The sequence below is a fragment of the Dipodomys merriami genome, unplaced genomic scaffold, assembly GCF_024711535.1.
Source record: "Dipodomys merriami isolate MVZ:Mamm:240054 unplaced genomic scaffold, mDipMer1.0.p SCAF_14, whole genome shotgun sequence".
In the NCBI taxonomy this organism is placed as follows: Eukaryota; Metazoa; Chordata; class Mammalia; order Rodentia; family Heteromyidae; genus Dipodomys; species Dipodomys merriami.
Window position 1 is genome coordinate 37,341,638 of NW_027202715.1, and position 115,278 is coordinate 37,456,915.

The window sequence follows — 115,278 nt, forward strand, 5'->3', positions numbered from 1 at the left end:
AAGTATGTCATAGGACCAAAAGGAAAGAATAAAGTCGAGTTGCTTGTCATAGACATCCAGACATTGTTCTGCTTATTCAACACACATTTTCTTTTTTCTTTTTTCTCTTTTTGGTTGTAGGGCTTGAACTCAGGGCCTGGACACTGTCCCTGAGCTGCTTTGTACTCAAGCCTAGTGGTCACTTGAGAGTCACAGCACCACTTCTGGTTTTTGAGTGCTTAATTGGAGGTAAGAGTCTTAAGGGGACTTTTCTGCCCAGGCTGGTTTCAAACTGATCCTCAGATCTTAGCCTCCTGAATAGCCAGGGGTACAGGCAGCTACTGGCACCTGGCAACATTTCTCTTTCATTAATTTTTTTAAAAATTGGTTTAGGGCTATAGAGAAGGAAGTTTCATTGTTAAGTTTTTCACCACACACTTTTAAAAATTGTTATATGGGTGATGTACAGATGGGTTACAGTTACATAAGTCGTGTAAAGAGTACATTTCTTTTTGGACAATGTTACCCATTGAAGCTTAATGCTTAATATATTTTGAAGTCTATCCTTAATTGAAAAATTCTCTAGAGAGCTCTTTCCTCTTTCTCAAGCAAACTTTTCTGAATCTACTCAAATGGTTCTCCAATACAGGCTGTAAAATGTTTTCTTTTGAATAAATTGTTCAGATTTTATAATTGTTATCTGTGAGAAAGTGAAGCTAGATTAGCTAATATTCATGGACAAGACTCTCCCCCTGTGCCACTGAAACCAGGAGTAAAAGGCATTACTGCTCAATAGCACAACTCCTGGCCTAAAATGATTCATTGGAAACAGGACTGGGCAGCTCAAGCCTTTTTTTGCCCCTGATTACAAAGACTCAACTCATATTAGAAGCTTCCCAGGACCACTGACCAGCAGTTTCTAATGTTGAATCTATGTGCAAATGAGTCTGGTATTCAGTGCAAGCTCTATAGTCCTGTTACACAGTTTGTTCTGGCAGACAACAAAGATGTATGGCATAGCTCCTCTGAATTCTGTTGGCTGCTTTGCTCTTCTTGGATTGTTCCCTATATTAATACGTAGTGTCCTTCTTGTATTGATTTTAATAAAATCTTTTTGTATTGATTTTAATAAAAAGTTTATTTTGTCAGATATCAGGATGCCAACTCCTGCTTTCTTGCTGGGAGCATTTACATAGTAGATCTTTGTCCATCTCTTCACTCGGAGTTTGTTTTTATGTTTGGCAGTGATTTGGGTCTCCTGAAGGCAACAGATGGATGGGTCTTGTTTTCTGATCCAATCTTCAGTTCTTTTTCTTTTGCTGGGTAAATTGACCCCGTTAATATTTATGGTTATTATAGAGAGATGCATTGTGTTTCCTGTCAATTTCCTGCTTTCCTAAGTTTTTCTTCTTCCTTTCCTCCTGTGCGTACTAAGTCAGACTTCTAGTGATACCTGTCTGATGTGGCTCCCTGTTCTTGCTTGCTTTCTTCAGGTTGTGTTCCCCCTCTTAATATTCTTTGCGGTGCTGGCTTATTGTTTATGAATTCATTTGTTTTCTTTACTATTAAAAATTTTAGTTTCTCCATCAAATATGAATGCTAGCTTAGCTGGGTATATCAGTCTGGGCTGGCAGTTATTGGTTCGCAGGGCTCAGCTCGTACTTTCATTCAATGTGTGTGTAGAGAGATCTGCAGTGATTCTGATTTTCTTTCGCATTATAGTATAGCTCCTTCTTTTTGCTGCATGCAAGATTGTTTCTATATTATTCAGACCTATCATTTTTACTATAATGTGCCTAGAAGTGTTTCTCCCGGGATCCTGCTTGTTAGGTGTCCTATATGCTTTTGTTATGTAGGTAAGATATTCTCTTTTAAGATGGGAGAAATTTTCATTGATAATCTTACTGAATAGGTGTTGCATTCCTTGCTCTTATATTCCTCACCTTCATCCACTCCAATTATATGAAGGTTAAATTTCTTGGCACTGTCTGCTTGCTCTTGGATTTCCCTTTGGCATAATTTAAGTGACCTTTTTTTTTTTTTCCAGTTGCTGCATTTTGTCTTCTGTATCTGATATTCTAATTTCCATTTCATTCACTCTGTTCTATGGCTTCCATTGTGGTTTGCATGGAGGAAATTGAGCATTTATGGCTCAATTGGTTCTCAGAGTATTAATCTCCTCTCTTAGCAAGGTGTGTACTGCACCTATTTTTGCATGCATCCCCTGTTCAAAATCCTATATCTCTTTTGATATTTTGTTTTTGTGTTCGTTGTTCTGTGTTCTATTTGTCACTTTAATTATTGATCCATTGCTTCCAGCATCTCTTGGATGTAGTGTTTGTCTTCCATTCCTGCTTTGCTTCCACTGGGGCTCTCCCCTGGGTGGCTGCTGGCTTTTTGGGGTAGCTTGCTATCCTGGGTATTGATAAATCTTGTAATTTTTCTCTGTGATTTTTGTATGGGGATTCAGGGATTATTAGAGACTACTCTGAAACTCTGATTGTTTTGGCCAGTAGATGGCTGTCTTTGCTTGATTCTGGGTTGATGAAGTTCTGTCCCTGCCCTGGGTTGGCTGAGAGAGTCTGAACCTGGTCTCAGTTCTGTTGGGGGAGAGGCCAACCTCCAGCTGCTACTCTGACCCATGTAGGGTTCTCAGCTGTCTGCTGGAGATCACAGGCAGTTCCTGTCTTTAGCCAAGGACTGAGCAGTCAAGACTGCTTATGCTTACTCCTATGGGTGCTCTTGATGAGACCGGGTGTGCTGGATATACTCTCTCAGTTGCTGGAGTCTGCTATGAGTTCCTGACTATAATCAGGTACTGGCAGCCTAAGCTGTCCAATCCCTGGCCTGGAATAGACAGGCCAGGCTCTGGTGGGATTTGGGCTTCTGGTTCTCCTGCCCTAGACACAAAGGTCTTTTGCTGTCACAGGCGTGATTCCCAGGGAGTGCAGTTCCCTGCTTTCCCCCCTCTGCTGAGGCCTGTGCTCAGCTTCTGACTTCAATTGGGATGGGTGTGTTGTGCAGCTCAGGCACCTGATCCCCAGGCTAGGCCCTGGCTCCCAGTCCCCCACCTGGGGGACTGTTGGACTGGTTGGACCTGTGCTGCTGGGTATCCCACCTGGGGTACACAGCCTGGGGTATGCAGTTTAGATTTCTTCCACTGCTGGCTGCTGTGTCCCATGGGCGCTGTTCCCGGCTTGGGTGTTTAAGCTCCCTCCCAGGGCTGATCTTGATCAAGCCTGGCGGGCTGGATGTGCTCTAAGGGGCTGGTGGGGCACTTACACAGTTCCCAGTTTTAAAGCAACCTGTAGTCCAGGTGGTGGTGGTGGTGGGATTCTGGGTCAAGCTCTAGGGGTTATCACCAGCACTGGTCTCTCTTGTGGGGGGGAGGGGAACTCTGTCCTCTGTGGGGTACTCACTCTGGGGCTCGTTGGGAACTCTCCAAGCGGTGATGTGGAAAATTGCTGTTTCTATGCAATGTAGGTCACTGGTTGCCACTGAGCTCTGCATTGGGTTGAGATGCTTGTGAGCTGGGCCAGGTGGTCGCTGCTCTGGGTCTGTGTTTCTCCCGGTCTCTGCCTCTGTTGATGCTGTCCGAGTGGACTGGCCACAGCTGGGGGTGGGGGAGGGGGTCTTTGCGCAGGTTCTGAGCTCCAAGGTTTCTGTCTCTGTGCTCTCCAGGTCAGCACTGGCACCTTGGGAGTCTTCTCTACTGGCCATGATTTGGCATGTTGCTGCATGTTCAAGCCCCATGATCAACAAATACAAAACAAACAACTAGGAGGTGGGAAGGTGGCTCAGTGGTAGAGCGCTTGCATGCCTGAGGCCCTGGGTTCGATTCCTCAGCACCACATAAGCAAAAAGAAAAAAGTCGGAAGTGGCACTGTGGCTCAAGTGGTAGAGCGCTAGCCTTGAGCTGAAGAGCTGAGGAACAGCGCCCAGGACCAGAGTTCAGGCCCCACGACTGGACCCGCCCCCCAAAAAAAAAGAATTAAAAAGAGGGGCTGGGAAGGTTGTTCAGTGGTAGAGCGCTTGCCTTGCATGAGGCCCTGGGTTCAATTCCTCAGCACCACATAAGCAAAAAGAAAAAAAGCCAGAAGTGGTGCTGTGGCTCAAGTGGTAGAGCACTAGCCTTGAGCTGAAGAGCCGAGGGACAGTGCCCAAGCCCAGAGTTCAGGCCCCACGACCGGACCCCCCAAAAAAAGGATTAAAAAGAGACTTCTCTGAAGAGGAAATAAGAAGAGCCACTTTTGGGCATTTACCCAGACAATCACAAACAAGGCTATACTAAAGCTACCAGCACAACTATGTTTATCGCCGCATTATTTACCATAGCTAAGATATGGAGCCAACCCCGATGCCCCTCAGTAAATAAATAAATCAAGAAAATGTGATATATATAATTCTATGCCTCCACCAGAAAGAAGGACATTGCCTCATTTGTTAGGAAATGGAAAGACTTGGAAAAAATTATATTAAGTGAAGTAAGTAGGCCCAAAGAAACATAGGCCCCATGGTTTCCCTTATTTGGAATAACTAGTATAAGTTTAGGACAAGCAGAAAAGCCAAAAGCTATGTACATATGACCATATAAGATGATGTTAAGTGAAATGAACCCTAAGATAGGGACACAAATGGTTTTTTCTTTCGTGCTGTTTTTTTGACGTATTTATAATGTACTATGTGATTTTTGTTGTTTCTTTGGTATGTTCCTCTTCCACGGTATAACCCCTGTTTTCACTGTATTTGATACTAGTGCCCTTTTTCTTGTATATACATTTTTCTATTTGGGGAGGGGAAGGCGAAAAACAGAATGCTTAAATAGGGATACAGGTTTATCCATTGTAACAATGAGATGTACAAGACACTGTGTTGAAAATGAACTTTACAACTTCAGCGGTAGGAGGGGGAGGAGTATTTGGGGAAGTGGGGAAGGAAGGGAAAAACAAAGGAGAAGGCAACAATGCTCGATAAAAAATATACTCATTACTCATGTAACTGTAACCTCTCTGTACAGTATTTGTACAATTAAGAGGCTGAAAATACAAAAAAAATTACTTCTTAGGGCCAGAGGTATGATTCAAATGGTACAGTGTCTGCCTATCAACTATGAGGTTCTGAGTCTAAATCATAGTACTGTCAAAAAAAACCAAAACATGACTTCTTTCTTTTTTTCCTCCCAAATAACAATATCCTTTGGTCAGAATAGTGTAAAAAAAAAAAGGAAATGATGTTAAGAGAGTTCTTGGGTAACTGCTATTAAGATAGGATGCAATGATTAACTTATGTCTAAAAACTAATGTGCTGATTTTAAGTATGCAGGAGTTTTACTGATAGGGAAGGTCTAGGTAAATAATGCTGTAGACTTTTTCAGATTATCTTTTTCTACTACTAGTCACAAGGTATTATGTGCATATATTAACAATTATTTTAATGTTTGCAATTCTTCAGGCTCACCTTGTGATCCCACTTTTATCCTGGGCTATGCTCCCAACTATGTGATCTGCTCCATTATTTTAAAAAATTGTTTTGACTATAAAGACCAAAATTTTCTTAACTTGATGGAAAAATTGAATGAAAACCTCAGACTTATGAGTATCCCATGGATCCAGGTGAGGAAGGGAGAAAGGAAGGAAGGAAAGAAAGAAGGAAAGACAGATAAAAGCTAGGTGTGGTAATTCAGGCCTTTAATCCTAGATACTTGGGAGGTGGAGATCAAGGATGGTAGTTGGAGGCCAGTCTGGGCATAAACATTTGAGACATTCCACTTCAACTGATGGTTAGGTGAGGTGGCACAAGTCTGTCATCTCTAGAGACATGATGAAGTGTAAGTAGGAAGACCACAGTCCAGGTCAGCCTGGGCATAGAGCAATATCTACTTCAAAAGTAAATAGCAAAATAGTGGTTAGTGGTGTGGATTAAATGGTAAAGTGCCTGTCTAGCAAGCACAAGGCACTTGAATTCAGTCCTAGTACTATCAAGAAAGAGAGCCATCGAATGAATGAGCGACAGAAAGAGAAGGAAGAGAGGGAAGTAGAGAGGAAGAGAATGAGAGAGTGAGGGAGGAAAGAAGGAATCAGGATGATAAAATGATATAAATCATAAACCTTAAAATGTCACCCTCTGTGGAGCTGGTATGCCCTATACTTTAAATAGAAGGTAATTAAATGACTTTATAGAAGTAATTTAACCACTGTTAAATCTGTACAATGTACTTATCTATACAATGTTAAGTTGGAATCATGTTCTCTTTGTACTCCTCCCATGATTCTAGACCTGAGATTGATTGCTGGTTGTAGAGGTAGCAGGGCGTGGCTCTATGCTTTGTGTCAAGTTTCTGAAACTTCCTTAACCTTTATTCTCATTTACAAGGGATGTGAGGCATAGTACATGCCATTGTATATTTCTAGGTTGAAGGTAAAATGAGACATTGGATACAAAGGTACATTAATACATTAACATCAATGCATGAATATAAGTTTTTAAAATCATCTTTGATCATATGGTCAGTTTACTCCCATCTCCCTGCAAGCAGAGAATTCTTTTCCCTATATCATATACATGCAAATATATTTCCTCACATTGAAGACTGCTTTTACATTCACCCATTTTAAACCAGTGTTTACTTATGATATTCACATCTTTATTATATGTTTTTGATTTAATGAACTTTTTTATCTTTAAAGTCTGCAATATATTCCCCTTATCACTGATTATTTCCCAGGGAGTCAACAAAATTCTTAAAAACTTTGCTGATGTAAAGAGTTATGTTTTGCTTCTCTGAAAAGGAAAGAAGGATGACCAATAGACACATGAAGAAATGCTCAACCTCTCTAGCCATAAAAGAAATGCAAATCAAAACAACATTGAGATACCACCTCACCCCAGTTAGAATGGCTATAATCAAGAATTCTAATAACAACAGATGCTGGAGGGGATGTGGACAGAAGGGAACCTTACTGCATAGTTGGTGGGAGTGTAAACTTGTTCAACCACTTTGGAAAGTAATATGGAGTTTCCTCAAAAGACTCCACATAGAGCTCACCTATGACCCAGCAATCCCACTTTTGGACATTTACCCAAATGTTCACAAATGAGACCACACTAAAGCTACCAGCACGACTATGTTTATTGCAGCATTATTTACCATAGCTAAGATATGGAACCAACCCAGATGCCCCTCAGTAGATGAATGGATCAAGAAAATGTGGTATATATACACAATGGAATTCTATGCCTCCATCAGAAAGAATGACATTGCCCCATTTGTTAGGAAATGGAAAGACTTGGAAAAAATTATATTAAGTGAAGTAAGCCAGGCCCAAAGAAACATAGGTCCCATGGTTTCCCTTATTTGCAATAACTAGTATATGTCTGAGTCAAGCAGAAAAGGTCAGTTAAGTTGATGTTAGGGAAATGAACCCTAAGATATGTATTCAAATGTTTTTTTTCTTTCATGCGATTGTTTCTAACACATTTATAAGATTATTTATTTGTTGCTATGTATGTCCCTCCCCCACAGTATAACCCTTGCTTTCACTGTATTTGATGTTGGTATAATTTGTGTAGGGGAAGGGAAAAAACAAATCGTTTAAATAGGGATACAGGTGGACCCATTGCAACAATGAGATGTACAAGTCATTACATTGAAAACGAACTTTACAACTTTGCGCGGGGAGGGTTGGGTGTGGGGGGTGTGGGGGAGGAGGGGATGGGAAGGGGAAACAAAGGAGAAGGCTACAATGCTTGATAAGAAATGCACTCTTTATCTTGCCCATGTAATTGTAACCTCTCTGTATAGTATTTTCACAATAAAAAAAAGTTATGTTTTGGATAAAAGTAAAAGAACATCAAGAATCCCTGGAGAGCAACAATCCTTGTGACTTCATTGATTGTTTCCTTATTAAAATGGAACAGGTGAAATGTTATTTCTTTGTTCATTTCTATACTTATCAGGGAAGTGTACCTGGTTTCTTATTTCTTAACAAGAATACTTGTTAAGCAGTTTAATACCCACTGTGTACCTGGATCTGGATTAAGCATCATAGAATATGTAACATTCAATGATTGGATTATTCATAATCACAGGTATTGTTTTTAGGTACTAATATTTTATGTGAAAAAAGAATATACAACTTGAGTGACCTGGAAATACAAATAAGTTAGGAAATACAATTTATCAAGCATGAAACAAAAGTAGACCAATCCTATCACAAAGACAGGAAAATGAATTATTTAATTTATTCAGGTTTCCCATATGATCTGAGAATTTTGGGTAAAGAACATGGGAGGCAATTTTATTGGGATATGTGTGGTAGGAAAGAGATAAAGGGAGATGACTTAGTTGTACATAGCAAAAAATAAATCTGAATAAACATCTCCACTGTAGTAGTGAAGATGCCTTGCAAGTACTCTTAAAAAGCCTGAATGTTGGCATTGATTTGAATGTATTGTGTGTGTGTGTGTGTGTGTGTGTGTATGTGTATGTATAAGACCCAGAGAGCCAGACAAGAATGTAATTCAGATAATGATTAGGGAAATTTATCCTGGAAATCCTGTAGAATGATCATAGGTGAGACTTGATATTAAATACAGGCTCTGCAATTTATTATCTCTTTGCATTGTGGCTTGATAAATGTCTGGATTATGGAAATATAATTCTGAGTAAATTCAAGTTGTCCATCTTGTTATAGACCTAGAGGTGCTATAGGTTTTTGTTTTAGTTTAAATAATGACATCTATTTAGTTGAGATCAATTTAATCAAAGAGGAAAAGATGAATATTGTGAATTTGAATAGTGTTTGTGTATGTTTGGAAAGTGATGAGAAGCACAATATAGATTCCTTAATGATAGTTATGTAATTTTAAATTCTTTGAACTAGGGTAAGATTAAGGCCAAAAGAATCTGAAAAGAGTTAACTGTGGAGAATAAATCCATCCTTGAACTTGTCTTACTCCACCACTTTGTAGCATTAGGCAGAAATATAAAGAAAATAGTGAAATTAAGGTATTGATTTAGGTGTCTCTCAAAGAATTTTCCAACTCCAATTTGAGTTGATTATATAAGTCATATGTTCTAGATGGAATAAAGTGAAGGAGGAATAGTTGGAAGAAACTGGTGGTGGTAAAAAGCAAATTACTTTTACTCTCTGCCTTGTCTACTGCTAGGGAAGAATTATTAGTGTATTTGAATTTAATAAAGAATCTCATTAAAAGTCTGATTACCTCACCGAAGATGAGATCTTTATATTTTGCATACATTGAGAGGGACTTTCTTAATGATATGAAGCCTCTCCATTAATCCAAGTTATAATGGACTCTCAGGACTCTGATACTTCAATTATCAGAGGCTCTTGCCCAAATACCATATTTTAAAGCTATATTATTCTTTGGTCCTTAATATAGTATTCAAAATGTAGCTTACTTTATGGTGTTTAAATACCATATTTTCTTTATCTATTCACTGACACCTAGCCAGATTCTACAACTTTGTGCATAGTTTCGTGATAAGCATGGGAGTCAGGTATCTCTCTTGCTTTTTTTTTTTTCTAAACTAACACTCCTTAAGCTATATGCCCCAAAGTGATATGGCAGGGTCATAAAGTAATCATCTCATGTATTTGGGTTCATTCTTTCCTCTGTTTTCCTTGTATTTATCTGCTTCTTTCTTTCTCTCTCTCTCTCTCTCTCTCTCTCTCTCTCTCTCTCTCTCTCTCTCTCTCTCTCTCTCTCTCTCTCTCTCTCTCTCTCTCTCTCTCTCTCTCTCTCTCTCCCCCCTTCCTTCCTGCCTTCCTTCCTTCCTTCCTTTTTTTTTTTGTTGGTTGTGGGGTTTGAACTCTGGGCCTGGGCACTGTCCCTCAGCTCTTCAGCTCAAGGCAAGTGCTCTTCCACTTGAGCAACAGTGCCACTTCCAGTTTTCTGGTGGTTTATTGGAGATAAGAGTCACAAGGACTTTCCTTGCCTAGGCTGGCTTTGAACCATGATCCTCAGATCTTAGTCTCCTGAGTAGCTAGGATTACATGCGTGAGCCACCAGCACCCAGCTCTTTCCTTGTCTTTCTTTAGGTGTCTTCTGCAGTGCTGGTTTAGTGGTCATGAATTCCTTCCATTTTTGTCTAATGTGGAAGGTTTTAATTTTTTCCTTTAATTATCAAAGCTTTACTGATTTAGACCTTAAATGTCTCTCTGAGTCTCATGTTGAAATTGGTTGCTAGCTGATGGTGCTGTTGGGAGACAATAGAACTTTAGGAAGTGGAGTCCACTTAGCTACAAAGATGGCTGGTAAGTGACATTTTGGAACAAAGTAGTAATAAGGAGATAGGAAATAAAGTTTGGATGAACTAATCTGTATTCTCTGCTATACTGTGCATGTGTTAGTTTTAATATTACATACTCCACTCTGAGTTTTCTTATCTTTAAAACAACCTGAGTTATCTGGATTCATTGTAATTAAATATGCTGGCAAATAAATTAGAGAAATAAAAAATCATATACTTCTTAGGAAAAGTACAACCAATAGTCTGAATTTACAATGGAAAGCTTAATAACCACTGTAACTGATATTTTTGGAGCAGGAACAAAGACAACAAGCACTACCCTGAAATACGGACTCCTGCTCCTGCTGAAACACCCAGAGATTACAGGTGAGTCCACAGACAGAGAGCAGGGTTTCACAAAGATATTGCGAGGATACTACTAATGTCATCTGCCCTGGGTTTCTTAGAGAAACTCCATCATTGAAATTTCTGTACCACTAGCTGTAATTTGTGTATATAAAAATAAGATGATTTTTCACATTTGAGAATAGGTGGAGGAAGGTAGCATGAACAATATCAAAATCATCAAAACTAGATTTGGGTGACAAAGTACCCTGGATAAAGTATATTTCATGGAAGGTGATTTCAGTAGGCACAAGTATCATGAATTAGCCTAGGTAGAATAGACCACTTCAAATGGTGTGTGTGTGTGTGTGTGTGTGTGTGTGTGTGTGTGTGTGTGTGTGTGTGTGTGTGTGTGTGTGTGTGTGTGTTTGTGTGTGTGTGTATTTCTTAGTCCATTTTTGCTCACAGTTTGAAGGTTCAAGAGTATGAAATTGTTATCTACTTGTAGACCCATGGTGGATGGCTTCACACTGGCTGGAGCATATGTGAGAATGGTGAGTGGTACTTGTGGAAGAGGGATTCAAGGAAAGTACCAGGCTTTCTAATGACAATGAATTCACTCTGACTAGCACTTATGGAGGGTGGAGCTTTTTTGACATAATTATTTTCCAACAGGCCATACTAAGAGTTTTTACCATCACTCAACAATGCCACATTTGGGACCAAATTTCTAGCATGATACTATGGGAGAAATACTAAATAGGGGATGATGAGGGAGTGATTATAATCATAATAATCAAGTACATATATATGTATGTGTGAAAATAGTATAATAAAGCCCACTAAAACTGTTAAAAGACTGATAAGGCCAATTATTAGTACTGAATTATATGAAAAGAAATCAATTATGATTATATTATAAAAACAAAAAAAATGAATGCCTTTGACATATGTGAATATGATGAAGGATCTATTGTAAATAACACACAATACAAACCTATACTCCCATATAGATCTGTTAGTAGAATTCAATTTTTAAAACCTTTGGTTAAATTGTATAAATAAAGCCAGTACTGGGCTTTAACTCAGGGCCTCTCACTCTTACTCTGCTGGTTTCATTTATAGCTGGCACTCTACCACTTGAGACACACCACCAGTGTGTCTCTAGCTTTTTACTGTTAATTAGAGGTAAGAGTCTCATCAATTTGTCTGCCTGGGCTGGCTTTGAACTGCAATCTTTAGATCTCACCCTCCTAAGTGGCTAAGATTACAGACATAAGCACCAAGCCCCTAGCACTTGGCTACGATTAATTTATATTTTTTCTTGCAAAGATAGTACTTTCCTGGGTGTATTTGTTCAAGATATTTATCTTCTGAAACATTTAATCATCTCTATGTATCATGATTAGCTTATATGCTAATTATAGGTACATATATATTTAGCTTATAGCCTGGGTGGTAGGAGAGTTATTTCTGCCTATATCATAGCAAATCTGGATGCCTTAAAGGTCTGTCAGGACACTTTCATCATGCTTCATGTAATCCTAAAATGTTATGGCCATCAGTTCTTTCATTTTATCTTCTAAAGTCCAAGAAGAGACTGAACATGTTATTGGCAGGCACCAAAGCCCTTGCATACAGAACAGGAGCCTCATGCCCTTGTTGGATGCTGTGGTACATGATATCCAGAGATACATTGACCTCATCCCATCAATGTACCCCATGCGGTAACCCTTGATGTTAAATTCCGAAACTACATAATCCCTGGGCTGGGAAGGTGGTTCAGTAGTAAAGTGCTTGCCTTGCATGCATGAGGCCCTGGGTTTGATTCCTCAGCACCACATAAGCAGAGAAAGCTGGAAGTGGCGTGCAGCTCAAGTGATAGAGCACTAGCCTTGAGCTGAAGAGCTCAAAGGCCCGACAAAAAACAAAACAAAACAAAACAAAAAATATAAAACAAAAATAAACCTACATAATCCCTAAGGTAAGATTCTTTCTTCTGCACTGCTCTCAGTGCTCATGAATTTCCAAATTACAGTATGGTTATAATCTCTGCCAACTCAAGATGAGAGACAGCTTGGTGGACTTGAAATGGCAACTTGATGAGTTTTCTAATTTTTTCATCCTTGCTGTATTTTTAAGGAGGACACATCTGAGGATGAGTTCCACCATACTTTTTTTTTTTTGGGGGGGGGGTCCGGTCGTGGGGCCTGAACTCTGGGCCTGGGCACTGTCCCTCAGCTCTTCAGCTCAAGGCCAGTGCTCTACCACTTGAGCCACAGTGCCACTTCCAGCTTTTTTCTTTTTTGCTTATGTGGTGCTGAGGAATTGAACCCAGGGTCTCATACATGCAAGGCAAGTGCTCTACCGCTGAGCCACCTTCCCAGCCCCCCACCATACTTTTAACTTATCAACAACACATTGCATCCCAATAATAAGCACTCAGTACATGTGAACTTGTGGATATAACCCCAGAAGTCATCACTAATTAGATAAGATCTCCAGTTAAAAAAGCCCAAATGAAAGAATTCTAAAAACTCCCAACTTTTCAAGAGCAAGCATAGGCTTCCATTTTATACTGTAATCCACATATGCTGTGTAAATAACAGAAGTGACACACTAGAACAATGCACAGGAACAGGGGCTGGGAAGGTGGCTCAGTGGTAGAGTGCTTGCCTTGCATGCATGAGGCCCTGGGTTCGATTCCTCAGCACCACATAAGCAAAAAGAAAAAAGCCAGAAATGGCGCTGTGGCTCTAATGGTAGAGCGCTAGCCTTGAGCTGAAGAGCTGAGGGACAGCATCCAGACCCAGAGTTCAGGCCCCACGACCGGATACCCCCCCCCAAAAATGCACAGGAACAAACATCAGTGTTTAAACCTTAGTGATAAATAGAGGTAATTTAGAACTTTTTCCACCCAAATTCTCTGAATTCAGTCCTTGAACTTCTAACTGGGGACCCTTAAACATAGTCACTGCTCCTAGCCTTAAACTCATTGTTGTTAGTCTTTCTAATTGGAAATGAGATTATTATTTTGGGAACCTGAGATCTTCAGTTGTAAACAAAGTTGATTAGACTGGGTGAGTTTCATCATTTCTTTCTACTCAAATTTTGCTTTATTTGTTATATCCAGGGTACAACCATAATAACATCACTGACTTCTGTGCTGTATGATGACAAGGAATTCTCCAGCCCAGAGACGTTTGATCTTGGTCACTTTATAGTTGAGAGTTACTTTTAAGAAAAGTGACTATTTTGTGCCTTTCTCAACAGATAAGAGAAATTCATTTCTGTTTGTACTTTGAAAGATAACTTTTTAGGAACAGAGGCAACTTCCATGAGGGAAGTTGGTAGACCAGCTGTTTGTAAACTGTCATGAGTACCAATTCCAATGCCCATCCACTTTCACTGATTTGTCTTAAGTCTTCATCATTTGACCACAGTAGTAGGGCTTTACAGAGTATCTAGTACAGTTTATTCAAATTGAGAGCTAGAGTGTAAGTCAATTGAACTCTGCTTCTGGATAAATCACTGTGCTGCTCAGGAGTTCCTCTTAAAAGTGAAATTCACTTCACCTGACATACGAAAGGTATCTGTGCCAACATTTTGAGTGTTTCTTTTATAATGTCCCTCACTGCCAGCCTGAGCTCTGGGGATGAAAGTATTCTACAGAATATAATGGGGTTTAAAAAATATTCAGTGTCAAGAAAGCAGATAAGTAAAGCAATCAATGCAATATAGTAGAAGTAGGACAGTGAGAGAAGGATGCACAGGTTTCTAGAGAGGTAAGGAGGGAAAGTGTTCACATCTTTCCTTTCATACACCGAAACATTTTCCTAGTTATATATTGGAGAAAGGACTGTTGAGCTGGCTTACAGGAGACAGAAAGCAAGGAAAGGAGAGAATGCAGGGTACTTTGCTGAGATAATGGTATAGAATAGGGGGGTTGGAACCTGCCAATTAAACGCTGAGAAAAATTTGAGAATGTGGAATAATAACTTCGCAATCATTTCCCAGCATGGTGGTCTTCCTATGTTCATAACCATGCATTTTGGACATTCAATATTATTGCTAAGTTGTTCAGTATTGAGAAACCATGCATAGTGTCTCCTTCCACTTATGGTAGGTTTTAATGCTTATGTTGGGTCTGGTACTATGCATGTTTAGATACAACAGACTAACTCATATTTTGGTTGAGAGGCAAAAAATAAAATAAGACTCAAGGTGATATGAGCTTCTGTGGACGTATATACTTGATGAGGAAATTCTGCTGCCTGAAAGGATCACAAGGATCATACAGAGGAGATGACACAGGACATATGTCCTGAAGAAAGTATCACATAATGCTTTTAGCTAAACAGGACAGAATGAGAGACTTTTCTTCCATTAATTGGAGATAAGAGTCTCCTGGACTTTCCTGCCTGGGCTGACTTTCATCTGAGATCCTTACATCTTAGCCTCCTGAATAGATAGTATTACAAGCATGAGCCACCAGCACGTGGCTTCTTGCATGCAAGTTTATTCAACCATCTTTCCAGCCTTCCTGTATTTGATCCATCCATTTGATTGACTGGTTACTGCCTCTTTTGGGGGACAGTTTACAACACAATGTGTAAGATAATACAAATCTTGTTATTTTTCAGGAAAAATGATGTGTGCAGGAGAGGGCCTGGCCTGCATGGATTAGTTTTGGTTCCTGACCACCATTTTACAGAATTTTAACCTGAAACTTCTGGTTGATCCAGAAAACATTGAGACCATCCCAATTGTCAATGGGTTTGGTCGTGTGCCACCTTTGTACCTGCTCTACTTCGTTCCTGTGTGAAGAGTAGGGTGCTTAGGTACTGCTGTGCTGTCAACTCTTCCTCCACAGAGCCATTATCCACTTCCTTTCCAATATCACGGATACCTTTCCTTAGTTCTTCTCTCACCTATATCCATTCACTCAAGATCCAGTACACATACAACTCTCTTTAAGAGAAATGAAGAGAGTTTACCTGGGTCACTGAACAATTACATCCACAATTCTCTTTATATCCTGTGATACTTGAATTTAATACAAGTGCTAATAACTTATCAGATGCCAAGTTACTAGTACATCTCCACTGTCAAACAGCAAATGATTAGAATATGACCATTCAGAACTATTTGTCCCTGAATGTTCTGAATAAAAATTGTTATTAATTGCTAGATCAGTTCTCAGGCTTTTCTTCTTCGGTGCATAATGCAAGTAATATATTAAAAAAAATTGTGCTGTGGATAGGGGTAAGGTCAAGGGAGGACAGATGAATGGAGAGGGGAAGGGTTTGTGAATGCAGTCATAACATTCAATATACATATGTGAAAGTGGAAGCAGGTAAATTGAGAGGATGGGGAGAGTTGGGAAAGATGGAAGAGAATGCTGACAGAGGTGACATCGATCAAGATGCGTTGTACTCACCAACTAATGTATTGAATTGAAACCCCTTTGTGCAACTAAAGATAATTAATAGAATATCTAGGGGCTGGGAAAGTGGCTCAGTGGTAGAGTGCTTGCCTTGCATGCCTGAGGCCCTGGGTTCGATTCCTCAGCACCACATAAGCAAAAAGCCAGAAGTGATGCTGTGGCTCAAGTGGTAGAGCACTAGCCTTGAGCTGAAGAGCTGAGGGACAGTGCCCAGGCCCAGAGTTCAGGTCCCATGACCGGACCCAAAAAAAAAAAAAAGAAAAGAAAAGAGTTAGAATATCTAAAAATAAATAAATGAAAAAATATAGTCTCAAGAGGCCATGCTTTTTCTGCTAATGATTTGCATAGAAAATGGACAAGAAGAAGAAGGTAGAAAAGCTGTCTTTGTAGAGTGTCACATACAGTTACTGGAAATTTGGATTTGAAAGAGAGAAACTACATCCAGGAACAACTCTTGACTATAGGAAAAAATTGGGCATAACATTAGGTATTAGAACTCATACCTATGACTTGGTGTATTGTGAATACAAAGAACTGAATGTTTCCAATTTAGAACTAAGAAGGAATTTATGTGTCTGTATTGTTTATCATATGTTCTGATTGTTATTCTTTCTTCAAATAAGAACAAAATCCGGGGTAAACTTTACCAGACTGTGTTAGTTTTCTACTTTCTACATCTTGTTTTACATTTTTTATAAATGTGATAGAATTGAATGCTATGGCAATGAAGTAATTTACCTCTTGCCATTTTTAGTGCATAGAAAACTGAACTCCTTATAAACATCACACATTCTTACACAGGTTGGTTGGCAGCTTGCTGCTGTTCTGTGCTAAGCAGTATAGCTGAAAAACTTCTAAAGCAATACAAAGGGAAACATGGGCAAAGGATTTGATTGGACATATTACAGAAGAAGAAATAGAAATGGCTATTAAACATATGAAAATAGCCTAAAAAAGTGGTAATTATGACTGTGTTAATTTCATTTGAACCTTCTTGATTGACAAATGAACAATTTTAATGTTTTAGGCAGGCATGAGAAAAAAGGCTATCTTCTATACTTGTCTAATGTCTTGTGTTAGTTTCCTTGATTTTTATATGAAATGGTATACTCTTTTCTTCTATTTACTTTGAAGTTAATTAGAACCTTCTTGATCAAGTTTCTTTGTTGTTGTTGTTATTGTTGGTTGTGGGGCTTGAACTCTGGGCCTAACCGCTGTCTCTTAGCACTTCAGCTCAAGGCTAATGCTCTACCACTTGAGCTACAGCACCACTTCCAGTTTTCTGATGGTTTATTGGAGATAAGAGTTGCATGGAGCTTCCTGCCTGGGCTGGCCTTAAACCATGATCCTTAGATCTCAGCCTCCTGAGTAGCTAGGATTACAAGCGTGAGCCACTGGCACCGAGCAATGGTGAAGTTTCTTAAGGTAGATGCTTAGACTGTTGATCTCCAGTTCCAAACATCAAGCTGCTAATGACATGATTTTATTCGTTCTTGCTAAACTATACTCTATTGCATATACAGTATATTTTCTTCATTCATCTAATTATAAGCACCTAGGCTGATTTCATAACTAGATTATTATGAATATTGCCTCACTGAATTTAAGTGCGAAGGTATTGTATTGTTGTATTTCATTTACTTGTTTGTGTGTTTTTGTTTTTGTTTTGTTTTTGGTGGTAAGATCTTACTATGTAACTTTGGACTCACTATGTAACCAAAACTGACCTGGAATTTATTCTTCTGAAGTCTTGCCTCCTAAATGCTGGGATTACTAGTGTATATACCATAACACAGGGACATTCTTCACAGAACTAACAAAAATAATCCTGACAATCATAAGGAAATATAAAAGGCCCCATATAATACAATCTTGAACAAAATTCAGTACCGGAGTACCAAATTTAAATATTATATGGCAGAGCCATAATAACAAACCTCATGGTACTGGCCAAAAAACAGACCCTAACATCAATGGACTAGTTCAGAAAACATAAAAATGAATCTACAAACCCACACCCAAATTTTTGATAAATGGGTCCATAAATGGGTCCATGTTGGGGTAAAAGATAGCTTCTTCAGCAAGTGGTGGAAATAAAATTAAATCCTTTCATACAATTAATATACACTAATAAATTTTTTTTAAAATAGTGTGTAAAAGACTACAGCAGATTAATTATACAACAATCTCAGGGCTGGGCAATAGGAGAATAAGAACACATTATTTTTGTGTTTATAGTGCTCAAAGTTCAGTCAGGAGACTTAATAGCACTTGGCTGATTGCACAATTGAATAAACATGAGATTGTCACAAATCAAGTCTGCAGAGAATGTTATAAAAGCTCTGGGTTGGAAGCACACAGTTGCCTCAGCAAGAAGAGAAGGCCTCAATGGATACAATTGTGATCTTGGTGCTGGGTCTCTCCTGTCTGCTTCTCCTTTCACTCTGGAGACAGAGCTCTGGGAGGGGGAGGCTTCCTCCTGGCCCCACTCCTCTCCCAATTATAGGAAATATCCTGCAGATCAATGTTAAGGACATCAGCACAGCCCTGACAAATGTAAGTATGTTTTGTGCTGCTGTTGTGAAATAAAATACATCCAGTAAGATACATTGCTGGAGTTAAATTCCTTTATTACAAGGCAAATATTTCTTGTGGATGTGATTATGTTTGGTGTGTCATTGACAGAAGTACTGGAACGACATAGTTCATTTTGCCAGTACAGAAACACTTAAGTGGTAAGTTAGATTTAGAATATAAAGTATTGTTAATGCTTCTTTGTTTCAGTCATTTGCTATGATAGTTTGTCTGAAATAAATGGTAATAAAATTTTTTAGAGATTAGAGTTGTATACTGTATATGATGTGTGTTTTGTTTAGGTTGGCAGTCATATTTAAGCTTTTCCAAAGAAGCAAATTACGTTTGGAGTCTAGGAAATGCCTATGGTTCTACAGTAAATATATATATAAATACATACATAAATACAAATAAGTGAAAAGAAGTAGGTGGGATAAAAATGGACTTGGGTGTTATACAAAACTGGGTCTGTGAGCTGGGAAGGTGGCTCAGGGGTAGAGTGCTTGCCTTGCATACATGAGGCCCTGGGTTCTATTCCTCAGCACCACATAAGCAAACAGAAAAAAGCCGGAAGTGGCTCTGTGGCTCAAGTGGTACAGTGCTAGCCTTGAGCTGAAGAGCTGAGGGACAGTGCCCAGGCCCAGAGTTCAGGCCCCATGACTGGAACCAAAACAAAAACAAAAACAAAAACAAAAACTGTGTCTGTGACTTTGGAGTGAGCACATGGAAGTAAGTTTCCTTCCATGGCATGAAGTGCATATTCTCACATTGCTTGCCCTCTGCCTGAGTTATTAATATCAGCAGATCCAAACTCAACCATGTACTGGGGAGATTAATAGTATTTTTTATCACAGGGATACTGTTTACAGCAGCTGCATTTAGTATCAAATGTAAGCAAAAGGTCACAGGGAAATTCCTTGAGTATTGACTAAGCAAAGTTCATATTTGGACTTTCTACTTATTAACTATTGTGTGCAGACAGAAATTTGAATTTCTTTGAACCTCAGGTTATATACCTATAAAACAGAGTCAATAACCATAGGTCAAGGAGGTGACTAGTTGGGATAGTTTGCATGGTACTTCCTTAATTTTCTGGGCAAGGGGAGTTATTCTGCAAGTAGCACGGGTAACAATTGGTCTCTTATGTCTGTATGAAATTTTCCAACATTTAAAGTTGTATTTGACAGAATAAAAATATCGCTGGTATGATGATATAATCGGTTAATTGTGTACAATGGATAGTCCAAATGCTGACTTTTTTTCCTACTCTTTTAACTTCGTTTCCACTTTACAGTTCTCAAAAGTCTATGGCCCTGTGTTCACTGTGTATTTTGGTATGAAACCCACTGTGGTGGTGCATGGATATGAAGCAGTAAAGGAAGCGTTGGAAGATTATGGAGAGGAATTTTCTGGTAGAAGTGTTTTCCCAATTCTTGAAAGAAGCAATAGAGGCTATGGTAAGTGCGAGTGTGTATGTGTGTTCCTGTGTGCAATAGCCAGTGGTCTTGGGGATGAGACTTGAGTTCCTCAGGCAGATCTTGGCCATCCGTATGACTTCCATGTATCTGCTTTTTCTTTGTCTGAGATATTCCTCCTAGTTTGTGTTTCTCATTCCGGTAGGAATCGTTTTCAGCAATGGAAAGAAATGGAAGGAGATGCGACGCTTCTCACTTATGACTCTGAGGAATTTCGGAATGGGGAAGAGGAGCCTTGAAGTACGTGTTCAAGAAGAAGCCCAGTGCCTTGTGGAGGAGTTGAGAAGAAGCAATGGTGGGTCACTGACAAGATTTTTTTGGGGGGGAGGGTCTGGGCCTGAGCGCTGTCCCTCAGCTCTTCAGCTCAAGGCTAGCGCTCTACCACTTGAGCCACAGCGCCACTTCTGGCTTTTTTCTTTTTGCTTATGTGGTGCTGAGGAATCAAACCCAGGGCCTCATGCATGCAAGGCAAGCGCTCTACCACTGAGCCACCTTCCCAGCCCTGACAAGATATTTTGTTTGGATACATTTTTAGACCTCATGTGTAGGAAAGATGATGACATGCAGAAAGCCAGGGAAGCATTTGTGTTTCTGTCCTTGTATAATGACCATGTATGTATGTAGTGTGAGTAAGTTGCTTGTATGATCCTATGTTTCTCAGCTTAATTGTTTTTGAATCTATACATCATGAAGTTAGAAAGTTTTGAGCCTTATTTAATAAATGTTAATTATGGTTTAGTTCTTTGAGAACTTTTCACTGGGAATTATGTTTCATGGGATATGATGGTGACGGTCTTAGCACATCTTCACACACAGAGTTTGAGAAAGTGACATGCAGAATTACTTTGTTGGTGTTTGTTATTTCAGTCTCAATGACATGCTTGGGTTTGTTCCAAGACCCTATCTATATCTGCCAGGAATAATATTTATCTGTGCCTTTCTTTCTTTTCTTTCTTTCTTTCTTTCTTTCTTTCTTTCTTTCTTTCTTTCTTTCTTTCTTTCTTTCTTTCTTTCTTTCTTTCTTTCCTTCCTTCTTTCCTTCTTTCCTTCTTTCTTTTTCGTTCTTTCTCTCTCCCTCCCTTCCTTTCCTTTCCTTTCCTTTCCTTTCCTTTCCTTTCCTCTCCTTTCCACTCTGGGTGCTGTCCCTCAGCTCTTCAGCTCAAAGCTAGCGCTCTACCACTTGAGCCACAGCACCACTTCTGGTTTTCCGGTGGTTTATTGGAGAAAGACTTTCCTGTCTGGGCTGGCTTTATCTGTGATCTTCAGATCTCAGCCTCCTGAGTAGCTATGATTACAGGCATGAGCTGGGCGCCCAGCTCTGTGCCTTTATTTTTGACATGATATCATTTAAATGCAGCCTCATTGTGTTTTCTCTGTAAACAAAGAACCATTTTGGAGCTGGGAAGGGGCTCAGTGGTAGAGTGCTTACCTTGCATGCATGAGGCCCTGGGTTCCATTCCTCAACACCACATAAGCAGAAAAAGCCAGAAGTGGTGTTGCGGCTCAAGTGGTAGAGCGCTAGCCTTGGGCTGAAGAGCTGAGGGACAATGCCCAGGCCCAGAATTCAGGCCCCATGACTGACAAAAACAAACAAAAAAACACAGAACCATTTAGTTTGCTGGTGTCTCATCTAAACAATGCTGCTCATACCAACTATTAAATACACGTTTTTTTATTTATTTTTATTTTTTTCTCCCTCCACCCCCCCAGCTCTCCCCCCCCCCCACCAAAGTTGTAAAATTTGTTTTTGACATAACGACTTATACGTCTCATTGTTGCAATGGGTCCACCTGTATCCCTATTTAAACAATTTGTTTTTCCCTTCTCCTCCACAAATTATACCAACATCAAATACAGTGAAAGCAAGGGTTATACTGTGGGGAAGGGACATACAAAGCAACAAAGAAATAATCTTATAAATGTGGTTTAATGTTATTAATTACTTACTGTAATGTTCTATATTTCATGAGTAAATATAATCTATAGAAAAATTCTTCAAATATACAAATACCAAGGTAGTGAATCATTTATTTTAATGTATTTCCCTTTCATCTCTTTGCTAATCTTCACTAATTGTAAGTTGGCTTTGTTCTAAAATTTCTTTGTATTTGCCCTCCTCATTATTTGTATATGATTTCAGTTTTTTATTTTCTGTATTTTAGAATCCTTGGATATCATGCTTACCTTTCAGACCTAGAGATACCTCTCCCCTCCCAGGAGTAGGCAATCCTGGGTTAGAAAGCATGAGTGCCTTTGAGGTGCAAACCAGCCTGGCCAGAGCATATTCTTCCAGTCACCCTCTTTATCAAATTCTCATGTACCAATCTTAACATCTCTCTCTCTTTGAATCACCACAGGGCTAGATATGGTATAACTAGTGACCATCCTTACTGTCCAGAGCCTACTGAAATTATTTGTACTATCCAGGCTTGAATAACTGAGGCTTGAACACTGAAGCTTACTCAGTGTGCCTACCTTTTTTTGCTCAGTATTTACTGTGAAACCCTTATCGAGAACACTGTTCCTTGTTTTCTATTTGCCCTTCTGCTTCCTGACCAAACCTGATGCTTCTGGTTTGGTCCAGCATGGAGTATCATGTCTCCTTAGCTTGGGAACTATGGATAAGTACCTGTCTTTTCCTGGTTTGTAGATCTCACCATCCCTGAATACAAACAAAATCCCAAGTGCATCTTAAAGCCTTTGGATGTGGGGGTTAGAGCTCTTAAAATATGTCCCCCTCACAACCAGTTGAACTTATACTTTTTTTTATTCCTTTTTGGTCGGTCATGGGGCTTGAACTCTGGGCTTGGGTGCTGTCCCTGCCCAGCTCAAGGTAAGTACTCTACCGCTTGAGCCACAGCGCCATTTCCGGTTTTCTAGTGGTTTCTTGGAGATAAGAGTCTCACGGACTTTCCTGCCCAGGTGGCTTTGAACTGCAATCCTCAGATCTCAGCTTCCTGAGTAGCTAGGATTACAGGTGTGAGCCACTGGTGCTCGGCTTGCACTCATCCTTAAACCGCTTATCGCAATGAGTCTGATTTCTACTTTGGGTTCTAAATCACCTTAGTGTTTTTCTTTTCTCCTAAATGGAGGGAAAGACTGGAATTGGATTTTCAATATGAAATACATAGCCAAGAAAATTTCAATTTAATAATTTCAAATTATGCCTTATTTCCCATGGTAAAAATAAAAGTGACTCTGGAAGCTTAGTTTGCTGGTGTCTCATCTAAACAATGCTGCTCATACCAACTATTAAATACACATGTTTCTTCTTTTATTTTTATTTTTTTCTCCTCCCCCCCGCCCCCCAACCCTCCTCCCCTCCCACCAAAGTTGTAAAATTCGTTTTCAACATAACGACTTGTACGTCTCATTGTTGCAATGGGTCCACCTGTATCCCTATTTAAACGATTTGTTTTTTCCCTTCCCCTTCACAAATTATACCAACATCAAATACAGTGAAAGCAGGGGTTATACCGTGGGGGAGGGACATACAAAGCAACAAAGAAATAATTTTATAAATGTGTTAGAAACAATCCCATGAAAGAAAAAAAACATTTGAATACATATCTTAGAGTTAATTTCCCTAACATCAACTTATCTGACCTTTTCTGCTTGACTCAGACCTATACTAGATATTGCAAATAAGGGAAACCATGGGACCTATGTTTCTTTGGGCCTGGCTTACTTCACTTAATATAATTTTTTCCAAGTCTTTCCATTTCCTAACAAATGTGGCAATGTCTTTCTTTCTGATGGAGGCATAGAATTCCATTGTGGATATATACCACATTTTCTTGATCCATTCATCTACTGAGGGCATCTGGATTGGTTAAATACACGTTTCTATTATATATCCATTATTTCTCTGTAACACTGCTTTTAAGGTGGTGCATATGGTTGAGCCCAAGTTTGTGCATGCTAGGAAAGTGTTCTACCATTGAGTCACATCTCCAACCCAGACACTTTTCATATAGATTACCTTTAATTATATCTGTAATGTGAAGGTTTTTACATATTATTTGTTGGTGATTTGAAGACAGTAATTATATTGATAATATATTTTTTTTTGTCGGTCGTGGGGCTTGAACTCTGGGCCTGGGCGCTGTCCCTCAGCTCTTCAGCTCAAGGCGAGCGCTCTACCACTTGAGCTGCAGCGCCACTTCCGGTTTTCTGGTGGTTTATTGGAGATAGGAGTCTCACGGTCTCTCCTGCCCGGGCTGGCTTTGAACCGCGATCCTCAGATCTCAGCCTCCTGAGTAGCTAGGATTACAGGCGTGAGCCACCAGCGCCCGGCTATATATTGATAACATTGTCTATCCAAAATTAATTTTTCCTCTGTTTTAATTTCTTTTCATGTTTGGTGTATTGATAGAATTGACCTGAGTGATGGTCAAATTAAAAACTTTACAGTGCCGGACTGGGAAGGTGGCTCAGTGGTAGAGCGCTTGCCTTGCATGTCTGAGACCCTGTGTTCGATTCCTCAGCACCACATAAGAAAAAAGCCGGAAGTAGCACTGTGGCTCAAGTGGTAGAGCGCTAGCCTTGAGCTGAAGAGCTGAGGGACAGTGCCCAGGCCCAGAGTTCAGGCCCCACGACCGGACCCCCCCCCAAAAAAAAAATTTACAGTGCCATACAGTATTCTGCTAGTGGTTACACAGAGTAGTAACCAAGAATTCCATAAGAGGACAAGCCTTGAACAAATAAACAAAATGTAGGATCTTGTTGATAAGGGTAGATTCTATATTATAGAGCAAGAAATTACTACTGTTTTCTTTTTTAATACTGAAATAAATAAAAGAATTCGGTTTATCAATTTAACTGAGTTTCCTTGAAATGGATTTAAATTTAAAATGAAGACTTCTTATTTTACTTTTGTTTTGCTCCCACATGTATGTGCTAATTTCAAAAGTATTTATTTTCGTTTAATATTTTGTTTAATTTTGTTTGTATTTTTACATTTACTCCAGGAAATACCTGTATTTCCTATGGTCTTTCTTTCTTCTATTCTTCCTCTACTGAGTATACATGGAGTTCCCTCAACTGTGTATTATCTATAAAAGGGTTTTAGGTTGCTATTTTTTCTTAGCTTTCTGCAAGCTTTCCAGATATCATTCTTCACTAACAATTTGAGTTATTTCTTGGTTTTGAAAATGTACATTTTAAACATTTTTTCCTGTAGCCTTTAAAACAATGGGGATTTGTGTCAAAATCATGCACATAAAGTGAGATTATATAATAGCATGGGTTCTTAGTCATCAGAATTTGGATTATTAAGTATACTGTGAGAATGGCCAATAGAGGTTTAAAAAGAAGTGACATAGAGTTTAATCATATGAAACTTATTCTTGTTAGGCAATTTCTGTGTCAATATTGCTGTATAGGCTTTAAAATTACCATTCTTTGTAAGTTAAAACACAAGAACTTTGATATATGTATATAAACTATATTTAAAAAAAATGTTTACAATTCTTCAGGCGCACCCTGTGACCCCACCTTCATCCTGGGCTGTGCTCCCTGCAATGTCATCTGCTCCATTGTTTTCCAGAATCGTTTTGATTATAAAGATAAAATATTTCTTAATTTGATGAAAAAATTCAATGAAAACTTTAAGATTTTGAACTCCCCATGGATGCAGGTAAGATTAAGATTTTTTTCTTCCTAATGAACCATCTATGCTTATTTCTTTTTAAAAATATTTGCCTTTATTTCCCTAGATCATTTGATTTATTCACAGATTTTTTTTTGTCAGTCATGGGGTCTGAACTCTGGGCCTGGGTGCTGTTCCTGAGCTCTTCAGCTCAAGGCTAGCTCTCTACCACTTGAGCCACAGTGCTACTTCTGGCTTTTTCTGCTTATGTGGTGCTGAGGAATGGAACCCAGGGCCTCATGCAAGCAAGGCAAGCTCTCTACCAGTAAGCTACATTCCCAGCACTTTTACGATAATTTCTTTGATAAATCCAAAATTCTACATTAGTGTTAAATGTGTCTGCTTTTCCAAACATTCATCTCATAGCTTGTTTTACAGAATTTTGTCTGGGATGAAGATTTTGCTTCTTTCTAGATTTTCCTGCTTTTATCTTTTTGCTTGTCTTTCTTTTCTCCTTCCTTCCTTCCTTTCACTTTTAACTGCCACCTTGCCTTTCTTCTTTCAACATTCATTGAGTGACTTTTCTAAACTATCATGAAGTATGTGTGTGTGTATGTGTGTGTGTATGCATATATATATATATACCATGTGCAGCTAGTTTTGACAGAGGCTTCTTTGAATACAAGGAATCAAAAAGAGAAAAAAAAAAGGGACAGGTAGGAAGAGGAGAGGAGGAGGGAGTGAATTATAAGGAAGGAGGATAGAGAAAAGGCAGGAAGAAGCAAGGGAAAACATCTATCTTGGCTGTGTGCTGAGCCATTGCTTATAATTTGCTTATTTTTATGTACAGCCTTTATTTAAATCAGCAGAGGTTTTTCCAGGTCTTTTCATAGCCTGTCACATACACTGGGCATGTTTATAGCTCTTTTAGGTCCACGCTACTGGGGGCTTTTGAATGTCATAATTTTTCAAAGATACTCTCTTCCCACCTTATTTCTAGGGTTTTTATATCTACTATATACTTTACATGTACCTAGGTGGTGCTGCATTGCTTAGTGACAGTAAAAGGTTACAATATTCCTTGCTGCTTTTCCACCCTGGTGAGGTCTGTCTTAGATGAAACAAAGACAAGTACTTGCCTCAGTCCTAGTAGTCCTGAGACAGCTTCTTGGTTCTTAGAAAATCATTCTCCGTTGCTCTGGAACCAATAACTAGGAGCACTAGGAGCAAGGTTGCTGTTGTCAGGCCACTGCCAAGCCAAGAGGAGAAGTGGGACAAAGACAAAAACAATGCCACAAGGCTTTCCTACCATTTTCAAGTTGCTTTGTTTGTTTTGGCATTTAGCTTTTCACTGGTTTTGTAAGCATTTGACTCTTCCAGAGTTTGTACAAAACAGATTCTGACAATTTTTTTCTTTGACTTGGAAATTTTGTGGGGAGCTGGACCTTAAAGTTGTTTAATGGGAAATGACTAATTGGATACCATAGTCCTGACTTGGTCTTAGCATTATTCCAGGAATACGTGGAAAAGAAAGCTGAGGCCTTTATTTTCAAAGGCCTGAATATAGAGCTGGTAGTCAAGCCCATTGACTGGTGATTTTTTTTCTACCAACCTAGTTTCCAAGCAGTTCTTTGGTGTCTGTCCAAGCATACCTAAGCACTCAGTGAACTTCCAGAGTTCTTGTTGAAAAGCTTCCATTATGCATGGCTAGTCCTCCAGTAAAATTTTGAGACTTCTTTATCACAATTAGTTGGAAGAAGTTTAATTTGTGGTATCAAGTAATAGAGTGGGAATATAAAGCTGTCAGGAACCTCTGAAGAGTAGGGGTTGTTGAGTCTTCAACTGAGGTCCTAGTTAAGAGATGAAACACGGACTCAACCAAGCATTACATTATCACCCTTTTGAGCTGTCTAGTTGCCTATAAGATAACTGTCTGAATTTACAGGGGATAAGTATATGTACTTATCCATAAAATTCTGAATTAAGACCATAGTACCTTTGACCCCTCCCAGTTATAAAATCATGATTCTACTCCTGAGGCTGGTTGCTAGGAGTTGAAAGAGGAGAGAGCAGCTCTGAGCTCCATAGTAAGTTGTCCAAACTTCATTTGTCTCTGTCTTCATCTATAAAAAGATAATAATAGCAATTCATGACATTTTATCTTTCCAGGGTTCTAGGTAACTGAAAGCACCAGCCCAGAAAAATATGCGGATACACAATCACATACAGCAAAAGGAGTTTATTGTCAGCAGGGACTGACAAGGCCAATTCTCTCACAGAAGAGGGAGAAATGGCACCTGTCCTTTGTTTAGGGCCATTTTTTTTTTCAGGGACTTGGGGTGGGAAACTTTTACTAGGGGTAGGGCTTTCCCATTGTAACAGAGTTAAGCAACATTCTACTGATGTAGCTGATGTCTAAAGATACAGTAAAAGCAACAGCATTGACATAAAAATGTTTTAAAAATAAAAATACTACTGAGGTTTCTTATTGATTTTAATCATGTGGTCAGTTTCTACTTTTATTTGTCTGCATAGAGGATTCTCTTATTCACTTAATCAAATGTTATCAGTTAAAATGGAGACAAATTTTATTCGCCCTACTTAAAAAACTATAGGTTGGAATATTGTATGTAAGAATTCATTGTATGTTTATAATTTGATTAGTTTAAGATGAAGTCTAACTATGTTACTCAGGCTGGTATAAAATTTGTGGGCTTAAGGGATTCCAACTGAACTTCTCCTGTAGCTGGGCTAAAGCGTATGTTACCATACCCAGCCTCATGAATGTGCGTGTGTGTGTGTGTGTGTGTGTGTGTGTGTGTGTGTGTGTGTGTGTATATATATGCGTGTATATATATATATATATTTATTTATATATTGTTGTTGTTGTTCTTTAAGTTCTACAGTACTTTCCCAGGTATTGTTAAATATCTCCCAGGGAGTCATAATACAGTACTTAAAAATTTTGAAGATATAAAAAATTATACTCTGGAGAAAATAAAAGAACATCAAGAAACCTTGGATATCAACAATCCTCGAGACTTTATTGATTGCTTCCTGATCAAAATGGAACAGGTAAAATGTATTTGTTTACATTTTGTGTTTTCATGTTAATTTCTACAATTTTTGGGATAACTGGTTGGATAAAAAAACACTTGTTAAGCACCTTAAAAAGTTTGTGTGTGCATGGATCTGCACAAAGCATCATAGAGGATTTGAAATGCAACTGTTAAATAATCAGAACAAACAGATTTTGTATTTCAGTTTGGATAAATACTTAAGATGGAGTGGAAATACAAGCAAGTTAGAAAACACAAAGTATCTATCTAGCCTTAAATAAATGTGGGCAGGATTATACCACAATGTATGAAAGAATGAGGGGGAAGAGTTTAATTGGACCAGCCTTCCTTTATTTCATGGGCTTGATACAGATCTTCATGGATGTGCAGTGAGGAACATGGAAGGGGATTTCAGATAGGTTGAATAATGTAATGAGAAATTCCGATGTGCATGGGGCAATGAAATGGAAGACTGAAGGCAGTAATGTAACCAGTAATGAATCTGGACAGATAAGGAGGCAGAGATGTTTTCCAGTTACTTGGTAAATCTGAATGTTGGCATGGAATGTTTTGCTTTGATTAGGTCATATATGAACTACAACATATACTATTATACATTCATTATTATATAATATCTTAGGAGTTTAGTAGACTGATTTCTGAGATGAAAATGGAGCTCAAGAACCAGTTACAATAAATAGTTCAATTCATCATTCTTTGGAATGATGAAAATCTAGACTACTGAAATTATATTGAGTTATCACTCTTGTACTAATCTCAAAGTCCCATAAGTATTAGTTTTGGTTAGAGGAGTAGAGGGGCAAAATCAAAGAGTTTATATGGGAAATTTCAGTAATAAGACATTTATTATTATTTGGTATATTTAACCAAGGAGGAAATGATTGGGATATGACATGGAACAGTGGTATAAATGGGGCTGAAAACTGGGTGGGAGACACAATATGAACAACATAAAGATATTAAGTATAGGTACAAGTCCGCCTTGAACTGGGGTGTGGAAATACCCAGAAAGAGTTGAAAAGAGTTAAGTATAGAGAATAAATCCATTCTCTGAGGCCACCACATTTGCTCTACCATTTTGTAGCACAGGAAAGCCATGATTAGACTGTAGTAGCAAGGATCCAAAGAGCTGGTGAAGGTGACCTTCAGAAAATTGTCTATTTGGGTTGGACATGTGTTCTTGATGGAATAATGTGAAGAAGAGGGAATAATTTTAAAAACTTGGGGGAAGAATTAATGGAATTAACTTTTTTGGTCAGACTATGGCAGTGATTCTTATCTTCTTTGGTCTAAATTAATTGGAAAATCCAGTTAAAGTATGGACACCTTACCAACAGAATGTACTTGCTTGAGTTCTTATTTTGAACACATTTAAAGAGTTTCTTTTTCATTATTTTATTTTATTGTTACAATTAAGGTAATGAGTACATTTCTTGTCAGGCATTGTTACCCCACCCCCCTTTGGTTGTAAAGTATTGTTATAAATGCTGGCTTACAGTGGGATCAATGATCTTTGGCACTTCAATTACTAGTGGCTGTTTCCTGTATAATATATACATATTTTTAAAATTTAATTTTATTGTCAAGGTGATATACAGAGGGGTTACAGTTACATACATAAGATAGTGAGTACATTTCTTGTCAAACTTGTTATCCTCCCCTTATTTTTCTTCCATTTTCCCTCCCCTCAAATTCCCACCCCCCGAAGTTCATTTCCAACATATTGTCTTGTGAATATCACTGTATATTATATTTTTAAAAATGTTTTATTACTTGGATTTCTGTAATATGTTCAGAATATAAACTTATTTTCTATTTTGGTAACATTTTGATTTTATTTGCATATTTTTAAAGTATTTAAACATTGCAGTTTAAGAATTTGTTTTTGCATTAAATAATACATTTTATTCTGTCATTTTAATACATGTACAATGTATTTTGTTTGTATTCCTCTCTTGTCTTCTTCCTACTTACTTCCTTGCTCTCTTTCCTCTTTCCTAATAGTACTCCCTTTACGTGTGTGTGTGTGTGTGTGTGTGTGTGTGTGTATTTGCTGGTCCTGGAGCTTGAACATAAGGCCTGGGTAATGTTGTCCTTGAGCTTTTTCACTCATGGCTAATGACCCACTATTTGAACCACAGTTCCCATGGACTTTCTTACCTGGGCTGGCTTTGAACTGCAATCCTCAGATCTCAGCCTCCTGAGCAGCTAAGATTTGAAGCTTAAGCCACTGATGCTTGGACTTTTATGAATCTAGCCTTTATTCTTTAAATACTCATGTTCCAAGGTGATACTTATACCACTTTACTGTCATATATGAGAAGAAGGGAAAAATAGCAACAGAGGTTCTTTCTCTATGTCATTTGCATGGCCAACATAGCTGTAAAGAACATAGAAAATGGAATTTTAAGGGAGGGGAACAGGAAATATGGTGTGTAGAAAATGAGGATTGTGCCAAGTAATTTACATTTTCTTCCATACTATGTAGTTGCTATAGTAAGTATATCTGCTATCCATTTTCAAAGTTTGTTTATCTTTATACAAACTAGATTGTTTTGTGTTTGTTATAATTTGCTATGGTAACTAATAATCACAAACTCCTAGGAAAAACATAATCAGCAGTCTGAGTTTGGCCTTGAGAGCTTGGTGGCCAGTGTAAATGATGTGTTTGTAGCAGGAACTGAGACAACAAGCACTACTCTGAGATATGGACTCCTGCTCCTGCTGAAACACCCAGAGGTCACAGGTAAGTTCACAGAAATGAAGAGGAGAGGGTGCTAGTCCCTAGATTCTCCCCATCCTCCTTTTGTGCTGGTACTAGGATTTGAACTCAAGGGCTCTTGCTTAGGCATGTTTTATATTTTTATTCTCTTTAAATAATGGTATAAAGGTGTTACAACTCTTTCTTTTCTTTTCTTTTTTTGTTTTGCCAGTTCTGGGGCTTGAAGTTGGTGCCTAGGTGCTGTCTTTAGAACTCAAGGCTAGCACTTTTCCCCTTGAGCAGCAGCTCCATTTCTAGCTTTTTTGGTAGCTAATTGGAGAGACTTATGGACTTTACAACCTGTGCAGGCTTCAAACCATGATCCTCAGACCTCAGCCTCTTGGGTAGCTAGATGATAGACTTAGCCACCAGTGATAGGATTGGAGAATATTTTTGAGGGTCAATACTTTAACTTTTACAAACAATTTAATTTTTTGTTTATGTTCTAGCAAAAGTTAGCAAATGACAGATCATTAGCCATATGGCATATGGTTTTCTGGGTTAGGATCCTACTTAAATGGTCATTAATTACAAATGAGAATTGTTTTTGTATAAATTGGAGAAGAAGAGTGTAGTGAACAGTCAGCAAGCCTTTAAAAACCTAAAACACTGAAGTGGACAGGTAATTATCTGGGCAAAGAAGTTGAAATTGTACCCTAAGTGTCATAATAGAAGATTTATTATAGATGAATAGGCCAGTTTGTATCACTATAATTGCTATAAAGTTCAGTATATTGAAGAACTAAGTGCCAAAGGAGGTAGAGGGAGAAGGAAATTACAATAAGAGACTCTCCTTACCCAGGTTTTCTCCACATCACCACTTAATCAGGTAGATCTTTTCTCCCAGATGCATTATAAGGGTAACTCAGACTAACTGAGCTCCCAAGAGGCTCAGTCATACAGGCACAAAGTGAGATAGAGTCAGCTGCAGAGTTGTAAGGAAGTACTAAGAGTCTGTTTGAATTCTGAAATCTTTTGCGACCTTAATACCTATAATCCTAGCATTCAGGAGGTTGAGATCCAAGGATTGCAATTTGAAGCCAGCCCTAGCAGTTGAAACTGAGCAACTCTTAACTCCAACTAATCAGCAAAATACTGGAACTAGGTATGAGTCAAGTGGTAGAGTACCAGCTGTGAGCATAAAGAAGTGAGCAAGAGTATAAGACCCTGAGTTCAAGATACAGTACACTCTCTCTCTCTCTCTCTCTCTCTCTCTCTCTCTCTCTCTCTCTCTCTCTCTCTCTCTCTCTCTCTCTCTCTCTCTCTCTCTCTCTCTCTCTCATGAATATCGACGGGGAGGATGAAGATGAAAGAGGATACCCTTAGGAGTTGTTAAGTGTATACATATACAAACGTACATACATATATACACCCATATATACACATAAAAATGTTAGTGCCTGGGGCTGGGAAGGTGGCTCAGTGGTAGAGTGCTTGCCTTGCATGCATGAGGCCCTGGGTTCAATTCCTCAGCACCACAAAGCAGAAAAAGCCAGAAGTGGTGCTGTAGCTCAAGTGGTAGAGTGCTTGCCTTGAGCTGAAGAGCTGAGGGACAGTGCCCAGGCTCAGAGTTCAGGTCCTGTGAACAACAACAACAAAAAAAATTAGTGCCATTCAGTTTTAGGGCATTATTATTATTTTGATGTAAAATTAATTCATGTTTTCTGCTTTTGTGTCTATAAGGATAGTAATGTTTGCAGTCACATGTGCTAGATATTTAGGTATCGGAACATTTTCACTCATCTATTTGCATTAACTGCCCTGTACAGTAATGTATGGTGTCTGTAGATTTTAGTACCTGTATAGTAGTAGAGCTATCTGTATGATTACCTTGTCACATTTTTCTCTAATTCTAAGTGAATTTACTTCCTTGGACACAGCTTCATCCTATGTCTTATCAGCCGGGCTCAGATTACTGCCAACTGTGTCATTTTTCTCTTATCTTACCATTTCTTAATTGCATCTTATCAGCTAAAGCCCAGGAAGAGATTGAACGTGTAATTGGCCGGCATAGGAGCCCATGTATGCAGGACAGGAGTCGCATGCCCTACACAGATGCAACTGTGCATGAGATCCAGAGATACATTGACCTCATCCCCAACAATGTGCCCCATGCAGCTATCTGTGACATTAGATTCAGAGACTATCTCATCCCCAAGGTAAGCTTCTTTCCCCTACATTGCATTTTAGTTTTCTTGTAGTTTCTGGACTCATGATACGGTTTTAGACGTTTACTATTATAAGATGAAGAAAGTGTGAAAGCTGTATGAAAGGAAGACTCTATGATTTTGTGCTGTTTTCAGTTTGGAGTTACAATAAAACTGTAACATTTTGATAGCTGGTGTCTTCCAAATCTATTCTTCTTTAATACTTTTTTGGGGGATATTTTCAAGTATTTATAGCTCCAAATAAATGTTAAAAATACAATTTGTCAATTTCTCAGATACCTTTTATGACATTTAAACATCAGCGTGTTATGTTACCAATGTTACCAATGTATTTGAGTCTTAAGATTTTTTTCTCAGTATTATTGTATTTTCAGTGCAATGACTTGCAATCTATTTCTTTTGTCCTAAATAAATGAGATTGAAAAGCTCATAATTGTGAACTTTTGTGAGATTCTTTTTTTTTTTTTGGGGGTCCGGTCGTGGGGCCTGAACTCTGGGCCTGGGCACTGTCCCTCAGCTCTTCAGCTCAAGGCTAGCGTTCTACCACTTGAGCCACAGTGCCACTTCTGGCTTTTTTCTTTTTTGCTTATGTGATGCTAAGGAATGGAACCCAGGGCCTCATGCATGCAAGGCAAGTGCTCTACCACTGAGCCACCTTCCTAGCCCAATTGTGAACTTTTAAAAGCACTTTGAGGTGGGACACCAGTGGCTCATGCCTGTAATCCTAGCTACCCAGGAGGCTGAGATCTGAGAATCGCGGTTCAAAGCCAGCCAGGGCAGGAAAGTCTGTGAGACTCTTATCTCCAATAAACCACTAGAAAACCGGAAGTGGCGCTGTGGCTCAAGTAGTAGAGTGCTCACCTTGAGCTGAAGAGCACAGGGACAGCGCCCAAGCCCAGAGTTCAAGCCTCACAATCAACAGAAAAATAAAAATAAATAAATAAATAAAAGCACTTTGTTTTTTGAGCTGGACACTGAGGGCATACTTCTATAGTTCTAGCTACTCAGGAGGTTGAAATCCAAGTTCAAGACCAGTCCAAGCAGAAAAATCCACAAGACTCAATTTCAAAATAACCTGCAAAAACTCATGCCAGAGGAGTATCTCAAATGATAGAATACCAGCTGAGCAAGAGACCCTGAGTTCAAATCCCAGTACTGACAAAATCAAGACAAAAAAAATTCCACTCTGTTTTGTGTACGTGGCAGGATTATTGACCTCATTATTTTGATGACTTTCACCTAGCTAACCTTGTTAAAACTATTCATCATTGTTAATTACTTGTAGATTAATTTCCTTATGCAGGTAATGTTATCTGGCTTAATGTTTATATTCCAACTCACATGACTTTTCTCTTATCTTTAAGTTAAAAAGTCAAATTATGTAGTCCTTAAAAATCATATAAATTGGGCTGGGATGTAGCTCAGTGGCAAAGTGCTTGCCTAGCAAGTGCAAGGTCCTGGGTTCGATCCCCAGTACCAAAAAAGACAAAAAAATCATATAAATTATACCTTTGAATGGGGTTTCTTGGTATGCTTATATTCAGGCACATGCTCATTGTGTGATCAGGTATCTCCTCAGATACTTTACCAACTCCCTATGAAGAAATTACAAAGTCCTTGCTTCTGAGGTAACAATATGTAGTCACCATCTACAGCCAACTCACTAGGCAATAACGCATCAGAACTTCTACTTCTGTCTATGAGTGAGTGATCATTGAGTGTGCTGCCCCACTCCTCACCCTGACTCCCTGTTCTCTCACCTTTCAGTAATCAGCTCTGTCTTCTCAGCTTCTCATTCTCCTTATTTTCTTCTACTGGTTTTATTGTTTCAGGTCCTACATTTAAGACTAAAGTCTTTTGTTGTTGTTGTTGTTGTGATTCTGGGGTTTGAACTGAGAGCCTTGAGTTTGCCAAGGAAGTGCTGTCCTACTTGAGCCAAACCTCCAGCCCTTCTTGCTTCATTTTACTTTTTTTGTGTTGGAAGATGGCCTCAGTCCATAATAGTCCTACCTATTCACCTGTATAGCTTGGGTTATAGATGCACCCCACCATGCCTATCTTGTTTGTTGAGATAGGATCTTGCTAACTTTTTGTCTTGGCTTGCTTTGAACCATGATCTCCCCAGTCTCTATGTCCCAAGTAACTAGAACTAAAGGCCTGAGACACTGTCTCTAGTCATACATTGAAGTCTTTATTTCATTTTCAGTTGACTTGCATAACTGTTTAGATAAAGGTCTATTTTTATTATTTCAAATGTGCATACTCTATTTTCTCCACACTAGTTTTTGATTAGAGTATTGAGACCATTGGTATTCAGAGTTATTACTGAAAGGTGTTATTGAAAAATATGTATACTCTCATTTTATTGTTTTCAATGTTTAATTTTTTGCTAACCCTCATTTTAATGCAATCATCTACTGTAATTTATTCTTTCTCATATGGTGTTTCTGAGCTTATCATCATCTTCTGTGTGTAGGGACCTTTGAAGTGTCTTCTGTAGTACTGGCTTACTTGTCATGAATTCTATTAATTCTGTTTGACATTGAAGAGTTTTATTTCTATTTTATTTATGAAGGATAGTTTTGCTGACTAGAGTAATGTATATTGGCAGGTTTTTTACTTCAAGTCACAGTATGTTTGATTCATTTCCTCTCTGTTCTCGGGGTTCCTATTTTGAAATCTGCTTATTCTGATGAGTTTGCATTTGCATGTGACACGGTAGCTTCTCTCTTGAAGCTTTCATCATTATTTCCTTATTTAATATTCTCAGTTCTTAAACTATAACATGATGTGGGAAGCTCCTTTCTTGGTCTTGTCTTTGTTAAGTCTTGGGTGCATGTCTCTTTCCCAAGATTTGGGGAAATTTCTCTTACTATTTTCTTGGATATATTTTCTAGGCTCTTAGTTTGCATGTCTTGTTCTATGACCATACTTGGTTTGGCCTTTCACTGGTGTCCCAGAGGTCTGGGATTTTGCAATTCATACTTTTTTTTTTTTTTTTTTTTGTCGGTCATGGGCCTTGAACTCTGGGCCTGAGTGCTGTCCCTCAGCTCTTCAGCTCAAGGCTAAGGCTCTACCAATTTAGCTACAGTGCCACTCTAGTTTTCTGGTGGTTTATTGGAGATAAGAGTTTCACGGACTTTCCTGCCCAGGCTGGCTTTGAACTGCCATCCTCAGATCGCAGTAGCTATGATTATAGGTGTGAGCCACCGGATCCCGGCTCAGTTCATACTTTCTTATTCATAACAATTTTCTGGATGTTCTAATTCATTTATCTCATCTTTAAGATTATAATTCATTGTCTTGTCTTCTTCTCTTCCTCCCTTTTTCTATCTCTCCCTCTCTTCCTTTCTGCCCCCTCTCCATGGTCTCCTCTCTTTAGTATTCTGAATCTTCTCAGCCACAGAATCAAGCAAGTAAGTCTTCTTATTCAACACCTTCACATCCATCAATTTATTGTTCATGGATATCTAGCATCTTGTTATCCTTTGGAGAAATGTACCTTCTTTTGCAACTTAAAATTACATTCTTGGAAGTTACTTCTTTGAAAATATATGAAGTTAGACTCTTAAACATGTAATATGAGGGGGCTGGGAAGGTGGCTCAGTGGTAAGAGTGCTTGCCTTGCATGCATGCGGCCCTGGGTTCAATTCCTCAGCACCACTTAAGCAGAAAAAGCTGGAAGTGGTTCTGTGGCTCAAGTGGTAGAGTGCTAGCCTTGAGCTGAAGAGCTGAAGGACAGCACCCAGACCCAGAGTTCAGGCCTCACAATCAACCAAAAAAACCAAACCAAACCAGAACAAACCAACAAACCAAACATGTAATATGAAATTGTTTTAAAAATAATATTATTGACCTAAATATGATAAGCTTAGGAGAATGAAACAACTCTTCCAACTTTGAATTAAGATACCAATATATATGCAATTTAAAATTTAAAAATGTGTGCATTGATACATAATAAAATATATAAAGTGTATACATGTACATTTTAATCTATCCATCTAAGAATTAATGTATATGTATATATGTATTATATATGCATGTATCTATGTATATACCTATGCATCTATCATCCCTCTAATCTAATTCACTTAAAGTTTAAGTACTTTAGTATGAGTCTATGTGATGAGGTCCCCACATTTTAGATTATAGGAAACAAATATTAAATTACAATGATAAACATTCAGTAGGTGTTACTGTACCTGTTCATATCATCCTAGATAATCATCATTAATTAGATTATGTCTCCATATGAAAGTCCAAATGAAAGAATTTTAAATACCCTTGACTTTTCAAGCATGAGCTTCAATTTTAAGCCATCATCCATGTGAATTGTGTAACTGAAGTAATTAAATAGCTCAACAGGCAAGAATAGACACCAGTGGCCGTACTTGGTGATAGTAGAGGAGATTTCACAGGTGTTTTCTTTTGTGCAATACTCAGATTTGAACTCAGGCAAGCACTCTGACACTTGAGCCTTTCAACTAACAAGATTGAGGTTTTGTATTCAAATTTCCAAGTAGTGAATCCTTGATCTTATAATAGAAATCACAGTAGCAAAGCCAGGACCGTGGTCTGCCTGTGTGGAAATATTACTGCTGTTTTTTGGGTCTAGCGTTCCCCTTGATAGATCAAAAACATCATCTAAGGATGATATGAGTTCTATCATTTCTTTCCATTGCTTAAACTCCTTATTACATACTTTAATCTGTTGTTTCCAGGGCACCAACCTAATAACATCTTTGACATCTGTGTTGCATGACAACAAGGAGTTCCCCAACCCAGAGAAGTTTGACCCTGGCCACTTTATGGATGAGTCTGGAAACTTCAAAAAAAGTAATTACTTCTTACCTTTCTCAACAGGTAATAAAAACTCATATATATTTGTGTATTAAAAACAAGATTAATTTTTTAAAATTTTAAATTGTTATTATAAAGGTGATATGCAAAGGAGTTACAGTTGCACAAGTCAGGTTGAGTACATTTCATTTTTGGACAATGTCATCCCTTTCTTGCTCCCTCCCATTTTTTTTTTTTTTGGTTGTTTGTTGGTCATTTGGCTTGAAATTGAGGCCTGGGTGCTGACTCTGAACTGCTTTGCTAGTGCTCTGCCATCTTGAGGCACAGTGTGACTTCTGGTTTTCTGGTAGTTAACTGGAGATAAGAGTCTCAGACTTTTCCTGCCCAGGCTAGCTTTGAACAGACTTTCCTGCTCAGCTGGCTTTGAACCATGACCCTCCCATATCAGCCTCCTGAATAAGCTTACAGACATGAACCACCAGTGCTCAGCTTCTCTCCCACTTTTAAGATAACTTTTTTGAGGCATTATGTTGCCCTAGTTGGACCTGAACCCATGAAATCAATCCCAGTCCAAGCCTTACCACCTAGGAATCTGAGATATGTATATTGTCTAGCTCCAGAAAATAAACATTTGAGACCAACTGGAGCTTCCATGGTGCCTCCTCTGTGGCAGGACAAGTTGCTATTTGTGCATCATTGAGAGGACCACCCCCTTGCACAACTTTTTTAAAAAAAATCATGATCTGTCCTCATTTATGGGCCATATTAATGGGGCTGTGCGGAATGTCTCACCTAATATCCCCATTTTGAGGAAGAGTCGAGTACACTTGAATTCTGCCTCTGGAAATGTGATAGAGCTGCCCAGGAATTCCTCTTAGAAGTGAGATTCAGACTTCCTTGTCCTGAGAAAGCTACCTGACAGTTTGAGTATCTGTCCTGTGGTACTCCTCACTTCCAGACTAAGGTCTGGGGAGGCAAACCTTAGAGAACACAATAGGCTCTTAAAAAAAACAAACAATTTTATTGTCAAGGTGATGTACAGTGGAGTCACAGTTACATATATAAGGTAATGAGTACATTTCTTGTCCAGCATTGTTACCTCTTCCCTCATTTCCCCCCACTTTTCCTCCCACCCAAATTGCCCCCACCTCCACCCCAGCCCAGGTTGTAAAGTTCTTTAGGGAAGCTGATCACTGAAACCTAGTGAGACTAGTGCTGTGAGGGAAGGACATACAGGTTTCTGGGGAGCTAAAGAGAGTCATTGTCCACATTCTTTCTTTTTTTTGTTTTTCTTTTCCTTCCTTCCTTCCTTCCTTCCTTCCTTCCTTCCTTCCTTCCTTCCTTCCTTCCTTCCTTCCTTCCTTCCTTCCTCCCTTTCTTCCTTTCTTCCTTCCTTCCTTCCTTCCTTCCTTCCTTCCTTCCTTCCTTCCTTCCTTCCTTCCTTCCTGTCTTTCTCTTTCTTTCCTTCTTTTTGTCTTTCTCTGTCTCTTTTTCTTTCTCTCTCTTTCTTTTTATTTTTATTTTTTTACAGTTCTGTTCTTGAACTTAGGACCTAGCACTGCCCCTGAGGAAATGACGTAGGACATAGGTCATGTTTTATTATAGCTTGAAATCATGAATCTTGAAACTTCATGGAATTGGAGATGGGTAAGGCAGGGCCATGCACAGAGCTGGGAGTAGAAATGTGAGGGATGGAGGGAATAAACTTGGATACTAGACAGGAACAGAACATAAATGGCCAGGGGGACCTACTTAGACTTTCTCTCAGTAGGACAGTAAGAGGAGTCCTTTAAAGTTTTCAAGTATCAGGGGCTGGGAAGGTGGCTCAGTGGTAGAGTGTCTACCTTGCATGCATGAGGCCCTGGGTTCAATTCCTCAGTACCACATAAGCAAAAAAGCTGGAAGTGGTGCTGTGGCTCAAGTGGTAGAGTGCTAGCCTTGAGTTGAAGAGCTGTGGAAGAGCGCCCAGGCCCAGAGTTCAGGCCCCATGACCAGCCAAAAAAAAAAAAAAGTTTTAAAGTATCAAAAGTTCACATTTAAGTAATCTTGAAATTATACTAGGGTACATATTTGAGCCTCCTCCTCTCAGCCTTTCTCCCTTCAGCTTAATGATCAATAAATGTGAATATGTTTCTAGTCATAGATGAAAACTTAAAATGTTAAAAGAATAGTTTTAGGGTATGAATAGATATTGAAGTTATAAAACAGTGCTGGTAAATGAAAGATACCTGATAAAATATGATATAATGTAGACAGCAAATGTGTCTAATGTTGTGTCCGTCTATCTATCCAACCATTCTTTCTGCTGTCCTGTACTCTCCACACATGTATCCAAACATCACCAACTAGTGAATGCATACTTTTGGTAACAGCTCAGAAATTTGTTTTTAAGGAGAGACTTATAATTTTTATTTTTCAGGAAAACGGGCATGTGTTGGAGAAGGTCTGGCCCGCATGGAGCTGTTTTTGTTTCTGACTACAATTTTACAGAATTTTAAACTGAAACCATTGTTTAACCCAAAGGATATCGACACTGGCCCAATAGCCAGTACGTTTGGCCGTGTGCCACCTTTGTACCAACTCTGCTTCATTCCTTTCTGAAAAATGGCAGGCTGCCTGGAGATGTCTGTGCTGTCAACTGTGGTCTGTTCCACTGGGGATATTGCCCACCTCCTTCTCATTATAAAAGAAACCTGTCAGGTGTCCTCTCCAACCTCCCAGTACCTCATAATCTAGTGAATCAGCCTTCATTAAATAAAGTTTCCTGGCTCATTGAAATAAGCTTTAGTACTTGTATTGACAATGTATTCTAATCCCTATTGCATACTGATTATTCATATGTTGTTAATGTAAAACAATTAAATGGTTCATATATGACAATATGTTGCCATTTCCGCTCTGTTTGTTCCAAGTAAAAGGTATTATTAAGTGCTGGTCCTGTAGTCAGGCTTCTTTGTGTATAATACACATAAGAAATGAAAAATGAGACACCACCTCTAAGTTACTAAGATGGCCATTACAAAATGAAAATTAAAAAAAGCAAAGCTAGAAAATATTGAGTATTGGCAAGAATATGTAGAAATTGGAATTCTTTTGGTTATGTCATTGGTGAAACTGAGAGCTTTGTGCCTGTTAGTTGGTGCTTCATGCCATCAGCTGTTTTTTTGTTGTAGTGATCTCTGTTTGTGTTCAGGTTTGCTTTCACAGTGCTCTGCTTTTTTTATGCTTCTTACATAGGTAGGAGACAGACATATACCACCATGAAAGAAAAGCATTATTACATTTAAAGTAAGCAGTAGCAAAGAAAAAGAAAGCCCAGTTTCAAAATCATGATATGTGCAATGGGAAGTCAAAATAAATAACAATATGAAACACCAAAAGTTGATTATATGCAATTATATATCAAGAATCTTTAACTAGTCCAATGAAGAACAAAAGAGAAAAGACATATTTAGCTCATATCAGAAATTTTAAAAGGCCATTACTATCTGGGCACCAGTGGCTCATGCCTATAACCCTACCCAGGAAGCTGAGATCTGGAGATGGTGGTTCAAAGCCAGCCCAGGGAGGGAAGCTCCTGAGACTCTTATCTCCAATTAATCACCTAAAAGTCAGAAATAGAACTGTGGCTCAAGTGGTAACAGACAGCATCCAGGCAGGCTCTCAGTTCAAGCCCAGGACTGGTATACACACAGGCACAAAAAGGGCCATTACTACTGATACTAAGAACATTAAGAGAACAATACAAGAGTATTTCAGGAAGCAGATTATGATGGTGATTAAGTAAGCTCCGTGGGTTGTCCCTCCCCACTCCAAATCACAATCAGGTGACCAGCTATTCATGCACCAAATAACCTCCATAAGAACAAAGGAAACCAGGTGAGAATGCATACTGCCTACTTTTAGTATAGCAAAAAGAAGTCATTCCTCCAGTTCCAAGAGGAGGGAGGAAGAATTAAATACAGACCTTAGACCTGAAATCTAATATCAGGCCCACTATGGTGAAGGCCATTGACAAGTAGACCTCTATTGCTAGCCCAGCACTGGCAGATTAAGCCCCTAATACTGTGTTAAGTAGTTGGCAGCAACTGACTTCACTATTCTTCCTTCAACCTCAGGCAGCAAAGCATGAGAGCAAGACTCCACATGCTGGGGAACAGAGCTTGAAAGCAAGCACAGGACTGGAGCTCAATGTCAGGTCTGCACAAAGCAGAAATCAATGCCCCTTATGCAGTTCAGAGCTTACAGAGAAATCTATCTACCTGCTCCCGTAGTACCATCCAGGCCTGCACACTGGACTACTCAAAGGACTGTGAGAGTCCCAATGTCTATGAGACTCTAGAAAAATCTGGCTTAGCATCAGCCTTGATGCCCATATGGCCTTATCTCCAATTCTTCTACTTCTGGCAGGACAGCTCTCACCAGCCAGTGCTTTCAGATAGAGCTCTTGATCTGCCCTAGCAGTAGAGAAAGACCTATTGTACTCTACTGGGTCAACTTGCATCTTGGTCTGAATCATTGCCAGCCAGAGCAGAAGCCTCAATGCACTCCTATGATTATGCAAGCCCTAGAACTGTGAGATTCTGGAATGAGCCAGCTTAGTATCAGCCTAAGAAGCCAAAGGATTCCCTTTACCAACACTTTCCCAGAATGGAGCATCACAGCCTGAAGCAAGACCACATTTGGTGGATGTGGGGTAGCATAGTTAGCCCTTCACTTTATGCTGGAAGTTAATGCTAAACATATGAAACCTAAACACTAGGCAGATCCCAATGACTCTCATCTCCCAGCATACTTCCACATAGAGCATCTGCAACAGCCTTGATGGCAGGCAGATACATGTGGGCACAACCCATTGGACACCTGTCCAGCCAGCATTACCTGTGCTGATTGCTGAGGTATTAAGCCACAAGTCCACCTAACCAGTAGGCAGCCCCATAGCAGTATGCCATGTAATATAGCCTGGTGGTACTGGTTTCCACAGCTGTGGTATAGGAACCTGGAGCTTGTCCACCCATGATGATTCTACCTAGAGTCAGACAGGATCCTGTAGTACTGGACCACAGACTGTAGAGGAGGCATCTGGGCTTATCCCATTTCTCATGGAGAGGCTTCTGGGCATTGAATATCTTCTCTAGAGCCTTTCCTGGTTCATTCACTATACTTGGGACAAACTTGGGCTTGGGTTATCCTCTAGTGCATAATCAGAGACAATACATAGGTATCTGATTTACAGGCCAATTGGTTTTGAAATAAAGAAAGTGTCTATAGACTGTGATGAAACTAGCAGTCTGCTTAGAATTTCTTGAGAGACAAATGCAAACAAAGCCTTGTTATGAACACTGGAAAGAAAGCACTTGGTCTTTGACTTCCCAGATGATTTTTCAACCTAAAGCATCAAGACTTTTCAGAAAGTAGTTGAAATTAACATGTAGCAGTTAAAATTAAGATTCCCCGAACTGACCAGATAGTAATCTGTATAGTATGGCTGAAAGATAGAAAACAAAAAAATCTGTATGAACAATACCCAACAAACTTCAAGAACACATAGACAAATAATTAAGAACTCTAATACAAAAACAGACCAAAGAGTTGGAAGGAAAAAAAGAGAAAGAAATCTTGGAGGTGATAAATGTACTAAGTCAACTTAAAGAAAGTAAAGACAAATAGAACTATAGATCAGCTAGAAGAAATGATTTGTGAGCTTGAAGATAGCCTATTGAAAAATATACAGTTGGAGGAGAGCATTACTGTATTTTTATATGCGTTATAAAAATACTGATTATCCTGAGAAATAATGTGGCCAATGGTCAGTAAGCTGAGAAACTGTACACTGTCCTAGGTATAGGACATAGGTCCTGTCTTATTAACAGGATGATGGGGCTTGAAACTTTATTTTTCAGGAAAACAAGTATGTGTGAGAGAGGATCTGGCCCACATGGAGCTATTTTTGTTCCTGATTACAATTTTACAGAATTTTAACCTGAAATCCTTGTTTGACCCAAAAGATATGGACATTGGCCCAGTAACCAGTGGGTTACTCATGTGCTACCTTTGTACCTGCTCTGCTTCATTCTCTAAGGAAGGGCTAGAGATGCCTGTGCTGTTAACTATGGCTTCTGTTCCACAGGGAAATTGCCCATCTCCTTCCCATTATCAGAGAAACCTCTCAGGCATCCTCTCCAGTCTCCCAGTGCTTCATGATCTAGTGAATCAGCCTTCATTAAAGAAAGTTTCCTGGCTTATTGAACTAAGCTGTAATACTTACATTGATCATGTATTCTAATCCCTACAAATGCTGATTATAAATGATGAGTATATGAAAACACATTGCCGTTTTTGCATTTGAAGTTAATATTACATTTTTAATCAGCCATACAGAGATTAATCTGTGAATGTATGACAGATGTGTTTGTGAAATACAGTTTGAGTATATGGAATTTACCAATCTACTTCTACTTTGTTCAGATAAGAATACAATATTTTAAGATACATTATACTTGGATTGTCTTAATAGTACTGTACTATTTCTTTTTTCTTGATGTTCTAGGTACTTGCTTAGTAATGCTTATGTTATAATGCAATTAGAAAGTTGACTTTTCTTCCTCATTGCTGAACTCATTACACATATGAGAAATGAGTGCTATATGCCTTTGCTTTTCCTCTTCTCTGAGCATGTGATATCTTTGATAAGTGACGTCCCTTTGCACAAATAAGGAAACTAACTTAGATAATAAAGGCTAATAAAATTCAACCATAGGTCATAATTTTGCAATATGTTTTGTAACATTCTTAGATCAGAAGTTTTGCAACAAGATAATAGAAGTATAGTATTAAAATATCAGTCAAAGCCCAATGCCAGTGGCTCACACCTGTAATCCTAACTACTTAGGAACCTGAGATCTGAGGATCACAGTTTAAAGCCAGCCCCGGCAGGAAAGTCTGTGAGATTCTTATCTCCAATAAACCACTAGAAAACTGGAAGTGACAGTGTGGCTCAAGTGGTAGAGTGCTCACTTTGCGCTGAAGAGCACAGGGACAGTGCAAGCCCCATGACTGACAAAAAAAAAATCAGTCATTTTTCCACAATAAAAGTAATATATACTGTTCATAGAAAAAACTGTGTGTATGTAGATAAGACAAAAATATGTGTATGAGAATTTTACTTTGATAATGAAGAACTACCATTAACATACAGGTATACTTTGTATATAGGATCATACTATATGTGCTCTTTTAGAAATAATATTTTCTGTGAAGATACATAAGATGAAGATTCATCTCAATTTCTTCTCCCTATGCAGCCCATATTGGAGCAGTTCACAAGTCAAGAGCCCATCTGTAATCCTAGCTATTCAAAAGTCTGAGATCTAAGGATCATTGTTTAAAACCAACCAGGCAGGAAAATACCTAAGTCTCTTAACTGTATCTAACCACTAAAAAGCCAGAAGTGGAGCTGTGGTTCAAATGGTAAACCACTTGAGAAACACACACACACAGACACACACACACACACACACACACACACACACACACACAGACAAACACAGACAAACACACACACACATTCAGGGACAGCACCCAGGCCCTGAGTTCAAGCCACCTTGTAAAAGAAAGGAAGACAGAAGCAAGCAAACAAGAAAGCAAGGAAAGAAGGAAGGAAGGAAGGAAGGAAGGAAGGAAGGAAGGAAAGAAGGAAGGTAGGAAGGAAGGAAGGAAGGAAGGAAGGAAGAAGGAAAGAAAGGAAGGAAGGAAGGAAAAGAAATAGGCTTCCGTGTCAGTTTCATTTGCCAGTGGCTAGACTTTCTGAGTTTCTCCTTCACGGAGACTTATTACCATTTTAAGGATTTTAATTTGAGGGCGATGAGAGTGCAGGTCTGAGGCTCCTATTTTACTTATTTTTTTTAACATATGTATTTTTATTGTAAAGATACTGTACAGAGGGGTTACAGTTACATGAATAAGGTAATGAGTACATTTCCTACCCAGCTTTGTTACCTCTTTCTTTGTTTTTCCCCTACCATCCCTTCCTGCCCCACCTCTCCAACTCCTCCCTCCACCAAAGTTGTAAAATTCATTTTCAACATAGTGTCTTGTACATTTCATTGTTACAATGGGTCGATCTGCATCCTTGTTTCAGCCTTTTGTTATTTCCCTTCCCCTCCCCAAATTAGAAAAATGATATACAAGATACAGAACACTGGAATCAAATACAGTGAAAACAGGGTTAAACCATCAGGGAAGAACATACAAAAGAAAGAAAAAAAATTACATAGTACATTATAAGTACATTAAAAGCAACAGCCACAAAGATAAAACCTCTTGTGTCTCTATCTTGGGATTCATTTCTCTTAGCATCATCTTATATGGTCATACGTGCATAGCTTTTGACCTTTTCTGCTTGTCTAGTAAGATTATCTTAGACATATACTAGTTATTGCAAATAAGGGAAACCATGGGACCTATGTTTCTTTGGACCTGGCTTACTTCACTTAGTATAATTTTTTCCAAGTCTTTCCATTTCCTAACAAATGGGGTGGTGTCATTCTTTCTGATGGAGGCATAGAATTCATATATATATATATATATATATATATATATATGTATGTATTTGTATACATACATACATACATATATATATATATAGGCCACATTTTCTTAATCCATTAATCTACTGGGGGGCATCTGGGTTGGTTCCATAGCTTAGCTATGGAGAATAATGCTGAGATAAACATAGTTGTGCTGGTAGCTTTAGCATGGCCTTGTTTGTTATCATTTGGGTAAATACCCAAAAGTGGGATTGCTGGGTCATAAGGGAGCTCTATGTGGAGTCTTTTGAGGAACCTCCATACTCTTTCCAAAGTAGTTTACACACCCACTGACAATGCACTAGGGTTCCCTTTTGGTGAGGCTCCTATTTTAATGGCGGCAGAAATATTAGCCCACTTGCTAGTTTGTTTTCAGGTTCTTTCTTATTCACTTTCCTTGATTTTTCTCTTTTCTTTCACTTATTCATTTACAAAGGATGTTTTATAGTTTATCAGTCTTACATGTGTCTTAAAATAAGAAATTATTCAGGTTATCCAGTTTGCTATATTGCCAGAAAAATAACTCTTTTGCAAGTCAATATACTAAAGTAATAATACCATTTTTCCTATTTTGTTAGTGATACACACAGCACGTGTATGTGTACACACACACACACACACACACACACACACACAAACACACAGACACACAAACCTAACCTAGGAGATGGAGGTTCCCTATATTTTCTATCATACATATTAGAAAGCCTAGATATAAACTTTCTACAAAATTTGATTAGTTAGTGTCTATAGGGATATATAGTCTTGGTTCAGCAATAATTGTCATTTCGATAATTACTCAGAATGTTTCATATAATACTTGGTTTTATCCTGAAGTTATAGCATAGTGGTATAGCACTTTTCTAGCTAGCTTGATAACTTGGGTTCCATCTCAGCACCACAAAAGAGAAAAATCTGTACCTTAGTTTCTATTTAATGTCTTTACTATTATAGGATCATATTAATATATTTTTAACTTGAAAAAAATCCCCTTTTAGATGGCAGCTTTTAATTGTTGAATCAAAGCAATCATTTACATCCTTTTTGTTTGAATGTGCATTTTGTTTAGTGGTACTAGAGTTGATCAAGGCTTTGCACTAGGCAAATGCTCTATGCTTTGATCTATGTCACCAGACCTGTGTTCTTTTTCATTGTATTAATAATGGCAGACAAGGATTTGGTAACTGTCCACATGCTTCATAATAGACTATGAAATTAGAAATCCTGTTTCATAGTAATATAATTGAGTTAATGTGATAGGTTAGGTTAACTTGTAATCATTGCTCTTTCCCAGTGTTGGATCTTGGTTTGACACCAATAGTCTTTCTAAAATTGCTGAAGTTATTATAGCTAAAGAAAGAGAACAGAATGTTTTGCATATGCTACACTAGTTGTTGACTGTTTTCTTACTCTGTTTACTCTACCTCAAAGAAAAAGAATTCTAGAGACCATCACCCTTTGTTGTACAATCTTAAAAAATAAAGTCTCCCAGGGCTGGGAAAGTGGCTCAGTGGTAGAGTGCTTGCCTTGCATGTATGAGGCCCTGGGTTCAATTCCTCAGCACCACATAAGCAGAAAAAGTGGGAAGTGGTGCTGTGGCTCAAGTGGTAGGGCACTAGTCTTTAGCTAAAGAGCCGAGGGACAGTGCTCAGGCCCAGAGTTCAGGCCCCAGGACCAACAAAATTAAATAAATAAATAAATAAAGAGTCTACCTAAGTTGAAATGATTTTCCTACCCTTTCCCTACTTCCAAACGTCAGAGTGTTATGGCTACTAACTGAAGATGATGGCATTTTTTTTTCTTTCCCTTAAAATTGTTAGTATAAGCATTATGCCACCTTTGGTCCTCAGCTCCACCCAGACCTGAACTCCTCCCTGCCCTGGAGTTCCTGCCATACAGCTGGCCCCTCCCTCTCTACTCAGACCCACGTGAACTACCATCTACCTCACTTCCTAACCCCCACGCCATGCTGTTACCTATAGTGGAGGCTGCCATGTGCTCTCTCTCCAGGGGAAATATGGCCCCTCTAATAAACCTTGTAATAATCTTTCTCCTGTGCCTGCCTGCCTCTGCAGGGTCCCCTGGCATGGATGTGATGGATTCTTTCATTGATCCTTTCAGTTAATAGTGATCTCTTTTTCTGCTACTTCTTCCTTCAATTTATAAATGTGATATATCATTTGTAGTGTAAAAGAATTTTAAGCCTGAAGATTTTAAGGACATAACCTTTATTGTCTCTGGGTTGATTAGCTTTCTAAATATACTAAGTCAACTTCAAAACATGGAAAAGACATCAATAGTAGTGTAGATCAACCAGAAGAAATGATTTGTGAGCTTGAAGATAGCCTATTGGAACATACACAGTTGGAGGAAAGCATTGTAGTAGTTTTATATACAAGTTATGAAAATATTGATTTTCCTGAGAAATCATGTGACCAAATGGTCAGTAAGCTGAGAAATCAGAATTCTGAGTAATACCAAATTAAATAGTTTTCTTTAGGGTTTTCAAGCTTTATGGGGTACTATAACAACTTTGTTTTTAAGCTTATAGACCTGTACTTTATCCCAGTACAATTAAACCACACAACCTGCAGAGTAAGTCCTCAAATAAAAGAGAACAAAGGTAAAGAACATCTTACCACTATCATTTGGGATAAAGTCCACTTGAAAGTGAGATTTAAGTGCACAGAGCTGATTAGTCACTTATGTATCCAAAACCCACAGCTTAATTAGCAGAAAGCATTATAAAAGCTCTGGATTGCAGGCTCACAGTCATCTCAGCTAGAAGAGAAGGCCTCAATGGATGCAGTCGTGGTTCTGGTGCTGGGTCTCTCCTTCCTGCTTCTCCTTTCACTCTGGAGACAGGGCTCTGGAAGAGGGAGGCTCCCTCCTGGCCCTGCTCCTCTCCCAATTATAGGGAATATCCTGCAGGTCGATGTTAAAAACATCAGCAAATCCTTGACAAATGTAAGTATGTTTTGGGCTCTTGCATTGGAATGAAAAGGGAAGTGTGTTGACCTTTGGTTTTAAAGAAAATACACGGCTGGATGCAGTATAAAGGAAATAAAATGCTCCACTAAATTTGTATGTGTAGTTGTACTTCCCATAGTCATTTTCTCATTCTTGAAAATCACCAAATGAAGGAATGTATTTTGTGACTGAAGAGCCATTAGATCCCATTCAGAAATGTAAAATACACGAAGTAAGAAAATTGTGATTCTTCCTTCCTTTTATGGCCATTTCTAAGATTGTTGCCTGAAGGTAAATGGAAAGGGAAATGATTATCATTAGAGATCTTTCTTTTCTTTCTTTGTCAGTGGATGGACTTTGGGCATTGTCCCTGAGCTCTTCAGCTCAAGGTAAGTGCTCTACCACTAGAGCCACAGCACCACCTCTGGTTTTCTTGTGTTTAATCAGAGATAAGAGTCTCATGGACTTTCCTGCCCAGGCTGGCTTTGAACTGTGATCCTCAGATCTCAGCCTCCTGAGTAGTTAGGATTACAGGCGTCTGACACTGGCTTCTAGCAGAGATTTCCTTCATGTATTTTAGTCATCTTTTTTTTTTATTATTTTGTTTTTGTAGTGTAGTTAAAATAGATCTCTGAAGTTGTTTTATGTGTGATGTCAAGAAAATAGCTATGGATGTGGAACAGCATAAGGAATAAAAGAAATAAGAAGCCAGTCAGGACCCGATTGACAATGCCAGAATTCACTGGATTCTGCATAAACCCTTTGTCTGTGGATAGTCATTCTATCTGGTAGAATTGTTCTTGCATGAGATGTGACACAGCTTTGTGCTGCTTCTCTAGAGTCCTTTTGTATTTCTAACACTGGCAGTGTCAAACCTGTGGTGATTTACAAATACAGATTACCTTGTTTTTGACAGTAATGGGATTTGAATTTAGGGCTTTGGGCTTTCTGGTCAGTTGCTCTACTGCTTGAGCTGCACTTCAGGCATTTTCTGTTATTTTTGAGAAGTTTCCCTGTTGTCCAGGTCAATTTAGACCACTATCCTCTTATTTTAAGCTTTCCTGCTACAGCTAGAATGACAGGTATATGTTACTGTGTTTATTTATTTACTGACAGTCCTGGGTCCTGAATTCAGGGCCCAGGCACTGTTCCTGAGCTCTCAATGCTAGTGCTCCCCCATTGGAACCACATCTCCACTTCTAGCTTTTTGGTGGTTAACTGGAGATAAGACTCTCAGTGACCTTCCTGCCCTGGCTGGCTTTGAACTGTGATTCTCAGATCTCAGCCATACAGGTGTAAGCCACTTGCACCCGACTTATTTTATTTTTTTATGTTGAAATGGGATCTCTTGAACTTTTTACCTGGGCTGGCTTTGAGTTACATTATCTCAATCTTCACTTCCTGAGTAGGATTACAGGCACCAGTCACTGGTGTCTAGCTAAATACAGGTTTCTAGTGCTCATCACAGGACCACTGAGTCAGCATCTATGTGTGAACAGTGGGATTTTTCTTTTCTTTTCTTTTCTTTTGTCAGTCCTGGGGCTTGAACTCAGGCCTGGGCACTGACCCTGAGCTTCTTTTGCTCAAGGATAGTGCTCTACCATTTAAGCCATGGCACAACTTCTGGCCTTTTCTGTTTATGTGGTACTGAGGAATCAAACCCAGGGTTTCATGCCTGGTAGGCTAGCACTCTACCACTAAGCCACATTCCCAGCCTGAACTGTGGGATTCTTAAAAAAAAAAAAGTTTAAAATTCTCAGACAGTGATTTCCTTCTTTGTAAAAAAGACAACTATATCTATCAAATGTATTCATTGAGAATAAATTGATATCTCTTCCATTAAGCATGGCACATTTCAGCCCTCCATAAGTGATAGTTGTAGCCATGACTATCACATTTATAGATAAATTTCAGAAACTCTAGGCAGTACACAGTAGAATAAAGTATTCAAACATAATCATAATATTTATAAGAACTGATGATGGTATAAGGAGGAAATAGTGGCAAATTTTGCTAATTTTTGCATGTATTTTCCATTTTCCAGTTCTCAAAAGTCTATGGCCCTGTGTTCACTCTGTATTTGGGCATGAAGCCCACTGTGGTGTTGTATGGATATGAAGCAGTGAAGGAAGCTCTGATTGATCATGGAGAGGAGTTTTCTGGACGAGGAAGTGTCCCTGTGCCTGATAAAGTTAATAAAGGCCTTGGTAAGTGTGCACACATAAATGTGTTCACTTGTATATCAGGCAGTGGTCATTGGGAAGAAGAAAATTAACCTGGCTCAAACTCCACCTCAGGCAGAGCTAGGCCATCTGTATGGCTGAGATGTGTCAGCTTCCTCCTCCTTGTGTGCGCTCTTCTTCCATGTTTCTGTATCCTGCTTCTTTCAGGAGTTGTTTTCAGCAATGGAGAGTCATGGAAAGAGATGCGACGTTTCTCCTTTATGACCCTCAGGAATTTGGGGATGGGGAGGAGGACTATGGAGGACCGAGTTCAAGAAGAAGCTCACTGTCTTGTGGAAGAGTTGAGAAAAACCAATGGTGGGTGCTAATTCACGTTACTGATTTCAAATAAGATCCTTGGGAGCAATTCAAGGGTGGCTGGATCTTTCATTTTGGGCTTGTGTTTGTGAGTCCTGATGTGGAGGAGAGATGATTGAAAGGAGAGAGCCAGGGAGTTTGTACATCTGTGCCTTGTGTACAGGCACATCGAATGTGGGTGCAAAGTGATTTTTAATGTCCTCCTGATACCAAGTTAGTTTCTTTTGTTTTCTAATATATGAATATGGATGTATCGAGCTTATTTCTGATGAGTAAGGACATATTGTTTTCTTTTCAGTATAAATGAGGATGATAGATAACTTACTCCAAATAAGCTAGTGAATATTTGAATATGATGGCCATGACTCCACCACACTCTTTTTTTTCAGTGCTGGTCCTGGGGCTTGAACTTTGTGCCTAGCTGCTGTCCCTGAGTTTTGTTTCTCTCTCTCTCTCTTCCTTTCTTCCTTTCTTTCCTTTCCTTTATTTCCTTCTTTCTTTCCTTTCTTTCCTTAAGACTAGTCTCCACTTCCAGTTTTTTGGTAGTTAATTGGACATAAAAGTCTCAGGGAGGCTGTGCGCTGGTGGCTCATGCCTGTAATCCTAGCTACTGAGGAGGCTGAGATCTGAGGATCAAGGTTCAAAGCCAGCCCGGGCAAGGAAAGTCCGTGTGAGACTCTTATCTCCAATAAACCACCAGAAAACCGGAAGTGGCACTGTGGCTCAAGCGGTAGAGTGCTCACCTTGAGCTGAAGAGCTGAGGGACAGCGCCCAGGCCCAGAGTTCAAGACCCATGACCGACCAAAAAAAAAAAAAAAAAAGAGTCTCAGGGAATTTCCTTGTCCTGACTGGCTTCAAACTGCAATCCTCAGGTCTCAGACTCTTGAGTAGCTAGGATTACTACCACATTCCTACAAATCAAGAACTATATCTTCATTTAATTAATTAGACTGTCTTTGTTTAACCCATTTATAGACATGTCTCAGAGTTTCTTTCCACCTTGTAAGTATAAATCTGACAGAGACCCTGCTATACACTATTTCTACTGCTTAGCCAGCCGTGTGTGTGTGTGCGTGTGTGTGCGTGTGTGTGTGTGTGTGTGTGTGTGTGTGTGTGTGTATGTTACCAAAGTAAGATGCCGTTACTTGGTATCTACAAATGTATGTTTGGAAACTTTTTCTTACAAAATTTATGGGCCATTTGATTACAGCTATGTCAGTATGGAGATCTTCACAAAAACAACACCTTTAACTAAATTCATGTAATTACTTGTAAAAAAGTAAACTGGTACATGTAGTAATCTGGTTTGAACAGACAGTACAATATCCTATAATTCACAAAGTTTAAATTTACCACATTCAATTTGGAATTTGATTGGGAAAGGTAGAAACTTCCACTTCCTAAGGAAGGAATTTTTTTAAGAGAGTAAAATGGAAAATTAAAAAAATATTTATCAATTCTCTTTTTATTTGCTTTAGTTGGGATTTATATCTAAATAAAAACTTCTCATTTTACCTTTTAGATAAATAAAATCTACCGTATATTTGTTTTTTCAATTGATTTATTCAACTATTTATTATAAATAAAAAGTATCCAGCTCCTCACCACTTTCTCACTTTCTATTCAGTACTATATTTTCTATAGGATTTAAAGATAGATATGATTTTACTTGGAATGATTAAATTATTGGAATTTTAAAAATCTTTTTCTTTCCCAAACCATAGATACCTGGGGATTAAAAGTGAATAAATAAAGACTGCAGGTACAAACTGAATATATTAAATTCCACTATTTGAGTAAATTATTAGGACCAACATCGTGTGAGATAAAAGCAATGTGTTTGCAGGTATCTCTTTTATATAATTCACACTCCTTTAGGTCTATGCCCAAGAGTGCTGTGGTAGGGTCATAAGACAGGTCTACATTTCATTTTTCCGGAACTTCCATACTAATTTCCATAGTGGTGGCACAAGTTTACATTCCCACTAACAGTGTGTGAGGGTTCCTTGTCTTCCCACATTTTCACTGCATTTGTTGTTTGTTTTCTTGATGATATGGAAACTTACAGTAGTTTTGATTTACATTTCCTTTAGGGAAAAAAATGTTGAATGTCTATATATTTCTTAGCCATTTAAATACTTGTATTTCTTGAACAGGCTTTTTCTTTTCATCTGCCGATTTTTTAAAGTTGAATGAAGTTCTTTTGTTGTCTATTTTGTTGAGTTCTTTGTATCTTTTGGATGTTAATCCTTTATCTGTTGAACAGCTGGTGACGATTTTCTCCCATTCTGTGGGTTAGTTGTCTCTTGATTCTGGTAACTGTCTCTTTTGAAGTGCAGAAACTTTAAAATTGGATCTTAATCCCATTTGTCTTGTTCTTATTTCCTGGGCAAGTGGAGTCTTATTTAGAAAATAATTATCTCTTCCTATGTCTTCCAGAGTTTTCCCTGTGTTTCCCTGTAGTAGTTTCAAATTTTCAGATCTTATATCAAGATGTTTGATCCATGTGATGTTGTTTATTCTACAGAATTTGAGATAGGGGTATAGTGAAGTCTTCTGCATACAGATAACCAATAATTCAACCCACCAAACACTAAAAAGGGGATGGGAAGGAGAGTTTTATAAAATATAAAAGAGGGTGTAAACTGGTTCAAAGCATTCCACACTTATCTGTGACATTGCCTATAAATTACCACTATTGGAATTACCATAGTGAATTGCCACTATTGGAATTACTACTAGTGGAATTACCACTATTGTATGCGTGTATGCTCTAACTTAAAAAAATATTTTGTAGGCTTACCGTTTGATCCTACTTTTATCCTGGGCTGTGCTCCCTGCAATGTGATCTGCTCCATTATTTTCCAGAATCGTTTTGATTATAAAGATCAGGATTTTCTCAACTTGATGGACAATTTAAATGAAAATGTCAAGATTCTGAGCTCCCCATGGATGCAGGTAAGGCCAAATCCTCTCTTCCTCAGAGTTTATTTCATTGTAAGTCCCAAGTTCTATAGGTAGGAAATGGTGAGCTGAATACTTGGACAACTCAGTGCTGAGAATTTGGGAAATATGTCAGAACTCTTCACCTTACATCCAGAAAAACAGGGGCTCAACTATTGGGCTGGCTTTCAAACCTGTTAGCTCTCTGTCCATAAGTTTTCTCATAAAATCCCAAAGTACTTTTTCAATAAATCATTACCGTCAATACTCAAAAGATACTCAAGTCACTCAGTGGACATCCAGGTTTCTTTTTGAAAGCTTCCATAACCCAGAAGACTTGTTGTCCAATCACCATTTGTTTATCTTTTCCTGGTACATGCTGTAAGTAACTCTACCACTGAGCTATAGAGAGTTATTATATATCTACAATAAAATTACCCCTCAAGATAGTACCATATTTTATTCATATACTCCTAACCAAGGGTTGCTAGATGATACATATATCTCCAATCATATTTTTAAAAATTAATGTAATATTTTCTCTTGCAGGTCTGCAATGTTTTCCCTATTCTCATTGATTATCTACCAGGGAGTCATAACAAATTACATAAAAATTTCAGTTTTTTAAAAAATTATTTTTTGGAAAAAGTAAAAGAACATAAAGAATCCCTGGATGTTAATTGTCCTCGAGATTTTATTGACTATTTCTTGGTCAAAATGGAGCAGGTAAGAATGTTAACATATGCACAATTATTTGATTGTTTGAGTGTTTTGTAGCTTTATGAATATTTTGATACTTACTAATGCTGAAATGGTTAGGTTAATAATGCTTGATGAGTTCTCTGAGTGCCTATTCCATGCATGATTATGTTACTGAATTTCAATTACATTCTATTCAGATCACAAATGATATCGTGAACAATTTTGATATTTTAAAATTTATTGAGCCTTTTGAATCACCTGTCTATCCTGGAGGAAGTTCTTTGGGCACTTAAGATTGTACAATCTGCCATTGTTGAGTAAAGTGTTTTCTATAAATGAGGTGTTCTGTATATATGTTAGGAATATCAATGCATATTGTTAAGAAAAAATATATTTTCCCATCCAATGTTAGTTTATGAGTATACTGTTTTTAGAATAATTTTAACTTGAGTTAGATTTCTAAGAGAAATTTCAACTTGATGACCTTGGAGAGTCACATGAAGTTGACACAACCAAGGCATCTTCTGTCTTTGTCTAGCATGTACCAGTGTTAAGGTAGTCTGACTTATTGTAATGATGTTGATTAGATAAGGTTAGTCACAGTGGATATGCCATCTGGAGATTATAAAATCACCATTAATGTAATACTGGTAATGATGTGTATAGATTGTTTCAAAGATAATTTTATGTATTTCCACATCCTGCACTTAATAATGTTTAATCAGCTTGTTACTTCCAATATGGATTGCAAAATTACTGTCTCATTCTATTTTGTGGTCCATTCTCTTTCTGTTATCCTTTCTATATTGTGCTGCTATATTAGTGTTTTTTAACTTCATCTTAGCAATGTGTCTACAGGCAACACTGAGCCTATGTGAGGTTTTTGTTTGTTTTGAGTAAGAATATTGTAACAAAATCGGACTGAAATCATTTACATATTTCTCTTAAAGATTGTGCTAGTTGGGGCTGGGAAGTTGGCTCAGTGGTAGAACGCTTGCCTTGCATGCCTGAGGCCCTGGGTTCGATTCCTCAGCACCACATAAGCAAAAAGAAAAAAACTGGAAGTGGCGCTGTTGCTCAAGTGGTAGAGCGCTAGCCTTGAGCTGAAGAGCTGAGGGACAGCGCCCATGACCGGACCCCCCCCCCCAAAAAAATAAAAAGATTGTGCTAGTTACAAGTAAGAGAAATCTGGTTAATAATGCTTTTAACAAGTTGTACATATATTTTTCTCCAATATAAAGAATATATTAGTAGACTAGTCTAGGAGTTATTATACATTATGAGCGAAGCTTTAGAAGGTCAAGAACCTTCTATTTTTATTCACCATACATAGGATTTTTGGTTTCATTTTTATGAAAATAGTATCTGCTCTATTTCTTCCTTCATAATTCTGTTTTGAATAAGAAGAGGTACTTGCATACAACATAATATATTTACTTATTGTTTTATAAGCTAATGCTAACAATATATTTACTTATTGGTTTATAAAAGCTAATGCTAACTTCCACATAAGAGGGAAAATATTCAGTATTTCCCTGTCTGGGCCTGACTTACTTCACTTAAATATTTTTTTCCAGGTCTTTCCATTCTTTGCAAATGGTACAGTATTATTCTTTCTAATGGACAAATAAAATTCCATTATGTATACATTATCTTGATTCATTCATCCATTGAAATATATCTGGACTGATTCCATACCTTGGCTATGATGAATAGTGCTGAAATGTGTTGGTGGCTTTACTGTATCCTGGTTTGTAATCTTTTAGACAAATGCCTAGGAGTGGAATTACTGGATATTAAGATTGATCTCTGTTTTTTTGAGTAATCTCCATACGACTTTCTGAAATGTTTGAACAAGTATACATGCCCAGCCATGTATTAGGATTCCCTTCTGGCCACATCCTTACCAGTATCTGTTATTGTTTGTTTTATTGATACTGACCATTTTAATTGGGGTGAAGTGGAATCACAGTGTTGTTTTGATTTGCATTTCCTTTATGGCCAGAGATATTGAACATATCTTCATGTCTCTATTGTCCATTTTTACTTCTGAGAAGAGTTTCTTTAGCTAATTTACCCATTTATTAATTGGGTTGTATAAACTAAAAAATAAATATATTAGGTGGTATGCAAGTATATACAAATATATTCATTGATAGGAAGAACTCAAATAGTGTAATTCCTTAGAAAGATAAAGTCAAAGTTCAATGAAATGAACACCAGAGAATGGGTGCGTTAGAGGTGTGGGGTAGGGTCAGACATGGGGAGAAGGGCAGACAAATGAAGAGAAGGGGAGGATAATTTAGTCAGGAATTCAATATATAAAAGGGTTGACCTTGATCAAAATGTACTGTATTCATAAACTGCTCTGTATAAATGGCATTTTTTGTTCAACTACTTAAAGATAATTTTTTTTTAAAAAAAGAAAAGAGGTAGTAATAGGCTTCAGTTTCTTTTCTATCTTAGAAGAGAGACTTTTTTTCCCATAGCTCATATAGCTTCAAAGAGTCACATGAATGAAATTTTAGGTAAGCAAGAAATAAAGGTCTAAGAAATGAAACAAACCATCTCATCTACAGTGTCTTCCATAGCATACAGTAGCTTCTCCCAATACTGTACTCTCTAAGATCTGTGCTAACCTTATAACACTGTGGGTTGTTTTGGCTTATTATTTGCCAGATCCTGATAAATAATCTGTAAGATAACTGCATCAAACTATTTTTAGGAAAAACACAACCCACAGTCAAAGTTTACTTATGAAAACTTGATAGTCACGGCATCTGATCTGTTTGGTGCTGGGACAGAGACAACCAGCACAACACTGAAATATGCTCTGCTGCTCCTGATGAAGTACCCGAATGTCACAGGTAGGACAACAGATGGAGAGTTAAGTGAAATCCAGAATGATGTTGGGAAAAAAAACAACATAATGCCCTTTGTCTTATTTGTCTGAGGAAAGCTTCATTATTTAATCTTACATACCACATGTTTTAGTCTGTCCATATTTAAGGAGCAGATTGAAATAGTATATCTGTGCCTAAAACAGAAGAAGAAGAATGAGGGAATTGGAGACAGCATAGAAGGGAAAAAGCAGTGAAACTATTGTACTGCAACTAGACTTTAATTGCTATGACAAATGCACCATTTTTCTCTTACTACCTCTTTCTCACTTGTATCTAATCAGTTAAAGTCCAAGAAGAGATTGATCATGTGATTGGTAGACACCGGAGCCCATGCATGCAGGACAGGAGCCTCATGCCCTACACAGATGCTGTGCTGCATGAGATCCAGAGATACATTGACCTTCTTCCTACCAGCCTGCCCCATTCAGTGACCTGTGACATTAAGTTCAGAAACTACCTCATTCCCAAGGTGAGCTTTCTCCTTCCATTCTGCACCTCAGTGGTCTTGTTTTCTCCAGATTACAGTCAGATTCGAATTTTCAATTTACACAAGATGAGAGAAATGCAAAATTTTTACTTAAGGCAGCTCAATAGACTTGGTGTTGTTTTAAAAGTGGCCAGGAACCAAGAGAAAGGTTTAGCAGTTGTAAGTTAGGAAGCTAAATCTTCCCAGGCCCCAAATCTCAGCATATGTAATAATGAAAGAGGCCAATCAGTAGCAGTGCTTTAACAATATTTAACAATGTTAAATTAAACAATGAACAATGTTTACTTTCCATCCAGTTGAGTTTTCTGCAATGATGTCCTTTCCACCTTGTGAACTTTGGTCCCATCAGAAGAAAATTTGCCAGCACCATCTTCCAATTTTTTTTCTTTGTGTTTTCCTAGAAGTTTTGTTGCATTCACTCTTAAATTTATATTAATGACTATTTTCAGGTTAAATGTTACTTCTAGTATGGAGTATTAGGCTTCCTATTTTTCTTATTTTTCTTTATGAATTTGCAATTGTTTGAATCACCTCTTTTTTATCTAAAGAAAATTTCATATCTTAGTTAAAAACACTCAACAGATGGTTTTTAAATGAAATTATAGACATAGAGTATAATAAATTTTGGCATGGAATTTCCCCCTCCTTTGTATTAAAATAATTTAATCTAGCCAGACTCAGGGGCTTACATCTTTAACCTGAACTATTTGGAGGCAGAAAACAGAAAGATCATGGCTCAAGGCCCATCTCACACACACACACACACACACACACACACACACACACACACACACACACACACAAATATTGGTTGTAGTGAGGCACACCTGTCATCTCAACTATACTAGAAATAAGTCATAGGACTGCTGTTCAAGGCTGGCTCTGGAAAGCAAGATCTTCTCTAGAGAAAGCTCTGTCCATGGAGGACTGACTTTCTTCATTGGGCAAACAGAGCCAGAAGCTGCCTCTCCCCATTTCAACCTAGACAGCAGACCCAGCCCAGAAGGGGTAAAAGAAAAAATTGAGAATGTCTCCAGGCTAGGCTCTGTGAGTGTCTCAGGAACTAGCCCCTCAGGGTAAAGCTACTGATCTCTGACAGACCCTACCCACAATCTAGCCCCATACAGCAATTCCAAGCTAGAGAAAACAGCCATCTCCCTCTTTTGTTATGCTCAAAGTAGATCTCCCTCCCACTGAACTACCCTGGGAGGAGGGTCACAAAGTAAGGTAAGGCAAAGCTTCTTTCTGCTTGCTCAAACAAACTGATTTAAGAAACCAATGAAGCCACAGGAAAACCAAACACCACAAGCAAACCAGAGGCTCCACCAAGAGACTGGTTAGGAACACAGGAGAGACACAAGATCCCACCCCCCTCCAAAAAAAAAAAATCCAAGAACTCTTTTTTTCTACCTAATTTAAACTTTTTTTAAAGAACTATTTTTTTCATCATTTTTATGTTACGTGTGTGTGTGTGTGTGTGTGTGTGTGTGTGTGTGTGTGTGTGTGTGTGTGTTTAAACTCTTTTTACTCTTTTCTCTTTTTGGTCTTTTTGGGTTATTTTTGCATGACTTAATTTCTGTTCTGCTAATCCCCAGATATATACCCATTTTCGATTATTAGACTTTATCCTTCATTGTGTGCATACCTAATTTAGAAATTGATTAGTCAACTCACAAACTCTCAGCCTTAACTCTTTTTTTTTTGATCATTTTTTTTAATTTAAATTTTATTTTATTTTATTTGAGAGCATACTGTACAGAGGGGTTACAATTACATTGGCAGGATAATGCATACATTTCTTACCAAGCATTGCAGCCTCCTCCTTTGTTTACCCTTCACCTCCCTTCCCAGCCTCCCCCCTTCCCCCCACCCAATCATACCCCCCTCCCCCCCCACACCGACATTGTAAAGCTTGCTTTGACATGACATTTTGTAATTCTCCTTGTTGCAACAGGTCCACCTGAATCCTTAAACGACTTGTTTGTCCCCATCTCCTCCACATGTTATACTGACATCAAATAAAGTGAAAGCGGGGGTTACACTGTGGGGGAGGGACATACAAAGCAACAAAGAAATAATCTTATAAATTCAGCCTTAACTCTTTTAATAGTAATATTATTTCCTTATACTTATATAACTTTTCAGTGTTGCATTTTTAAATTTTTTATTTTTTCATTTTTCCATTTTTTCTTTATTTCTCTCCTCCTTTCCTTCTATACTTCCCCTCTCTCAGTATTATTTCTCTATACTTATATAATTTTAAGTGTTTCATTTTTAAATTTTAAATTTAAATTTTTTCATTTTCCTTGTTTCTTTATCTCTTCTCCCTTCCTTCTATCTGTTTCCTTTCTCCTTTTCCCTACTCACATTCCTCTAATCTTATTTTCTCCCCACAATTCTCACTAAACCTATTAATTTCTTGTCTGCTTTCTTCTTTGACTTTTTAGTCCATTAATCCAGTTGTTTGTTGTTGAACAAGATTACATCTATTCAACTAAATTGTATCTGTACTCATTTTGACTGCATCAAACAATCTGTACAACTACAGGGTTCTGGGTGATACTTGTCTTAAAGTAGTGTTCTAGTGTGAAATTGGATTGTTTTCATACCAAATGGGCAGAACAATCTGGAGAAACACAAGAAAAATGGCAAGTCCAGGTATCTCAACTCCCACTCATGGTAATCAGGCAACAGAGCAGTTAGTGACTAATACAGGGGAGAATTCCCAAAATGCTCTACAAATGTCACTGGTAAACATGCTGAATGAAGAGATTGAAAACCTGCAAATGACTCTGTGTGAGCATGATAGAAAAACAGGTGAGCAGGATAGGGAAAAGAGTGAGTGTGATGAAGCTAACCAAAGATTAATACAGGAATCTTGTGAGCATGATCTTGTGAGCTAACCAAAGATTAATATGGGAAATGCATGCGTGGGATGAGAATAGACAAAGATTAATGGAGGCATTCGTGGAATCCACAAACAGACAGCTGAAGGAGTCCAGGTAGGCCACAAAGGGAATGCTGAATGGAGCCCATCAGAAGGAAAGGGAGTCCAATGAAAACATAATCAACTAAGTGATTGAGAATGAACACTGAAAACCAAATTAAGGAATTAAAGAAGTACATATGCGATCTAAAACAAAGCTCCAACAAAGAATTTGATGCCATCAAAGCTGACCAATTAGAAGGAAAGGAAATGAAAAAAAATGAATAAAATTAATTAATACAATAATAATATAATTAATAAAATGCTCTTGTACAGAATTAGTAAAAGTATGTGATATAGTGCTTCAATCCTGCTCACTAAATCACTCACTCATTTTAATTTTTCCTTGCCTGAACTGATGATCCTCTCCTGAATTATTTCAAAATTATGATATTTCTAATTTTATCATCCCTTTAGCTTTGTTCTAGTTATCTTAATTCTAATAAATATTGACACCCACATTATATATTAAGAGAAAAAGTAGAAGGCAATGAAAAACACTCAGTGTTATATTGGTTTTAGGTCTTGCTATCATTCCAGAAGAAGATGTTGTTAACTATTAGCAAATGCTCATCTATAAAAGTTCTATGATTACATATCCCAGACATTTAGGTGCAAGTAAAGTCTTCCACTTGACTCCATATTGCAATATGAATGATGTGAAACTGAAGTGATGAATCAAACCAGCAGCTGCCAATAGACATTAGGGCTAGAGCTTTATGATAAGGAGAAGACATTCAGAAGTTAGGGCAAGAGATGCTTAGTATTTCAACTGTTATGGGAGGGCATTTCAGTAAAATGACTGCTACTGGCTTTAAACTCTTTCCTGTTTGTTACATGATCTGTCTGGTAGAATATCTTGCAGCTTCTGTTTGGATGTTTTTTTCTTTAACACTCAAAGCATTGAACTAGTTGATTTGCATGCATATTTCAGCTCTGTGACTATATAATAAGGCTTATCTGTTGTTTCCAGGGCACAGCCATAGTAACGTCACTGACATCTGTGCTGCATGACCAAAAGGAATTCTCCAACCCAGAGATGTTCGACCCTGGCCACTTTCTAGATGACAATGGCAACTTTAAGAAAAGCGACTACTTCATGCCTTTCTCATCAGGTACCTCAGGTGATAAGTATCAATAATTATGGTTATAGTATAGGCAAGGAGTAAATATTTCTCTTTTTTATTTCTAGGAAAACGGATTTGTGTGGGAGAAGGCCTGGCTCGCATGGAGCTGTTTTTATTCCTAACCACTATTTTACAGAACTTTCAACTGACATCATTGGTTAACCCAAAGGCCCTTGATACCACCCCAATTGCCAATGGATTTGCTTCTGTGCCACCTTCATACCAGATCTGTTTCACTCCTATATGAAGAGGAAGAGATGGTCTGGTTGATGCTGTGATGCTTCACAATCTGCCTTTTCTCTTGGAAGTCACTCACCCATCATTCCTTTGACTGCATTCACCAAAAACATGGTCACTGAGGGTAGTCACATCCTTGTTCTGAGCTAGGTACTAGAACTACTTGATTCGAGTTGGGGAACATCTCACAGGCTGGGGTCTTCTCTATCATCCTACTCAAAATCCAGGTTCCTCATATTAGGTTATCAGACCCCCTAACACAGCAAGATATAGCTTTCTTCTTCCTGACATACAGAATCACAGCTCAGCATGGAGGTAGCACAAGTCATCAGTCCCTCATGATTAATAGCAGTACACAAGGTGACAAAGAGAAAGGTTGGAGAGTAGCATCTATCTCCTGTTCATTGTATATCATCTCCCTAGGGATGAACCACCCCTAGGACCATTTGCTTCTTCACATTCCTTTGGCTTCTTGTTTGAATCTGAGCTGCACAGGCCATATTTCAAGATATTAGTCTTAATCTCCTGGGGTCAAATTTTCTGGCACTTGTCTTAACTCCTGGTCTCACTTCTCCCTGATCTCTCACTTCCAGTTCTGTTTATATCTCAGAAACCTCCCATTATACAAAGGAAAGTGGAATAGGGGGAATACAGGCTTGGTAGTGGCACCAACATGTAGTGAGCCCTAAAGAGTACTGTGAGATCTCAGCTTTGAAGACACACTGTTGCCTTACTACAATTATTCATAGCTGTTGCCTTACCACAATTATTCATAGCCATAAGGTTGTCCCAATATTGAGGAAGCAAAAACAGAAGGAAATAAATCAAATGCGACTTACATGAGATAGAAAATGTAACTTTAATTCTGTGTTAATTAGAAACTTAAATATCTAAGCTGGAAGTGGTGATGTGGCTCTAGTGATAGAATGCTAGCCTTGAGCTGAAGAGCTCAGGGACAGTGCCCAGGGCGAGTTCAGGCCCCACAACTGAAGAAAAAAAGAAAAAAAACAAAAAACAAAAAACTTAAATATCTGAGATGAAAGCAGCTTAATTGTGGTGTGTGATCTGTTTAATATATGGTTAAAATCTTTCAAAATATTTTGGGGATTTTTGCAATCTACATACATCAAGGACATTGGTATTTGTTTACTTGTTAACTAACCCTCATGTAATTTGAACTTTGGGTTGGTATAACACTCGTATAATGTGAACCACACTTGATTATTGGGGAGGCTGTGTGGATATGGGGATGGTCCACATAGGAACTCTATATTTCATAATTACTTTGGCTCTAAACCAGAAACTACCCTAAGATAAAATTTTCTTAAATAAAGAAAATATACTAAAACTGATTACATTGCATTACATTAGAACTCTTAAGAGCTTAATGCTGAAATCTTACCAAGTGTTTGAACTGAGATGAGCATCATTCATGCAATATTAAAGGAGAAGTGAACAAACTGAAGGTTCCAGTCAGAGTTCTAAGACAAAGTATACTGTTACACTGATGACACTTAATTCACTGTACCCCAAAATCCTTGTTTCCTTAAAAACCCAAAGTTTAGACTACTTGATCTCAGAGATCCCTTTGATCTTTAAGCTACAGTTTTATTCTTCATTATATAATAGGCAAAGATTCAAGCAGGAGCCTTACCTCAGCAAACAAAACAAAACAAAACAAAACAAAAACAAAAAACAGAACAGGGACACCTATCTCTTCAGAAATGAAAGGAGTCAACTCAATAGAATTCTACCATCAACAATAAGGTGACTTTAGTCAACCAAATTGTGTGTATTAGTATATACTTATATATTTGCCTAAAGCATAGCATATACAGGAAGCAAACTTTTCAAACAATGAACAGTCAGCCGAACAAAATGATTATCAGGAAGTTAAAAGGCAACTAGCTTTCAAAGAAGTGGATAGTGGAAGGAGAGTAGCTGAATAAAAAAGGGAAAGGGAAACCAATACAGCAGGAATTCTCAATGTACATGTGTAATACAGGCAGTGGGAAATTTGAAATGAGTCTGGGGGAAGGAACAGAGGGATGCAGGCACACGAGGGAAGTGATGACTCAAGTTTGAAAAATTATAAAAACAGACTGTTCTGCTCTACATTTAAACCATATGGTGCTGTAATAATTAACCACCTGCATGTTTATTTTGGATGTTACAAAGTGTTGAACCAGAGCACTGTCCCTGAGCTCTTTTGCTCAAGGTTAGCACGCTGCCACTTTGAGCCACAGCATCACTTCCGGTTTTCTGGTGGTTAATTGGAAATAAGAGTCTTATGGATTTTCCTGCACAGGCTGGTTTTGAGCCATAATCCTTACATTTCAGTCTCCTGATTAGCTAGGGTTAAAGGCATGAGCCACTGGTACCTGGCTTCTTTTGTTTTGTTCTGATACTGGGGCTTGAACTGAGGAACAGCACCCAGGCCCTGAGTTTAAGCCCTAGGACTTCCCCTCCCCCACCCCAAAAAAAGCCTATCCTGTTAGGTGACATTGGCTCACACCTGCAATACAAGCTGCTCAGGAGGTTGAGATCTGATGGTCATGGTTTGAACCAGCCTACGCAGGTAAATCTGTGAGACTCTTATCTCCAATTAACTACCAGAAACAGCCAGAAGTGGAGCTGTGATTCAAGTGGTAAAGTGCTAGCCTTGAACAAAAAACCCCCACAAACACAGCCCATGCACTAGCACCCAGACCTTGAGTTCAAGCCCCAGGACTGGCACACCCACACACAAAAGACTACCTGCTGGGCTCCTGTGACTTGTGCTTGCAATCCTAGTGACTCAGGAGGCTGAGATCTGAAAATTCCTGTTCAAAGCTTGCCTGGGCAGGAAAATCTTATACTCTTATCTTGAATCAACCACCAAAAAGCCAGAAGTAGAGTTGTGACTCCAGTGGTAGTGCACCAATCTTGAGCAAAAAAGCTAAGGGACAACACCCCAGGCCTTGATTTCAAGTCCCAGTACACAAAAAAAGACTGTCCTGCAGTTATGAATGGCAACAGATAGGGTGTACACAGCTGTCCAGTCCTGCTAGCCAACAGTGCTGTAGCTTAGATATCCAGGAGCCGGGGGGTGAGAAGAAGGGGGCTGGATTCAGGGTGGAGCCCAGGAACCACGCACGGGAGCCTGCCTCCCTTGCATCTCCATCCAAGGCCAGGCAGTGCAGGCCTTCACCTTCTGCAAAACTGAGTCCCAGGCCACACAGTAGAGCCTGCCTCACCTGCTCTGGGGCACACGGAGTGGCAGGAGGAAGGTGTGGAGGCCAGGCCTGGCTCGCCAGTTCCCTGGGCCTGAACGTTTATGGATGGCAAAGCACATGAGCATTCTACTCTTGCCACCACACCTGTGAGCCATAAGAGGCTGGGCAGGTACTGTTCCCTCCATGCTATGCCAGGAGCCCTGTAGCAATGAGTGGGGACAGGAATGAAGAGCACCATGGTTTCTTCTTGTCCAAGGAATGCCTGTGGCCAGGGCACAGGGACTCAGCAGAGTTTCAGTGGTCAGGTTGTGGTCCACATTTCCCCTCTATGAAGTTTCCTTCTGTTTTCTGTAACTTAAAATGAAGTGCACATTCCTTTTCTGTGGGATTAAGCTAAAAAGTAGTTGAATTCCTGAAACCATTTGGAAAGAGTCTTCTACAGTTTTGGTCATCGTGGCTGTGCTTGCCGGAGGGGCGGGCCTGGTGATGCTTGTTCATGTCTCACACGTGTTCATGAACTTGACCGTTCCACAGTGTGGACCACGCTCAGGCGTCAGGGGGCCTAATCATTGACAAGGAATCTGAGGTTTACAAGATGCTGCAGGAGAAGCAGGAGTTGAATGAGCCCCCGAAGCAGTCCACTTCGTTCCTGGTTCTGCAGGAAATCTTGGAGTCAGATGAAAAAGGTAATTGTCCCTATCTGCAGCAGCCACGGGTTCTGAGTCAGGGTCAGGAGTGAAGGTTAGTCAGTGCCGAAGCCTGGAGTAGGTGGAAGAAGCATGCTGTGTTCTGAATGTGTGGCTGTTTTCTTTTCTACTTGAGACATAGTCTTGCTAAGTTGGCCAGGCTGATCTGAAATAATTCACTATCCTTCTGTCTCAAATGGCTGAGGTTATAGGGATGCACATTTGGCATGGATTATTTGGGGGGTGGGGTGGGAGTGCCCGTTCTGTTGCTTGAACTTAAGGCATAGTCCGTGTGTGTGTGTGTGTGTGTGTGTGTGTGTGTGTAATTGGAGATAAAACTCACAGCCTCTTTTGCCCGGGCCGGCTTTGAACCACCATCTTTACATGTCAGCCTCCTGAGTAGCTAGAATTACAGGTATGAGCTGCTGGCACCCAGTTTGGCATGGACTGTTTAAAAAGCTGGAAGGTCATTTAAAGGAGAAAGCAAGAGAGGTTGGGGATATGGCTCACAGGTAGAGTGCTTGTCTATATGCCTAAGGTCCTGAGTTCAATCCCAGTAATACCATCCCCCAAAAAAGTGTGAGAGCGCCCCCTCTTGGCCGACCTAATGTTTACTTAGGAAGCTCTGTACTGGCTGCGGGCTTCCTGCCACACGTGCATCAGGAAGCTGAGGTTGGAGTAAATGTGACTTGGGGATTCTGTCGGTCGATGTCTTGATCATGTTTGGTATGAGCCCATACACCATGCTTCCGTGGTGTGGGTGGGGGCCACCAGTGATGTGTGGCAGGTGGAATGGATCTGTCACCCAGTGAAGCCAGCTGCCTGCTTTTCTTTTACGCTTGATGTCTTTAAAAAAAGAGTATTACATGTCCTAGACTTATGCTAGTGATTGCAAATAAGGGAAAACCTATGGGACCTATGTTTCTTTGAGTCTAGCTTACTTCACTTAATATAATTTTTCCCAAGTTTTTCCATTTCCTAACAATGGAGTGATGTTATTCTTTCTGATGGAGGCATAGAATTCCAATATACATGTATATGTATATATACATAAATATGTATATATATCACATTTTCTTGATCCATTCATCTCCTGAAGGGCATTGGGATTGGTTCCATATGTCTCTGGCATATCTCTTCTTTGAATTCTTCACTTTTCCCATTAGTTGCTTTTGAAAGCTGCTATTACTAAATATGTGTATTTGTGTCTTAGGGGTTGAATTAGTTAAGAAAGGAGAAATGTAAAAACAAACAAGGTTCAAAAGCATTGCACAGGCAGGACTGAAGTACTAATGAGTTAAATGCGTGCTGCAAGTGACCATGGACACAGCCCCCTTTGTGTTCTCTGCAGTGGACCAGCAAGCTGCCAGCAGGAGAGCCTCCTCCTCCTATTGAACAGAGCCTCATTGGCTGGAGCACAAGACCTTCCCATTTCTCACTAGAAAAAGCAGTGGGAACTTTAATTTTCTCTTAACAGCGACCACCATGTATCATAAGAAACAAGACTTTAGCATCTCTTTCTGTGGGGAAGTAATTTTATGCCAAACAGCCCTCCCAAATCTGAGCTCAATACTATTTCATTAAAGTGCTGCAGGAAATGAACTGTAAAAAACACCCAAGTGGCCTGATTGGAAACTCAAGTGTGAGGGGGCCAAGTGAAGAGCCTGAGCCCAGGCTGGCAAGTCCTCCCCAGGACTAGTTCTGAGTTCTGTGGCCTCTGGTATGAGCGCTCATAGCTCTGCATGTGAGTTTACTCAAGGGCAAACGCCACTGTCTTGGGATGGCTGCTGAAATGAACTTCAATTGTCCTTGAAGAATAATTCTAGAGGTTAGAATGAGGTAGAAATGGAGACATTGGCCTGCCTCCTCTCAAAATTGTGTTTTCTTTTTAAATTAATTTTCTTTTGTATTATATGCTACCTAGAAATTGAACCCAGGACCTCATGCATGCTAGGCAAACACTCTACTACTAAGCCACATTCCCAGCCCAAAGCAAGGTTTCCTAATGCTGTCTTTTATTTATTTTTTATTAATATATTTTTTATTGTAAAGATACTATTCGGAGGGGTTACAGTTACCTGTGTAAGATAATGAGTACAGAATTCCTATGGAGCATTGTTATCCCCTCCTTTGTTGTTGTTGTTGTTTTGGATCCGGTCGTGGGGCTTGAACTCTGGGCCTGGGCGCTGTCCCTCAGCTCTTCAGTTCAAGGCTAGCGCTCTACCACTTGGGCTACAGGGCCACTTCGACTCTTTTTCTTTTTGCTTATGTGGTGCTGGGGAATTGAACCCAAGGCCTCATGCATGCAAGGCAAGCACTCTACCACTGAGCCACCTTCCCAGCCCCCCTCCTTTGTTTTTTCCCTACTATCCCTTCCTTCCCCAACTCCTCCCTCCCCCCAAAATTGTAAAGTTTGTTTTCAACATCTCATCATTACAATGGGTCAATCTGTATCCTTATTTCAGCATTTTGTTATTTCCCTTATTAGAAAAATGTATATACAAGATACAGGTGATGGGAATCAAATACAGTAGAAACAGGGGTTTTACCATGGGGACAGAGCATATAAACGAAACAACAAAATCACATAGTACATTATAAGTACATTAAAAAACAAAAATTATTAAGAAAGATCAAACTTCTTATGTCCCTATCTTGGGGTTTATTTCACTTAGCATCATCTTTTTTTTTTTTTTTTGGTCATGGAGGCCAGTCATGGGGCTTGAACTCTGGGCCTGGGCGCTGTCCCTCAGCTCTGCAGCTCAAGGCTAGCTCTATTACTTTAGCCACAGAGCCACTTCTGATTTTCTAGTGGTTTATTGGAGATAAGAGTCCCATGGATTTTCTTGTCTAGGCTGGCTTTGAACTGTGATCCTCAGATCTCAGCCTCCTGAGTAGCTAGGATTACAGGTGTGAGCCACCAGCACCCAGCTTAGAATCATCTTATATGGTCATGTGTACATAGCTTTTGACTTTTTCTGCTTGTCCTTATCTACTTACTGTAGATAAGGGAAACCATGGGATCTATGTTTCTTTGAGTCTGGTTTACTTCACATAATATAATTTTTTCCAAGTTTTTCCATTTCCTGACAAATGGAGTGATGTTATTCTTTCTGATGGAGGCATAGAATTCCATTATATATATGTATGTTACACACACACACACACACACACACACACATATCACATTTTCTTGATACATTCATCTGAGGGGTATTGGGGTTGGTTCTATATCTTAGCTATGGTAAATAATGCTGCAATAAGCATAGTTGTGCTGGTAGCTTTAGTATAGCCTTGTTTGTGATCTTTTGGGTAAATGTCCCAAAGTGCGATTGCTGGGTCATAGAGGAGCTCTAGGTATGTAATAAGACCATATAAGAGGTGTTAAACAAAATGAACCCCAAGATAGGGACACAATTTGTTTTTCCCTTCTTGCTATTGTTTTAACGGTGTTTAAAATGTACTATGTGCTTTTGCTTTTTTTTTTTTGTTTCTTTTGTATGTTCCTCCCCCACAGTATAACCCCTGTTTCCACTGTATTTGATTCCAGCATCCTGCATGTTGTAGATACATTCTTCTAATTTGGGGAGAGGAAGGAAAATAACAAAATGCTGAAATAAGGATACAGGTTGACCCATTGAAACAATGAGATGTACAAGACTCTATGCTGAAAACAAACTTTACAACTTCAGGTGGGGGTTGGGGGAGGAGTTGAGGAGGTAAGGAAGGAAGGGATGGTAGGGGAAAAACAAAGGAGGAGGTAACAATGCTCGGTAGGAAATGTACTCATTACCTTACTCATGTAACTGTAACCCCTCTACAGTATTTTTACAATAAAAACATATTAAAAATAGTGTTACAGTGTGAACTCAGAGCCTCATACATATTAGGCAAGCATAAGCACTCTTAACACATAAGTCACATCTAGCTCTTTTTAGGTTAGATCTCATTTTTCTGTCACAGCCATCCTTGAACCACAATCCTTCTATTTCTACCTCCTATGTAGGTGAAGCTACAGGGTTGGTGAGTATGCCTGGCCCCAGATGTCTTTTTACCTAATATAAAAATGAAGAATTTTGCTAAAATAGTAGTTTCTTCCATGTCTCTTAACACGTATTTGAGTTAAATTTTCAGTGAAAAAAATAAAAGAATTTCAGTGAGTGCAATAGTGTAAAAAAAGAAAAAGTAAAACAAATCCAATAGTAAGGTAGTTAGAAATAGAATTTCCCATGTTGGCTGGCTAAGTGAGAGAAAATAACTTTGTGCCAGCAGGTGGCGATGTGGGACTGAAGAACCCACAGTGCGGGCTGCCTCATTTAGCTTACAGCCTGCTCTGCTGCTGCGGCAGAGCTGTTCTATCCAGTCCAGGTCTCTTCATCACAGGAAGAGAAGTGGATTCTTCTACCCAGTGTGGATTTAGGTCTTTCTTTGGTTTCTCTTCCACCCCTTTGTGACGCCCGCCTTTTTTTTTTCCTGGTGATTTTTCTGCTGATGGAGTTATGCAGAAAAAGGCACTCTTTCCTGGAGGAGACCCTGAGCTTGCTCAGCTGGTCCCTTCAGAAGTTCGTTTGCCTTTCCATGCTGTGCAGATGTGCAGAGCTGCTGCTGTTCTTTGTTGTCACATGGGGTAGGCATCCAAGTGCTATCAGCCAGGGATGCTTGAGACTGGATATTTGAGTCCTCTTCCCCCTAGGCAGCGCCAAGATTGCAGTACATTTGCCTTGGGTGCAAAATTTAGGAGGGCATTAAAAAACACCATAGTCAGCAGGCTCCAGCCCCTCATGCCTGTAATGCTAGCTACTCAGGAGGCTAAGATCTGAGGATGGAGGTTGGAAGCCAGCCTGAGCAGAAGTCTGTGGGACTCTTATTTCTAATTAACTACCAGAAATCTCTTGGCCTTTTAGCTTAAGGCTAGTGCTCTATCACTTGAATCACATCTGTACTTCTAGCTTTTTTTTTTTTTTTGTTTTTGTTTTTGTTAATGGGAATTAGTCACTCAGATCTATCTCCTGGGGCTGGATTTGAACTTCAGACTCCTAAGTGGCTAGGATTATAGTCATGAGTCACTGGCACCTGGCTCAGATATTATTTTTATTTAATTATTTATTAATCTGTATAAGGCATACATATGTATATATATGCATACATATTTTGGAGGGGATGGTACTAGGGTTTGAACTCAGGTTGCTTGGCAGCTCATGCTCTACCACTTGAGCCACACCTCCAGCCCCCTAGTGTAAAGCATTGTAAGTTGCACATCAATGTTTGTATGTATCTAATAAGAATGTAATATAATTTTTGTCCTGAGGGTTGAATGTGTGTCAGGTACTGTAGGGGGGCTTTTTATGTATGCTTTAATCTTTTTTTTTTTTTTGTGAAACAATGGAGGGAAAAATGATTTCATGATTTATACAAAAGGAAGCTAGGAGACCAGAAAGGTTAAGTAACTTGCACACTAGCACACAGTAGGGTCACATCTGTTGGACTCCAGTGTCTCTGACCTACTTGGGCATAGATGTGTATGTGTGGCTCTGTCTGAGTGAATAAGTGATACTCAGGCACTTCTGTACTTCCTGGCCAATGTAGGTGTTTTTCTTGTTTCAGGGGACCCCAACAAGCCCTCGGGATTTAGAAGTGTGAAGGCTCCGGTCACCAAAGTGGCTGCCTCGATTGGAAATGCTCAGAAGCTGCCCATGTGTGACAAATGTGGCACTGGCATTGTGTGAGTATCTGCTTCGGGGTCTTGGCAGCCCTGCAGGTGGGCCGACTGGGAAAGATGTGGGCAGCTTGCATGTGAAGGAGCTAAATAAACCCTTTACCTTGTGAACTTGTCAAAGCCGGAAGTGGGCGGGGCTCCGGCACTTCCGAGGGCGGGGCTTCTTTCCCTTGCCCGCGGGAGGCTCCGCAGGGAGGCCTGGGCTTTGCTTTCCTGGGCCTTGGTGGAGAAGCTCCGCTCCCAGCTCCAGGAGACCAGTGCAGAGCCAGGTGCCGCCCTGGTGCTCCCGTCACTGACCCAGGCCTCTTCTTGCTGTAGCGGGGCGTTTGTGAAGCTTCGAGAACGTCATCGCCACCCTGAGTGTTACGTGTGCACCGACTGTGGCACCAGCCTGAAGCAGAAGGGCCATTTCTTTGTGGAGGATCAGATCTACTGTGAGAAGCACGCCCGGGAGCGGGTCACTCCCCCTGAGGGCTACGACGTGGTCACCGTGTTTCCCCAGTGAAGCCAGGCCACGCCGACTGGGCTCCGAGCGCGGGGGCTCTCCTCTCCTCTGCGGACAGCCCGCCTTTGCTCGGGGTCTCCCTGGCTCCTTCGGTGTCAGGCCGCCTTGGGTGACTGACTCACACTGGCAGTGTGAGGCGGGCTTTGACGGCTAATGGCACGTGGTTCCGTTCGTGGTCCTGCCAGCATCACCGCCTCCTTCTTCACCTTGGTCCCTCTCTGCTGCAAATGGCCGTCAGCCCCTCTCAGGATTTAATACGTCAGCTATGGATTTCCTTTTTCCCAATAAATGTGGCCTGTTACAAAGTGTGTTGTCTCCTTTTCCACAGTGTGTTCTGGGCCCTGCCTGGTGAGATCCTCCTCTCTTGCTTTGGGTTTCTACTTTTGTGTGATGTGCGGGCCTTTCTGAGTATGAGGCTGTTTCTTAGCACCTGGACAGGCTGTGTTCTTCTGTTTCGTTGAAGCTTGCTTTTAACTGTTTCTCTGGTACCTCCATCCAGACAATGCCTGTGTATAGCTGGGGTTTGGTCATTGGGAAAGTGATTAAAATCAGAATATATAAACTCAAAATATTGCATATCAAAAGGACAAATCATCTGTAGATGGTCTCAAAAGAAAGCCAGATGCTGATGGCTCATGCCTGTAATCTTAACTACTCAAGAAGCTGAGTCCTAGAGGAATGCATGCCAAGCCAACCTGGGCTGAAAAATCTGTGAGACTTCATTTCCAATTAGCCAGAAAAATACTGGATTGAAGGCATGGCTCTGTAGTACCCAGAGTCTTGGAGCCCCCCGTAGACCACCAGAGACCTTGGACAATGCAAGCGGCAAAGAGTCGTTTATTATCGAACTCGGGAGCACGGACCTCATGCACACCGTTGTAGGGGTGTTAGCAAGAGGCCTTGAACAAAGGGTTACAGCACCTTTTATACATTTTAAGGTAGGGGCAGGGCCCCAGCAGACACAGCAAATCACTATGCCACAGGGGAAATTTTGTAACACTCTTTGTAAAATGATTGGCGCTGGGTGACTCAAGGGGGATGGTTGCTTTGGATGATAAGGGTTAGGGGGAATTCTCATAGGTGGTCATTATCTCGGGGTCCAGTTCCCAGAGGAGAATCTGGAATATGTGTTAGCCATTGTTCCATTGTCTGGGGCTTGAGGTCAGCAGTTAGTTATCTATCACAGCGGTTACATTCTTTAGAGTTTGTTGACACAGACCTATCTTTATACTTTTTGCAAAAGCAAGTTACAGAAGCGAAGTCAGCAGTTAGTGACTGCAAAATGGTGAATATAATTCTCAGTTCTTCAGCTCTAGTTATGAGCAAGCAAGCAAGCAGAGAGATGAAGGCCCAGAGTGAAAGACCCCAGACTCCTGGGACACTTTCGTCTACGGGAGGGCGCCCCAGAGACCAAGACTCCAAACCAGTAGATGCAACAAGCAAGAGGAGTTTATTCAGCGTTTGCACAGGAGAGAGCCCTGAACCGCGGTTACAGGCATTCTTAAAGGCAAAAACCACAAGATTAGCATATAACACCAGGTGTCCCCAGGATTGGCCCATTTAAAAGTCACTATGTACTCCAGCAATCATTTTTACTATGTGGGGAAGTTTATAACACTCTTTGTAAAACAGTTGGCTCAGGGCAAGTCTAGGGGAGCGGTCACCCTGGAGGGGAGTTTACATAATTACAGGCTTGTGATTGATTAACATTTGGCCTAGTTTGCTGGACTTGCCAGGTGGTCCTTATCTTGGGTCCTTATCTTGGGTCCTTATCTTGGGTCCCATTCTTGGGTCCCATTTGACCACTTGGGGAATTTACTTGTTTGTTCTTTATTTATGACCACAGACCTTGTCCCGGGGCTGGCATCTGGGCTCCAAGACTCTTTACTCAATTCCTTATTTCTAGAAAGGGGGGGGGGTTAGTGCTAGGGTGAGCAAGTTTACAAAAGCAAAATCAGCAGTTAGCAATTGTAAAAATTTTAATCTTTCACAGAGGTCAAGCCCTGGTACTGGTACAGAGAAGCAAGAAAAGAGTTATCATAAGAATGACTAAGAGATGCATGCAGAAGCCAGGCATTGGTGACTTACACCTGTAATCTTAGCTACTCAGGAGGCTGAGATCTGAGGACTGCAGTTTGAAGCCAGCTCCAGCAGAAAAATCATGAGATTCATAATCTCTAACCATTGAGAAACCAGAATTAGAGTTGTAGTTTGCATGGTAGAGGGACACTGAAGCAAGAACATGAGGCATGATGTTCAAGCCCCAGTACCAACACAAACAAAAGGAAAATCCATAAAGAAGAGTGTATGCTCAATATTGTTTGTCATAGTAGAAATGCAAATAAAAATGGCACTGAGATTCCATCTACCACAGCCAGCATGGCTGTTTCGTTTGAATGTTCAGAGGCAAGTACTGTGCTACTGAACTCCACCCATATTCCTTTGTCTACTCCTTCCCTCCAACTCTCCCTCCTTTCCTTCTCTTTCTCACTCCCTTCTTCCTTCCCTCCCTATCCTGTTTCTCTCTTAGTTTCTAAAGAAAAGAGGTTTGTTTTGATGGCACTGGAGGCTTATAAAGTGGATGATAAGGTATCCACATCTGGTGAGGGCCACATGCTGCTTCAACTCATGGCAGAAACATGCAGGGAGAACCAGACACACAAGAAAGAGGTGAATTGGGGTGATCTTGCTTATAACAATCCAATCCACAGCATCTAATCCAGTCCAATGAGGGAAGAACTGACTCCCATGAGAAAAGCATTAATCCCACGGAATCCTTAACAACCTCTCCTCACCTTTGGAAAGTCTGCCCTCAACACCACCAAAATGGCAGCCACATTTCACCATGAGTTTAGGAAGGAATACACCATTATCCACACCATAGGCACAGTTGGTCCACTCACAGGCTTGTTCCTGATTTCCTGGTGGCAGCTTCTAGAGGAATCCTGGGAAGACCCAGAAAGATTTCCATTGTGTCTCTGCAATATCCCTTCTTTGAATTCTTCATTTTTTCCCATTAGTTGCTTTTGAAAGCTGCTATTACTAAGTATATGTATTTGTGTCTTAGGAGATGAATTAGTTAAGAAAGGAGAAATTAAAAACAACAATGTTCAAAAGCATTGCACAGGCAGGACTGAAGTACTAATGAGTTAAATGCGTGCTGCAAGTGACCATGGACACAGCTCCCTTTGTGTTCTCTGCAGTGGACCAGCAAGCTGCCAGCAGGAGAGCCTCCTCCTCCTATTGAACAGAGCCTCATTGGCTGGAGCACAAGACCTTCCCATTTCTCACTAGAAAAAGCAGTGGGAACTTTAATTTTCTCTTAACAGCTACCAGCATCTATCATAAGAAACAAGACTTTAGCATCTCTTTCTGTGGGGAAGTAATTTTATGCCAAACAGCCCTCCCAAATCTGAGCTCAATAGTATTTCATTAAAGTGCTGCAGGAAATGAACTGTAAAAAACACCCAAGTGACCTGATTGGAAACTCAAGTGTGAGGGGGCCAAGTGAAGAGCCTGAGCCCAGGCTGGCAAGTCCTCCCCAGGACTAGTTCTGAGTTCTGTGGCCTCTGGTATGAGCGCTCATAGCTCTGCATGTGAGTTTACTCAAGGGCAAACGCCACTGTCTTGGGATGGTTGCTGAAATGAACTTCAATTGTCCTTGAAGAATAATTCTAGAGGTTAGAATGAGGTAGAAATGAAGACATTGGCCTGGCTTCTCTCAAAATTGTGTTTTCTTTTTAAATTAATTTTCTTTTGTATTATATGCTACCTAGAAATTGAACCCAGGACCTCATGCATGCTAGGCAAACAGTCTACTATTAAGCCACATTCCCAGCCCAAAGCAGGGTTTCCTAATGCTATCTTTTATTTATTTTTATTAATATATTTTTATTGTAAAGATACTATTCGGAGGGGTTACAGTTACCTGTGTAAGATAATGAGTACAGAATTCCTATGGAGCATTGTTATCCCCTCCTTTGTTTTTCCCCTACCATCCCTTCCTTCTCCAACTCCTCCCTCCCCACAAATTTGTAAAGTTTGTTTTCAACGTATCATTACAATGGGTCAACCTGTATCCTTATTTCAGCATTTTGTTATTTCCCTTATTAGAAAAATGTATATACAAGATACAGGTGATGGGGGCTAGGAAGGTGGCTCAGTGGTAGAGCGCATGCCTTGCATGCCTGAGGCCCTGGGTTCGATTCCTCAGCACCACATAAGCAAAAAGAAAAAAGTCGGAAGTGGTGCTGTGGCTCAAGTGGTAGAGCGCTAGCCTTGAGCTGAAGAGCTGAGGGACAGCGCCCAAGCCCAGAGTTCAGGCCCCACAACCGCCCCCCCCCCCCAAAAAAAAGATATAGGTGATGGGAATCAAATACAGTTAGAAACAGGGGTTTTACCATGGGGACAGAGCATACAAAAGAAACAAAATCATGTAGTACATTATAAGTACATTAAAAAACAAAATTATTAAGAAAGATCAAACCTCTTATGTACCTATCTTGGGGTTTATTTCACTTTGCATCATCTTTTTTTTTTTTTTTGGTCGATCATGGAGGCCAGTCGTGGGGCTTGAACTCTGGGCCTGGGCGCTGTCCCTCAGCTCTGCAGCTAAAGGCTAATGCTCTACTACTTGAACCACAGCGCCACTTCTGATTTTCTAGTGGTTTATTGGAGATAAAAGTCTCAGGGATTTTCTTGACTGGGCTGGCTTTGAACCACGATCCTCAGATCTCAGCCTCCTGAGTAGCTAGGATTACAGGTGTGAGCCACCAGCACCCAGTTTAGAATCATCTTATATGGTCATGTACATAGCTTTTGACTTTTTCTGCGTGTCCTAGACATATTCTACTTACTGCAAATTAGGGAAACCATGGGACCTATGTTTTTTTGGGGGGGGCCTGGCTTACTTCACTTAATATAATTTTTTCCAAGTCTTTCCATTTCCTAACAAATGGGGCAGTGTCATTCTTTCTGATGGAGGCATAGAATTTATATATATATATATATATATATGTATATATATATATATATATATATATATCTCACCTTTTCTTGATGTACTCATCTACTGAGGGGAATTAATGCTGTCTTTTAAATTCACCACAGATTTTAAATCTTTCACATGCTTTCCCTTTCCGTCAATTTGGATTTTCCACAGTTCCAAACATTATAAAGGGACAAACTTTCATGAATTCTCACTTTTATTTGCCCATGGGGAAATAGTTGACACAGTAATTGCTTAATTTCAAAGAACTTGGTTAAAATAATAATGAACTAGTATTTCAGGATATATTTGAAGTTCTTTGCAATACTGAGTTCACATGTTACAAAACCATTTTGAAATATTTACTCTGCCTTAATATGGGGATTACAGGCATGTACCAGTCAGTATGCTTGGCTCTCCATGTCCATTAATGGAGTGAGTTCATAATGAAAATGTGGCATATATACACAATGGGATTCTGTTTACCCAGAAAAGTGTGCTATCTATCCTTTTCAACATGGACAGACCTGGAGGACATCATATTAAATGGGATAAACCAGGTTCATAAATTCTCATATGTGGTAAATTCATGTATAAGTAAAACCTAAAAAAGTTGATTTCACAGAAGATCAATAGTAGAAGTTGAAAATAGAATAGTAGTTACTAGAGACTAAGAAGAGCAGGAAGGATGGGGTATAGGCTGAGGATACAATGACTGGCAGGAAGAATCATTTCTGGTGTTCTATGGCCCTGCAGGGGGCATAATCAACCTAATGGGTTGTTTACGTGAATATTGCTGGAAGACAGGATTTGGGGTGTACTCATCACAGAGGACAGCGGAACTTTATAGTGAGGCGCTAATTGCTGAGTTGCTCACCACACAATGAAACAAAACATCACACTGTGCCACAGAAATATGTACAAATACTATCCTTCATTCAAAAATAAAAAATAAATTGAGCATTTTAGGAGAAGTAGGTAAAGACTAGTGTTTTGGTTTTATTCAGCTGAGATCCAAATCCACTATCAGGTTGATCAGGTTTTATCTGTGGACTCTAGATACAGTGGTATTTCTAGTGTGAGGAGTTTGATGTGGTTAGTAAAGAAAATGGAAGTGAAGAATGCATGTGTCATTTGCTTAAATCTACTACTAACAAGTAGTTATTCATGTTACCTATGTACTGTGATGGTTTATTTCATAAGTCATAATGTTCCACCATTTATCTAGTGGAACATTATTTCTTGGTATATCCAGGAAGGTATTTCTAGGTGAAATTAGCATTTGAATCAGAATAAGTACAGAAAATCGACTATCACTATGTGAATATGCACCATTGAATCTACTGGGCTCTAGGGTTCTAGGACCCTTCTATCTTCTCTTGCTCTTGGACATTGGAGTTCCTATTTCCCTGGCCTTTTTTGTTTTGTTTTGTATTGTTTAATTCACACTGGGACTAGGGAAATCATTCAGCCATAGTTTGTTTGCCTTTTGTGTATGAAGCCTTGTGGTTAGATCCTGCCAACACACACACACACACACACACACACACACACACACACACGCACACGCACACACACACCATATACACACCCCTCACTTTAAAACTTTCTAGTCTGAACTTACATTATTAGGCTACTCTTTCCCTCTTTTCAGTCTTTCAACTATGGACAGAAACTGACACCATTGATTTCCTGGTTCTCAAGCTTGCAAATGGCATCTTGCATGATTTTCCAGCCTCTACAACTCTTGAACTTGTCCCGATAATAAGCTTTATCTTATATATCTGTATCTTCCATGCTGGCTTTGTTTGTGTTGAGAACTCTGAGCAACATCCTTCTCAGAAGCTAGAAAAGGGCATCTAGAAAGTAGATTCTGCCCTCTACTGGGTCTATAATTCTCCATTAGGCATTTTTTTTTTTATAATCACCCAGTGTGAAGAGAATTCATTTTGAGTTGCTGATTCGTGTCTTTAAATGTGAACTCGGATGACAGTGGGGCAGCAGTGATGTGAGGAAGATTCTCTCCAGAGCCCTCTGGTAAGGAAGGTGATGGTGGGGGCTGTGTTTCCTGAGTCACGGTGTGTCCTGGGTGGCCCAAAGCCCTTTCCCAGGACTCTTGTGATGATCGCGGGAGACACAGCCGAGGCATCAGCATTTATACGTGTGGAGCAGCAGGTCAGTATGGGATCTTTTTTCAGGCCCCACCTAATAAAAGCCTAGATGGTGCTGGCATCGTGCTATGCACTGGAATCGGAGACCTCAGGTTTCGGGTCCGAAGTGTGTGGTTCTCCAGGTTCATGGGTGGCTACAAATAGTACTGGGGTTTGTAGCACTGTGAACGGGTTTAGTGGAACCGTGAGATGGTCTGCAGCCTTCTTCATGGTTTTGCGTGAGCAGCTGTTTCTAGAGTCCTTGGGCCGCGTTCTCCACGCAGGGTCTTGAGGTCCACACCCCTTGAGGTGCAGGACACGAGACAGCCCCTTGCCAAGCTGTATGTATTGAGCACTTGGGGTGCTGGGGCTTGTGGGTTTGGTCTCTGGGATCCTAGTTGAGTTGGGGGTATCCCTGGATCGTAGGTGGAAAGCGGTGGTGGGGACCAGGCTGGTGACACTGGGAGTGACAGTCCCCGAGCTGGAGCACAGGGCCAGGCTCCAGCCACAAGCCGGAATGAAGCTGCGGCGTTTGCACCCTTGGCCTGGATGGAGAACTAACCTAAGGCCTGCCAGCACATACAAATGTTTGGGGGGCCTGGGGTCACCAGCGGCTGCATTCCCATGGAGGCATGGCTCAGCCCAAGGGAGTGTTTCCAAGCGGGTGCTGGTGAATCCGCGTTTTGTCATGGTAACCACAGTCCCCAGGCTGAGAAGAGACTTTGTGTGGATTATGGAGGGAAGGCACAGTCGTGGGGGGGGGGGGAGATGAGGGAGGGGAATGAGGGAGGGGGAGAAGGGGGGAGGGGACAGGGGGAGGGGGGAGGGCCACAGGCAACAAACTTTCCTGGAGTTGCTGGGTGGTTGCTGGGGGATTTCTCAGCTGCGGGTGCACAGGAGCTGGAGAGCTGGAAAACCGTGAGCTGATCGCCCTGGGTGAGCGCAGGGGTTAAGCCTGGCCTGGAGCTCTTGGAAGCTGGGAGTTTTTTTCTTTTTTTTTTTTTTTCCCCTTGGCTTCAGATGCACCCGGCTGGGGGGTGAATGGGGGGGGGGTGAATGTTACAGTGGAGGGCTGAGCCCCAAGGCTGTGAGCCGCGCAGGGGGCTTTGCCCAAATCCAGCCAGGGGAGGGCAGGTGTTTGCCCCGCGGGCTGGAGCGACTGGAGGCTGCGTTCAGAAAGCTGCAGGGTTCTCTCCAGGCTTTCCCCTGTCCAGGGTGCACGAACCCCGGTTGTTCAGCAGGGGCTGCAGTTTCAGTGTTGTGTTCTGGAGGCGGGGTGCGGGGGCAGGAAGATGCTCCCCAGTTCCCGCAGAAAGACGCAGCGCTGGTCCAGAGGCGGAGGGCTGCTGAGAGGCGGGGCGGTCCTCCGCCGCCGGAGGTGCGCTCCAGCCCCGGGCTTGCCCGCAGGCCCAGCTGCCGCGGGACGCCAGGATGTCCTCAGTCAGTAGCTGTTGGAGGATTGAGTTCTGAGGGTCTGTAGCCAGGCACTGGCTGGCCTATGTCGGACTCGAAGCTGTGTGTGGTTTTTCTTTTTTCTCTAGGCTGCCTCTCTGTTTCCCTGTACTGTCTAGAATCCCTGTGAATTCTACTCTCCTCAAAACAGTTTTTCCTTTAATGCGCTGAATCTTCTCTGTGCCAGAGTTGCCCGAAGAGCATAGAGTAACTCTGCTCAGCCATCTTGGGTCTCGCCTTGTCTGTTGAGTCTTGAAGTTTTTTTTTTCCCATTGGCCTCTACACACCTTGAAACATTTGTAACGCCCTTGCTGGAGGACGTTTCTGCCCCATGGCAGAGCAGTGAACGCCGGCTGGGACTACAGGACCCCCCTTGTGAGTAGTGGGTGTGCAAGGAAGACACTGAGGGATGCGTCAAGGGGCTTTCCTCTGCTGCGTGTGTGAGCAGTTCCTCTCCTTGATGTGGCAGATCCCTCGCAATTGACGATTAACCACACATTGCTCTGTGGAGTGGCTTCATTTCTACCAGATGGAACAGAGGCTCTGCTGAGAGAATTAAGGCATCTCTGATATGCTGGAAGACAAGACTGGTTTCCTAGCCCCCAAATACCTGCTCTGGACTTTTCCCTTTTATCTTTAGGGAAAAGCACTAGGAGAATGCTTCTTTCTTTAGCAGTATGATGGTAAATTTTGACACAGGAACATTCTTTTTAATCATTCACCCAAATCATGCAGGTATCCTGTTGGAAATGTAGGAGTTTACAACTTTACTGGGAAAGTATGGCCCTTCTGACCATAATAACTACCTCCGAAGAAGGCAGACTTCTGTTTTACTTAGATAATTAAGAGAGGGTTTATCGCCGAGGAAAACATTACCTTTGCTTTCATTTCTACCAACAGGCCAAAGTGTACTGAAGATAAGCAGAGTTTACCCAAAGTTTGAAGGCTTTGTACTTCGGTGAACCATGTGTGCATTATTCATAGAAGCCTTGGGATCTAAACTTTCAATTGCACTTACACAAAGTTTGTCAACTGATCTCCTTATCCTCTTGGGGCTTGGTCTTTCCGGTTTGGTTCTTCTTTCTCTGTGGAAGGGAAACAGCGTCAAAGGGAAGCTCCCACCTGGCCCCACCCCGCTCCCAATTATTGGAAATATTCTACAGTTAAATACTAAGAATATTGTCAAGTCCTTAAGCATCGTAAGCATGATTAATTTTTTTCTTTTAGTTGATTGTAGTAAGTGAACCATATTGGTCTTAAAGCTAAATAAAATAGGGTCCCAGGAAGTGTGTTTTAAAGAGATAGGCTCTTTGGTCACTAAGGTATGGCTTAAGAAATCTACAGCTGGAAAGAACTCTATGGTGTAACAAGACCACAGCACTAAAATTTCCTAAAGAAGACACTGATTTGACATAACCATGTTGACAGTTTCTATTATACTTACTGAATGAATGGGTCAATTTACACAGCAGTAGCTCTCTGAATCCTGATGGAATGAATGGTCAGAAAACTGAGTTTTCCGAGATAGCTAATTACCAGAGCACTGCTTCTAGAAGATCCTTCCTGTGCTTTGAACTCTCAGCTTCTTCATTTGTTAATTCTCAGCTTGGGGAATTTTTAAAATCTGTGAGCTGTGAATTCCATGTCATTAAGATGTAAACAGTGATGTCTTTCAAAGGCTATTGATTGTGGCATACTTGACAGTACCTAAAAATGTGTCCTTTGTATCAGGTACTATCCTAGGTGCGTGCAGATGATCTTAATATTTAAAAGCTTCTGGTTATTATAAAATGTAAAGCACAGAGATTGGGCATGTGCTATGACCAGGCTACCAAGTTGTCATGTGTTTCTGAAACTTAGGGTGTTAAGAAGGGTGGATAATGGGACGGCATAAGTGGGAGGGTCTTCCTTTAAAAAAGAAGAGGAAAACATCTTTTAAGTACAGATAGATACAAAGGAGAAATTTGAAGTGATTATACTTTTGGCAGGAAAAGTTAATGAAATAACAAAAAAGTGGAATATGGCTTCTATTATGTTTTAAGAGAATAATAATAATAATGGCAATGTTATTAATGATACATCATTACCACTCAATGTAATTTCCTATTAAATTGCTCCTTTTATTATAATGGGTAAATGAATATTAAAATGATTCTTCAGAAGGATTATAAATATTTCTCAGTTATTTACATAAAGCAATTACAATCTTCACTTTTCTTGTACTTGTGATCCTTTTCCAGCTAGCAAAAAACTATGGCCCTGTGTTCACTGTATATTTGGGCATGAGGCCCACTGTGGTGTTGTATGGATACAAAGCAGTGAAGGAAGCTCTGGTTGATCGGGCAGAAGAGTTTGGTGGTAGAGGGAGTTTCCCAGTGATGGATAAAGCCATCCAAGGATTGGGTATGTTTCTTTACTGGGGAGAATGTTAATCAGATGGCAAGTTGTAAATAATTCTGATAGGCAAAGAAATTGAGAAACTACAGCATTTGGAGAATACATTCCTTGTTCCCTCCACCTCAAAAAAGACGTTTCAACTTCCTGGTATTCATTTTGTTAAACTGTAAGTTGTTCAAAGGAGTTATACCCTTGGAATCCTCCCCTGCATGTAACATACGTTAGTCAGTTTACTTATGTGTGTATATAGATATACATGATCCTGTATATGTTTTCATGTATGCTTATAATTTAGATCTAACTTCCACATGTGTGAGCGAATGTGTGCCCTTTGTCTGTCTGTCCCTCTAGATCTTGTCTTGACTTTGGAGGTCTGACATTGAACTTCATTGGTCCTATGACCACATTAAGTAGAAGAGATAAAACAGAGGGAAAATGTTTAAATGTGAATTATTCTCTGCCAATGTTGGCCTCTTTTCTGAGGAATACACTGTCATGTGATTCCTTCTACTGTAGAAGAGTTGTCCGACCTTTTGAGAATTTCCTTCTCTTGATGAACCTCCTAAGGTTCACTTGCAATCAGAAACAAGAAATTTACCTATGACTTGTGTTCACCATGATTTATTAGCTATGTTGTCATAGAGCTAGCATTTTGCTTTTATGATATTCAATGTCCTTGTTAGTAAAACTGCAACAAAATACTTAGTGTACAGAACTATGCTGAGGATTTGAAGAACTAATGTATGAAGAACTAAGTAGTGTGTCAAATCAAGAGTCCCAATAGTAAAATAGTAGATTCAGTTAGAAGAAGTGGCAGGTAAAGTGGAGCTCAAGATGATATAGTTATGGCTTTATAAATCTACTTAAGTGTTGTCAGCATTTCATGAGATGAAAAGTCTAACTAGAATTCACTATGATAGAGGATGCTGTTCTGTGCTTTTTTCTTCCTATAGGAATTGTTTTCAGCAATGGGGAAAGATGGAAGCAAACCCGACGTTTCTCCCTCATAGTTTTGAGGAATATGGGGATGGGGAAGAAAACTATTGAAGACAAAATTCAAGAGGAAGCTTTGTGTCTGGTGGAAGCATTAAAAAAAACAAATGGTACATATTTACTTAATTATTAAGAAGAATTCTTAGGATAGACATGATATTTTTAGAAACAGTGTAAGAAAAGTTTGTGGAGTTTCAAGTGCCACTGACGTTTACTTTTTCCTCATTTAACTAGTGAGACATAAAATATAGCATACTTTCAGGAAGCAATAAGCTTTTTTATTTTTTATTTATTTTTAATTTAATTTAATTTTTATTTATTTTATTTTTTTAATCAATTTTTTTTGTCTTTTCTTTTTTGGTACTGGGGATCGAACCCAGGATGTTGCACTTGCTAGGCAAGCGCTTTGCCACTGAGCTACATCCCAGCCCAGCAATAAGCTTTTGATGTAGGCCAAGTTAATATAGGCCTTTGTTTTCTTCATTATTAGTCTTTCATGCAAGGTTCATCTCTGTGGGTTAGCAGGAGAAGAGACCAAGTAATGGGTTTTAATAGATATTATATGAGAAATGATTGTGTATTTTATTTGTATATTAAATAGAAGTTTACTCTTACCTGGTTCTGATTCTCATAGTGAGTGTGAATTTCTCTCTACTTCTGCTTTATCGCATACTCCTGGAAGTTGCTTTCACAGGTTGAGCAGAACTGTTTGCCCCCACCCCTTTTATTTTTGGTCGGTTGTGGGGCTTGAACTTTGGGCGTGGCCACTGTTTGCCCTTTTAACTTACCCATTTTAAACCAGCGAGTTTTTTCAGAGTGTTATGGTTGTTACTATGCAGAGGCAGGGTTTGGATGCCACCCACAAAACAATAGGATATGAAAAGTCTCATAACTCACACCATAATACGTTCAAGAGAGCAGTGTCACTACAGAGACATCTGAGAATGTAGTGAAAGAGCAAGGAAAGTTTCCAGGCTTGAGTTTCCACAGTGGTAAAGAAACGGGGCGAGGACTCCTTGTGTGGACCACGGATTGTGTAGTTTCTACTTCATGTTAGTGTTAAAGGAGGGATCACTGAGGCTTTTGATATACTCGTCTAGATGTGGAAAGAAGAGTAAGAGTAAGGGAGGATGAGGCTTTTTAACTTTTTTTAACTGCTAGCAGTTAAAATCTAAAATAGTCATGTTCTTTATGACACTAGGAAGCATGCTTCTGGCTGGAGGTGTGGCTCAAGAATAAGAGTGTGACAAAAAAGAAAAAAAAGGAAGGAAGGAAGGAGGCTTCCAAAACACATTTTTTCATATAACTGGATATAACTCCACTTTGTTTATTTTTCTACAAGAAAAGCACATTTGATAATCTCAACTCTGTTTTATTAAATACAATTACAAGTTACCTCAATCTCTTGATTTTTTTTTCTCCTTTTTGTGCCAATCCTGGGGCTTGAACTCAGGGCCTGGGAGAGGTTCCTAAGCTTTGTTTTTGTTTTTTTTGCTCAAGGCTAGTACTCTACCACCATAGCTCCACCTCTCTAGACTCTCTCTCTCTCTCTCTCTCTCTCTCTTTCTTTTGTTGGTGGTTAATTGTAGATAAGAATTTCAGAGATATGATTCTCATGGACTTTCTGTCTGGGCAGGCTTTTAACTGTAGTCTTCACATCTCAGCCTCCTGATTAGTAACTGATTATAGGTGTGAGTGACAGGTGCACAGCAATCTCTTGATTTTTAAAAAAAATAATTTTATTGTCAAGGTCATGTACAGAGGGGTTACAGTTACATACTTAAGGTAGTGAGTATATTTCTTGTTGAACTTGTTTTTTAGGGTGCCACTGAGTAGTAACCACACTGAGACATAAATGCACGTGTTTAAGTAGAAAAATTACATGATCTCTAAATGAATTTCTCTTTGGGAAATAATGAAAAGAAGAGAATATGAGGATAGAATTAACAAGTAAGCTAGGGTTCACCAGGCACGTTTGTTTGGTGAAACATAAGCAACAGTCATTTGTGCCTGTGGATTGCATAGTGGCAATGACCTGTCTTGGTAGTGAGTGTGAGGTAGATGTGAGAATTGTGTATTAATTTCTAACTTCTATTACTTTCAGGATCGCCTTGTGATCCTAGCTTCCTTCTGGCCTGTGTCCCCTGCAATGTGATCTCTTCCATCATTTTTCAGAACCGTTTTGACTACAGTGATCAGAAATTTCATGCATTGATCGAAAGTTTTCATGATAACCTCAGAATTTTAAGTACTTCCTGGATACAAGTAAGGTTTATTTTCATTTAAATGTGACATTGCTCCTGCACCCAAGGGTACCTGCTCATTACTCAAAAGCTAGTAGTTGGATTCTGAGAATTAGAGGGAGGAAAACAGGGTCTGTGAATCCTGGGACCAGCAAAGACCAGACCAGTTAGGTAAATGTGCACAATCTGCAGAGCAATAAGTCCCTGAACTCAGATATACTGTGTGTGTTGGGAAGTTTCTTAATTTTTGTGATGTAGTATTTCTTCATTACAAGAAGAATTTTACCCCTACTGCATTGTATTGTAGGAGGCATGTTTTATTCATCTTTATTTAGCACTTAGCAAAGTGCTGGCATGCAGTGACTGTGAATGCTCACAGTGTGTTAATGAGTACTCCTTGCTCTTTCAGCTCTGCAATGCTTTCCCTGCTTTACTTTATCTCCCAGGAAGTCATAACAAGCTCTTTAAAAACATTGCTCACCAAAAAAATATTATTTTGGAGAAAGTAAAAGAACATAAAGAAGCTCTGGACCCCAGTAATCCTCAAGACTTTATCGACTATTTTCTGATTCAAGTGGAAAAGGTATAACATGACCTTGATTTTCAACTTCATGTTTCTTAGTTACGTGATTCATAGATTACCTTTGATCTCCTTAGGAGAATAACATTACCTTCCTAAAGATATACTCTTTGCTTGTGTAACATTGTTTTCTGAAAATCATATTGAGTATCTTGGAGTATTTTAAAATTCTCATTGGAAAATAATTTTTTGGAAGTTATATATTTATCATTTTAGAAATGTTTCATATTTGAAGGTATATTGGAATACAAAACACACCTATAAAGATTGAAGGTAAGAGGCCATACTACATAAAATAACCCACATGAGTGGAAGATCTTACAGGCCAGGAGAATACAAGAATGGGTAGGAATCTTGAGAGTCTTCACAGTTGAGGTAGGTTTTGGGGATTTGATAGAGTGCATGAAAGAAAGCCAAGGAATGGTACATGTATATGGTAACCACGTGTGTGGAAAGATTGAGAAGGTTATCTTTCCTGTAATTGAGGAATGATAATGATTGTCATGACAAAGGAATTTGGGAAGCGATGCATCTTGGGAATATGTAGGAAGGAAGGCTTGGATGGGAAATGTAGACTTGTTAAAATAGACAACACATTCTACAACTAGCATGGAGTAGCAATGAACAATTTGAAACAGTTTATGTTTGAAATAAATGACAAAGGAACTGATTTTCTTTAGTAAAGGTGAAAGTACAGATTTAGAAAAGACTTGGAAGTTGGTAATTCTACATATTAATAATTTGGAGGGATCCAAATATATCCATATATATATATATATATATATATATATATATTACCTTCAGCTATAACACACTTATCTCTGATTAATTTACCAAATGCTTGTGTTCTCTAAAAGCACTTTATGATGTTTCAAACACCTCTTTTAACCAAGCAATTCTCACTCATCACTGCTAGGAAAAATACAACAAACAGTCTGAATTTACCATGGACAACCTGATCACCACTTGTTGGGATGTGTTTAGTGCAGGAACAGAGACAACGAGTACCACGATGACATATGGACTTTTGCTCTTGTTGAAGCATCCTGAAATCTCAGGTATGAGCATAGGTAGTGAGTAGGGGAAAATCCAGGTAGAAACTGGCAGACAGCATAGAGAACCAGCTCACCCTTGACTTGGCTACACACATTGTACAAGGAAAATTTCCATCATAGCATAGGAGTCTATCATTGGACAGATGTGATTTAAATGAGATCGCAGTAAAGAAACCAAATGAAATGCTTAAGCAACAGCAGAGATTGGAAGGGCAATGGTTGCTATTCTCCCTCCTATGCTTCAGAATCCTCTCTTTAGATTGTGGGATATGTAGTAACAATTCTTAAGGAGCTACACAGTTTTCCACATGAAGAGTTTGTTCCACAGGTTTTCTATACCTAGGTTAGGTATGACATGGTCAATAGATACTCAAATTCATTATAGAAAGGATTACACCCCGATAAAAATCTTTTCTAATATGACTTTCTGAATAAAGAAAAATGTCCTGACAAATGTAACTTCTCTTGTAAATGCAGACTTTCTACCTTGTCTCCCTCTTTTTTATTGGGTGTTCATCTAGATCAACACTTTCTTTATGGTTATATCATAGTTTGTGTTTTTGAAATTTTTAATAGGGATAATATCCTGATATTTATCTCATGCTAACACCACCAAAAGTTTCCACTGGTTTAAGGACCTTCTCCTATGAATAGGAGATATTCTATGACCTGTACAACTTAGATGCAAAATTGGAGTATGTGTTTGATAGGACATACTGTATAATATGATGTGATCTAGGTTTTTCTCAAATAATCCACTCTGTCAGTCATACAACTTCACTGATGGCTTGTGAGAGATCTGTGTTGATTATGAGGTAGTATATATTATTCTTAAGCCTTTATTATCTGCATATTGCACAAGCTTTTCTTCTGTCATATTCTTTATCGCTTTCATATTGATTTTCTTTTTGGATCTTATTTTGCACCATCTTTCTGTTTCTGAATCTATCTGTCTGTCTGCCTATTTCTGTCTTTCTCATATATATATATGTATGTATATATATGTGTGTGTGTATAAATATATAATATATATAATATATATATATATACATTTTTGTTGCCATGCTATCCTTTACTTTCTTTTGCCTTGAGTACTCTGACTACTAACATGACAACTCTCTTCTAGAAGGAACTTGAGCCTCTCAAGGAAAGGTGAAGTTCAAAATTTGTTTCAAATTATTAATTTTTCTTTTGCATTGTTGGGATTGATTTTTCTTTTTTAATATATATATATATATTTATTGTAAAGATACTGTACAGAGAGGTTACAGTTACATGAATAAGGTAATGAGTACATTTCCTCTCAAGCATTGTCACCCCTTCCTTTGTTTTTTCCCTACCAACCCTTCCCTCCCATCTTTCCAACTCCTCCCATCACCCCCCAAATTGTAAAGTTCATTTTCAACATGGTGTCTTATACATCTCATTGTTACAGTGGTTCAACTTGTATCCTTATTTCAGCTTTTTGTTATTTCCCTTCCCCTCCCCAAATTACAAAAATGTATATACAAGATGCAGGGCACGGAATCAAATACAGTGAAAATAGGGGTTATACCATGGGGGAGGAACATACAACAGAAACAAACAAACAAAAAATCACACAGTACATTTTTTTTTTTTTTTGGTTGGTTGTAGGGCTTGATTCTGGGCCTGGGCGCTGTCCCTCAGCTCTTCATCTCAAGGCTAGTGCTCTACCACTTGAGCCACAGCGCCACTTCTGGTTTTCTGGTGGTTTATTGGAGATAAGAGTCTCACGGACTTCCCTGCCTGGGCTGGCTTTGAACCGTGATCCTCAGATCTCAGCCTCCTGAGTAGCTAGGATTACAGGCGTGAGCCACTGATACCCGGATGATTTTTTTCTTTATAGCTGTCAAACATAGAATTTTCAAAGCTCCATTACAAGGTCACATTCTTTGGGTAGTAGAAAAATACTACTTGATCTAAGGGAGTAGCAACATGTAGTTACAGATTTCAATAGTAATGACTTCAGATTCTGAGTCTTCTAGCAAGCAGCCATGTCACCTCCATCCCCTGACTGCCTTGCCATGTCTCTAAAGGCCACATATCACCCAGTGTGCTAAGGGATCATAGTTAGTCTCTGAACTAGTTTACTTTTAAGCTACACAAAATAATACTTAATCCCTTGAACTATTTTGAAGAACAGTAAAATAATGAATATGTGGTAGATCAGTCATACACTACATTCTAAATAAATGTTACCTTCTTCACCTATGCTGAAACAAGTAAACATCTATTTTTTGTTGGTATTTATTAAAAATTTTCTTAGAGGGCTGGGAAGGTGGCTCAGTGGTAGAGCGCTTGCCTTGCAGGCAAGAGGCCCTGGGTTCGATTCCTCAGCACCACATAAGCAAAAAAAGAAAAAAAAAATTTTCTTAGAATTTTCCTTAGAATTTTCATACTTTTAACAAACTAGCGTAGAACAAAGGAGGAGGCTACAATGCTTGATAAGAAATGTACTCATTATCTTGCCCATGTAATTGTAACCCCTCTGTACAGTATTTTCACAATAAAAAATAAAAATAAAAAAAAACAAACTAGCATAGACAAAGTGGTTATATTACAGAGTCTTCATTGATACTCAGATTCCAGATTTCTGAATCTGCTGAGCAAAACCTGACAAATTAAGAAGTTGAGAAATTGGTTTAATAGTATGTTGGTATTATATATAGTACTATATAGAATATATTAATATAATATATAATATATGATTATATATTCTATAATTATAATATATTATACTATATAGTATCTATAGATAGTTCTATATATACTATATGCCATACTATATACTATATACTATAATATATATAGTACTATATATACACCTTATAGTACTATATATATATATATATATATATATATATATACACCTTACTATATATATTACTATATATACGTGTGTGTGTGTGTGTGTGTGTGTGTGTGTGTGTGTGTGTGTGTGTGTGTATACAGATTAGGTTTCTCATGAACTTCTAATTTGTCCAGAAGACAAACTCCTTTTTCCCTATGGAGAAAGTGACCATTTTTCTATCTCCCCACCTCCTATGATTATGTAGAAGATAATTCTTTCCATATACATTCTGATTCCTTCCTGGCCAGTTAAAATTCAGGAAGAGATCCAACGTGTGATTGGCAGGCACCGAAGCCCCTCCATGCAGGACAGGAGCAGCATGCCCTACACGGATGCTGTGGTACATGAGATCCAGAGATATATCGACATCCTCCCCATCAACATGCCCCATGTGGTGACTAAGGACATTCAGTTTAGAGACTACTTTATCACAAAGGTAAGAAATATTCAATCTATAGTCGAAGGAATCTCAGGCTGTCAATGATCATGGTAGTACAATGATAGATTTTTCTGACATTTTACAGGTATGGTGCAGCCATAACTCAGACATCTTACCCACTACCACTACCTTCTAATTTGTTGGTTCAATTTCCCAAATCTAATGGTACTTAGATTCTTACAGACTTCAGTACTTTAAGAACTTCTCACTTGGTCTGTTCATTAGTGCCTTCTGCTGTCCATTTTCCTGCAGCAATAGTTCTTTTTAGTCTAACTCAATGTACTTCATGATATACAACAATGACTCTTTCAACCCGAAACCCTCCTCAAAGTTCTATCTTACTACCAGTTTCTTTTCCTCAGGCAATCTGTCCTTCTCTTCCTCTAGATTTACATACTTAGCTATACCTACACAATTCTGTTTCTTGTCTCCTTGTGGAAGGACTTTCTTTTATCTAAATGTAACTTTTCTACCTGTGTCATGGCTCCTTTATATCTCTCTTTTCCAAGGATCTCTCTAAAATAGTCTCATTTTTCAAGTTTCTTTTTCCCTCCAGTGAACTTATTTATTTTTTTGCAATTTTTAGTGTTTCACTACTCTACATATATATGTGCTAATATATTATATGATAATATTTGTACGTTCATCATCCTCTTCTTTGGTCCTTCCTCCTCCTAATGGTTTCCCTAATAGCCCCTTTCTAAATTCACATCCTTATTTTTGTTTTAATCTGATTGTTTTAGGTCTATATTCTACATATGAGAGTAAACATGTTTACCTTTCTGAGTAAACATGTAATATTTACCTTTTTTTTTTTTTTTTGGGTCCGGTTGTGGGGCCTGAACTCTGGGCCTGAGCGCTGTCCCTCAGCTCTTCAGCTCAAGGCTAGCGCTCTACCACTTGAGCCACAGCGCCACTTCCGGCTTTTTTCTTTTTTGCTTATGTGGTGCTGAGGAATCGAACCCAGGGCCTTGAGCATGCAAGGCAAGCGCTCTACCACTGAGCCACCTTCCCAGCCCCTAATATTTACCTTTATGACATACTTTGCTTAACATGATTATCTCCATCTCCTTTTTTCCTGAAAATAACATAATTCCATTTTACATGGATCTAATACATAAACATATATACACACACACCACAGTCTCTTTTATCCATTCATCATTTTGTGAGCATCTAGGCTGGCTTTGAAGTCTAGCTATTATGAATAATGATGTTACAACTTGGGAGTGGTATAATAAATGTCCAGGAGTGGTATAAAAGGATCACATGGTAGTTGTATTTTTAGGGTTTTGGAGGAACTCCATGCTGATTCCTGTAGTGGTGGCACTAGTTCACATTCAACTAAAAAGATCTCAGGTTGCATTTCCCCTACATTTGCACCAGCATTTGTTGTTCATATTCTTGAAGATATACATTCTGACTGGCATGGGATCAAAGCTCAATATCGTTTTGATTTACATTTCCTTAATTACTAAAGTGGCTGTGGCTTGTATTTGTAATCTTAGCTGCTCAAGAGAATAACTTGAAGGATCAGGATTTGAGGCTAGACTCCAAAATAATCAGCAAAAAGCAGGACTATAGATGTTACTCAAATGATAAACCTCTAGCTTAGCAAGCATGAAGGCCCTAGTTTAATCCCTAGAACCACCAAAAAAAGAAAAAAGATCTTCAGTACTTCTTCATGCTTTTATTGGCCATTTATCTTCTTTGGAAACTATTATTTGTCTGTCTATAAATTGAGTGTGTAATTTAGTTTAGTGTTTAATTTTTGGAATTTTTTCTGTTATTGTTGGTTTTATTTTATTTTATTATTTTGACCCTAGGGCTTAAACTCAGGAACTGTGTGCTATCTCTGAGGTTTTTTTTTTTTTTTTTTTGTCCGGTCGTGGGGCCTGAACTCTGGGCCTGGGCGCTGTCCCTCAGCTCTTCAGCTCAAGGCTAGCGCTCTACCACTATGAGCCACAGCGCCACTTCCGGCTTTTTTCTTTTTGCTTATGTGGTGCTGAGGAATCGAACCCAGGGCCTCAAGCATGCAAGGCAAGCGCTCTACCACTGAGCCACCTTCCCAGCCTTTTTTTTTTTTTTTTTTTTTATTTGCTTAAGGCTAGTGTTGTATTACTTGAGCCACAGCTCCACTTCTGGGTTTTTTGGTGTTTAATTAGAGATAAGATTCTTACAGATTTTCCTTCCCTGATTTTAAAATGTAATCCACAGATCTCAGGTTCCTAAGTAGCTAGGAGTACAATCATGAGCCATGAATGCCCAGCTTAGAGTTGTTTATATATTCTGGTTATGAGTTCTTTGTAACTGAATAACTGGCAAATGTTTTCTCCCAGTCTGTGGTAGAAATCATTTACCTCTTTTGTTAGACTTTTGCTTTCCTGATTTCTTTCTTAGTCTGTTTATTGTTGGTTTATAGACAAACTACTGGTTTTTGAATGTTGATTTTTGTATCATGGAATATATTTTTCCAAATACATTCATCAGATATAAGAATCTTTTGGTAGAGTACTTAGGGTCTTTTAAGAATAAGATAATAACATATGCAAACAGGGAAATTTTGACTTCTTCCTTTTCTATTTGTGTTTTCTTTAGTTCTTTCTTGGCTTATTGCTCTGGCTAGAAATTCATTCACTAAATTGAATAAGAGTGGAAAAGTGGCCAGGCACTGGTAGATTACATCTGTAATCTTACCTACTCAGGAGGCTGAGATCTGAAGATCACGGTTCAAAGCCAGCCAGGGCAGGAAAGTCTGTGAGACTCTTATCTCCAATTAAGCACCAGAAAACTGGACATGGAGCAGTTTTAAAGTGGTAGAACACTAGCCTTGAGCAAAAGAGCTCAGAGACATCACCCAGGCCCTCAGTTCAAGCCCTATAAATGACAAAAAGACAATACAATACAAAACAAAAGAAGAATGGAAAAGTGGACACTTCTGTCTCATTATTTAAGCACTTAAGAGAAAGTGCTTTTTTCCCCCGTTTAGTACAATGCTGTCTGTAAGTTTATTATATGCAGCCCTTATTATGTTGAAGTATGTCCATTGTATTCCTAATTTTTAAGGACAGTGACATTGTCCTTGTTAGATTATATTGCAATTGATCTGTCAAGAGCAATGCATGCTAGGTAGCTTCCTTTGTTTTCTGTAGATTAAGTGCAGGTGTCAGACTTTAGACTTAAGACCCGTTCATCTTGGCCACTAATTATTTCTGTGACTTAGCAAATAAATTCTCTTTTTGTACTTCAATCTCTTCATCAACAAAACAAAAGGCTTAGTTGGCATGGGTCTAATTTTTTTCAAGTTTTATGATGTCCTTTATTTTTTTAATTTTAATTTTTGCTGGTCACGGGGCCTGAACTCTGGTCCTGGGTACTGTCCTTCAGCCCTTCAGCTGAAGGATAGCACTCTACCACTTGAGCATCAGCCCCATGTCTGGATTTTTCTGCTTATGTGGTGCTGAGGAATCGAACCCAGGGCCTCATTCAGGTAAGGCAAGCACTGTACCACTGAGCCACCTTCCCAGCCCCTTATGATGTCCTTTATAATTTGATGTATCCATTTCCTTTCTATCAGGGCACAAAAATCTTAACATCTCTGAATTCTGTTCTGCATGATGAGAAAGCATTTCCCAACCCAGAGCAGTTTGACCCCAGCCACTTTCTGGATGCAAGTGGTAACTTTAAGAAGAGTGACCACTTCATGGCATTTTCAGCAGGTAAGCGAGCTTCCCTGTCACCAGTGTACCAGGAGTTAATGAGTGCTTTGCATGAAGGCCCTCTGGGCTTGATAAACTGCCATTTCTAGGAGGCCAGAGGCACAACTCCCAAGTTCTAGATTGTTTCTCCTTGGGTCCCTTCCCAGGATTCCTATGAGTCTCTACTAGATGTCCAGTTCTACTGTTTTTCTCAAGAGCCTTAAATCAGATCACTTAAACTTACTGAGCACCTTATATGGGATTTTTTTCCCTTGCCAGATCCCAAGATTCAAATATGAATAATAAACAGATTTCCCTTCTAAGTGAGAGGGAGACAAATGAACATCCAAGGAGACTGAGATGTGATGCATGCTGAGCTGAAGGCTGCTGTGGCAACTTGAAGAGAGAAGCACCTTTACCTAGTCTTTGGAGAGTCAAGGGCAGAGTAGTGGAAGGCTAAGGGACATTGTTGCACATAAATATTTCACTCAATTTGTAAGCATCCTTGGAAATAATTAAGTCTTGCATTCAATAGATGAATTAGATAATTTCAGGGGAACATGTTTTCAAGAGGGCCAACAGGAGTAGGGAAGTAATATAGTGAAATGGTGAGTACTTGCATCAGCAGGCAGATGCCAGAAGCATCTGGAACAGAAAGGGAGACCCAAGGCAAAAGGGGGTACTGCTGGAATGCCAATGGACCTTCAGCTCAACTGAAAATGCAGGCACTGGTACAATTATGCAGCCTTTGTCCAAGCTGTGACTCTGATTTTTTTCAATACCTCATCCTCTGAGTTCATGCAGAACCTGGAAGAATCTAACTCAAGGGTTAATGCAGCCCAGGGAAATTAGTTTTCTGGGAACAGGTAGGCATAAAGAACACTAACAACGCAGAATAGATGTAGAAAGAGAAAGAAATGAATATTTAGCACATCCCAAGGAAAGCAGGAAGCAGAGTAACTTAACACAGGGCAGAGATAAGATTTGCTCCTGATCGTTTCTCTAAGACAATGTGTATCATCTGACCCTTGGTGCTGTGCTTCCAACATGCTGTGCAAAACTCAAAGCCACTCCCTGATTTCCTACTTGCAGTCTTTCTGCCTGTAGTTTGGAGTCCACTATGGTTTGAAATTTCTATTTATCGCACATATCATGCAGTCCTGTGTTGTCCTGGCACTGGAGTATCATTACAGAGCTAAGACTTACCTTAAGAGCTTGTATTCAGTCTGTGAGGCAGATGAAGTTTTTTTTTTCCTCTCTCTTTTTTGCCAGTCCTAGGGCTTAAACTCTGGTGTTGTCCCTGAGTTTCTTTTACTCAAGGAGAGCTCATTACCACAGCTCCACTTCTGGCTTTTTTGATCCTCCTCCTCCTCCTCCTCCTCTTCCTCCCCCTCTCCTCCTCTCCCCCCTCCTCCTCCCCCCTCTTCTTCTTCCTCTCTCTTTTTGTTGGTCATGGGGCTTGATCTCAAGGTCTGGGCACTGTCCCTAAGCTCTTTTGCTCAAGGTAGTACTCTACCACTTTGAACCACATTCTTTCTTTCTTGTTAGTTATGGGGCCTGAACTCTGGGCCTGGACACTGTCCCTCAGCTCTTCAGCTCAAGGCTAGCGTTCTACCACTTGAGCCATAGCGCCACTTCCAGCTTTTTCTGCTTATTTGGTGCTGAGGAAAGGAACCCAGGGCCTCATGCATGACAAGCACTCTACCACTGAACCACCTTCCCAGCCCCCTTATTTCCATTTTTCTGGTGGTTAATTGGAGATAAAGAGTCTGTCCTGCCCAGGCTGTCTTTGAACTGTGATCGTCAGATCTCAGCTTCCTGAATAACTTGGATTACAGGTGTGAGCTACCATTACCTGGCTACATTTCTTTTTATACTTGGCAAAAGTATGCTCTGGATAAAAGCTTGAACAGATAGTCAGTGAAATTGATCTTAACTCTTAGACTCTAGATGAGGAGAAATAAATCTGTAGAGATCTGACTCAGGGGTAAATGAAAAGTACATAGTCATGTATCATGTCAGTGGGAATAGATGTGTGTGTGTGTGTGTGTGTGTGTGTGTGTGTGTGTGTGTGTGTGTGTGTGTGTGTATGTGTTTACAGAAAGTTGTTAACAAGCCTTAGAATACTAGATTCATTGTGGTTGTAGAGAGATGATTTTTTTCTGATAAAGCATGAACACAGAACTTTCTGTTTAGGAAAGGGAGGAAATCAGGTTTACACATAAATAGAAGTTGTGGGTTAATCATTCATTAATATATTTATTATTCCCCAATTTTTTTAGACTCCCTGTGTGCTAAGAATCTGAACTAAATAACTAGTCAATTTGTATTTTTTTTTTTTTAGGGAAACGAGTTTGTCTTGGAGAGAGCCTGGCCCGTATGGAGCTGTTTTTAGTCCTGACACACATTCTACAGAATTTTACCTTGAAATCTCTGGTTGACCCACAAGACATTGACACCTCACCAGCTGCAATTGGGATCGGCTCTGTGCCCCCACTCTATGAGCTTTGTTTCATTCCGGTTTGAAGAAAGGGCAAGCAGCCAGACAGCTGAGTGGGAGTCTTAGCTGTCTCCCAATGGCAAGTGTCTCCTTGCCTGTGTTCCATCCATCCTGCACCCTTGTCTAAGCAGAAATGCCACCCCTGAACCCTGTTTCTTCTAATTGCCCCATCCTTTATGATCTAGTTCAAATTTTCCTTTGTTAAAAATAAATCTCACTGCTTTATCTCCAATAAAATCACTAAGCAACAGGATACTTAGGCCACAGACTATAGTACAGTTGTAATATATACTAAATGGGAACTAGGTGATATGTAATGCGTTATTTTAGTAGAAGCTGTTCCTACTTAAAAAATGTTCAGAATAAAATGTGAACATAGCTCATTTTACTCCTATGTAACTCATGAATAATCTCTTGGTAGTTTTTTAATGTAGACGATTATCTCCGGGGTCTTTTACAATATAATTGTGAGTACATGTGTATGCTACACTTGCTGATGGCTGTATAGGTAGGTATGTGTGTTGTTTTGTGTATGTGTGCACAGAAAAAAAGGAAAGATAATTCTATCCAGAAGGGGCAACATGAAGTAAAATTTGAATTGTCCAGCAATGCATGAGAGCTGTCAAACTTCCCTATAACCCACCCATTCCTACACTGCCCACACTGCCCCAGAGGGTCTGAGCAGATAAGATCAGAAGGGAAGGCTAGTAGTGCTACAGAGTTCTTCCCTGAGAGCTGGTGGCTGATTGGGTGTGGGCCCCATGGCCTAGGGCAATCTGGAAAACAAATAAACACACAAGCAAAACAAAGAAAAATGAATTTCTAGCCAGGCGCCGGTGGCTCACGCCTGTAATCCCAGCTACTCAGGAGGCTGAGATCTGAGGATCATGGTTCAAAGCCAGCCCCGGCAGGAAAGTCCTTGAGACTCATCTCCAATAAACCACTAGAAAACCGGAAGTGGTGGTGTGGCTCAAGTGGTAGAGCGCTACCCTTGAGCTGAAGAGCTGAGGGATAGCGCCCAAGCCCAAAGTTCAAGCCCCATGACCGACAAAAAAAAAAAAAAAAAAAAAAAAAGAATTTCTGTGGCCATAAAGAAAAGGCATATTTGCATTTTCCTATTACACAGTGTATTAGAGTTCCCTCCCCTTCCCAATTCCCACCAGCATTTGTTACTGTTGATTGTTCATATTCTTGACAGTGACCATCCTTGCTGAGGAAGATGTAATCTCAGTGTTGTTTTAATATGTTTTTCCTTTATGGTCAGAGAAAATTTGTATTTGTATTTGATTTATTTATTCTTGGAGATGGTCATCACTGGGTTTCTCAGAAGCAGAGATAAGGGATTTTTTTTCTTCCTTCACATTATTCTCTGAGATGACTGAAAAGTTCAAAGCCAGCTCCAAAATCTAAATAGATCAAATACAGATAGTACCCCAATGTATGGTGGCTTCAGTTCTGATGTGTCTTTTGGTCATGCAAAAGGGATCTGTGAGTTGGGCACTGGTGGCTCATGCCTGTAATCTTTGCTACTCAAGAGGCTGAAATCTGAAGATCACAGTTCAAAGCCAGCCCAGGCAGGAAAGTCTGTGAGACTCTTATCTTCAATTAACCAAAGAAACCCAGAAGTGGTGCTGTGGCTCAAGTGGTAGAGTGCTAGCCTTGAGCTGAAGAGCTGAGGGACAGCACCCAGGACCAGAGTTCAAGCCCCACAACTGACCACAAAGGGGGGGGGCATAATCTGTGTTCAGTAATATAGTATATATAACACAATATATTATATCGGTGTATACTGTGTTCAGTAATACTCACAATACAACTTGTGAATTTTCATCCTTTTCTAGCTTGACACATAGTACAATGCTCTTTCCTATTCTTGGGCAGCTGCAGTGAGCCAGGCTCCTGTCACCCACAAGATCATTAGGAAGTACTCAACACTCTACGGGGTACTGTTCTGCTAGGCTCTGATGCTTGGTGGATATTAAGTACATTTCTATTTAGAATATTTTCAGATCAGATGAGTACAGATAGATGTCTCCACATTATTAAGTTAGAAGCATCTGCATTTATATTTGTTGTTGTAGTTTTTGTTGGTAGTGGTGATTATGGGGCTTGAACTCAGGGCCAGGGCACTGACACTAAGCTTTTCCACTCATGGCTAGAGCTCTACCACCTCAAGTCACAGTGCACGTCTGGTTTTCTGGTGGTTAATTGGAGGTAAGAGTCTCAAGGACTTTCCTTCCAGGGCTGGCTTTGAACCATGATGCTTAGATCTCAGCCTCCTGAGTAGCTAGGATTACAGGTTTGAGCCATTTATACCTGGCTACATTTATCTCTTTTTTTTTTTTTTACAGAAGGGTTACAGTTGCATGAAACAGGTAGTGAGTAATGAGTACGCTTTTCTGATATCAGTGCTTCTCTATGGCCCTGTTTTCAGAGCATATCTATGCTTTATGCTTCATATTTTATTGGGTTGATATTTCTTAGTCTTTGTTTTTAAGAATAGAAGATTGAAATCAAGGATGAAATATTCCAAATGTATAGTGATTCCCATACTATAGAAGCTTCATAAACAGTTTTGTGGAGGCATGCTTCATGCCAGAAAGCAGCATACCTGAAAAGAATACTTTAAACCACTTCTCTCCCCTCATTTTTCTTCCCTTCCTTCCTTCCTTCCTTCCTTCCTTCTTTCTCTCTCCCCCTCCCCCTCCCCCTCCCTCTCCCCCCCCCCTCTCTCTGTGGGTCATGAACTCAGGACCTAGGCACTGTCCATACTTTTCTGCTTTAAGGTTAGCATTCTACCATTTTGAGGCACAGCTCCACTTCTGGTTTTCTGGTGGTTAGAGATAAAAGTCTCACAGACTTTCCTCATTGGGCTGGCTTCATGTAGCTAAGATTACAGGCATGGGCCACCGGTGTTTAGCTTAAGTTCCATCGTTTTTATTTTCACATGTATGCAGATTTAATGTAATTAAATTTTTATATTTTTTAACACATATTACTTAAGTATATTAATGGGGTTCAGGATATTGTTCAGGCACATGTATACAACATGCATTGATCAAATCCAGGCTCCTTTTATGTACTCCCTGCTTTCAGCCCTTCCCAACCAGTAGTAATTTCTGTTCACATTCAAATGAACGTTTTCTCTATAAACTCACCAGTATTTGTTATTGAAAGCACCCCTCCCAGAAAACCACATGGACACAGTCACGTACAGGAAAAGGAGTTTGCCAATTGAGGCCTACAAGACCACCTCCACCATGGGAGAGGGAGAAATGGCTCCTGTCTTTTGTTCAGGGTTAAATTTATAGTCAGGGGACTAGGGATGGGAAGTATGGGAAGTCCACTGCGTGCAAGCACAGCTGAATGCTAAAGATGGCACATAGCTGGGGCAGGGTTTTCTGATTGGAACAGTTACAGTTAGGCATCATTCCCCAGATGCAGCTGGGGCTAGGGTTAAGACAAGGCTCAGCTCTGGGAATTGAAGTAGGATGAATGGTCAGGGCTGAAGGCCAGTTGCAGTTAGACCTATCCAGATCAACTAGTTTCGTGGGAGGGGCTGAGGACTTGAGATGGAGGGCATGCCAACAGTTATTATACATGTTAACACACAGTGTGCCTAAAAGCCTCCGTAACCTTAGTATCAGAGCTTCCCAAAAGAAGGAGTAAGGAATTCCATGTAACCTAAGACTGATCCAGTTCAATTAGTTCCAGGATTCCTTCATTTGATGAAGAGTAAAGTCAGATACAGGCCAAGAAATGGCACTTATGCTAAGTTAGGACACAAGTGGCTTAGGGAATGGTATCACACACATGTAAACACACACAGCAACAACATAGGGATGGGATGTAGCTCAGTGGTCAAGTGCTTGCCTAGCAAGTAGGTTCCATCCCAGTACCAAAAAAACAAAACAAAAAAAAGACAACACACCCACACCCACACACCAAAATGACCTAAGTTTAGAATTATAGTTAAAAATGTTTGTGTGGTATATGTGTATGTACATATGTATGCATATATACTTTTGTGTGTAGTGCATGTAATCACTTTGAAATTAGTTTCTTCTCCCTGGTCACTGGTATTCTGAGACAGCACATTTCTTTAGGTGCTGATAAAAGACATTCCTCTGAGTAAATGTGATTTGTATTTTGGTTTCCCAATGATCTAAAGATGAGAAGGAACAAATTCTTTTGAACTCCGATTTCTGTTTATCCTTGGGGGATTTTATTGACTTTAGTAACTTAGTAAGTTTCATAACTTTAGTAAGTTTACAGGACTTCAGAGCCAAATAGGACTGCAGACTGCATGGTATATAATAATTAACTAGTATCTGTGGAATGCTTTCAAATTTCCACAGTTCATAGTACATGTTCAGCATTAGAGGGTTTATTCTACCTTCCGGTGGCAACTGCAGTGACTCTCTTTAGTCTTCATTCCCATTTTTTTTCATGAAACATGGAGCAGCACCTTTCTACTTGTCTTATCATTTGTTTATGAGATTCACATAAAAATATGACTTCATAAATTTCACATGCTGTGTCTGAAATAGAATTATTTGAACTAAGAAAACATAAGTACTTTAAAAGAATCTAATTGTGTCTCTAGGTAAGTGTTTTTTTAAAAAATTTTTATTATGAAAATACTGTACAGAGGAGTTACAATTACATGGGCAAGATAATGAGTACATTTCTTATCAAGCATTGTTGCCTCCTCCTTTGTTTCCCCTTCCTGTCCCTTCCCATATCCCACCCTCCTCACCCATGGTAAGTGTTTTTAAGTAGAAACATTTTTGTAGGAATGAAAGAGGGAAACTAAATCCCTATCACTAATTACAAATGCCAACTCTAAAATATGGATGGCTTAATGTAGGCCCCTAACTATGAACCCACTTACAGAAAAAATGACAGAACTGAATGTAGATGTGTATGTCTATAATCTTAGCAGATGAAGGGGTATCATGAGCTCATTGAAGGCAGGGCTACATAAAGACCTAGTTTGAAGAAGAAAGAAAGAAGAAAAGATGAGTGTTATTAAGCACCAGATAAAGTTATCTGATACAGGATTGAAAGGCCTCATTTTCTGAAGAATTGGATGGACATTTGAAAGGAAATTTCCTAAAGATGCCACACAAGATCCAGGATGCCCCAAGTGAATATAAAGAATAAAATGAATACTATGTATGGAAAATTAAGTTCAATGACAATGACAAAAATTTATGTTGTATCACATGGACAATAATCTTAGAAGTTTCTATGCTGCTGTCAATAAAATCAATGATACATAAAAACAAGATAAAAATCAGAAGTATTTCCGTAGCTTAATTTAACAACATTGCTACACTGGTGTAGGAAAAGCATAGAGGATCAGGTTTAAAGCCAGCCCAGACAGAAAAGTCTCAGTGAGACTCTTATCTTTAATACTGAAAAACAGGAAGTGGTGCTGTGGCTCAAGTGGTAGGGTGCTAGTCTTGAGCACAAAGAGGCTGCTGGAGAAGGCTTGAATTATAATTAAAGCTTGTCACCAGAAAAAAAAGCAATCATATTATTTGCAGTAGTTGATGGAACTGGAGTACATTGTCGAATGACACCATCTTTCTCTCTTGTATAGAAGTAAGCAACAATAACAAAAACTTATCTGAATGTGAATATAAATTACTAGTGGTTGGGAAGAGCTGAGAGCAGAGAGTGGAGTTAGATTTGATCAGTTCATGCTGTATACATGTGTCTAACTAGCATCCTGAACTCTATCAATATGTGCAAGCAATACATGTTAATGAAAAATAAAGTATTTAAAAAATCATTTGAGTCTGGTGCTTTTCATATCTGTAAGTTTCTTGATGATTTTAAATATTTGTAGTGCTTCCTGCTGGCATATATTTCCTCCCCATAGAACAAGGAATGCAGGCTGTGACTGCAGGACTGCAATAAGGAATAGATGTACAAAGAAGAGGACAGGGGATACACACTCAAGGGACTCTTCTGTGTGGCTTAGCAATTTCTTTTTTTTTTTTTTTATTTTATTTGAGAACATACTGTACAGAGGGGCTACAATTACATGGGCAGGATAATGCATACATTTCTTACCAAGCATTGCAGCCTCCTCCTTTGTTTACCCTTCACCTCCCTTCCCCACCTCCCCCCTCCCCCCACCCAATTATACCCCCCTCCCCTCCCCCACCGACATTGTAAAGCTGGTTTTGACATGACATTTTCTACTTCTCATTGTTGCAACAGGTCCACCTGAATCCTTAAACGACTTGTTTGTCCCCATCTCCTCCACATGTTATACTGACATCAAATATAGTGAAAGCGGGGGTTACACTGTGGGGGAGGGACATACAAAGCAACAAAGAAATAATCTTATAAATGCGTTAGAAACACATGCATGAAAGAAACGAAAACATTAAAATACATATTTAAGGGTTCATTTTCCTAACATCACATTATCTGACCTTTTCCGCTTGACTCATACCTATACTATATATTGCAAATAAGGGAAACCATGGGACCTATGCTTCTTTGGGCCTGGCTTACTTCACTTAATATAATTTTTTCCAAACCTTTCCATTTCCTAACAAATGGGAAATGTCATTCTTTCTGATGGAGGCATAGAATTCCATTGTGTATATATACCACATTTTCTTGATCCATTCATCTACTGAGGGGCATCTGGGTTGGTTCCATATCTTAGCTATGGTAAATAATGCTGCAATAAACATAGTTGTGCTGGTAGCTTTAGTGTGGTCTTGTTTGTAAACATTTGGGTAAATGCCCAAAAGTGGGATTGCTGGATCATAGGGGAGATCTATGTGAAGTCTTTTGAGGAACCTCCATACTGCTTTCCAAAGTGGTTGAACAAGTTTACATTCCCACCAACAATGAAGTAAGGTTCCTTTCTGTCCACATCCCCTCCAGCATCTGTTGTTGTTAGAGTTCTTGATTTTTGCTGTTCTAACTGGAGTGAGGTGATATCTCAATGTTGTTTTGATTTGCATTTCTTTTATGGCTAGGGATGTTGAACATTTCTTCATGTGTCTCTTGGCCATCCTTCTTTCTTCTTCAGAGAAGCTTCTCTTTAAGTCTTTCGCCCACTTATTTATTGGGCAGTTGTTTCTTTGAGGATTTGTTGTTGGGTGGTTTAATTTTTTGAGTTCCAAGTATATTTTAGATATGAGACCCTTGTCCGTTGTACGGCTAGTAAAGATCTTCTCCCAATCGGTGGGCTTTCTATTGATCTTGTGTGGCTTAGCAATTTCTTGATGTAGTAGATCCCTGACAATTGTCTGTTTGTCTGTATTCCTTTTGAGAGCTGTGCTATTTGTGCCTGATGGAACAGTGTTCTGCCAAGACAACTGATAGATTTCCATTATTCTGTAAGAAAAAAAAAAGATTGGCCCACAACTCCACAACTCCCAGGGCTTCTGTTCTACATTTTTTTTTTTTTACATTTTCATGGGGAAAACACTAAGAGAATTTTTTATGCTTATATGATGATGAATTTGGAGAGAAGTAATATTCTTTCCTAATCCTTTGTCGAGGTCATGAACTACAGCTAGTCCTCTGAAAATTTTAAAACAGTTTTCAAATTTTACTTTTAAAATACAGACATTACTCACCATTTTTGAAAAAGAGAGTAATTACAGCTGATACCACAGAAAATAGGAAAGGTATTTGTGTTAACTTTCATTGACAGATCAAACAGTACCTCAGGCATTGGTTTACCCAGTGTTCAAACTTTGTATTTGTTTGGCAATCAGTATAAATACTATTTCTAGCATCCTTATTCTCTAGGTTCCAGTACTATTTCCACAAAGGCACATCAATGCATATCACCAGACTTTTGGGTCTTGGTCTTTCTTTCTTGATTCTTGTTTCTTTGTGGAATCAAAACTATGTCAAAGGGAAGCTCCCACCTGGCCCCACTCCTCTTCCAATTATTGGAAAGGTTCTGCAGTTAAAAGACAAGACTTGGGGCTGGGAAGGTGGCTCAATGGTAGAGCACTTGCCTTGCAAGCATGAGGCCCTGGGTTCGATTCCTAGGCACCACATAAACATAAAAAGCTGAAGAGGCGCTTGGCTTAAGTGGTAGAGTGCTAGCCTTGAGCTGAAGAGCTGAGGGACAGCGCCCAGGCCCGGAGTTCAGGCCCCACGACCAGACCTCACCCCCAAAAAAGATAAGACTTTTTTCAAATTCTTGAGGAAGGAAAGTACAATTAATTTTCTTTCAGTTGTTTACTATGAGTCAAGTAGGGCTTAGTAGTATATGTTTTTTAAAGATATAGATTTAAAGGGAAATGTCCATTGACCATCAAGATATGATAAAAAAAAACTGTATTTGTTATTAGAGTTTGAAATCAGAAATATGACTGAGTCTCACAACCTACTAAATTTGGGCTCTCACTGCAAAGAAAAAGAGAAATATTCTTTAAAGAAATGAGAAAGAAATTTAGATTTCAGTGTGGCTTCATGGCTAGGTCTACCAGTTGTCTCTGGAGTCAGCCTTAATGCTGTGTAGAAGGGAAAGAACACTGGGAAGGGTAGGGGGGGATTTTTTTCCATTTTAAAGCATTTTTATTAGCACATATTAGTTGAATAAGGGAGGTTTCATTATGACATCACACATGTATAGATTGTCCCCTATCAACCTCATACCTTCTATTACTCTTCTCTTCCTCCTTCTTAGAACTATTTCAGATGGTTTCATTGTTCTGTTTTCTTTCTTTCTTTTTTTTTTTTTTTTTTTTGGTCAGTTGTGGGGCTTGAACTCTGGGCCTGGGTGCTGTCTCTCAGCACTTCAGCTCAAGGCAAGTGCTCTACCACTTGAGCCACAGCACCACTTCCAGTTTTCTGGTGGTTTATTGTAAATAAGAGTCTTACAGACTTTCCTGCCTGGGCTTGCTTTGAACTGTGATCCTCAGATCTCAGCCTCCTGAGTAGCTAGGATTACAGGAGTGAGCCATGGCTCACTGTTCTATTTTCATACATGCCTACAAGTTAATTCAAACTTATTCACCCTCCTTCAGCCTTTCCATTAGTTCTTCTCCATCCTGCCAGACCTTCTTACACCCACTGAAATCCAACTCCCCAACAGATATTTTTTATTCTCCTCTATTTGTTTAGTGTACATTAATTTTTCTATATTAACTTGGGATGAATATAAAACAGTATGCATATGGATAAATTATGAGTTATATATGATATAATAATTTATATTAACAGAACCATGATCTTATTCAGCATATATATTCATACTATATATATGTGTGATATCTAATATATCTAATGTCAGAAAATTTCATATTTTGACTTTCTTGTTAAGTCTGTTAATACTGAACACAGATAAAGATTTGAATAGTTGAAATGACTTATTTACAAATTAATTTTTGTGATTCTTTTTTATTGTTATTATAAAGGTGTGCCTTAGCTCTTCAGCTCAAGACGAGTACTCTACCACTTGAGCCACAGTACCACTTCTGGTTTTCAGGTGGTTAATCAGAGATAAGAGTCTCATGGACTTTCCTTCCTCAGGCTGGCTTTGAACCACGATCCTCAGATCTTTGCCTCCTGCATAGCTAGGATTACAGGTGTGAGCCACGGGTGCCGGGTTCAACTGTAACTCTTATCTGTAGGTTTTCAATCAACTCACCTGGCCCTCAGATAAAATACTTTGGAAAGTCTGGCTTCATTTATCAAATGCTCATGCTAGGTTGAATTGTTTTATGTTCCCATTTCCTATAAAACATTAAAAAATCACAACAATCCAACTATATTTCATACGTCCCTTCCAGGAAAAACACAATCAACAGTCTGAATTTACCATGGACAACCTTGTTGCCACCATATGGGATTTGTTTAGTGCTGGAACAGACACAACACATACCACCATGCTATTTGGATTTTTGCTCTTAATGAAGCATCCAGAAGTCTCAGGTATGATTGCACAGATGGCAGATGAAAATCCAGGTAGAAATTACAGACAATGTGAATAACCCATCCTATTCTTTACTTGCCTAGATAATTAATATATAAGAAAAAATTCCCCATGTTAGTGTATTTTCCTAACTCTGAATGAATTCAACTTAAATTAGTTAACAGTGAAGCAAAGGAAATGAAATGTTTAAACAACAGCAAGGATTAGAAGACAATGATTTTTTTGCTGTGGTGTACATTTGGGACCAATACCCTGCCATTATAATATTTATCATAGGATGTTGGCCAAATTGCCCTTTCTCAGCCCAAGCAAATATTTATTTGTCTAAATATATTTTTATTTATGCACTAAGGATTGAACCCAGGGATTCCTGAATGCTAAGTAGGCATGTTAATTTTGAGAGATATTCTCAAATACATTAGCAAGGTAAAGACTTATGTGAGGACACATAATAATCCTCCATCAAAAAGACTTACTCTCTAGCAGCAAAGAATTGTACTTCAAACCACAAAACTTTAATTTTATTTAATTGTTTAATGCAGAAAGTCAAAGCTAAGACCTTGCATACAATGAGCTAGTGCCCTGCCATTCAATTGTGTTCTTATTCCATCTTGTCTTGAGATTGGCTCTCATTCTGTAGTTGAAGCTGGCCTTGAATTTTCTCTATGACCAGAACCGAACCTGAACTTATAATTCTCCAACTGGAGACTTATAGTGGATAGGTTACTGGTGTATACCATATATTCTTTGGCCTATATATTCTTTCTGATTAAAAAAAAATCCTGTATCAGACCCTGGTGTCTTAGACCTGTAACCCTAGCTACTCAGGAGCTTGAGATCTGAGAATCACAGTTCAAAGCCAACAGGGGCTGGACTTTTATGTCCAATTTGCTAGCACTTCTGTTAGAAGTGGAGCTGTAGCTCAAAATGGTAGAGCACTAGCCTTGAGCACAAAAGCTCAGGAACAGTGCCCAGGCTCTGAGTGCAAGCCTTATGATGGACAAAAAAATTAAAAATAAATTCCCTGCAAACATGACTTCTTGTGCCAATGCAAATTTTCATTTTAATTTTTTCCACACCACTCTTTTAAATTGTATACTTGTTGAAGAGGTCATTTCTTTCAATATTGAATCATGTTTTGTGATTTAAGGCATTAAGACATTTTTGGTGGTAACAATCCCCATAAGACTCATTTCTAGGATTCCAGAATCAAAATTTCCACCTTGTTTATGGTCCTTCTGTACTCTCATAATCCAGGAGAAGTTCCTTGTGAATAGTATAGCTTCAAAATACAGCCTCAGTGTCCCTGTGCTCTTCTCACATGACATATACTCAGCAAAATAAACTCAGTTTCTCTCTCTGTCTGTCTGTCTCTCTGTCTCTGTCTCTGTCTCTGCCTCTCTCTCATTAGTACCAGTAGTGGGCTTGAACTCAGGGCATGGGTGCTGTCCCTTAGATTTTTGCTCACGACTAGTGCTCTACCACTGGAGCCACACTTCAACTTCTGGCATTTTTGGTGTTTAGTTGGAGATAAGAGTCTCATGGGCTTTCCTGCTTAGGATGGCTTTGAACCACAATCCCTCAATCTCAGCCTTCTGAGTAGCTAGGATTATAAGCGGGAGCCACTGGCTTGATGATAGGTAGAAAGAGTATGTAATATGTTTAAATAACATTTTAAAGATATTTAATATCTTTTTAAACAATTTAAATTCTAAGGAGTTGTACAAAGAAGTTTTGATTCTACAAGTCATGTCACAAGTGCAGTGCATCTTGATCAATGTCACCTCTTCCTTTCCTTGTTCTCTTCTTTCCCCATCCCATTCGTATCCATAGATCTTTGTCTTTAGACTATGTGCACATTTCTCACTTACTTCTTGTGTCATATTTCTCCTTTCATTTTCATTTCCCCTTTAAGGAGAGGGAACAATGTTTATTTCCCGTATCTTCATCACCATCATAATGTGGCATTGGTTAAGAGGTCCTGCAAAAAGCATTTATGTCCCACTTCATATAGATTCTGATTTATGTCTTGCTAGTTAAAGTCAAAGAAGAGATTTATCATGTGATTGGAAGAAATCGCAGTCCCTGCATGTAAGAGAGAAGGTGAATGCCCTACACAGATGCTGTTGTGCATGAGATCCATAGATACATTGATCTGGTCCCTCCCAGTGTTTGCCAAGCAGTGACTAAGGACACTCAGTTGGAGGAATACCTCATTCCAAAGGTGAGAGGCCTTTATCCTTCTGCTTGGAATGTTAAGCCCTCAGCCATCAAAGTAGTATCATTCCTGCTTACCCTTCAAGAGTATAACACAGCCACATATCAGGCATCTGACCTGAATTATGATGTTTTTCAGTCCAAAATTAATATCATGCTCCTTGGCTCTTAGTACCCTGTACTGTGAGGGAAAACATTCTTCAGCAGAAATCTAGGGTGATTACAGGGCCTAAGGAGGTGGATTTTTTCTTTATGATGCCATCACTCTTCCATTATACTGTGGTTTATTTGTCAGGAGCAACACACATCCCAGGGCTTCTGCAAAGTACTGAGGTCAGACTACAATCGTTGAGCTGTGTGGCTTGGTAGTCAGTGGAAAATGATCTGGTCTTGACATCATATGACTTAGGACCATTTAGGATTGGCCATTGATTTGTTCTGTGACACTGAACAAATGGATTCTCTTTTTTTCTTTTTTTTTTTCCGACACAATCTCCTATTCAACAAAACAAAGGGATTAGCTGACATAGGTCTAATTTTTTGTTTTCAAGTTCTATGATGTCCTTTATAATTTGGTGTATCCATTTCTCTTCTATCAGGGCACAAACATCTTAACATCTCTGAACTCTGTCCTGCATGATGACAAACCATTTCCCAACCTAGAGCAATTTGACCCTGGCCACTTTCTGGATGCAAGTGGCAACTTTAAGAAGAGTGACCACTTCGTGGCATTTCCAGCAGGTAAGCAAGCTTCTGTGGTGGCCTCTCTGTGCCAGAGGCACAATGCCCAGCTTCCAGGTTGTTTCTCCTTGAGTTGAGTGTTCCATTCCTGCTTTTGCTTCCTGACCCAGAACTAGGATTCTTACGCGCTGCTCCTAGACAGCCTGTTTTACTATTGCTTTTCTCAAGTAACTTAAGAAGTCAGTTCACACAAACTTATTGATGGTTTTGTGTGGGAGCTTATTCACTTCCCCCAAACTGTTCCCCTTGCCTATAAAAAACCTTAGATTCTATTCTGTCCAACAAGTGAATGAATAACTTCAATTTCATGTGAAATGTGCTGGGTTAGCAGCTTTACTGAGCATTGTGGTAAACAGGGGAGTGAGGAGTGAATGTTATATCCTGAGTGTGTAAAAGACGTTAGGCAAAGCCATGTTGCAGCTGAGCTGATTACAAATGACTATGGAGAATGACAGGCAGAGCAGAGCTGAAAACCATTTCTGTTAGAGAGGTGATGAAATCTGAGAATCTTAAAGTTTCCAGTCTGTTTAGGGAAGAGTGAAGAGTAATGTCTTGAGTGTGGGAGAAATGGGTGAGAGGAAAATACAGAAATTAAGTCCTGAAGAGCTGATTGTGGCCATGTTTGTAACATTTCCTTTCATATCTAGCCATGGTAGGTTCTAGAAAAACTTTAAGCAGATATGTGAAAAGATTAGAGTTATCCCTTAGGGTACGATTAGGAGAAACAAGCCATGAGCTCTGCATCCATGGTGGAACATACTTTGTGTCATGTGAGTTGGAACAGATGAGTGTGTGTGTGTGTGTGTGTGTGTGTGTGTTTGTATACATGCATGCATGCAAAGATTTGCCTGTGGGGCTGGGAAGGTGGCTCAGTGGTAGAGCGCTTGCCTTGCATGCCTGAGGCCCTGGGTTTAATTCCTCAGCACCACATAAGCAAAAAGAAAAAAGCCAGAAGTGGTGCTGTGGCTCCAGTGGTAGCGCACTAGCCTTGAGCTGAAGAGCTGAGGGAGAGCGGCCAGGCCCAGAGTTCAGGCCCCACGACCGGACCAAAAAAAAAAAAAAAAAAAGATTTGCCTCTATGTGTGTGTTCCCAAGAAGTTGGTACTAAGAAGTCTCAGCATAACAGTTCCAATGTGATTGCACAGAAAATATCTTTTCATATAACATACCAACAGAAATTTAGGCTGAATAAAGGAAGAAAATAATGTTGGAATAAATAGAAGAACTCATCAGTGAGTTAGTCATTCATTAATCTATTTATGGATTCCATATATATGTCATTATGTATACTACTGAGAATCAGAACTTAATGATTAATTAGTTTATGTCGTTTTAGGAAAGAGAATTTGTGTTGGAGAGGGCCTGCCCTTATGGAATTGTTTTTGGTACTGACAAACATTTTACAGAATTTTACCTTGAAACCTCTGGTTGATCCAAAGGACATTGATATCAACCCAGTTGAAACCAGCTTAGCTGTTACACCCCACTCCTGTAAGCCCTCTTTCATTCCAGTCTCAATAAAAATGGCAGGCTGATGGAAACTCTGCTGTCTCATCCCATTGAGCAAGTGTTTCCTTGCCTGTGTTCCAGCCATCCTGCACCATTGTCTAAGCAGATGCAGCTCAAATTTCCCTTCACGAAAGAAATGCCATTCTTTTATCTTTAATAAAATTCTTTTAGTAATACAACCCTGAGTTCAGAAACTGTATCTTCTGTATCACACCAGTTGAGAACCACATTGCTGTTTTGATAGTTTGTTTTGGTTAAACATTAAAAATTAGAATTAATTTTGTGAATTTAGGAAACATCTAAAAGAAAATATTAAAGTGACACATCTCATCCTGTGTAACTAGGTAAATGGTTTCTGGATAGTTTGTCATGTTTACTTTTGCTCACATCTGTCATTCATGATAATTTAAAAAAGAAGAGTTGTTGCAAATATCATTTTTTATAAATAATGACTAGTTGAGAGATTCATTTGTAAAACTCGCAGGAATAGCTAGAGTTACAAATTATGATTAAACTCATGTATTCAAAGGAACATATGAATAAATGTTAGAAATATCAATGTGTGATAAAACTGCTAACATACATTAACAGTAATCATGAGATGTGTTTGCACATTAAACTGAGAAATTTGTATTTCAAAATAAATATTCAGTATTCAAAATAAAAAGGTTAAATAGCAAGTGAAGTTTATTCATGTCTTCATTTCATACACAGAGAGAAGGAAGCATACTTCCCACCCTAGGAAATACAGGTCATCTTAGTGAAGTGTCCCTAAGTGGACACTATTTGGCAAGGCTGCCCTCTTGTAGACTTCGAGATATTGCTCTGAACCATGTGGTCAGCAACAGAACTATATGTTTTAGTAAATTTCAATGTTGACCATCATTCCTGTCAACTCTACCATTTTGTAGGTAAAGAAATTAAAGTAAGGCAAAAGTTTCTTTTTCTGGAACCTATATAAAGAAGGTGCAATAACTGATCAATAAACTTTATTTGTAAAAGGCCAAACTTACAACTACACATTTAACTATAGGTGACTTGATCAAAAATGTCACTAAAGAGGTAATATAAGTCTATTGTGGAAATTACAAAACACTGATGGATGAAATTACAAAATTTCATCCTGTTCAGGGATTGGAAGAGTTAATATTATTAAAGTCTGTCCTGCCCAAAGCAATTTACAGATTCAAGGCAATCTCCCCTTAAAAATACCAATGACATTCTTCAGAGAGGAAAAAATATCCTACAATTCATATGGAAGGACAAAAAACTTGGAATAGCCACAGCAATCTTTCAATTATTTGTTAGAGATTGGGTCACACGATGGAATCCACCTGGCCTCACATTAATGGTCTTCCTGAGGTAACCTTTTGAGTTTTGTCCCTGAGTGTCTGACTCTGAGTCAATATGGAACAAAAAAAGAACAAAGAGAC

The 115,278-nt window shown here is 39.4% G+C and overlaps 4 protein-coding genes and 1 pseudogene across 8 annotated transcripts; all 5 read left to right on the plus strand.

Annotated features, from left to right (window-relative positions):
- Positions 1–6,232: 6,232 nt before the first annotated feature.
- On the plus strand, positions 6,233–15,591 carry LOC138825798 (cytochrome P450 2C42-like; annotated as a pseudogene).
- Positions 15,592–18,369: 2,778 nt separating this feature from the next.
- On the plus strand, positions 18,370–41,358 carry LOC138826149 (cytochrome P450 2C55-like). The gene is made up of 9 exons (XM_070021242.1): positions 18,370–18,581; positions 19,894–20,056; positions 20,220–20,369; positions 25,552–25,712; positions 28,563–28,739; positions 31,349–31,490; positions 33,477–33,664; positions 38,398–38,539; positions 40,896–41,358. Exons 1-9 carry the CDS (start codon positions 18,414–18,416, stop codon positions 41,075–41,077), a joined length of 1,473 nt encoding a protein of 490 aa, XP_069877343.1. The 5' UTR covers positions 18,370–18,413; the 3' UTR covers positions 41,078–41,358.
- An 8,477-nt stretch (positions 41,359–49,835) lies between these two features.
- On the plus strand, positions 49,836–65,682 carry LOC138826150 (cytochrome P450 2C29-like). Its single transcript, XM_070021244.1, has 9 exons — positions 49,836–50,031; positions 52,079–52,241; positions 52,425–52,574; positions 55,372–55,532; positions 56,067–56,243; positions 58,945–59,086; positions 59,404–59,591; positions 63,569–63,710; positions 63,788–65,682. Exons 1-9 carry the CDS (start codon positions 49,864–49,866, stop codon positions 63,967–63,969), a joined length of 1,473 nt encoding a protein of 490 aa, XP_069877345.1. The 5' UTR covers positions 49,836–49,863; the 3' UTR covers positions 63,970–65,682.
- A 1,593-nt stretch (positions 65,683–67,275) lies between these two features.
- Positions 67,276–74,360, plus strand: LOC138825672 (PDZ and LIM domain protein 1-like). The gene is made up of 4 exons (XM_070020356.1): positions 67,276–67,343; positions 67,709–67,860; positions 73,465–73,582; positions 73,895–74,360. The coding sequence occupies exons 1-4, from the start codon at positions 67,276–67,278 to the stop codon at positions 74,079–74,081; spliced, it is 525 nt and encodes a 174-aa protein (XP_069876457.1). The 3' UTR covers positions 74,082–74,360.
- Positions 74,361–81,046: 6,686 nt separating this feature from the next.
- Positions 81,047–99,835, plus strand: LOC138826151 (cytochrome P450 2C21-like). Of its 5 annotated transcripts, XM_070021247.1 has the most exons (11): positions 82,074–82,154; positions 82,858–83,045; positions 83,571–83,869; positions 84,911–85,073; positions 86,021–86,170; positions 88,165–88,325; positions 88,713–88,886; positions 89,800–89,941; positions 93,059–93,246; positions 96,827–96,968; positions 99,292–99,835. In XM_070021247.1, the coding sequence occupies exons 3-11, from the start codon at positions 83,636–83,638 to the stop codon at positions 99,471–99,473; spliced, it is 1,536 nt and encodes a 511-aa protein (XP_069877348.1). In that variant the 5' UTR covers positions 82,074–82,154; positions 82,858–83,045; positions 83,571–83,635; the 3' UTR covers positions 99,474–99,835. The 5 variants fall into 5 exon arrangements, with proteins under 5 accessions (XP_069877350.1, XP_069877347.1, XP_069877351.1 ...); XM_070021249.1 differs by lacking the exons at positions 82,074–82,154; positions 82,858–83,045 and adding an exon at positions 81,047–81,105; XM_070021246.1 differs by lacking the exon at positions 82,858–83,045 and having other exon boundaries at positions 82,052–82,154.
- Positions 99,836–115,278: the final 15,443 nt, after the last annotated feature.

Bases quoted from the DNA above. Each gene is read 5' to 3' on its own strand.
- LOC138826149 (XM_070021242.1), top strand. From the start codon at position 18,414: ATGGATACAATTGTGATCTTGGTGCTGGGTCTCTCCTGTCTGCTTCTC. The intron at 20,370-25,551 runs GTGGGTCACTGA...ACAATTCTTCAG, and splicing joins GGAGTTGAGAAGAAGCAATG to GCGCACCCTGTGACCCCACC. The intron at 28,740-31,348 runs GTAAAATGTATT...ACAAACTCCTAG, and splicing joins TCCTGATCAAAATGGAACAG to GAAAAACATAATCAGCAGTC.
- LOC138826150 (XM_070021244.1), top strand. From the start codon at position 49,864: ATGGATGCAGTCGTGGTTCTGGTGCTGGGTCTCTCCTTCCTGCTTCTC. The intron at 52,575-55,371 runs GTGGGTGCTAAT...AATATTTTGTAG, and splicing joins AGAGTTGAGAAAAACCAATG to GCTTACCGTTTGATCCTACT. The intron at 63,711-63,787 runs GTACCTCAGGTG...TTTTATTTCTAG, and splicing joins CTTCATGCCTTTCTCATCAG to GAAAACGGATTTGTGTGGGA.
- LOC138825672 (XM_070020356.1), top strand. From the start codon at position 67,276: ATGGATGGCAAAGCACATGAGCATTCTACTCTTGCCACCACACCTGTG. The intron at 67,861-73,464 runs GTAATTGTCCCT...TTCTTGTTTCAG, and splicing joins CTTGGAGTCAGATGAAAAAG to GGGACCCCAACAAGCCCTCG. The intron at 73,583-73,894 runs GTGAGTATCTGC...TTCTTGCTGTAG, and splicing joins AAATGTGGCACTGGCATTGT to CGGGGCGTTTGTGAAGCTTC.
- LOC138826151 (XM_070021249.1), top strand. From the start codon at position 83,636: ATGTGTGCATTATTCATAGAAGCCTTGGGATCTAAACTTTCAATTGCA. The intron at 88,887-89,799 runs GTATAACATGAC...CATCACTGCTAG, and splicing joins TTCTGATTCAAGTGGAAAAG to GAAAAATACAACAAACAGTC. The intron at 89,942-93,058 runs GTATGAGCATAG...CTTCCTGGCCAG, and splicing joins GAAGCATCCTGAAATCTCAG to TTAAAATTCAGGAAGAGATC.